The sequence below is a fragment of the Ascaphus truei genome, chromosome 4 (genome assembly GCF_040206685.1).
Source record: "Ascaphus truei isolate aAscTru1 chromosome 4, aAscTru1.hap1, whole genome shotgun sequence".
Classification (NCBI taxonomy): domain Eukaryota; kingdom Metazoa; phylum Chordata; class Amphibia; order Anura; family Ascaphidae; genus Ascaphus; species Ascaphus truei.
In genome coordinates, this window is record NC_134486.1 from 283,869,939 (window position 1) to 284,014,117 (window position 144,179).

The window sequence follows — 144,179 nt, forward strand, 5'->3', positions numbered from 1 at the left end:
ACTGTATAGGATGTACTGTATATTTATATTTATATTACAACAGTATATTTATTTTGCATATTAATATTTATAGTTACAACAGTATATATATTTTGTCTATTTATATTTATAGTACAGCAGTATACATTTTTTGTATATTTCAATTAATCTTACAACGGTATATACTGTATAGGATGTACTGTATATTTATATTTATATTACAACAGTATATTTATTTTGTATATTAATACATACATTTTATATTGCTGCATATTAATAATACAATATAATTTCTTTACATTGTAGGGAGACAACTGTTCTGGTGGACAAAATAAGTGAGGAGAATGATGAGAGGAGTGCATTAAGGGTTAAAAACACTCTGCAGGAAAAGCACAATCTGACTGTATCCGAGACCAGCATAAAGAAGATGAGACGCAGCATTGGATGGAAATATGGACGTGTGAGGTTAGTACTGGACAGTACAGGAGGTAAAAGTGTTGTTTAGCAAACTACTGCACTGTGCCGCTAAAAAATTTTTTTCCTTGTCATTACAGAGCGTACCCCATGATACGGGATGCAAACAAAATCAAAATAGTGCTCCAGGCCCAGGCATGGATCGACAGTGGGGAGACTTTCCAGGATTGCATCTTCACTGATGAGTCTACTGTGTCGCTGGAGAGATTTGCAAGATTTGCATTCCACAAAAAAGGCCGCTTATCTTTGAAGCCGCGGCCAAAACACCCTGTGAAGCTGCATGTGTGGGGTGCCATCTCTAGGCGTGGACCGGGATGCATTGTCATCTTTGAAGGTAAAATGTATCAAATATAATGTCGCCTAATGCACTGTATTTGACTAGTGTTGCCTTACCGTATGCACTGTATTGTACTATTGTGCAGTTTTTTGAGCACTTTTCTTTTCTTGCTATAGGAATCATGAATAAAGCTTTCTTCCAAGACAACATTGTGCCCGAGATAGTGCAATACATCACACGCGACTTCCCCAATGGTCACCGCTTCTACCAGGACAACGATCCCAAGCACACTGCGTCAACGGCGCATATCCTTGAGCGCGGCATCAACTGGGTGAAGACGCCAGCGGAGTAAGAGCAGTAGACCGTGTCCCATTTTTGTTCCCCACTGTTTTTAGCTCTTAAACCAATTGTCCTTTCTTCCAATGACAGGTCGCCAGACTTCAATCCGATCGAAATGGTCTGGCATCAGCTGAAGGACCATATCCGGAAAGTGGCGAAACCCTCCAAAAAGGACGAGTTGTTGAAAGGCATACTGAGTTTTTTGAACGATGTACTCACCGTGGAACGCTGCAATAAATATATAGACCATATTGCCAATGTGTTGCCCATTGTCATCGCGCGTAATGGGCAAGCATCAGGAAAGTAGTACTGTGCTGTAGTATTGTAAGTACAGTATGTTACAGGTAAGTATGGCACAGATTTTTTCTTTCCAGATAGTAAGAGTATACAGTAGTTAGTTTTTTCTTTACAGAGAGAGCAGCACCAGCCATCAGGTTACAGTACATAGAATTTAACAGTAGTCAGAGTATACAGTAGACTAGTTTGACAGTACTACAGTAACTGCATACTAACTGCCCCATTTTTTTTCTTTTCAGAGAAAGCTGCACCAGCAACCTACAGTAGTTCTGCCATAATACAGTACAGTAACTGCACTAATTTTTGGTTTTCTTGTCGTTCCAGGAAAAACGGTGGCCTAGGGGGATGGGGGCGTTGTGTCCAGTCAAATCTGCTTGTACAGTCAAATGTACAGTATATAAACAGCAGCAATGATGTACACAAAACCTCTCCTCTCTCAATGAACTACTGTACTGCAGACAGAATGAGGAAAAGATAAAGACTAAAGAAAAAATAATTTCACTATACAGTATATACAGTATATTATACAGTACATTACAGTACTGTACTGTATATACTGTAGTATTAAATAATATTCTTATAAATGTGCATTACTCATGTTTCCCCATGTTTTACAAAGGTTTTCCAAATGGTTATCCAATTTCAAGCTGCCAAAATAACTTAATAAAGACTGCATTACTGTATGTATTATTCCTGATTATTTTTATATTTGTATTTTTTGGTTCCTGATAAAATAAAATAAATATTTATTCACTTTCCTGCGAATCATAATCATTGACAGCCACCCCTACAGTGCACCAATGAATTATTTTATTTAATTATTTATTTATAAAATATTTTACCAGGATTTATACCAGGATTTATATATTTTTATTTTAAAGATACTAAAGAATGTACTGTATTGTATTAAAAACATGTGACTGTAAACCATAGTGACTGACAAATATTTTCACACCCTGATGAAATACTGTATCAGTGTACTCTCAATTCTCACAGTGCTGTGCACATCAGATTTACATTTCAAATTCGAGAGGGGATTTTCCAAAGCATTACCATTCAAACAACAAGCCTCTAAGGGTTGGGGGAGGGGGATGGTGTGATTAGACGCAGGTGTACTGAGTGTTTGTAGCTCGGCTATGGGCGGATTAAGAACACAATGGCAATATGCAGAAGATCAACGACCCAGTGGAGAGAGGGCGATGGTAGGCTAGGGTGACTCAGCCGATTGACGCTTGGCTAGGGAGGGATTAAAAACTCTGGAGGTGTGTGGCTGAAATAGTTAACAGCAGTGTCATTTCAAAAGGCAGTTCATCATAATAATTTGATGAATAAACCCCCAAAGACAACCCCCAAATACAGTACATAAAAAGCAAGTCACTTTAACTCTCTTTGCCCCATGCACCAAAAATGTTTTGTGGCAGAAGAATTTAATAAAGGCTGCAGAATGTATTATTGTGTGTTGATGGTTAGAATTGCTGTGCACTTTAAATGTTTCAACATTGTACAGTATTTGTAATTAAATGTTTTTGTACTGACTCCACCAATAATAGAACATGTTGAATTGCCTCACCTTGTTTCCATTTGCTCCTTTGACAGTGTAACAAATGTAGAGGCTTGCTGCACTGTTTTTTTACTGCCTGGTCGCGCAATTGGCGTAGGAACTACGGCAATTGGCGTGGGAACTAGGTCAATTGGCGTGGGAACTTCTGTTCTAGGGCACCTAGAAATAAAATTCATTTTGCCCCTAGATGTTAGGAACCCCCTCACTTGACCCCAACAGGGTCCGAGCAGTAATGGCGGCGAGAAAGGGTCACGCCGGCGAGGAGGAATCCTACCATTGAGCGCAATGGCGGAGAAAGCTTTGAACCGGCTAAGTCAGAATGAGCAGAAACCTGGAACCCACAACTCCGGTTCTGTTCGACCTAGAGGGCTCAAATTCGGTCACCATGTAGTCCTAGTTGCGGCAGGATTGCATGGCAAATTGCGACCCTCTCGTGGCAACAGAACGGAGTCAGGGCGATGTTAAAGTTCAGGTTTCTGCCATTGACTTGCATGGCAGAAAAAAAGCCACTTTGGTAATGTGCTTTTAAACTGTCTTTTTGTATCTCCGGTTTTCGGGGGTCGTGCAAGGCTGATATTTTGCCACTATGGCAAGGGTCCTCCCGCATGAGGACCAGGTACATTTCAACCCGCTCAGACCCACAGAACGGGTTATTTTACATTATATTCACGCAATTGGCGTGGGAACTACTTAGGGCCTTGGTCAAGTTAACGGGCAATTGGCGTGGGAACTTCTGTTCTAGGGCACCTAGAAATAAAATTCCTTTTGCCCATAGATGTTAGGCACTGTATACCACTGTACAGTATACTGTGGAAGACACATAATGAAACAATACTGAACATGTAGAATAAATGCATAGTTTTATTTATTCGGGTTTATTACACAGTACAGGCATACCCCACATTAACGTACGCAATGGGACCGGAGCATGTATGTAAAACGAAAATGTACTTAAAGTGAAGCACTACCTTTTCCCCACTTATCGATGTATGTACTGTACTGCAATCGTCATATACGTGCATAACTGATGTAAATAACACATTTGTAACAGGCTCTATAGTCTATAAGAAAAAAATAAAAACCGGGCGCTTCTCAAAGTGAATAATTAAATAACTATATAATATACGTGACAGTGATGTATAATTAATAATCAGTGCACAAAATTGTGTTTAGTGACCTTCACCAGTGTATGAAAAATTATATAAATATTAAAGTGCAAATACAATGAATAAAAAAGCAGCTCTACACCCTTAGGATGGACTGTTCAGGTCCAGATGGTTCTTGTGTAGATTTTCAAATTGGAGCGGAGCGCTTGGTGACTCAGGATTATGAAAAAGAAAAATAAATACAATAGTGCAGATGGTAATGATATAAATATATAATAAAATGTTCTCTGTAGTAGTGGTACTCACAGATTGCACTATCAAATATAAGCGTATCAGAGACCCTTCTCTCTCTGATGGGAGCCCTTTAATGGAAATCTCTCAGAGTGGTATGCTGATACTGGAAGCTTGTATTATGGTGGTTCAGTTATCCTCCCAGGGGTATGTAAAAGTGAAAGAGAGAACACACAATAGAGTAGTATAGTCTAAAATTGTATTGGCAGCAATCGATAATCATATGTATAATACACTCACATTTTGTAATAAAATTTGGTTCGTGGGAGAGGACAGCTGTGAATGGAGAACGCCGGTTGTTCCTGGAGCGGAGGAGCCCTTCCGCATACGTCACTGGTACCTTCGTCACGTCCTGTGGTGTCGTAAGTCAGGGCGGAAGAGGCTGCCTGGTGTGTCCGTCTCCTACTGGTTTGCCAGCAGTTGTCTCCCGGTTTCCTCAGCACAATCTGTGGGAGGTGATTGTGCTGAGGAAACCGGGAGACAACTGCTGGCAAACCAGTAGGAGACGGACACACCAGGCAGCCTCTTCCGCCCTGACTTACGACACCACAGGACGTGACGAAGGTACCAGTGACGTATGCGGAAGGGCTCCTCCGCTCCAGGAACAACCGGCGTTCTCCATTCACAGCTGTCCTCTCCCACGAACCAAATTTTATTACAAAATGTGAGTGTATTATACATATGATTATCGATTGCTGCCAATACAATTTTAGACTATACTACTCTATTGTGTGTTCTCTCTTTCACTTTTACATACCCCTGGGAGGATAACTGAACCACCATAATACAAGCTTCCAGTATCAGCATACCACTCTGAGAGATTTCCATTAAAGGGCTCCCATCAGAGAGAGAAGGGTCTCTGATACGCTTATATTTGATAGTGCAATCTGTGAGTACCACTACTACAGAGAACATTTTATTATATATTTATATCATTACCATCTGCACTATTGTATTTATTTTTATTTTTCTATAGTCTATAGTAGGGAGCTGGTATTGCTGTTCAGGACGTGCTGACAGGCGCATGCGTGAGCTGCCGTTTGCCTATTGGGCGATATGTACTTACTCGCGAGTGTACTTAAAGTGAGTGTCCTTAAACCGGGGTATGCCTGTATACTGTACGGCCAGAAAACATCAGCACACAGTACAATATTATCCATCGAAATCCCCCCATTAGCCGTTTTCTTTTCTGAGAAAAAACAAAAAGAAAAGTTTTAATGTACAGTAATGGTCAGCCCCCTAAAGAAGTACCCAGCCAGCCCCACCAAAATAATACGGCAACAAGACAGTACTCACCATAGAATTAAAATTCATTTTCCCCCAGATGTTAGGAACCCCCTCACTTCACCCCAACAGGGTCCGAGCATGTACAGTACAGTACTGTACTTTAAAATAAAATTAAATATGCAATTTTACTATTACTGCGCGCGCACGCACGCACAGACTGTGTACTGCAGGTTGAACCGCGAAGGTATTAGACTTCAAAGACAACAGCTCGCAAACGCCCCCATGCGTTTTTACACGGCATTGCAGTATTGCAGCCAGCGGGAATAAAATGCTTAAATCACGGGTCCGAAATAACGCAATACACTCCGGGAGAAAACGATACTAAACCGCACATCACCGGGATATTCTGAAATTCGCGGAACTAGCCAAGTTCGAATAAAGTTGGTCGCCACTGTAGGCACATACTCTGAGAAGGAGGTTGCTGAAGAGCTCTCTAGGAGATAGAGGGAGATCACACAGAAGCTAGTGACACCTAAAGGCTCATCTATATTATTTGACGAAATTGCCCCTGAGGAGCCTGTATACTGGGAACAGCCTGGCAAGGCTAGAAACAAAAAGCTCACCAAGTTGAGTAGCTGATAGAGCTATTGTAGCAAGGTACAGGCAGTCTCATGGGTATGAGTACACTTATTTACCAGATCCAATCATGCAAGAGTTTGGGGACCAAAGGGATACATGGCTCAGGGACGCAGTCATTGACTACCTGCATTTAAAAAGCAGTAGTAATGTGTAACAGGGGAGTTATCCCTGTTCAGGAAATGTGCCTCTAATCCAGCAGTGTGGTGGTTAACTGCTGGTAGTCAATTAACCAACACCACCTGGCTGATTAGGTTCCTTAGAAAAACCTCCCTTTGAGACAGGAAGGGAGATTGTGCCTGAAGTCTCACAACTTGGGAGACTGACCATGGGGACAGATGTCTTGAGCCTGCCAGAAGAAATACTGTAGCAGAGCTGCTTGCAAGACACAGGGGAAACTTCTAAACCTGAATGCTGACAAAACCTGAGGAAAAGGTAGCAACCCAGGAACAGAGAAGACTTTCCCTCCAACTACAAGGAACAGATAAGACTTTACTTTATAAGACTTTTTATATCTGCTCATTTCATGATATATGTTTGGGGCTGGGAGACATGCTTATCTAAAGGGAATTGTGGACTGCGTAGTATTTCACTAGAAATACTCCCAAGTGAATAGAAGCTTTGTTAACCCCTTGTTTGGATGGTTTCCTGATGTTAAGGAAACAAGCGCAATAAATGCCTTATTTAATTTCACCATAGCCAGTCTCCCTTGCATACCTCTGTGAGCATCTGCTTACATACTGCTTATCAAACAGAGAAGAGGATCGGGTAGAATAAAAAATAGTTGCTTTACTTCATGATGTGTCGTTTGTCCCTCCTACCAACCCTCGCAGGTCTGCAGGACACCCTCCCCACCAGACCTGGACCAGCAGCCACTGGGCGACCGTTGCTCATTATTCTTGAAGTATGGGTCAGGTGTTGTAAGGGTTAATGTCTTGTAAGTGATCCATCCTGACACCTTAGTCGTTTTTATTTACCTCTAATCAGACCCTGGACAGTGGGTTAGTCTTGGGCTTATTTGTGCTATTAAGCCCTTAAGGAGTCCTGACTCGTCTATGGTACTCAGATGTGGATGTCGTTTTTAGCCTTATTTTTATCCTTTTTATTTGGTCTCTTTAACCTAGGGGTTGTCTGTCCACCTTTAGCTATTTAGGTATATGCATAAGTAGCCAATCTGCATTGATACTCATATCGCTTTTTGTCTTTATTTGTTTGTTCTGGGAGTTACTGCAGGAGCCTCCAGTTTGTCAGTGCTGAGCCACAAGTGCCATCACCTGAAACGCAACCTGCGAGTCTTCACTGGCTCAATGGATGCTGACACACACTGCTCATACACAGAACTGTCAAACCGGGACCTCGCGCATGTGCAGTGGCACTCCTCACGAGCAGTGAAGGAGAAGAGACAGCACATGTGCAGTCAAGACATGCCACGTCAACAGCGCTCATGATACACCAGAGAGGACCCTGCAAGAGACGTCATCAGCCAGGCAAAGAGGGACGGCAACCTTTTCCACTATTTATAGCAGTGAACACAGTGATCACAGTCCCCAGCACTCCACAGAGCATGAGGAGCAGAGGACAGAGGGTTTGCTCATTTCATTAACTGTTTAGATATCTGATATGTGCATACGAACTTTGTCCTGTTTATAGCTTATGACCTATAGCTTTTTCAGCAGAGTGTGGGAATACCTGTTAGTGGGGAGAGAAGGCTTAGGGAAAAACCTCTGGGACCCTTTGAGACCAGGGGGAATGGGCCAGATGAAGAGGTTACCCCTCGAAACGTCGCCCCCCTAGTTTGCTTTCCTTTTTCCATATTGTGGTTTTTCCTTTTGTTTCATGTGTTTTTTTCCCCTTCTCCTTCTTTCCCCTCCACCCCTTATGTTATGACTTTTCCCATGGTGACATTAATTTTCTCATTGACACATTGGTTATTGTTGCTATTTTTTCAGTTTATTGCTAGTGTCATTAAAATTGTTCATTTTCACTACACTTGTATTCTTCAGTGTCTTTAGCTGTGAGACAGAGTGTGCTGGTACTGCTTTAGGTTTGAGAGTAGAGGATCTGTTCTCTAATGAAAGTGTGGAGTACAGGGAGGAATATTTTTAGGCACAAAATTGTGTACAGCTCGGAGAATGGGCCTCCTCAATCTTGGTTGTTCACCTGCAGGATGGCCCAGTAAATTTGGTCCAAGTGGGGACCATTGGATTTCCACCAGAGGGAGAGTGTAGCCCTGTGTGGTTTTGGCTATAGGTCTGCTCTCCTCCTGGCAGTAATACCTGGTAAGGGCAGGTTGTGAGGAGAAATCATGTGTTTTCCCCACTTTATTCTGTGCAGAGAGTCAGTGAAGGTAGTGTCATCAGGCCTTGTGTCCAATTAGAGACACAGGGGTGTTGCCTCCTGGAGCTTACTTAAAGTACTGCAACTTCCTATATAGTCAGTTGGTTTCTACCTTGATAGAGACAGAGTACCCGTGCCAAGCTGCAAGGGCTCTGGTAGGCTTGAGGCCCTCCCTTTGGGGAGTTTGGGGTAGACCCACACCTCCTATCCTGCCAGGGGATAGGGGAAGAGCTAGAACCACTCTTGGTGCCCTCGGCTGAGAGTGAGTTCAGGGACATCCTGAGGGAGAAGACCTGTTGAGAACTGCTGCTGAATAAGGAAGATCAAATAAAGAGCTGCTGCATTTTACCTATACCTCCTGCCTGAGACTAAAGTATATTGGGAGGAGGGGAATGTGTTCTTTTGCAGAGACTTCATCCCACACAACGGGGGGCTGCATAAGATGGAGGCGCTGCACCTGTGAGTAGAATTTGGGCAAGACCCCAGAAGCCTGTCCTGTTCATCCCCTATACCATCATGCGGGAGACTCAGGGCCCCCTGTTACCAGCAGGTATGCACCACACTAAGTCATGCAACCGGAGTAGCATTTCCCCTAGGAGACCCTGTGTGAGTTTGGGGGGTTGGGAGGGGAGGTTGGGGGAAACAGGGTTACATGTGTGTATATATATATATATATATATATATATATATATATATATATAGTCTTTTAATACAAGCGATGTATGAGTCTTCTTGTTTTCCTTCTGGGAAGGAGTATTAGTTTCTTCGTGCGTTTGGTAATTTCCACCTCTTTCACTTATTGCAAGTTGTCAGGCAAGCCTGTAATTGATCCCTAGACACAAGGAAGTACGATGCGTAACTGCCTGCATTTTAGCTAATTTGTACTTTGATATTTTGTGCTCATCTCAGCTCTTCTTTTTTCTCTCCTTTGTACTATTTCATGTCTCAGACTTGTCATGACTGATCTTGTCTGTATTGTAGTAAATGAGGACTAGAAATGTTACATTCACAAAGCCATAATAGTCCCTTAAAGGAGTTGGCTACTCTCCAATTCTAGTTTTCCGATAAACACTTTGGGTCATTCCTAACCTGGGGCTAACTAGTTGATGGCAATTTACACAACAGGAAATATATTATGCTGCAAAGTTTTCATATTTAACCCCTGCACCACAGGAGTTTTTGTATAAACCTTTGTGACCTCAGGTCCAACATTCATTAGAAGTCAGCACACAGGGTGGATTAAACAATACCAAGATAGCGTTATTACACACCAGGTTATAACTCTTGTAGGGTGTGTCAGAGGATGCGTGGTCGGGAATCTCACCCTAGGGAGCATTGTTTCCGAACATAGTTTAACTACCTGTTTAATACAGGAGGTGTATTAGAAACCTTGATTAGATTATACGCTTTTAGGCAATAAAATGCAAAGTCCTGGGGTCAGACTTTATTAATGGACATGGTGGCACCCACATCACAGCAGGTCTAAAGCATAAAGGGCCATATTTACCAAGTGGTACCATGCCATAAGAGACCTTATGGCCCATACACTTGAAAATGCTGTAAGGTGGCAAAATATATTTTATGGAATAGCAATTCTCAACAAATAAAGCCTCACATCCCTCTCTTTCATATTATTGTTATATACCGCTGACAGCATACGCAGTACTGTATGTATAACTTTTTGCAAGAACGAGTACGTGCCCCATAGCGCTTACAATCTATGTTTGTGTTGACTGAGGCACAGGGTAATAAAGTGACTTGCCCAAGGACACAAAGAGCTAACATTAGGATTCAAACCAAGCTCCTCTTAGTGTCTCAGAGTCGGTGCCTTTACTCACTGAGCCACTCCTTCACTATATTCCAGCAGGTGTACACCCAATGGTATTCTGGTGTTCTCGCTGTCATGTCAGAGAATAAATACTAACAGGGTCAGGAAAATGTATTCAGGCATTGATAACACCAAATAATAAAGACACATTTGTTATCTTGTTTTTAGCTATACATTTTCTAACAAATGTGCACAGTGGCTGAACACATTTGCACAAATTCCAGTCCCTCTTCATCAGATATCTCTTAACCATGTGTAGCGCATATTCCCCCACCCCCTGGGAGATACGGCGGCAATGGTGTATGTGCTGCTATACCTGCGGCTCACAGGAGGCCTGAACCTCTGCTGCTGGGAGCCTGGGGTGTATCTGAGTCGGTAATCGGTAGCGTCTCCACCTGTATGGGATCCTACTATGTGGGATAACCCCGTTACAGGAACCCATACAATAAAACACATGCTGGTACGTATAACAGTTTTACTGTATGCAAAGAATACTGAACATATATATATACAGTTCCACACACTTGGTCACGCACGACCGTGCCCTCCAGTAACCACCAACCCTGTGTCCACACACTGGCAATATAGTCCCACAAAGTCCTGAGGCACCCAACCACCCTTGTGTCCACGAGTAGCAACTCCCGCCCAAATGTGCGCTGCCCCCACTAACGTGTTTATAGTTGGTGCACTTGTAATACCTGCCGGGTGCTCCGACAGATGGTAACACCACCCAGAAGGATAGGATCCTCAGATCCAGCGACGGCGGTGGTGAGCGATGATGTCTGCCTCCACATGGGGTGCCCTCCCGCGAGGAGTGTATCACCTTTGCAGATAGTCTCTCAATATGGTGGTCTTGTCCCAGACAACCGGATCCCCAGTCCACAGCCACGTCTTGGCTGTGTCGCTGAACTAGGGTGCTAAGCGGGCAATGTTCCTATCTTAGGGCAAGTCCCTAGCTCAGCCACAATCAGGGAGTCGGGGCCTAAGGGGTCTTTGACCTAGTGCAGGGGTCATGGACACCCTGCACATACACACCCTACCCCTTCCTCTTCCCAGCTCCAACTTGCGTGGTCTCAAGCGCGTGCAAGGCAGCAATTCTCTGGTGCAGGGAATCTTTAGGCCCTATTGGCTGCGGTGTAGCATGTGGTACCTTGCCCCATAGCCTTCTGGGGGCTGTAGTCCCTGAAGAGCCCTATTTGGGTGATGATGGCTGCTCTGCTGCACCTGGGCTATACATGTCATAGACAGGAAGTTTGCATACTGAATTGTGGCTTGATTAAGATATTGTTTTATATTTTACACCCGCTGTATTCCCACTGTGGAATATGTTGTTGCCTTTAAAATAAGAAAACTATGTTTTACATATACAGTATAGTGAATCTGGTAGCAATTAGAACATACCAAATTTCTATGGCTACATATTTCCAATATCTGTTGTCAGAATTTTTTTAAATATTTATTTTCGCTTGTATTTGTCCTACTCATTACTCTCTATGTACTGTCGCGGCCCCTTTAATTCTCCTGCTTACCCGTAAAAATGCGGGGATGTTCTCCGTTTGTCACAGAGTTTCCCGCGCGGCGGCCCCATCATCAGACAAGCGCTAATGGCGCTTAACATTGAAAGCGCCTGTGGCGCGGGAAAACAGCAGAAAAAACGCTGCATCTGCCCGCGTTTTTAAAAAGCCCGCGGTGGCAGCCGCAGGAGGTTAAAGGCGGCTGCCACTGTATGTGTTAAGTACAGCAAAACTTTGGTCCAGAAGTGCGCTGCAATCCCCCACCGACGCTATGTCTTTTTTCGGTGATGAAGATGTTGGCAGTCCCCCAGAAGAAGAGACCGAAGAAGAAATCAACTGGGCCGAGATAATGGCCAGAAAGAAATGAAGTTATGCACAATTGGACAACTTCTTGGTCCAGCAGGACTATGTAGTGGTTAACAGTTTTTAAATAGACTGTCTCTTAAGGATAAGGGGGGACTGAGAAGATTGGATATGAGAATATGAGGAAGGTGGGGAGGTCATCCAGGGGTGTGAGTCAACCACAAGGAAAGAATTACAAGTCAGCCATTTTGACTATAGCAGCCATTTTGCTGTTTTGCCATTCTGAATAAATGCAGTATGAAAGATGTGTGCAAGCAGGATGTTTGTGTAGTCGGTCCCAGTAGAAATTAGCCCCCACCAATTCTCAGAATTTTTTTAGCCGCCACAATGCGCTAGCAGTCATAGAAGAGCAGTGTGAATTGTAATTCAGAAATTAGTAATGGGTTTTGTAGTAATAGTCAACCTGGTAAACAGGAAAAACAGTATACCAGCCACACCGATATACATCTCTCTACAAACAAGAACTCCTGTGACCATATATTTCTCCCACCCACCCTGCGTCCTGCGCTTATATTTCTCTCTGACCTCCGCAAAACCTGCACCACTAGTTCAGTACGAAAAAGTATATCAATAGTATCAAAAATAGTAGTTGTCATGTTATGACAAAAGGAGGGAATTGATAATGTGTATTTTAAGGGGGTACTCCATATTGATTTATAAAGTTGTTTTGTACTAATATTGCCATCTTGTTGTTTACCACCTTTGACCCATATATGTTGGCCCAATGCCCAGAATGTGGTCAGATGGCAGTTTCTGAAGTAAAAGCAGGAAGTCTGGCCACATACGTAATTTCAATGTGTGTGCTATGTCAGCATTTCAGTTTCTCACGTCTCAAGTCAGAATATATGACTTCACTATTGTAACTTTTTAGATAAATCACGTAATGCCAAAAAATGGGAAGTAAGATGTTGCACGTATACACTCGCTCGCTCGGCTATATAACCCTTGTTGTAACCAAGAATAAACGGGAGAAGTTTTTGACAAAGAACATTTGTGTCTGACTCAATTACTTTCCTCCGAGCGCTCGTTCTTTTCCTGCGCACCACCTTAGAGGGTCGTGGCCTCCCGGGAAGGTCTTCTGAAGTTGAAGGGGAAGGTCCTTACTAATGCTGGAGTAGATGATAAATTTACAGTATCTTTCAAGGTCTTGAGCACTCTTCATTTTTCTCTTTCTGGAATCCATCTCAGTTGTGTTGCAGGAGCTTCTATGAGAACTTTTTATTTAAATATATGGCACATACGGGCATCAAAAAAAAAAACGATTTGTTTATGTTGGTCCAATAGCAGGAAATCCAGTCTTCTATAGAATCAGGAGGCTATTAGAACTGTTGCTGACGTGTGTGTGTGTTTAGCTGGGAGGAGGTAAGAGGTAGTGGGGGAGGTGCGTGTATGCATTTGTCTGCGCACGCAGGGGGAGTCTTACCTTATGCGGTGCGGACTTCTGCAGTGTCGTGTTGTCATGACGATGCAATGGCACGTTCCGTCGTGCCGCAGGAGGAGGGGCCCTGCTGCCAGCATGTCACCTTGGGCCCTGTAATAAGTGTGTGTGTGCGGGGGGGAGTGCTGTGAAGTTGTGTGACAAGCATTGATAAGGAATTGTGATGGTTAATGCAAACATTTGTAGTTCATAAGTATCTCTTCCAGAAACCATCTGAGTGTGGTGGGGGTACTGCAGGGCTGAAAAGAATATATATAAGACAAACTTTTTCATTAGCACTAGCAAAGTCTGGCCTTTAATAGGCTCTCAGACTACTTTGCCCCTGAGTTCTGATTTTCACTTACATTTATTAGACAGGGTTGAAGAGTTTAAAAAGGACCTTTCATACAGGAAGTACACACTTACCATTTTGGTGACTAAGAACATAAAAATATGCCAAATTGCACACCTTAAAATTATTTGGGGGCAGTAGCATTCCAGTTCCATTACCAATTGACCCTTCTGACTGTGATGAGGAGGGAATTTAATTTAAAGCAGCAATCCAGGTTTCATTTTTTATTACAGGATTGAAGCAGGAGGTCTCTGGAGCTGACCGGGTTAATTCTAGCTCTGGAGACCCACTGCTTCCAGAGATACTTACCTCCGCAGGGTGTGCCGGTATCTCTGGCAAGTTTAAACGTTTTGATCATGCGGGCCAATAGGAAGCTGCACCAAATGATATCACGGCTTCCTATTGTCCCGTGTGTGATGTGGGACATTTAAACACTGCCATTTAGCTAGGCACACAAGTTCCCTGGCTGCAGGGATACAAGCACCCACCACAGAGGTAAGTATCTCTGGAAGCAGAGGGTCCCCGAAGCTGGGATTAAAACAGTTCAGCTCTGGAGATCCCCTGCTTCAACCTTGCAATAAAAAAATCAGTCCACAACAGTGTCAACCAACAATGGCAGAATCTTCAAATTTCACATTTTGACCGAAGATAATACCAACATAAATTTATGTCTACAATTATGATCCAATTTCAAATTAAGGGCTTTGGAGATCCAATCTTCTGAAAAGTTCCTTCATTTATTTTTTATTCTGATCACAAACGAAGGGATTCTTAACCAAATTTTCTAAGAATGTTATGTAATAAATTTAGCAACTCGCCTGTTGCCGGTTTCTGCCATCTTCTTCTTTCACTGATTTGAAACTTCTGTGCTTGTAAACATGTTTATTCCTTTTATAGAGCATCCCTCCACTTCTGCAGCCCTCAAGACCTAAACTTTTAAGGACCACTTAAAATGGGGTGAAGTCCCTTTGAAAATTCTTTCTGCTCGGGATAGAACAAGATAGAATTAGATAAAGATGTAATTCTATTCTTATTATATCACTTGGAAATTGCGTTCATGTATTTATTTTACTGTTGCTATAAAGAATAGACTATTTTATTTTACAGATTTCAGCTTCAATGTAGTAATTTCTAAAGCAATGTCTAAACTATGTGTAGCCCCCTTTCCGCGTGACTAAGGGAACTATGAGTGCTGAATACCTGTTTGGCGTACAGGAGGCCTAATCCCCTGCCAATGGGAGCCTGGGGTGATCGCGTTATATCAGTATACAGCGCCTCAACCTGAGAGGGATCCTAGCACTGCAAGATAACCCCTCCAGGACCAATGCAGAAATGAATAAAGATACACACACACTGGTACTGTATGACTACTTATCTTTACTAACACATATCTATAACAAAATAACAATACAGTCCCACATACAGTACGCACACCATATATGAGATCCCCAAAGTACTGAGGTGCTCTGGGCACCTAACCACCTGGTGTCCACAGAGCCAAGCTCATCCAAAGTGTGTGGTGTAACGCTACCCCGTGTGTGACTGTTGGTGCACATGGGTACCTTCCTGGTCTCCATCCAGACCAGGGTATATGGAGATGATGGAACCGCAGAACCACACAGTGATCCCACAATGCGGTCTACCGGATCCTTTCTCTCCACCTGCCTCTTGAGGGAGCTCTGGTTGGAGGGTATCCTTTAATGTCTATATTGTGCTTGTGGCCTGATCCACGACCACAGGCCACACACACCGCGTGGTGTCCGTCCGACGGTGATACTCAATACCACTATCAGCACTAGCGTAGTGACTACGGGGAAGTGTCCTTATCTGGGGCCTTCCCTACAGCAACCACAACCTGGAAGGGACTTAGGGCCTATCTTGGGCCTAGGAGAGGAATCTGGCCTGATCCGGGAGCCACTGGCATCCAGACACTACCTCTCCCTTGGTGTCCGTGCTCCAAATGTCAGCAACTGCCAGCAACATTCTATCCTGCATCTGTGGCTCCTTGAGCCCTATTGGATCTCCTGCCCACATGGTATTGCAGCCCCTGAGACTGCCGGGACTTGTAGTCCCTAGGTCTCCTCTGCGGAGCCTGCTCTAAAATGGTCGCCGCTCGCGGCCGTACTGCTCATGCGCAAGACTGCTACGGCACATGCGCGAGGCCAAATAAAATGGTGGCCCCCACAGACCTGTGCGCCACGGTGCTCCGTTGACTCGGTCGCCACATACACTGGCGACACACTTTATTCGAGCTCGGCTAGTCCCACGAATTCGGGTATACTCGGGTGTATTGAGGTTTGTGACTGTTTTCTGCCCGAGTGCATTGCGTTATTTTCCAGGCAGGGATTGAAGCATTTTATTCCCGCTGGCTGCAATACTGCACAGTATATATATATATAGCATTACAATTCAAGAATTTATGCCATTTGGTAGACACGCGAAGCATTGCAGCCTATTAAATCCTAATCATTATCATTTAACAGATCAGCCGCCCATCAGCCAGGCATGAACCCAGGCTGGGAAGGCAAACGCAACGGGGCTTGTCAGAGGTGAGGAGCGGCGCATTCCAGGTATCTGCCAGGTACATACTGGGTATTTGCTCGAATAAAGTGTGTCGCAGCAGTAGCCATGCCCCTGACAGCACGCAGCCTTCCCGGAGCACTCCCTGCACCTATGTCGGGTCCGGCCGCAGCGCTGGCGGCACCCGAGTAGATCTGCAGTCATTCCCCCACTCAACAGACCCGAAGGTAGGGAACCTGGCTACATATGTAAAATACAATATTTGAATATGAAGTTATGAAACTGTTACCTTGCTATTATCTCTTTTGTCACGATTCAGCTTGGAAAGCTTAATGGTTGTCAAATAAGTGGTACAGTACATACTACAAGCAATCCCAGACCTTAGGGATTGTCTGTGTGAGTTACTCTCTCACCCACTCCAAGCCTCTGCTGCATCTGCAATCGTCACCTCCGGGTTACAGAATGCTGATGACGCGGATGACTTCACTTGCACTTCTCTCAGCACTGGTCCTCTGCTCTGGATTTTGTTGCTTCCAAAGCAGAGCAGAGGACCAGTGCTGGGAGAAGCACCAGTGACTCACCCGGCTCTCGGGAGTCACGGCGGCATCTTTAATATCGTTCAATGTTTTTACTGAACCCTTTACCCTTATATAAGCAAGCACTTGCAAGGGGGTCTATTTTGCGATAAATTCATTTTAATAGTACCATCTGCACTATCCTAGTTTTTCTTCTTCCTGGGTCCTGTTGAACCAAGCACACAACCATCCACGTTTGCCACAGTTTGGGATATTTCTTTATTTTATTTATTTATAAAATGTTTTACCAGGAAGTAATACATTGAGAGTTACCTCTCATTTTCAAGTATGTCCTGAGTTAAGATGACAAATAATACATAGTTACAAATACATAGTTACATATATGCAAGTAAACACCATAATCACTGAGGTAATGATCATCTGATATCAACATAACTGAGCCAGTCACGTAGCCCGAGTCCAGATTTTCCAACAAAGTTTTATTGATCCATCTCACTGCCTATGTTCAAGAGGAGGGAAGCAAACCAATTCAAGGACATCCCCAAAGAGACCTGAAGAAGTGCAAAATCAACTCATGGGAGAGTACTGCCCAGAATTGCCCCAAATGGAGGAAGAGTCTGGTGCAATGATATTCACTCCTTGAAACCCTACAATGTCATCAGGATGCAAAAAAGCATGTTCGACTGAAACAGTACGTCGCTGGCCAAATTAACAACCCAGGTCCACCTACTCTGCTTAGAAACACAAGCCCTTGCTGCGGCAGAATCTGAAGGCCGTCATCCTCAACTGCATGGGCTTGACGAAGAAGACATACTACAAACAATGTAAGTGCTCTTGTGGACATTCAATCTAGTTACACAGTTTATTGACTATAGCTGAGGTCCTTATTCAGCATGCTGCAAAACAGTTTTCCCTGTGCTAGAAAATTCTTTATGTCCATTCATTTGAACGGAACTTAACTCTTCTCCAGCAAAGGTAAGACATCTTTACAGCATTTTGAATAGGGGCATAAGACTGAGATTTGTAACCTTTCAATGCCTATAATTCAGGGATGTCTTGTGGATGGGAGTAAATTATGATGCTGTCAATGCTAAAAGACAATGACCTGACGGGTTGACCAAAGCAGGCATTTACCTTCCAATTCTGTGCAAGAGTAGTAGATTATATGAAAACCATGTAAAAGGGAGGATAAACAAGAAGTCTAAGGAGCCTATTCTCAAAGCAGTGATAAGTGGTTTAATGGGCGATAAATGCCCTTATAGCGCAATACTACCTGATCTGCTATTCACAAAGCAGTGCAGTATCGTGCTATAATGGCTTTTTAATGCCCATTAACAGCCAGAGACAAAAAAGTCACCCGACAGGCCAAAAAAAGCCAAAATCACTTTTTTTCCCCAGTAACAGCTATTCACAAAGATGTGATAAGTTTATCGGCTATACAATCTCTCAATATTTTAGCACCAGCTAAAGGCTGGGGCTAAAAAGATTGATAGATGCATAAAAGCATTTTTTTTCCTGCACAGGATTGATACCAGAGGTCGGCGGGGGCCTCCGGGTGGTCCCCGCAGGTGTCCGGGGCCCCACGGGTGTCCAGGAGTCTGAGTGCAGTCATTGTGGGTGTTCAGGGGCCCCACGGTTTTCCTTGGGTCCTCGAGTGGACCCCATGGGTGTCCAGGGACCATCGGTTAATACCCATGGATGTCGAAGGGCCCCACGGCAGCCATCTTGGTTTTGAAGATGTCATTTTAAAGGGAAAGTAATCAGAGCCTTTCTGATTGGCTGGCTTCCCTCCCTTTACATGACGTCACATCCTAAAAAAATAAACTGTTACATGGTTATCCCAGCCAATCAGATTGTCTAGGAACCATTTGTCAGTCAAATGTAACATCACAAGCCTTATATAAGGCCTGTACCGTCTCGTTTGATGCTAAGAAGGTGAAGAAGCAACATCTCCTCCCTATTGGATTACAATGGACAGTACAGATGGAGATACAGATGAAGAAGAAGAATTTTATTTGTTAATTTTTATATTTTTCATTGCCCATTGATTGCCAAAGTATTTATGTATGCCACTTTAGGGTTATACATACATACAGTGACAAGCAATGCATTTTTTGGCAAATGCTTGCTTTTATTTCTTTTAAATGTATTTTGGTTATTTGCTTTTATTTATTTATGGTATTTTTTTGTTTTGATTTTTAATTATGGGATTTTTTTTGTGTTTTTCTATTTTTTTTATTTCTGTTATTTTTTTGGTGTTTGCTTTTTAATTGTGGTTTATTTTTGGTGTTTCTTTTGCGGATTGTTTTTTTTTTTAGGTTGATCATTGACTGTGACAGTGGTAAATCATGCCCATAACATATGGGCATGATATACCACTGTGCCAATCAATTGGTTTATTATCATCTGTAATGTGTATATTTTTTATGTACTGTAATGTGTTTTATTTTGGGCCTGTTTTTTAGCTTCCCCATTTATTGCTGTAGTGGCAAAGCATACCCATATTATATGGACATGCTTTTAACACTGTGTCAATCAATGGGAAGCGGGGTGGAGGGTAGAGGTAGTGTCCCTGGGTAGGGTGGTTAGGGCTCCTGGGTGGGTAGTGGGATAGGGTGGGTTAACCCTTAATTACTATAGCGGTTACTAACCGCTAAAGTGATTAAGGGGTTAGGGGCCTTTAGATTGTATTTTTGATTGAATTGTTTCTGCCAATGGAGGACAAGGACAGTGATGAGGATGAGGACGGCCTTCATCCTGGCAGGCTGGCAGGGGTAAGTGCAAGTTTTATTTTCTTTATGCTGCTGGTTTAGGTTTTATTTTAAATGGGCAAATGCACTATTATCCATATCTGGATAATAGTAATTTTGCCCATTACTGTACTGTATGTATTGGGCAGCCGGGTTTATTTATTTGAACGTATTGCACTTTATTTTCTGCACAAGATTGATACCACAGGCCAGCGGGGACCCGTGGGGACACCCAAGGACCCCTGGACACTCGCGGGCCCCCCGGACACCCGCGGGGCCCCCAGACACCTGCAGGAATAACCGGATACCCCCAGAGACTCCCAACAGCCTCTGGTATTAATCCTGTGCAGAATTTGTTTTTGTTATAGGTGTGTTAGGTGTGTTAGGGGGGGTGAGGGGGGCTGTTGGGGGTACAGGGGGGGGGTTGTGTATTGGTGGGTAGTAGATATTGTAATGTTTATTGGGGGCAGAGGGGGTGAGTGAAGGGGGTCTTCTGAGGTGAACCGCGTTGATATCAGCCTCAGGGACACCCTACTGCCCGAGATACAAGCCCCGTTTTGAGTGTCGGTATCCCAGTGCACGAGACGCGGGATATTTAAAAGCAGAGACGCAGGATATTTAAAAGCAGAGGGGATACCGGTACCCCATACAGTGGGGCTTATATCTCCGGAAGTAAGGGGCTGAAATCAATGCAGTTCAGCTCAGGAACCCCCTGATTCCACACACTATAACCAAAATCAATATTTTTACTGCACGTTCGTCTGTGAGAGCCGTGCATGGAGATGCAGCGTCTCCATGCTGCTCTTTCAGGCTGTAATTCTTCTATCAGTTGCCACTCACTAGGATTTATAGTGCGATAGCACTGATAAAAAAAACTGATCGGACGATTTTTTTTATCAACCTTTAAAAAAAATGGCCTTCATTCTTAGTGAATACCATTTTTGCCCTAGTGTTTTAGTGCGCGATAAATCAATGCAAAGTCGGGCGACAATGCACTGATTTTATCACCGCTTTGTGCATTGGCCCCTAATACTATACTTACTATACCAAAGTGAGGAAATATACTGCTTTAGAATGGAAAGTGCACCATATGAATTGGTAATAAGCAGAATTGACTGTATGAAGGAGAACATCTCAATTTGTATGCATGGTTTTTTTTCTTTACGTTTCCTCTATTTATCTTAGAAAAGTCTGGGAGTTTTGTTAGAAAGGCTGTGACTTGAACCTTGCATTAAGTTTACATACAGTATGTCTCTTATGGTGTATTCCTGTGTGGTAAGTGTTAAAAAAACTGATTATCTTGTTAAGTTATGTAAACCATGGGAGTCAAAACATACACTAAGTCAGGGGTTCTCAACTTCAGTCCTCAAGACCCCCCAACAGGTCAGGTTTTCAGGATATCCCTGCTTCAGCACAGATGGCTCAACAAGTGGATAAGTCTTGGACTAAGCCACCTGTGCGGAAGCAAGGATATCCTGAAAACCGGACCTTTTGGGGGGTCTCGAGGGCTGGAGTTGGGATCTCCTGGCTACTGGTATGTTATGGCCCTTGAGAATGTGTTTAAAGCTGAAAGGTTACCTATCATTACAGTCAGCAGTAGGCTCAATCCTGGTCTTACACACAATACTTTTTTAAATGCAGCGAAGGAGGCTAAGAACACAAAAACTCATCTTGGACTGTACTGTGCTCTCTTCCAGCCAGGCATTTTGTCTCTAAAAAAATGTCCTTACTTGGTTAAGAGAATATGTGCATTCTGTGATTAGCAACTATTTGTTGCCTACGATGACAAAATAAATATTGAGCTACTAAAGTTGTCATGTATAAAAATTGTTTTTATTTTTCAATAAGAAAGTCACATGTTGTACAATAGAGCAGTACAGGTGGCAAATGTATTGTTGCTACCAGGTCCAGCTGTATATAGGACTTGAAGCACCTGCTTCCCTTTTACAGTGCAGCATGCTAGCTGGCCCTTCCTGTGGAATAAATACCATTTAGAACAATCTCCATGCTGTAAACATATATTGAATTTTGGAGTTCACTGCCATAGTTATTTGATCCTCATTTAATCTTTTTACAAATTTCTCTACACTTCAAAGCCGTGTCCATAGTACAATGCGCTAGCTTCCGCACTCCTCCGTGACCCGGCGTTGTGCTGGAAATACAAACTTGTTGGTATTGCAAAGAGCCGCTCTCCCTGTAGCGCATGTGCACGCGCACTATGTGCATATGCATTGGCGTCCTAGTGTTTGTTTCCTGCACTATGGACACGGCCTTAGATGGAGAATTAAAAAGGAGGAAAGAGATGGCGATAGCAGTTTAGAGATCATTGTAACAACTTCAACCAGTGGTACTTGTATCCCATTTTGGTGGTCACAGATATATAGAAATAAAGAATGTTTAGAGAAGGACAGCTAAAATAGTTTAGACATTTCACTGAAAACTCAGTGAAGGCAGAAGTTGAAATTGTATTCACTTAACAACAATACTGTATACTGGAGATTCATCAAAGATAGAGCGCTCAAACACAGATCACTCAACTATGTGACATCTTCTCCAACATGTTTTTATCAGTTGTGTTATACAGTAGTTGAGTTACTTTGCAAATATAGGTCATAAGCCAAACTACGATAAGCACAACACAAATTTCTCATCTATATTCTGCTTTGGGGCTGGTTAGGGCTCATTGTTAACTCGGGATACAGCACAGCAGAAATTCAAACCGCAGTGATCATAACAAAGTGATAAAGCAATGGTTTTTTAAATCCCCACAGTGGGCATTATTTACGTTCTCCCCAAAATGTAATTTTTCATCAATACTTCTCTAATGTCCAGATTAATCAAGCTAGGATACAGGGTGTTACACCCCGATCTGGCATTGCCTGCCATTGATTTGAATGACACTGCAATGCCCCGCAGCAGAGCTTCATGAGTCTGCCCATAAAACGAAAAACTACTGCAGGTTGTCCCAGTGTTATAATGAATTAGGACGAAAAGGGGGGAAAAGGCAATTTGTATAGAAGAAAATGAAAGCAGCACTTAATCTTTTGCGACCCGAAAACATGTTCTTGCAGAAATTAGAGAAAGTGTTGTAATTCTGGTGAGAACATAGCCTTTAAAGTGGGTGAACCCCTTGCTGTCCTTGTGACCATGGCCAAAAGACTTTATCACCCTGTGCCTCAGGCACTAGACATTAGATTGCAAGCGCTTTAGGGACTCAGTGTGCCTTAAAAATTCCCCCTACAATCTATGCTATTTATGAAATATGACATATTATTACATCATGCTTAGGTGGCAAATCATAAAAAAATCCTATTGAACATTTCTAACAAATATTTGTCTTTCCATGTGGCTAGTAAATAGGCCAACGGACGGGGAGGGAGCACAAGCACATCTGTCCCAGGCCTGTTGGCGGAGGGGGCTCATCTTGGCAGTCTACATCTAGAAGTTAGGCCTTACAGAACCAGTGCTGGGTAGGGCCCATACTCCAGCTCCACATGTAGGGCCTGTGGGGGAGACAGAGTGAGAGAGGATAGAGAGTGTGTGCAGGGAGGAGAGTAAGAGAGAGCAGGGGAGAATAAGTTAGAGGGGGTAAGAGAGAGGAAGGGAGAAAAGTGAGAGAGAGAGAAAAGGGGAAAAGTGAGAGAAAGAAAGGGGGAAAAGTGAGAGAAAGAAAGGGGAGAGAGTGGGACAGAAAGGGGGAGGAGAGTCACAGAGAGAAAAAGTGGGAGAGTGAAAGAGAAGGTAGAGTGACAGAAAGGGGGGAGAGTGAGAGAAGGGGGAAAAATGAAAGAGGGGAAATGTGTGTGAGGGGGGAAGGAACTCGCAGGGCCACAGACTGAGGTGGGGGGAGCAAACACTTCCCCTCGGCTCAAGAACCTGTGGCCCAGGTGTAGACTCGTCCAGGGCCCCGGGCAAGCTGTTGGATATCCTGCTAGTACATATGTTTCATTGAGGCACTGTCTCAAACTGATTTTAAAGTGTTCAAAGCAGTTCTGCCGAGTAAGTAGCCCTATGAAAGAGAACAACATCTGTACCAGTATAACTATATGTAGTGAGAATAGAACTCAGAAATATTGCAATACAGAGATAACTCTCATTGGCTTATCTAATGTTTATCAGGATTAAATAATACATCTTCCAAATCCAAGTACCAAAAAAGTTGAATATGTGGTTGCTAGAAATCTCAAATAAGAACCACCTTCTGAACAGATAAAATATCATTCAGCACGCACAGTACTACACTTATTATATAACATTGTGGAGCAGAGAGTGGTCATTTTGATTTGAGAATGAGCTTACTGACAGGTCACGGGCAGGACACTCCCAGTATAATATGAATCGGATTTTCTACCTTCCACAACCATGCCACTTAGCTGAAAGGGATCGGGTAAAGGCACTGCTTTTAGATGAACTACACCCTCCCACCCATCCACACCTGTATTTACCTGTATAAAAAAGAAATCCATAAATCGCTTTAGCTAAATCCGTGTATAAACTAATTAAAAAAATGAAATTGTTTTCTTAGTAGTATGGGTAATGTTTTGCAGCTTCAATAATCCCCATTGCCTCTGTTGAGGCCCGCCACAAACAAAAAGGTTAAACATATAAAGGAAGCCCTTCAAATAAACAGTGCATCTTTTATGTCACTTTATTAGAACTGTTTTTACTTATCTGGAAGAGATCTTTCCTTTTTTTGTGCTTTATAATTTGCCCTTGAAGTCCTGTGTCTAATCATCAGTTGAGCAACCAATAACCTTTCCCATCCCCCTCTATTTTTATGACCAACTTTTCTCCTGCAACTCCATGAAAAACACGTTTTCTCATCATGAAAAAAAAAAAATCTCTCTCTTTTCAAGTCTAGATTACGGCAATACAATGGTTTTCCTGCAGCTTCATGCAAGAGAAAGGAATTAATGTATTTTTTTTTTAAAAAAAGGGAGATTTATGATAGCATTGTGTTTCCATTTGAATATGCAGAGTTAATAACATGCATATGTATTTCGTTTTACAAGTCTGAGAAGAAGATACGCCATAGGCAAAAGGAAACTTTAAAACTGCGTGGCTGGCAGGGCTGAGTGAAAATGTAATCTGGACTTCATTCATAAACAGCAGCTCTCACACACAGCGTAGTGTGTTTTGCCAAATCGGAACTGGAGTAAGTGCCAGGATTTCCTGATTTGTTTACATTTCTCCACAAACTTTTTTGCCCCGGACCCAGACAGAATTAGACTTCCTTTTCCAGTTTTGGCTCTTTTCAAACTATTCTTGCCTGATGAACTCTGTACCCTTTCCCTGCATTCTCCTTTGTTCTCAGCTCAGCTGCGCTCGTTTGTCTTGAAAACAGTGATAATGAACGATGCAGACGTATGATAATAGTGTTGTTGTTCTTACAAGACGGAACAAAACTCCATACATGGTATTATGAGTGACACACTGTAGTGGATCACTGTCAATTGACTGCTCTATTAGATCTACCTATCTATATCTATTATAAGATTGGGCAGTTGTATAAAATGGGAAAATCCATGCTTAAATCCATGATTAAATTGTGTGCAGAGTATGTCGGCAATTGAACTAATAACACAAATTGGATATGGAAGAACATTTTCCTTATAAGAAAACTATTTAGTTTAATTATTAAATAGTGTTCTGCATATAGTGGTACAATTAAAAGTGTACAAAACCATATATTTGCCCACCAACACTACCGCTTACAATTTAAGTAATTTAATGGTTATTGGAAAATGGCCTTGTGGAAGTGCACATACACTATAAAACACATTATTGTCAATTCAAGCACATGTTCCTCCAGTAATATGACAATATGGTGTGTTTATGTACATCATACATTTACCACTACAGATTGAATCTTTAATTCAGTCACTGTGTGCTATTAATCATCAACATGACAATTCAGAAAGGTTTAAAAAACATGTGCATCCAAAGTGTAGAGGTGGACGAAGAAAAAACAAACCACAAAGAGGATGCAAAAGGAAAGCTTTGAAACATGCCGCCTGGTACCTGGATGTTTCTATTTGGTCCTGCACAAAAACAGATGTCTGCATGTAAGCCGTCATTGACATAACAATGACTCATGAAAGTAAATCACAATCGTAGGATGCATGACACAATAAGGAACTGTGTTTTATATGCCGAACAAACACAATCAAAACTGTCATTTTCTTCCCATTGCAAAACAGGCACAAAGGAAAATGTTCTTGTGGGGCTTTCTTAACTATTTTCCTGTTTTTGTGCAGTATTATCCTCGTGAAGGAAAACAGACCTACATTGTGAAAATGCACTAAGTCTGTATCTAAGGATACGGTTATTTGTCATCATCTAAGTTTGATGCCAGAACAACTAAAAGGATTAAGGAAACTAGACTGCAGGTGTCTGAGCAGTACAAATAATATATGTGCACTCAGTGCTGCTGCTTTCCTCTACAGACATCCCACATGCCCATCGTTCTGCAATCCATATGTATATTTGTCCACGTGTGCATATATTGGAATATACAAGTTTATCACACGAGACCAAAAGTGTCAGTCTGCCATATAATCCTTTTTCTGAACATATTGCTTTTGTGTATGTAATGGTGTTTCCCCCACCCGATGAGAGATCCCCCTGTTACCAGCTGTATGGTGCATGCTACCTGTTGGTTCACAAGAGGCTGAGCTGTCCGCCGATTGTTGTGGGGACTGCAGGACAGACTTCTGGTGTATACACCCGACACACTCCATGTTACACAGCGCCTCCATCTGCTGTAAACTCCAGATGTATGGAGGCAATCTCCTATGGTAGAAATGGTTACCTCTCCCCCCAGTAAGATCACACACCAGGCAGGAGGTATATTCAACTGGAATCAGCTTTATTCCTGTACACTTTACAGCATCAAGGCAGTCCTCTGCCTACCACAGTTTCTGTTCTGGTCTCCCAAGCTCGGGATGGTCCCTGGATCTTCACTAAGGGTCAAGGGCCCCCACAGCAATCCTTGCTCTTCCCCAGCCCTCTAGCAGTACCAGGGGAATAGGTGATCACTCACTCTCCCCTTAGGGAAGAGGACTGGCCCTGCCAGTGCTCAGCAGGACGGTGTGATACCTTGTCTCTCTCCCGGTAGAGACACACTAAAGAATTTAGGGTTGGACTTCCCTTAAGTACAGTAGGGGGAAGGTACCAGGTCTGAACCCAGGATTGGGTAGAACACAGACCTAGTCACTCCTGCCCTGTCACTCAAGGGATTGCCTGTGTGGGGAAAACCTATGATTGGTACTGGCACTGCCGGCTCTTACCAGGACTTTTATGCCAGTGAGGGCAGAATCCAGGAACCAGCCATGACTACACTCTCCCTCTGGTGGAATACAATTGGAGCCCCACTTGGAGCCGACATATTGTGTACCATCCCTTGCCAGGTAACCTTTACAAAACAATATAACAATAGTGTTTAATTGTAGTATATTAGAAGAACATAATATACAGTTGATAAGCATACCATCATAGGTGAAATGTATTAGAAAAATAACATGGCAAAAATATATACAATATAAAATGCTAAATATATGAGAGCAGATTTTTTTATGTTGTTGCAAATAAGAGAATAGAGCAGGTGTACAGGATTTTTAAGATACTAAAGAGTATGCAGAAACAAAATTATACTTGTTTAAAAAATATATAAAATAATTACACCAATGCTACAATGTCGTCTATTGTTAGCCAAAAGATGGATTAAAGTAATGAGTGAGAAATGGTACATGTAGCTTGAGTTTTAAATGTACACACCTTCTTGTCCGTGTTTTATGAAGCACAGAATCTCTTTCGGTTCATTTAACAAACAAAAGCACATTTTTAGTTGGAAGGATGATTCAAGCTTGATTACAACAAATCTTACTCATACAGTATGTTGCCAATACACAGGCAATATTATAATCCTATTTAATGAGTGTGTGGCTGTCGCTTGGCTAGTCTTCTCGCAGAATTTCCAGGATGCTGATTATCAGTGACTCAATCCATTTATTCATGCAGGGATTCCCAGTAGTGCTTAGATATTTTGTGGATGAGCTGGAAAGCACTGTCTAAAACAGAATGCAAGTTGATAATGGCAAAACACAACACATGTGAGTTTCAGATGCTGAATTCCGAGCATTATTTGATTGTGTCTTGAAATTGGTTAAATGAGATGGCTTTTTAATTTGCGTCAAATCTTGGCTTTTCTTGAACCATTCTTATCGGGGGTTCCAAACTCCTGTCCTCAAGAACCCCCAACAGGAAAGGTTTTAAGACTATCCCTGCTTCAGCACAGTTGGCTTAATCAGTGGCTCAGTCGTTGTGACTGAACTACCTGTGCTGAAGCATGGACATCCTTAAAACCTTACCTGTTGGGGATTCTTGAGGACTGGAGTTGGGAATCACTGTATGGCTTTTTTGTACTGCTTTCTATGTCACTGTTTTGTGGTGATGCCTCGATTTCCTTTGTTTGACAATTTTCCTTTCAGACACACCAAACGAAGCTAAATTACATTTGTGCTTTCATTACTGTCTCCCAAACTTGTTTATGTCTCGAGGAAGATCCGCATGACAAAACAAGTCGCGCTAGCAACAAGAAAAGAAAAAAATACTACAAAGCTTTTCCATTTTTGGAAATCTCAGATGTTATTTAAAGCATTGTTTATCAGTCTTTTCTTGTCCCTTATTGGCTTTGAACCAGTCTTACGTTTTCTCAGTGTGAAACACACATGTCCTGTCACATGGTCCCCTTTGTGGCCTTGAAACACGTAAACACGCAGGAATGTGACTGCAAGGATGCGGCAGAAGAAACAGGAGAACTATTGCAAACATGGTCAACGGAATGAAGAGGAAGATGAGCCAACGCTAGTCAGAGGATGGAATCTCTAAACAGTTACACTGAATATCGTTTTTATTACAGAAAGTGTAAACACAAGCACAGTGTGCGTTGTCTGCAAATGTAAATCGTTGTTGTAAAATCCCATGAGTATTGCATGTGTTGATTCATAAAACTTCTGATCACTTTCGTCATGTATTCCGTTTGTGAAGGTTTTACCCCTATGTGCTCTGGGCTCTTTTTGTAATGTTTTTATTGACAGGTATTTTACGGACAGCTTTTGTTATACCAGAAAAAAAGATATGACATAGTCTTGCAAAGTAGGAAAAGTTTTACAGCTTCGCCAAACAGCATTACAGTACTAAGTCTAGAGATGGGCGAATCTTTTTCTGGCATTTGCATTCGCCGCAAATATGGTGTTTCTTCTCAGCCGTGGATGTTTGCGGCTCAGTCTCAACAATGCACATTCGCATATGAATTAAAATATCTTCACATTTGCATTCAGATTTAATGTTTGTTTTGACATTTGCTTTGGGAGGAATATAAATAGGGGTGCAGCCTCAGGTCTAAGCCATTGTGTTCTTACATTTAGCTTGGTGTGGGTTACTGGGTGGCTGCTGATTCTGTGTGCCGCTGCTGCTGCTGTGGGCCGCTGCCGCTGCCGTTGCTGTGTGCTGCTGCTGGTGTGTGCTGCTGCTCCTGCTGCTGTGGGCCGCTGCCGCGTGCTGCTGCTGGTGTGTGCTGTTGCAGTGTGCCGCTGCTGCAGCTGTTGCTCCTGCTGCTGTGTGCTGTGTGCTGCAGCTGTTGCTGTGTGCTGCTGCTCCTGCTGTGTGCTGCAGCTGTTGCTGTGTGCTGCTGCTCCTGCTGTGTGCTGCTGCTGTGTGCAGCTGCTGCTGTGTGCTGCTGCTGTTGCTGTGTGCTGCTGCTGCTGCTGCTGCTGCTGCTGTGTGCTGTTGCTGTGTGCTGCTTCTGTTGCTGTGTGCTGCTGCCGATGTTGCTGTGTGCTGCGGTTGTGTGCTGCTGTGTGCTGCTGCTTGCTGTTGGCTCAAATATTTTATTATATAATAATGTTTACTCAATAAAGCTAGTAGCATTTAATGTGGCTGGACTGACCTCTGTTTGTGTCCACTTCCTGGGCTGGGTTATATATATACTGTGCTGTCTGTGTCTATCGTCTACTATATTATAGCAGTATATTAGTAAGAATAACAAAAATACAGTTAAGTCCGTTCAAGCACGGTTAAACATATATATTTAGTTTTAACACCCAGTGTGCCAGGTCAGCCACTGCCAGATTGCCAGTTTCACCAGCGACAACAGCAGCACACCAAGGGAATTAGCAGGAACACTGTGCAAAAGCAGCGAGAGTGACACATATTATTCTCTCTCGTGTTCTCTCGTATCTGACATGCTCTAATATACATACATACATATATACATACTTATCCATTCAGCTAGGTTATATAGCTAGAGACTGAGATATACCACAGCTAGTAACTAGTTCTATTGTTTGTTAATACTATTAACTGTTACTATTATAGATACATCACAGACTAGAGTCTACACACACCACCCCAACTCACTAGTTAATATCCCAGTAGTGCATAACTACTAACTATACCACTAGCAGTAGTATAATTTATAATAAGAATTCGAATAACAAGTTGTGTTGTTAATTTAATTACTACTTTATATTGTCTGCGTTAGATTATTGACGGGTTACATCACGTGCATAGGTTTTTTTGCTTTATGTATAATATATATATAACCCTACCAGCCTGGCTCCCTAGGGTGGTTACATTGGTGTAGTGGTGTAGAAGGCATCCACAATCATTTACCTTGTTTCAGGGTCTGTCAGTGGTCTGCTGGGCAATGGAACAGATGGGCACCAGAAGTGTTTCTAGCGCAACCTCAATATTTATGTACCCATGCTTGGGAACACTGCAGTCAATCCATGCTGATATTCATACTTATACAATCTTCCCTGAGTGTCCACTCAACACACATGGGAGGTGCATCTTCTGTTTACTTAAGTGGAACTCACCTGACCTGTGACCCTGACAATACTACTTCACAGTCTGCCCTGACCTCAGTGAGTGACTCAAAGGACGTTTCTTCGCTGCCTACCTCTGAAGCTACTTCCCCCCTTGCCCTGAATCCACCTACTGACCATGTTCTTGCCTTTGCTCCTTGTCTGCTGCACCAGCCATTGAGATCCATCCTGCACCTGCAACCTAGGGTTTGTGACAAGGAGAGGCTCAATTACTAAGATTAAAACACTACCAGTGCCCCGACTCTAATACTACAGTAGAACCTAAAAAAGCTGTCTTCCCGTCTCCAGTGTCCGTGCCATGGCAGAGATGTTGTCAATTAGCATAACTAGCACCACACTATCCGTTGCAGAAACGTGCAAATATGGAATAATGTTATTTATATTTTATTTTGACAATCTGTCATGGGAAGCGACTGTGGGACTGGTGTACAGTAGCTGGGATAAGCTAGCAGGCAGGTAGTGATGATCAGAGGACAGGCAGGGGTCAATGTTGGCCATTGGGCAGGTAGCGATGGTCACCATACGGTCTAAGGCAGGCAGCAAGCAGGTAGCAGTGGTCTGCAAAGAAGCCGATGTCAAGGACAACAGAGGAGCAACGTAGTAAATACGAATACGGTCTGGCAACGAGCAACAGCAAAACAACACGATGGGGCAGGGAGCTTGATCGCAAGGGAAAACCCAATAATCAGACAAGGAGCAACAGGAAAGTTAATAAAGGCCTGGCTGATGCTAAGGAAAAGTTGTTAATGATGAGGCAATCGGGGAATCTGATATGGTTGGGCCAGAGCACCTACCCAGGGTGGGTATGCAGGGGAAGCTGGTTGTCTGCTGCTGAAGGTCTATGAAGGTGTCCCATGCATTCCACGATTGGGGCATGGGCTGTGGCATACGTGATGTGTGTGTACTCCTAGGACTGGATTGTCACGGGAGACCAGGACTATCACATTAGGGTCAATTCGACAGACAGAAACACAGAGTAATAAAAATGAATTTATTGGAATAAAGTATCCACAACTATTCACAGGCAAATGACACACACTTACATCTAGGGCAGGGGTCTGCACCCTTCCAAGAAAAAATTCTTTGTCCAAAATATTCAGAGAGCTGCAACACATACATGAATATTACACACCCCACAAACACATGCTTATACTGTACACACACTAATAGTGCAGGGTGTGCGGGAGGTGGGAGTAATTGATGATATTCCTGCTAATGTGTTGCTACTGTAGTGCCGACGAGTATTCTAAAACAAATCTGGGGCAATCACCAACAAGACCCAGTTACATGCTGGGTACATGCTGCAACATTTCAGTGACATTTCTGCAGACAGATTAATGGCAAAATTGGGGAGGTGTGGGAACCTCCCACTATAATCCATCACCACCAACCAGATGGTCGCCGGGGGTCTCAAGGAGGTGATTGCGGGGGCTGTAGCATAGTGGGGGCCAGAGAGTGCTTCCCATTACAGGTCCTTATCATGTGGGGGGTACAAAGGGGTTAGTGAGGGGGGTGTACCAGAGTTGAGGGGGCAGAGATAGTTTCACAGTACAGCCAGCCATCACAGAAGACCCCAGGTGGGTGTCCAAGGGGGATTGTGGCAATGTGGAGGCGGGGAGCATAGAGAGTTTCCAATTACAGCCTGTCATTCCCAGGGACACAGAGGGGTTTGTCCCAAAGTGAAGCCATCACCATGTATCTGACAAAGTTTACAGACGTGCGGGACAGTGATAGATCAGCACAGGCCCTGACTGCTGAGGGAGAGACAGAGAGAGGCAGTCAGATCAAGAAAGGGAAAGAGATAGAGGCTGGGAAATGGTGAGCTCAAGACAGCGAAGCAGAAGGACAGTCCGCAGAGGGAAGAAAGAGCAAGGCTGGGAGAGATAGGCTGTGATAATAATTGTGCTGAGCGTGCGCGGGACGCCAAAACAAATGGATGTTTTCAATTGAGTGTGCACCCAGTGCATGAACAAGGCATCCAAGCACGGAAATTTTGAGCAGGCCTGAAATTGATTTTCCAGAGCGACACACCTCCCTCTCGCCTCCCGATGCCTCCACCCTGCAGTGCAGGGTTCGCACGTGCGACAACATGAGGGCGCATGCGCATACAGATGGACCTACTATAATCAAGGCCATAGACAGCGAGGCAGAGAGACAGCCAGCAGAGGGAAGAGAGAGAGAGACTGGGAAAGAGAGAGAAAGTGACATTAAGCAGGCAAGAGGAAGAGAGGCCAAGACAGCGGGACAGTCAGCAGAAGAAAAAGAGAGAGAAGCTGAGCAACAGAGAGAGAGACAGGAATGAAGAAAGCAAAGTTCTCAGAGAAAGGTAGAAAGCCTAAGAGACAGCCAGAAGAAAGACCACTAGAATGAGACAGCCAGTAGGGACATGGACCCCTGACAGGGATGAAATGGATGGTTCATCATGCCAAGGTGAAGGCAGTATTAATGTGAACGTGGGACTGGCGTGTAAGCCAGCCCCATTTCCCATTTTAAGGAAGGAGGTGTCATGATAATATCATGAGATATTATGAATTTGAATCCATCTGGTGCTTCTGGGGTTAATGGGCTACCATTTGGGTTTAAAAATACCATGTATTGAAGCTGGATTTGAAAAGTACAAAGAGAGGGTGTATGGCCTGTTAACGCCTAGTGTTAAAAACTGATATGATCTAGAGACAATGACATATGTTCTGCCAGAGATGGGTTCACTGACATAAACAAAAGGTTTTTCAAATGATTCTCTGGAAGAGGTTTATGGATTGTCATGGGGCATGGCTAAGAAAATATTAAATCAAAGAGTGTCTTTATTAAAAATGAGAATATCATGTGATGTCATCTCCTCTGCATAATAAGAGTTATAAATCTGTAATCGTGTCATAGAGGGGCGTGTACTGACACCACACACCACATGGTTAAGAGGTAATAGGGGAAAGGTATTCATTTGTTGCTTAGATTTAGGGGTAAGAAGGGGCATGCTTAGTCTTGTCGCATCTGCCATGAGCGCCTGAATGTATTGATGTGACTCACATGTGTGTAAATATTTATTAAGGAAAGTTATGAGTGCGTATAAATTGAGGCAAAGTTTAAACGCCGGTTGGTAAAGGTTTTTTCTTACTCTGTTTGACATACAACTGTCAATCTCTCAGCTGATTTACGAAAGGGTGTGGGTTTATGTTGTTTCAATGGAAAATAATACTACATAAGAGAACAAGTTTTCATGAATAATCAGATTTCAGAAGAGTAGTGTTTGGACCAAACACGTGATATCTCATGTTCTGTACCAGTGACCTCTCTGGGAGAAAACATATGACATCTGGTAATGTATAGGGCTTTCTTTTATGTTATATCCTTTTTATTTTGAGAAACTGTTCTACAATTATTGTAATTGTATGTTCTTGTAATCCCTTTTCTGTAATCTAAGCACTCTATTTTTATACAGTAAGAATGAATGAACTGTTGCACGTTCTGGAGAAAATATTTACATTGTCGGACACATTTTGCAACAAAGGATTTTTGTGTGTTAAAGTGCATAGTTTTTTTCTATCATAAACACAAATATATTAATTTTACACCTTTTTTATTTGCATATCTCGGGTAGTGGAAGCATGATTGCAATTGAGTAAGGGGTTAATATTAACTCATTAGAGGTACCTTTGCGGAGGAGAAATGTGAGTTGTTTAGAGTAGCCATGTTTATGAACCCTGGTAGCATATCTAAGTCACGTGCTCACTTGTGTGCTGTTCGTGATAGGTTGTATATGAGGATGGATTTAGGGGATGTTACTCATTTGAGAGATATTTGCGGAGGTGAAAAGTGGGATCGCTTGCGTATGCAGGTCACATGCTCACAGGTACGTGACAACCTTCTTTAAAAAAAATGAAATGTGAATAAGCAAAATGAATAAGTAAGAAATAACAAGTGAAGTATGTTATTTCGGGCTGGTTTTTATTATTAATTTGTCACAGCTGGCGGGGGTTCCGTCTGTGCCAGACTGGCTCATAAGGCAGATGGTGGGCTAATGCCATGGGTTGTTTTGAGAAGATGGCTGAATGCCCTGTTGGTAGGTAGCACCATGGTGGCTGAGCTGGTTATCCATCCAGCACGGGGGGATCACAAGTCACGTTTTTGCATGAGCACAAGACACAGCTATGGGCAGTCTGGCACAGTTCGGTCTACGGGTTATATACATATGTTGGAGTTCAATAAAAGTTGTGGCCGTTCTTCCCCATATACAATGTTTTGTGTGTTTGTGTCTGTTAATGGAAGAGGGGGGAGAGAGAAGCATAATGGGGCACCCATAGATCATGTCTGGTGGCTGTTTCCTACTATGGAAAACCACCAGAATTTCAGTTTCTCAATCATCTTTCTCTGAAAACACATATTTTATCCTGTTCGCACTGACATATTGATGCTTATATTAATGCATATAGTATAACATAGAGACGGATGTTGTAATGTAGTTTATTTGAGTACTATAATCTTTATGCTTAACACATACTAGAACAACTCTGTAGGTGCTGCTTGTGCCAGATCCTAAGTATCTCGTGGCATAACAGTGTATAAAAAAACACCAACTTTCTTAACACAATTCACCACCAGACACATGGTTTGGAAGAATGGAAATCTTTAAGGTTTGCTCACGATCAAAATGAAAGCCCAAAAAACACAAGTTGACTGAATCGGATCACGTGTGCAGGTAAAACTAAATACAGTTAATTTCTTTACAAATCACATCTCACTAAAAACAAAACATACGTAATTGTAGAAAGTGCAATAACACATAGAAGCTTGTGGACCAAGGTGTGAATACAGCAAAAAGAGTTAAAGTTCAAAACATTTAACCATTTTATTATTTACTGTATATTGAAATGTGGGTTGCCCAGGACATCTCTATCCCCATTCAAGCTAGCAACCAAGTGAAGGCCGTTCTGAATTTTTAACATTTAAAGCCACACAAAATCGCTCCGGTGTATATTAATATTTTTGTTCTTATTTATATATATATTAGTTAATATAATTACTATTATAATTATCATTCATTTTTAAGGATACATCATTTTCTGCAGCACAGTACAAGGGGGTGTGATGATGACAGTTACAGCATTTTAATAGTAACATACAATCACAGGGTCTAGCGCTCCAAGAAGCTTACACTCTAAAATGCACTATTGCACTATTTAATATGGGGGGAAGCAGGACGATGTCCATTTAACAATGCATCAACTTCCATTCAGTTAAAAGGAAGCTAATAAGTTTTTACTGGGTGCTAGCCCACCTTTCACCACATTGAGCACGAGCTTAAATTCAAGAAGTTGAGGTACATGTGATAGATGTAGGGATAAGGAATGAAATAATTTTAATTATGGGAGAATATTGCAAAATAACATATATACCGTATTGGCCCGACTATAGTACGGCCTCGCACATAATACGACCCTAAAGTTTTGAAGGTGTTCTACATGAAAAATACAAGGTGTTAGGCTGCGCATGTAATACGAGTACAGTTTTCGGAAGGATATTTTTAGGAAAAAAACAGCACTATATTCAGGCCAATATGGTATTAACAGTGAAAGAAGATATAGAAAAGAATGATCACTTGGCATTCATGGGATTGTAAGAGTCTTAAAACAAGCGCTCAATGACTTTCCAGTAAGCCCACATAAATAAACCTCCCAAAGCATTAAAACAGTTAATAAAGGATTTTAGCCCTCGTCTAATGACATGGTATGTGATAATAAGGTCAAAGCCCGTCTCCATCCATGTTAAAGTGCTCAAGGCAACGAGTGGACATCTGACAGTTATTTGGAAGAAACAAAATCTGAAACATAGAATTAAAAAGGCATCAAGGAGCAAAATGATCATGAAAACATAGAGGTTAGATAACTTAAAGTGTGCAATTCCTTACTTGGAACTTTCATGAAAATTATACGTCTACTGTATGTTGTGGGTAGCAGATTAACGGCCAAGACAAATACTGTCTCTATTTTAGTGTTACAGAAATCAGTATTTCATTGACACAAAATAATGCTCTGTCCCACTTATTATCAATTGGAGTTGCAAACTTGCAGTAAAGTGAAACACTCAGCTATGTAATAATTCTTCCGTCCTGCCACAATCACCCTGTATCTTTGTATTGTTTGCCTTTTGCTCATATCATAAAGAATGTGTCATAGCATAGCAATTAAGATATTGTTAAGGCATTTTATAGTATAAACAAGCATGTGTTCAACTCAATGTCTGTTCTTTGTATGATTTTGAGAAACATTTATATTTTTCTGTACTGCAGCAAAACCATCTATACAGTATATGGGAAATAATATCAGTGTTTCTCTCACTCCATTTTGGAATACCAGAATTCTGTACGTGCTTCTAACCTTTCTTGCAGAGATGGCTTTATAAATGCCTCCTATTCAATATAAGCCCCCATTGCAGTTTGGAAGAGAATGATGTCAACGATGATGAGCAGGACTCCTATGTGGCCCTGTGATAAGGACAGCCTCTATTTGCAACAGAAATTCCAGAAAATGTTGACCCGGATGGTCAGGAAAGCTTGAATTGACAAAGACTCCTCTTACCACCAGCAACAGAAAGCCGAGTGAGTCCGACAGAAAGAGTGTTGACTAAAAACGGTATTATGAGATGTCCCAGCAAGATGTTCAACACTTCAAGACTGAGCTAGGAGTTTCTCAGCTATACGCTTGCACACTCAAAGCAGAGTGACTGAGTACACGATGTGTCCCTAGTGAGCAGCATGAGGAGCTGAAGGCCACACTTAGCCTTACCCGAGCATCAATGGAAGCAGAATACGTGAAAACTAAAAACTTAAAAACTTTGGAGTGTGAAAAGATAAAGTTAAAAAAAAAGGTTACAGAAGTAAACTTTAAAACCAGAGACAGAACATGAAACACAGACAGAGCTCAGTGCTACATCCATTGACACAAATACACGGTACAGTGCATATATATGTGTAACGGTATTTCTGGCCCGGCCTGACCCACCCAATCTCACATTGGCCCCTGTGGTCTAACCGGCCCCCATTACAGTGTGGTAGTGTCTGGTGGTGCACCTGTTGGCAACAGGACTCCTGAGTCTCCCGCATGATGGTGTGTGGGGAGGACCCGTCCAGACAGGCAGATGAGGTAGTGTGCTGAGTCTCACCTAGTTCCAGTGCAGCGCCTCCACCTCATCAGGGTCCCTGCGTCCGCATGGGGATGATCCTGTTGATGAACTCCTCCGTGGTGCTCCTCTCTGTACATTCACTCCACACATGTACACGAGAGGGTTTTTGAATGAGAACATCTTTATTGGTGATGTGGGCTAGCTGCCCCTCACAGTAGAGTCTTAGCCACTCATTCTGTAGTCAGTGCCTCCCTTTAAAAGGTGTCTCTCTCTCCTTAGATAGGGATTCCCTATCCCCGCAGGGATCACTGCCCTGTGCCAGGTCCCTGGACACAGTCTCCTCTGGGTCACTACAACATAACCCCCAGTCTCTTAGGCTAGTACTTGAACTGGGATGCAGATCTCTGACAGAACTCCTGCAGAGCTCCTGCAGAACTCTGGCTGAACTGAACGTAGATCTGTGCAGAACTGTGCAGAACTAACTTTAGGCTCAGTGCTGTGCCTTATGTATACTCTGGAAGCTGACACACCTCTGACATCACTAACCATGGAGTCAGAGCATGTGACCACTCCCATCCATACACAGGGCACTCCACCAGGGTGTGAGGGCAAACCTCCATAATTACTGCTGGCATGCCCACAACTTACCAGGCCTTACTGTCAGCAGGAGAGATGACTGTAGCCATTTTACATGTCCGCTACATTCTCCCCCTGGTGAATCCCATCATCCTCGCTGGGACCTAAATTTGTATACCCCTTTTCCAGGAAGCACTGAAATACAACACATAATTGGTTAACTTTTCATACAAATCTTCATGGTGTATAACAAAATGAATACAGTACATTCCGCCAAGCCCGCCCCGACCAGCAGCCACGAACCCGCGTAATATATCAGTACCTCCTAAAAATAGTGATTCGGGTCAGGCTTCTTGACCTCTCTTCCGCCCATATCTATGACCGTGACGTGATAATGCCTAGGCAGTCCCCTATCAGGCCTATATGTCACCCGGTGCTTATAGATGTTTCGGCCAATGCCCCATACCCGCACTAAGTGCTCTATGCGCTCCTCAGCCTTCTTCCCTATCACAGAACTCCCTCTTCCCACTAGGTGCATCTCTATGGCCTCCCTAAGCCACCTATCCCGGTTGTCCTCTATCTCATCCATGAGAGGCCCAGGGACATACGGGTACTCCAACCCGTGGGAAGATTTATACCGAGCCATTATGGTTCTCTCGGCACTACTTATTCTAGTCAGGTCAGCTTCACCTGCCCTCCCAGGCAACACCCATGATAGGGGCTCATCAGGATCCACGGGGTCTGATAGGATGCTAGGACCCATTGGTTCTATTTCCCTATTCTCGATCTGCAGCCACCGCTCCTGCAACTCTCTGTCCCTCTGTTCTGGGGTAAACTCTTCCACAGCCCACCAGTAGTCCACTACATCCTCTCGCCGGATGAGGAACCGAGTGCGGTCCATCCAAGCGGAGTACCCTTCGAATAGTGGGGCCCACCAACGATTCTCTTTGAATCTATCTGACCTCCCTGATTCCCTATCATCCTCAAGGGAAAATACCCCCGAAGACCGCTCTGATCGCGGTACAGACCACCTAGAAGATCCCGGGGCCTTTTTCACCGGCGCCGGAACTGCAGGGGGCAACCATCGGCCTACCGCAGCCACTCTCAATTCCCCCCCTCCCCGAGAATCGCCCTCCGTAGCGCCACTGCACTGTCTTTCCCCAGTCCGTCTCTCCTCTCCCCCCAAAGGTATGTCCATAAGTTCCAGGCTAGGCGGGGAACCCGGGGACCGTGGAGTTGGGGCAGGGGTTTTAGCTAGGGCAGGGGGTTGGGCGTATGGGCAAGAAATGGGACCCCACGGGGTTACGACCCTTTCCTGGCTGTCCGTAGACTGGTCCAATGAGGATATCTCACCCTCCTCTGTCCTTGGATCGCCCATCCAACTCCTGGGCCTTGTAGGTGATCGGGGACCTTCCCCCGATCGCCGAAGCGTCACTGCATCCTTCCTAGGGGTTCCGCCGTCTCCACCGGAAGTGATGTCTTCCCCGGAACCGGAAACACCGTCATCGCGGGTTGGACCCCCATTCGGGGTCTCTTCCTCAATGACGACATCCGGAAGCTCCGCCGTCGTCCTCACCGGAAGTGATGCCGTCTCTCCACGTGTGCCTGCGGCCTGGCAGGGCCTCTCCGCTCCTACACCGTCTGCTGAGGCAAGGTAAGTGAAGGGACTCCTCTTACCCGTCCGCAGGGGTGTCGGCGTCTCTCGTCCATCGCCGCCACGCTCTGAGGCGGAGGGACTCCGTCTCTCGGCTCGCCGATCTGCGGGGGACGTCCTGTCTTTCTGACAGCTGCTGGTACCACGGGGTGTCGTCCTCCCCGGTTCTATCCTGGGCCTCGCTGTCACCTTCGCAAGTTCACGGAGATCCTCGTCCGAGTATTCTCCCTTCTCGGTGCGGTCAGTAGGTGACCCGACTGTCTCGGTTGCGGCCGACCTAGCCGACTTGACCGGCTCCAGTCCCCTTTCTCCGGGACTCGCACGTCCAATCCACAGTGCGCCAGGGGACTCGGCGGTTCGCTTAGCCTGGTCCCCCGGGGGGTCAGCCGATTGTATCGGTATAAATGTTGGCATAGGCCATAAGTACAGTGTCCCGCAAATGGGGCAACGTGCCGCCGTGTTGACCGTGCCTCCGGGCAGCCCGCATTGTAGGCAGAGCCCGACCACCGTCTCGGTGTTAGCCACCCTTACTACTAGTAGCCCGCCGGGTACTGAGTAGGGCTGAGTGGAGACCATTGTTCCCACAGCGGAGGGGCAGGCCATTCTCTTTGTGGGGACCACTTTCAGTGTGGGTCTCTCCAGGTCAGTGGTTCCTCGCAACTGACCGGTAGAAGCTTCTGGGCCAGTCACTTCCTGCTTCGGCTCCTCCTCCCGCTGACATAGCTGGAACCCGCCCCCAGGGGTTGCAATTATGGGCGGGTCCCACAGGGGAATATCATGCCCCTTAATTAAGGCCGCGCCTCTCTCAGTCCTGGTGGGCGCGGTCTGCGTTTTCGCGCCAGTTTCCTCCTCAGAGCTGGATTCTTTTCCCGCGGCTAGTTCCCGCCTTCTCCTTGCAGCAGCTTTGCGTGCAAAATATCCCTCTTTCTTGCAAATCATTTCCGCGGCCGGAACTACCTTTCGTAGTGGCGCCGTCTGGATATCAGTCCCTGGGCCCAGTGGGTGCATTCCCACAGGCCATAGTTGAAAGTCACTCCCCCTGGTGGAAATCAGGGGAGGGTCCTATAGACTAAGCGGTTGACTCAGCACAGGGGCCGAGTGAGTCACTGTCCATGAAGGCGCAGCCATAGCTTTCGTGCCATGCCCCCCATCAGGGCGGGGCTCTGCTGTTCGCGCCATTCCTGGCCAGCTCTTTGCAAGTTCTGCATCAGCCATTTCTCCTGTGTCTGTCCCATGCGGTTTCCCTAGCAAGCGGGAACCGCCATTTTGGTTGGCTTTTAAGCCCAAAAAGTCATTTTGTTTGCTCTCCTCGCGGGGTTCTCCCCCAATGATTACGATTTCCTCACATTCTTCAAGGGTGGCCCCTCGGTGTCCCAGACAGGATAAAAACGGGGCAGCCACGGCCTTCGCTCCGCTCCAGAGCAGACTGGTTAACGATAACTCGGCGACTGTTTGCTCTTCAGTGGGGTGCACGCCACGGGTGCCCTCCCCATCAGCCTCTGGTCGCCATTTTGTGTTCTCCGCACCCGCGGATCCTCCATTCTCTCGTAACAGTTATCGTACATGGGGCTCCGCTCTGCGGGGCAGCCTCCACATCAGTACAATAAAGAGTTGCTCAGATGCACCACCACATGTGTACCTGAACTAGGCTGGACTCATGTTGCACTACCTCAGGCTAGGCTCACTCTCTCAGTGTCTGCTGTGGCTCCTTCCTCCCAGTCTGTGCTCCCTATGGTAAGTGTCTGGAATGGGCTAGGTACTCTGGCTCTGCCATGCAGTACTTGGGGCGTCTACCTCTCTTGGTCAGCCTAGCGCAGACCCTCTCCAGGATTCCTGACCAAGTTACAGGCTATCCCTTCTGGCGTCCTACCAACTAGCACTGCCTCAAGGTGACTCGGTCAGCTATAGCCCGGCTCCAGACCCCTCACTCCTTTCAGGCCCCTAGGTTGTCCCTGCGAACTGACAATATCCCGTCAGCCCCTTGACCACCCCTAGGTCCGTCCCTACGCAGCACAGAGTGGCAGCAGACTCTCTCCCTGTTTCCCAGTGTGCCTAGCTAGAGCCTGTCCTGATGACAGATCTGATCTCAGCAGCTCGCCTCCAAATGTAACGGTATTTCTGGCCCGGCCTGACCCACCCAATCTCACATTGGCCCCTGTGGTCTAACCGGCCCCCATTACAGTGTGGTAGTGTCTGGTGGTGCACCTGTTGGCAACAGGACTCCTGAGTCTCCCGCATGATGGTGTGTGGGGAGGACCCGTCCAGACAGGCAGCTGAGGTAGTGTGCTGAGTCTCACCTAGTTCCAGTGCAGCGCCTCCACCTCATCAGGGTCCCTGCGTCCGCATGGGGATGATCCTGTTGAGGAACTCCTCCGTGGTGCTCCTCTCTGTACATTCACTCCACACATGTACACGAGAGGGTTTTTGAATGAGAACATATTTATTGGTGATGTGGGCTAGCTGCCCCTCGCAGTAGAGTCTTAGCCACTCATTCTGTAGTCAGTGCCTCCCTTTAAAAGGTGTCTCTCTCTCCTTAGATAGGGATTCCCTATCCCCGCAGGGATCACTGCTCTGTGCCAGGTCCCTGGACACAGTCTCCTCTGGGTCACTACAACATAACCCCCAGTCTCTTAGGCTAGTACTTGAACTGGGATGCAGATCTCTGACAGAACTCCTGCAGAGCTCCTGCAGAACTCTGGCTGAACTGAACGTAGATCTGTGCAGAACTGTGCAGAACTAACTTTAGGCTCAGTGCTGTGCCTTATGTATACTCTGGAAGCTGACACACCTCTGACATCACTAACCATGGAGTCAGAGCATGTGACCACTCCCATCCATACACAGGGCACTCCACCAGGGTGTGAGGGCAAACCTCCATAATTACTGCTGGCATGCCCACAACTTACTAGGCCTTACTGTCAGCAGGAGAGATGACTGTAGCCATTTTACATGTCCGCTACATATGTATACATATATATATTTTTTTATTTTTTTTAAATAAATGGTTAAAGCTCACTCCATTTCACCTTCCACACTCATGGGAACTTGCATGCAGTTTGATTGTGACAAATCTAATACAGAGTGCTTTTCCTGGTATTGTACTCCCTGAAGAAGACGTGTTAGTCGAAACGCGTAAGAGTGGGAAGCCAGAGGCAGGACACCCTTTCCCTCCTTCATATGGAGAGCACGTAGCTATACTGACTCAACAATTCATTATGTATTCATGTTTTTGCTCTGCATTTTGAATCCTTCTACATGCCAATTTGCTGTGTATATTTAAATCACAGTAATGAACCTTCTTTGAATGAATTCTATCTATGAGCATGCAGTGTTCTCTTTTTCACCTGTGGCATACTATTGACTGCTGTTATTGGACAAACCACTCTCCTCATATGTGATTTCATTTCTCAATAAGGATATATACCACTGCATGAATTTTATGTCACTGTTTGCACTCAGACTTACCAGAGAACCATCTCCTCAGCAGACAATTTCTTGTTATTTTGCTTACAGACTCTTCACATGCATTATATTACAATTACTGTGTATGCTGATAACATTGGAAGAGAATATTCTCTGAGTCAATATATTTTGAACTCTCGGGGCCTCATTCAGAAAGCCTCAATAAGGCCCTTATCGAGCACTTATCGACCCAAATGGCTACTTGTATGCAGAAAGCCTCGATAAGTGCTCGATAACGGCCTGTATCGATGCAAAATTTTATGATCAAAAGAAAATCGCCAATTGAGCGGCGATCAACCGCTTATCGACCATTTTCGGGAGGATCATAAACTCGCACGATTCAGATACCCGCGAGTCGGCTGTCGCGCCCTATCGCAGCCCTAAAAGGCGATCTTCTCCCCAAATCCAATTCACCTCAAACTTTAGGTAAATTGGTGGGGAGATGCCTCGATGAGCTGCGATGTCGGGAATTAGAAAAAATCAGGCCCTTTTCCTGCCTCGGATTGGTGCCGGGGGTCTCCGGAGCTGATAGCCATTAATAGCAGCTCCGGAGCCCCCCGGCATGCATCTAATGCAGGAAAAATGCATGTGCAGCAACTTCATTACCTTAGCGGCTAACCGCTAAGGCAATGAAGGGGTTAAACACCCGTGCCAGGCTTGCTGTGTCTAGTGAGGATGGGTGAAGGGGGAATTTGGCCCTTAGTGGCTGTTTAGGTCTTGCGGGAGGGTTGCGGGGGGACTTAACCCCTTCATTACCTTAGCGGTTAATACCGCTAAGGTAATAAAGGGGTTAACCCAATCACTACCCACCTGCAAGGTCTAGACACCCATCCTTAGGGCTAATACCCCCTTCACCCATCCGTGAGGCCTAAGCACCCACCCCGGATTGACTATATCCACCCTGTACCCATTGAGTAGTATAGTGGTACATCATACCCATATAATAATAATATGGGCATGATAAGCCACTATAGCACTCAATGGGCACCCTAATTACAATACATTAATACACAAGACACACAATAATAAAACCTAACTACACTCCAAATAAACACACTTCACTAAATAAAAACAGTAGCCAGCTAATCCAATCAATACAAGCAATAACATCAACAATTAATTAATTAAACCATTAACCAATCAAACCAATTAATTCCTAAACCAACACAAAATGAATAGTAACACTAACCAATCAAAACAATTAATTACTACAACATTAATGAATTTAAACAGTAAAATAGAAAGAAAGAAATTCTAACAATATCTGAACTAACCATAAAACTCATTAGCTAACATAATATAACATTAACTACAAACGAACACCAATCACAAACCTTTTATTAGCATTAAGCATAAACAAACAAACAATCACATCCACATAAACTAAAATGAAAAAAAGCAACAGCAATACCAAGCGAGAAATGCCCCCCAAATGTTGTCATAATAATGTATTAATCTGTACCCTAAAGAGGTACAGATTAATATATTATCAGTCAATGTGCCTCCCCCAAAAAATCAAAAAGCACATCCAAAGAATAAACCTGTAAAAAGAGACATTTACAAACATTCAATATATTACTTACCATTAGAAGCGGTGGCCCTCCGACTCCCGGGGTAACAGGAAGCTCACGTACCTTGAAGCCCTCCAACAGCATCCTATGCCATCCGCCATGAAGATCCGGATCAGGTACCCAAATCTTCTTTTTTCTTTCTTTAATCACCTTCTTCTATCTTCATCTGTAACCATTTCTTGATCTTCTTTATCTTCTTTCTTCATCTGTCAATCCAAAAAACCCCATGGTAAATCCCAACCGATGTTGTCTCGTCGGCTTCTTGGGCTCAAATGAGGTGTCACGGCCTTAAATAGTGCTTGTGACGTCACATTTAGCCTCCAAATGGTTAACAGCCACCTGATTGGCTGTTAAAACCATGTTCCGACTTTTATTTTATTTTTTTGACATGACGTGACTTAATTGTATTGTATTGTATGTCTTTATTTATATAGCGCCATTAATGTACATAGCGCTTCACAGCAGTAATACACGTGGTAATCACATAAATAACAGATAATATAAATAACAGATCATGTCACGAAGCCGGCGTCACATGGTGTTTCAGCCAATCAGATCGTGGGAACCAATTCCACACTCTGATTGGCTGAAATACCTTGTGACATTGGCCATCTTGGATTTAGTGACGTCATCTTAAAGGCAAATTAAGCACAGCCATTCTGATTGGCTGGCATCATTCCCTTTAACATGATGTCACTAAATCCAAGATGGCCGCTGTGTCACAAGGTATTTCAGCCAATCAGAGTGTGGAATTGATTCCCACGATCTGATTGGCTGAAATACCATGTGACGCCGGCTTCGTGACGTCATCTTAAAGGCAAATGAAGCACAGCCATTCTGATTGGCTGGCATCATTCCCTTTAAGTGATGTCATGTCAAAAAATTTTTTTAAAGTCGGAACATGGTTTTAACAGCCAATCAGGTGGCTGTTAACTCATTTGAGCCCAAGAAGATGACGAGACAACATCGGTTGGGATCTACCATGGGCATGGGCGTCCGCAGAAATGTTTTCAGGGGGGGGGGGCATAATGTTAACTAGACAGAGAGAGAGAGTGGTTGTGGGGGGGGGGGGGGTGACGGGGTGGGTGACTGACACTTTGACTGACTGACTCGTGTGTGACTGACACTTGGGTGACTGACTGACACTTGGGTGGGTGACTGACTGACTGTGGGTTGGTGTCTGTATTCATTCACAGACAGACAGACACAAACACACACCCTCCCTCTCTCAGACTCTCCCCCTCTCAGACTCTCCCCCTCAGACTCTCCCCCTCTCAGACTCTCACCCTCTCAGACTCTCCCCCTCTCAGACTCTCCCTCTCCGACTCTCCCTCTCAGACTCTCCCTATCCCACTCTCCCTCTCAGACTCTCCCTCTCCCTCTCAGACTCTCCCTCTCAGACTCTCCCTCTCAGACTCTCCCTCTCAGACTGTCCCTCTCAGACTGTCCCTCTCAGACTGTCCCTCTCAGACTGTCCCTCTCAGACTGTCCCTCTCCCTCTCAGACTCTCACTCTCCCTCTCAGACTCTCACTCTCCCTCTCAGACTCTCTCTCTCCCTCTCAGACTCTCCCTCTCCCTCTCAGACTCTCCCTCTCCCTCTCAGACTCTCCTTCTCCCTCTCAGACTCTCACTCTCCCTCTCAGACTCACTCTCCCTCTCAGACTCTCCCTCTCCATCTCAGACTCTCACTCTCCCTCTCAGACTCTCACTCTCAGATTCTCACTCTCCCTTTCAGACTCTCACTCTCACTCTCCCTCTCAGACTCTCACTCTCACTCTCCCTCTCAGACTCTCACTCTCCCTCTCAGACTCTCACTCTCCCCCTCAGACTCTCTCTCTCCCCCTCAGACTCTCTCTCTCCCCCTCAGACTCTCTCCCCCTCAGACTCTCTCAGACTCCCCCCTCAGACTCCCTCCCCTTCAGAATCCCTCGCTCACTCAGACTCTCTCTCTCACTCAGACTCTCTCTCTCTCACTCAGACTCAGACACACACACACCCCACACACCCCACACCCCACACACCACACACACCACTCTAATGCAGATAGTCCCAAGGTGTAGCCCCATCTCTTTCTTACCCCCTCTCTTCTTCATTCACTCTCTCCCCTCACCCCTCACTTCCTCTATTACACCCCCTGTCTCCTCACTCTCCGCCCTCCATCAATTATGCCCCTCTGACTCAAACCCACTCCCTGAATCCGTCCTCCTCACATTCATTCCCTCCCCCCCTGATCTCACACACACACAGACACACACTCAGACACAAACTCAGACACTCGCAACAAGGGGGAATCGGAGCAGGGGGGGGGACCCGGAGCAGGGGGGGGAATCGGAACGGGAAGGGGGGACCCGGAGCAGGGAGGGAATCGGAACGGGAAGGGGGGACCGGAGCGGGGGGTGAATCAGAGCAGGAGGACAAGGGGGAAGCGAGAGTGGCATGGAGCAGTAGTCACCTGACTTGCTCCATGCAGGAAAGGGCGGGCCTCGCTATGCAAGGTCAGATAGACTCGCAGGGGTGAGCAAACTTTTTATGCCGAGCCCCCCTTTGCATCCATTTAATTTCTCGGGCCCCCCCTGCCTGACGTAATCAAAATCACATGAACCCCCCCCCCCGCCTTTATTAAACGATATACAATGTAAATACAAATATGTTTCAACAGCTCGCGCTTGCAAAATTAGGCTGCGTCCACGCTGCCGCCGAGAGTGGTGACATCACCAACTCTCCAAGCATGAGCACAGGGTGTCCTGCATAATTTTGCAAGCACGAGTGGGGGGTATGGATCAGGGCTATTTCTGTGTTTGTGTGTGGGTGTGGGGTTGTGCGCATTGACTGCTGCTGAGCATGCTTCAATGTCAATTTTGTTTGTCTCGCCAAGCACACAATCAATCACAACACAAACAAAACCCCCCACACCACACACAATCACAGCACACATTCAATCACAAAACACACACATCACTATATATATATATATATATATATATATATATACACATACACACACACACATCACTATACATATATATACACACACACACACACACACACACACATCACTATACATATACACACACACACACATCACTATACATATATATACACACACACACACACACATCATTATACATATATATATACACACACACACACACACATCATTATACATATATATATATATACACACACACACACACACATCACTATACATATATATATATATATACACACACACACACACATACACACACATCATTATACATATATATACACACACAAACATCACTATACACACACACACATCACTATACACACACACACACATCACCACACACACACACACACACACACACACACACACACACACACACACACACACACACACACACACACACACACACACACCGGCTCCCCACTCAAGTAAAGCCAGGAAGAGGAGGGCTTGTGTCTGTGTGCAGAGGGACGCCCCGCCCCCTCTGCAAGCACAGGGAAACACAGCACGGATCTTCTGCCTGGCATTGCTCTGCTCTGCACTGCCCCTGCTCTGCTCTGACCCCAGGTTTCGCCGCACAGGCTGCCCCCCCCCCTAAATAATTTGGCGCCCCCCAGTGCACCCCCCAGTTTTGCGCACCGCTGAGATAGGGCTTGCGAGGGACAAAAAAAAAAAATCCTGGCAGCGTGCCAACACGCGCCAGCCAATCAGGAGACAAGGGAGGTTTTTTTTTTTTTTGCAGAAGAGCGCGCTAAATCCTGTCACGCCAGTGCCCTCTGTTCCCGCTGTTGGCGGCCCAGGATCCAGGGGGGGGCAAGCGCCCCCCCTTGCGGACGCCCATGACCATGGGGTTTTTGGATTACAACAAGAAGATAGAAGATAAAGAAGACCAAGAAATGGTTACAGATGAAGATAGAAGAAGGTGATTAAAGAAAGAAAAAAGAAGATTTGGGTACCTGATCCGGATCTTCATGGCGGATGGCATAGGATGCTGTTGGAGGGCTTCAAGGTAAGTGAGCTTCCTGTTACCCCGGGAGTCGGAGGGCCACCGCTTCTAATGGTAAGTAATATATTGAATGTTTGTAAATGTCTCTTTTTACAGATTTATTCTTTGGATGTGTTTTTTGATTTTTTGGGGGAGGCACATTGACTAATAATATGTTAATCGGTACCTCTTTAGGGTACAGATTAATACATTATTATGACAACATTTGGGGGGCATTTCTTGCTTGGTATTGCTGTTGCTTTTTTTCATTTCAGTTTATGTGGATGTGATTGTTTGTTTGTTTATGCATAATGCTAATAAAAGGTTTGCGATTGGTGTTCGTTTGTAGTTAATGTTATATTATGTTAGCTAATGCGTTTTATGGTTATTTCAGATATTGTTAGAATTTCTTTCTTTCTATTTTACTGTTTAAATTCATTAATGTTGTAGTAATTAATTGTTTTGATTGGTTAGTGTTACTATTCATTTTGAGTTGGTTTAGGAATTAATTGGTTTGATTGGTTAATGGTTTAATTAATTAATTGTTGATGTTGTTATTGCTTGTATTGATTGTATTTGCTGGCTACTGTTTTTATTTAGTGAGGTGTGTTTTTTTGGAATTTAGTTAGGTTTTATTATTGTGTGTCTTGTGTACTAATGTATTGTAATTAGGGTGCCCATTGAGTGCTATAGAGGCTTATCATGCCCATATTATTATTATATGGGTATGATGTACCACTATGCTACTCAATGGGTACAGGGTGGGTATAGTCAGTCAGGGGTGGGTGCTTAGGCCTCCCGGGTTTGTATCGGGTCAGGGTGGGTTAACCCCTTAATGACTATAGAGGTTAGTAACCGCTAAGGTGATTAAGGGGTTATGGGCCATTAGAATGTCTTTATTATGTATTTACTGTATATGCTTTCTTGCTACGGAGGACAGAGGGACCTGCTATTGTGGTAAGTATAACTGTATTTATTTACTTTATTTTTGTATGCTAATGCAGTGTTTAACAATGGGCAAATAATCTGTTATCCATATCTGTACTCTATGGGTTTGGGCAGGGGGGGGGGCGTGTATTAATGTTTATTACAATATCTATTAATATACATTTCTTTCATTGTGTAGATGTGCAGGGGGTTTCCAGAGCTGAACCACATTGGTTTTATGTCCGGGGACCCCCTGCTTCCCGAGATACAGGCACCTTTATGGGGTGCTGGTATCCCTCTGCATTGAAATGTCTCGCGTCACGTGGCCGGGACATTTCCTTGCATAGGAGATACCGGCACCCCATAAAGGTGCCTGTATCTCGGGAAGCAGGGGGTCCCCGGACATAAAACCAACGCGGTTCAGCTCCGGAGACCCCCTGCACATCTACACTATGAAAGAAATGTATATTTAAATAAATAATTTTCGGGCGACATTTCAACTGGGTGAGGCGGCTCTCTCAGAGCTGCTCTCTCTGCAGCAGAAATGAATCGCCAGTTTAGGCCTTTTCAGAGGCTCGATGCTCTCGCTGGCAGCAACTTGCCCGTTTTGGGAATTTTGCTATCACTGGTAATCGAGCCTTTCTGAATACCGTGATAGCAACACCCAAAAAAACGGCATTTTAAATGCCCTTGCGATAATTTTTATCAACCCTCTCTGAATGAGGCCCTCGGTGTCATTAGTTGAAATAACTGTGACATATCATTCTCTGATTAGGATCCACCTTATAATGGATATAGGTGACTACACTCTTTCATCAGTTCATTATTAACAGATGCCTTCATTGTCATAGGTTCCACTGAGATAGTCACTGTTTTCTGCAGGCTTTGCTTGTTTTTCCTGCATTTAGCATTGTACTAGTCACGTTTATGTGAGCATACCAAGCTTCGTTACAACCTTGGCTTGTATTAGATCATCATCTGCATCTAGCTGTTGTGATTTGTCAGTTGCTCAATAGGGTGTTCCTGCCACTTTTTAACTTTTAGTATTGTTCTTTCATCTGATGTGAAATTAATAAAATTGTAATATTTTGGTACAACCGTGTGCTCTATTTTGATACTTTTTTCTTGTGTCACATGTCAGTTTGTGCTGTGGAGACCGGAGGTCCAACCTGTGATGAGCAAAGGTACTGAAGGTTTTGCAAAGATACAGGCCTGCTACGATTATACACACTTTCAATATGAACTTATAGAACAGGGTGATTTGGGACTTGGATAGACATTGATACCCAACTGCGCAGTGGTTTATATGATTTATATTGTACTTGTATGTGGATGATCCTTCTATTTGGCATAAACACAATGTTTATTACTAGCCAACTTGTGGGTACCTTTATTTAACAGAGTGTATGCGGTATTAGAACCCTTTCCCTCAAATAGAAGGATCATCCACATACAAGTACAATATAAATCATATAAACCACTGCGCAGTTGGGTATCAATGTCTATCCAAGTCCCAAATCACCCTGTTCTATAAGTTCTTATTGAAAGTGTGTATAATCGTAGCAGGCCTGTATCTTTGCAAAACCTTCAGTACCTTTGCTCATCACAGGTTGGACCTCCGGTTTCCACAGCACAAACCGACATGCCTCCCGATCTCGGCAGCTCTGCTTCCCCATATTCCTCTAGGGACTCTTCAACCTTTTCCTTAGTCCCTCCTCTTCCGAGTTGCCATTATTGGCTCGAGGACATGTCTATCAGAGTGCCTCATTAATACACCGCAGAGCGGAACATCCAGGGACTAGCCTGCATACATATCTACATCCTTGCAAGGAGGTTACAAATAATATTAGAAATTGGACCATGTTCTCTGTGAACAACAAAGTACATCCAGTAACCACAGAATAGTGTGATTGCAATAGTGCATATACAGTACAGTATACTGGTAATGAGTACACATATAAGAAACAATGATAAAAAACACGAATAAATTATATTAAATCTGAAAATTAAAAATAAACCAATATATATAGTATATAATTTTCTTGAATATCTGATTATTATTCAGCACACCTAGTGTATATACTGTAATAGAAAATTATTTGATTGTTGATAGTTTGTTTTCCCTGTCTATCCCAATAAGACATTTTTATCAAATGTTGCAATAGCTTGATGTATTCATTTCAGGGTGTTTTATTGTTGATTGCTTCTTTCTGTCTCTTGACAGATAAGGAAACATCTGTGTAAAATTGTGAAATAGGTGAGTTTTACACATTTGTGATTTCTGAAGAAGTCACAAAATAATTAAACTTCCTCAAATATCACCAGTTGCCAATATCTTACTCAGGAAAAACATGTCACCCACTAAATGTGAAAATATTGTGATGCTTTTTGCAAATAGACTTCTTGCAAAACTTGCTAATGCTGCACATTTATTTATGTTGAAAAAAGAAAAGTCTGATCATTAGGAAGTGTTGCCATGACCGAGTAACCCCTGGTCCAAAGTGGTAAGGGCTAAGGGAGGAGGAAGGTGTAGGTTAGGATTGTAGGAAGAGGGTGGGACAGAGGTGATCTATTAAAGGGGATACGGTGTGATTTACCCCATTGCTTTTCTGTCCCCTCCCTAGTATTAACTTGGTTGTGGGTTGTTCGTCAATGTCATGAAGAGAGATTTGGGGGGTACAAATATATTTGCACAATATATCTAATTGTATTTTTTTTTTAAAGTGGAGTTATTGTAAATTACTTTGTTAAAAAAAAAGAGATGGGTTATTGTATATCACTTTATATATTAAATAAAAAGAAGAAAACAAGAAGAAAGATTAAATGATAAAAAAACAAATGGAATACATGAACAAAAAAGGAACCTGGTTTAAGAAGTCATGTTCTGTTCAGCTGGCAGGGTGGACTGGTCAGCATGGTCCAGGATGTAAAGGGGTTGAGTGTTAATAGTGGTTACTTGAGGAGGCATTCTTGATTCTGGTCTATGAGTGGCAGGTCGAAGGATGCCCTCCCAAGGGGTTAAGGTTTAGAGATCGGTGTAGCTCACTGAACCAGGTGCGGCACTGATGAGAATGGTTGACGTGCCAATCTGAAAGGGTTGCAAGTGGACCAGATCCAGGATAATTATCCTATTATTTTTTGGTTTAATAAAAGCTGTGGCCATTTGTACCCAGAATACAGAATTTGGTGTGCGCTGTTCTGGGAGTGTTGTGGGAAAGGGAAGGGGTAGTTTAAAGGTCCAGGGGTCAAGAAAATCGTAAGAAATATTTTGTGACTGCAAACGTCTAAGAAAATCTGCATTCATTTTTCAGCTTTGCGCAAACTTGTTAGAATATTTGCATGATAATTAGCAATATAAACTAAGACAACATTGCACATCTCTAATTAATAGTCATTAAACACAGTTGTATAAAAGATGCATGAGAACTTTATTTCTCAGGCATTTTATTGTGAGAATTCAGGAAGTACTGTCACTGCATGTTCCTAGGAAGGGGGTTTATTCTGAGAAATTCTATGACAACATACTGCGGCATCATAATTACTCACAATTCAAAGCAGATGCAATCATTAAAATCAATATCTCTCCATGTTTGTTTACCTTTTATCTCTGGCTTTTGGCAGGTAGTAATGGCATAGTTTTGGAAAGCAAAGTTGACATTATGAGAGTTCTGTTAAGTTTTATTGGTTGTAACCCACACACATACAGAGACCTACCTTTGAAAACCCTAAACTTCTAAAATGGAAAAGTTTAATCCCAATAAATGCCACGCCACTTTTTTAAATTGACAGAATAAATTGTTGTAAAACAAACTTTGATGGAATATGCAATCTCTCAAAGTCAAAAGGTAGTGGAGTGGTTTTATAATCCTTTCCTATTTAAATTCTTCCCTTGGTTTAAGTGTGCAAATTATTCACAATAATGTTTAGATTTGGATCATTTGTATCATCCTTTACATAGTGAGGTTTAGTCTTACGTACAGCACTCTCATGTGCTAAACATAATAGCATCGCTACACGGGGCGGGAAGCAAGCATAGCGTATTTTCTGTTTAATGAGACTTTCTGATTTCATTGTGTAGCCCGGTCCTCCCTTTAGCTCTCCCCACCTCTGCTGTAGGCGGGTAGCCGGTAAGGGTGTCGTCATTTTATTTGTGCTCTCGCATGCGCAGAAAAGGTTCGCGCATGCAACGGTTCCAGCAGCCCCAGGGGCTGCACAACACATGACACAGTACAGCCAATAGGGTGGCTAGAATCTCCTGAGGGGAGATTGGAACTTTGGGTGTGCTTGAAGTGTTAGCTGACAGTTAGGAGAGTGGCAGTTGGAGCTGGGACAAGGAAGGAGTAAGTTATATGTACAGATGTCAGTGGGCCCGATACCCCCTATTATGCCCCAGCTAGGCCCCTACTCCCACATTGTTTGTGGCTGCGATAGGGACTTGCCCCTCAGATAGGGACCCTGCCCTGCTTAGCAATATTAGTGTTAGGGACACAGGGAGACGTTGCTCAGTGCTGCGGCCTGTGGTCTAGGACACAGATCACCCTACATTAATAAAGACATTGTTTACGGTGGTACAATCCACGAGGGACCCACCCAACGTAGAGGCGGAGACTTCGCAGTCTCATCATCGGATCCGTGGATCCCAGCATCGTGGCATCAGAGCTCCCGGGTGTGGCATCACCCGGCAGGTACCCAACGCATCAGTGCACCAACTGAAACACTATAGTGGGGCAATGCTGTCACACACACCTTGGTTGAGAGAGCGGAGCATTGGAGGGATAGGCCATGCATGGCCTGGTTGGTGGTATATATATATCCTAGGTTATTTATGTTCAGTAAAACTGTTATCTTTCATAAGTGTGTGTTTTATTGTATGCGGGTCCTGTAGTGGGGTTATTCTACATCAAAGAATCCTGTACAGGTGGAGGCGCTACTGCCGAACATCGACTCAGGTATTCCCCTGGTTCCCAGTAGTGGAAACTCAGATCTCCTGTGCACCACAGGAATTGCACCATATACACACACCGTAGCCACACATCTCTTAGGGGAAAGTGTGCTACAATTGCAATCTTGTTTTACAAATGAGTTCAAAGTTCTAGTAGCCGTATTGGTCTTGGAGAAATGTACATCTGTTGCAGACTTGAAATGGGCCGACATTAGAAAATACATTATACGGTAGTGTTGAGAGATGTGTGGTCAGTACACATGAAGCGGAGACCTGGACTTCTGAAGAAGAAACTTGTGAGGTATGCGAAAACGACACTATGTACACTGTAATCTTATGTATTTAAAAAGGAATAATATATCTTTTCTATTGATAGGTAGTAATAAAACATCACATAAAATATACAAGAATGCACATTTGATGAACATGTGGTACAAAGAGGGCAGCTGACAGACAACACAAAGCATCCACCTAAGTGACTTGTAGCAGCTCATGAGCATAAATTGTCAAATAACAAGTCTGAGACTATGGTTGTTGCACACATTTTTCTCTTTCCTCTTCCTTGGGTAAGTCACGCATAACTTAAAAGAAAGTCGATTCTTTACAGCAGACAAAAATGGTAACAAATCAAACGAAATGACGGCTTGCTGCAGACAGCATGACAAGTTCTCAGGGGAAAGCTGTTATGCATCCTTGCTTTTGGAGACTCAGTAATACCTACCGAGGCGAAAACCTTTCTCTTAAATAGCTCTCCTTAACTTGACACACCTGTTTTCTCTCTCTGCTTAAGATCTGGCTGCATACCTGTACTTGAGGTATAACTGCTGTCTGTGATTCTTGCAATGTTGGTTTGCAGGCCCTCGTGACGAAGATCAAATGTAAACCAGGCTAGGCTTAGTTCTCTCTTCCCAGCTCTGTCACCCCAGCCGTGGTCCACATGGAGCGCTCTTAGTAATGCACCAACTGTGTCAGCTGTACAAATGTTGGGAGACTTGTTGCACATAAGATAATTATGCACTGAGCACAGCAATATTTGTAACCATACTTATGCTTGTCTGAAAAGGCGCTAATCACATACATGAAACAAGTAAACGTGCAGCTGCGATTGGATGCATTTGGTCCCTTCAAATAAAATGTAAATTAAAGAGGGCTACCGAAATAAAAGAAGAAACAAAGAAGTCCAGAGCAACATCCAATGTAACAAAAATACACAGTGAAATACCTATATATCTCTTGATAAAGGGTAAATAGTGTAATATTTAGAACAGTGGCACTCCCTAGCCCAAATAGTATAATTTAATTGTTGTATCCTGTTGCCTTTTATCCCATCACAACCTCTATGTCCCAAACAAAGCTATATAGATTATGCAAATACCAGTAGAAAAGATGGAGGCACACAGGAATAAAGGTGCAAATATTTGTTCTTGTATTTAGTACATTATTCGAGCAGATAAAGCTACGTAAACATGGGTGGTTTGTCTGAGGATGTGGCTGCGTCCACGAAACGTTACTTTATCTGCTTGAATCATGTACTACTGTAAATACATGAGCAAATATTTGCACCTTTATTCCTGTGTGCCTCCATCTTTTTTCTAGTGTTGAATAATAGCTATTCAATAGCAAATTGTGTGTGGGTGGGGTGAGATATCACACTCATCTACCATAGAGTTCTGTAATAGGCCTTTTCACAAAACCAGCAAAAATAGATGCGTAGTGCTAGGTATTATACAGGTATATATAGGTAGTATACAGAATTAGCAAAAATAATGCAATAATAAATGGATACTCCAACAGCGAATCCTGGATAATATACTGCTCATATAAGACAGGTACTAGGTTTGGCCTCCTGGTTGGTAAACCGACAGATAATAATGCAATGAAGGTATAATGCACAATTTATCCAGGAACCATAGCAAATAGAATCACCAAAATAAGTACCTGATGTCCATTAATAAGGCCAGAAGAACAAGTAGCAGGCACAACACTCACAGATGTGCTGCAACGTCCCAGTCTTCCAGGGCTCCAGGTATTCAAAGTGAGCGTCTGACGTGGGATGCACCATTGCCCATTTTTTGTCTTATGACCAAAAAATACATTTTCATGGATAACGCACTTTTCCTCTTATAAATTATTTTTTCAAGTTTGGTTATTCCCAGTAGTGCTCTGTTACTTTTATCAAAACTTCTCATATTTTAACAAAACCATATGGCAGAAAATTACTTTAACCTCTTTGATGCGTGAGTCTACCAATGCATTGCAAAGGAATGTCTTCAAACACCAAATGGGTTAACATACAACATAAATACCCTACAAATATAACACAAAAAACGCATATATGTGCGTAACCAGGTCTTCCTCCTGGGCATCCCCCTCGGCCCCCCCTTGGTTCCCCGCTTACCTCCGCATAGCGCGGGAACCGATAGGTGCAGGGAGGTTGCGCCAGGCGTGCGGGTCGCCAGAAATCCGCAGCACAGCTGGCTAGCGGGGGCCGCCACCTTGGAATGTGCGCGCATGCGCAGTACATTTTGCGCATGCGCAATGGCCCAATAGTTGCGGCGGCCATCTTGGTGCACCTTGCACATGCGCATTACAACAGCACGAGTGGCGGCCATCAGGAGAATAGGCTCCATGGGGACTACAACCCCCAGCAGCCCCTGGGGCCACAGCAGCCAATCGTGTGGCCTGATTCCCCTGCTTCCACAAGTGGTTACATTTGGCGCTGAGGAGCATGCCAGTCAAAGCTGTGACAGAGAGAGGTGAGGGTGTAGGTGCAGGGTGTCACTAGGCCCCTGCACTAGGCCAAAGACCCCCTTTTAGGCCCCAGTTAGGCCCGACTCCCACATAGTTTGTGGCTGCTATAGGGACAAGCCCCTTAGACAGGGACACTGTCTGCTTAGCATCCTTAGTGTCTGGGACACAGCAGAACGTTGCGCAGAAGTTGCGGCCTGTGGTCTGGGACCAGACCACCCCTGCAAGGCTGAGACTCTCATCAAGGTAGGACCCTCCAGCTGGATACCACCCCACGTGGAGGCGGACGCCTTTGCTGATGGCGATGGCATGGGACCGGACGGTTCTCCTTCAGTCGGTGATACCAGGGGCTGGAGTACCTGGCAGGTATGCCCTATCTACAAGTGCAGCAACTCTAACACTTATTGGGGGCAGCGCTGTCAGACACACATTGGGTGGGTTGGCTCCTGTGGACACCGGTTGGTAAGGTTCCCAGGGCACCTCAGTACTTTGGGGTAGACCACACCGGGGTGTGGACATGGTGGTTGGGGTCACTGTGTGGGGTTATGGCCCTTTGAGGCCTGTGTTCTGTGTTCTACATTTGTTATATATCTTTTAGAATGTACATGCGGCAAACAATATATTGGACGGAGAAAACGCCAACTTAAAGTAAGGATTCTGGAACACGCGAGAAATATTAGAATAGGTTATTCGAAGCATAGCGTCATGCCACTTTAAAATTCACCACAACAACTAAACTTAATTACACTGGCGACACACTTTATTCGAGCTTGGCTAGTCCCACGAATTCGGGTATACCCGGGTGTATTGAGGTTTGTGACTGTTTTCTGCCCGAGTGCATTGAGTTATTTTCCAAGCAGGGATTGAAGCATTTTATTCCCGCTGGCTGCAATACTGCACAGTATATATATATATACTGCATTACAATTCATGAATTTATGCCATCTGGTAGACACGCGAAGCCTTGCAGCCTATTAAATCCTAATCATTATCATTTAACAGATCAGCCGCCCATCAGCCAGGCATGAACCCAGGCTGGGAAGGCAAATGCAACGGGGCTTGTCAGAGGTGGGGAGCGGCGCATTCCAGGTATCTGCCAGGTACATACCGGGTATTTGCTCGAATAAAGTGTGTCGGTGCAGTATAAAGGTGTCCAAATTGTAGCACCTAACCGTAGGGGAGGAGATAGAATCAAGGTGCTCTCTAAACAAGAGAGCTTATGGATTTTCAATATGCATACATTAGCACCAGAGGGTTTAAATGATGAATTAGACGTTTGGTCTCTTTATTAAATAGGTTATTTTTTGATATAATGTTCTTGAGAATGTATTTTTACGATAATTTTTTATCTTTAGCGGCATTTTTCTTATGTAACGGTGTTTCCCCCACCCAAATGCAGATAGGGGCCATTACAGGGTGTATGTGGTGCATGCCTGTTGGTAACAAGAGGACTGAGTTGTCCGTGATGACTTGGGGACACAGGAACAGGCTTCTGGGGTTCATACCCCACATAATACTTAGCAGTGCAGCGCCTCCATCTGCCGTAGGCTACAGGGCAATGGAGATGATCTCCCACAGTAGAACGGTACCTCTCCTCCCAGTTAGATCACACACCAGGCCGGAGGTATATTGCAAACAGGAACGGTTTATTACTACACACTTTGCAGTAACACAACAGCTACTCAGCAGTCTTCTGCCGGATACATTCTCTTTAGATCAGCTCTCACTGGAGATGGTCCCTGGACCGCCACTACAGGCCAAGGGCACCCGCAGCCATCCTAGCTCTTCCCTACCTCCCTAGCGGAGGCAGAGGTATAGGTTCACACTCACTCCTCCCTGCAGGGAAGAGCACATGGGTAGGCCCCAATCTCAGTCTCCCAATATGTGACCTGTCTTCCTCAGAGGGAAGGAACAACCTCTAACTTTAGGGCGGTCCTGCCCTTAAGTACAGCCAGGAAGAGTGCACCCTGTCTGTCCCATGATTGGACAAGCTAAGACAGGATGTCCCACCCCCTGCTGTCACTCAAGTGCAGTACCAAAGGTGAAGGGGGAAACCCCATACCAACTACTGGCAACCTGTAAATACTAGGGTTTACTGCCAGCCCATTGGGTAGCATAGTAGCCAGGGGGTACCCCGCTACACTTATATATCATTTTAATATTTTATACTTAACCAGTATCTATTATTGTTATGTCCTTTTACTATTACTATAATCATCAGACTCTTTTAGAAGTTCTTTTGAGTCTTAAGGTATTACTGTTTTTATTTAGTGTATTGTTTATTTCTATACACTTTAGGTTTTGAGGTAGATTTCACCTTCATGATTTTACATTCCAATTGCATATTCTTTGAAGTTTTGTTTATAGTCCAGTTTTATATGATGTTGTATATCTAACGTTGTTGTGTTTATTTAATTTCAGTGCACCAGTGTCAATATTATTTTATTGCTATTGTTATTATTAAAGTTTTTATGCATTGTGATTTAAATGTATTTTTAACATTTCTGTATAATGAATATGCTGCATTTGAGATGATTTGATGCACGTGGAGGTTCTGCTGTGATTGGTCGAACCACCCCCCAGTTCTGACCAGTCGCTGGTTCCCCAAGTATATTTAAATCTGTGTGTATTGGATTCAATTATCCCTGAAGAAGTATTTGAGTAAATACGAAACGCGTAGGATTCACACAAGATTTGTACAAGGTACTTGGTTCCTATGGACTGTATTTGAGCCCGTATTGAGTTGCTGCATCTACACTGCCTGCATTCCTTTGCCCGGAACATCAGACGGATGATCGGATATGCTGGCGCAGGTCTGGTGACATCAGAGGGTGACACCGCGTGTGGATGCGGCGGTGATCTGCTTAGGTTTGCAGACAGGAGTGTGTGCTGTGCAGGAGACGATTCTTCATCCATCACCTAGCCCACATAAGTGAGCCTTGGTTAAAGGGAGCGGGACATTGCGGTTTTGGAAGCTAAAGACTCAGCAGCACATTGCCATATGTGACCTTTTGGAATATCACCGGACACCTTTGTATGTTGACCGACTTCCTAGATGACCGTTGGATGAGAGGCCCTGCTGGATGCAGTTTGGTAACATGTGTCTGAATACATGTATTGCCTGTTTGTAGCTTTATTGATGTACGTGCGATTATAACCACTTTCACCATTTTGCAATATAATTGAATTTACTACACTATGAGTTGTGCGCTGTTTTCTCTTTTTCCTGTAACTAGTGGAGGCCTTAACGATGTCATCTCAGGCCCAGAACTATAGGAAGCTCAAAGCCTTCCCCGGGATGACGCCACACCCGTGGGCAAAGAATGAATCGATTCGTGGAGGGAACAAACCCTCAAGGTACTGGATGAATGGTCCTGCTCCGAGACGGTAAAGCGACAGCAGATAATGGAGAGCCTCTGACCTCCAGCCACCACCATGGTGGTCATCCATTGCGATCAGAACGCTGATATCTCGGCACATATGATCGTGGACCTGCTGATGTGCGTCTACGAGATAGAAGAAGACGAAAGTGAACTATGGTCTCAGACAGAACTATGGCCTCAGACAGAAGGATGGGGAAGACCTGTCCACCTTCATTAAATGGATCCAGTTGGTCCTATGGAAGCTGCGAAATCACAATATAATTCCAGCATCCACAGTGGATGAATATCGTCGCAAAGAATTCCTTTGAGGGGCCACTACTACTCACCACATCCACTCCTACTCACCACACGCTTAGTTGAAGTCATTGCTGCTCAAGGGGGGTCGCACCAGGTACTGAATCTAAAGGTTCACATACTTTTTCACACATGGATATTGAATGTTGAATCTTTTGTGGATAAATAAATGTTGAAAAGTATCATTTTTTTGTGTCATTTGTTTGATCAGGTTATCTTGATCTATTATTAGGACTTGGCTTAAGATCTAATAACATTTTAGGTTTGAAATATGTGAAATAAGTGAAAATCCTAAAGGATTTCCAACATTTTTCTCCCCACAGTATATATGTAGCACCCTTGTGGGAGTACTACTTATGTAAGGGGTTAATGGTCCTGTAGACGGACGTTCACAGAGGTACACAATTGGAGTCATTATAATGTGAAATTATAATAGGCTTTATTGTGCCTTTTCCTTTTCATCAGGAAATTATCCAAACACAGGGGGGAACAAAGCTTCCATTCACTTGGGAGTATTTCCAGTGAAATCCTTGCAATTAGTTCACATCTCCATTAGTTAAGCATTTCTCCCATCCCAAACACATAGTATGAAAATAAGCAGATATAAGCAGTCTCTTAATAATGAAAGTCTTATCTGTTTATCAGCTGTAGAGTAAGCTTCTCTGCTCTCCTGGAACCGAACCCGTGCGTGCACAGAAAAATATCAGCATCCAGGTTTAGAAGTCTTATTGGGTGTCTTGCAATCAGCTCTGCTGTGTGGCTGGCAGAACTCAAGACATTGTGGTGTCTCCAAAGGTCAGCTCTCAGTCAGAGCTAAAGAGAGTCACTTCCTGTCTCAAAGGCAGGCTTTTTGTAAACAATCTAATCAGGCAGGTGGTGTTTAGTAATTAACTACCACACTGCTAGATTAAAGGCACATTACTGAACAGGGATAAGTCCCCTGTTGCATACCTCCCCTGTTTGTGGGAAGCTCGGACTTACCACGGCCAAAGCCCATCCTTCCACTCTCATTCTAGATATCTCTGTGACTTGAATGAGAGTGGATGGAGGAAGAGAACCCTCTGTCCCGCTGGGATTGGAGCCCTTTCTCCAGTTTATGTTTGTCTCCTCCCGAAGATGCTTGAGATCAGTACTCCTCAGTCGCTCGAGGAGGACTTTTTCCACGTAAGGTCTTTTTATCGCGTGCGCGGTCTTGAGATTTCTGTTGCGTCTGGCACTCCTCTTTTTATAGACAAAGTGTATGGCAACAGTTGTAGAGCAGTTAGGACTAGCCCTTAGTGTTTTCTGCTCTTGAAGTGGTCTTTCTGCAGCTTCTCCACACCACGGAGTCGCCAGTTCAGCTTCTTCAGCTAAGGATTCTGCACTCCTACCTCTGTTTGTTGCCTGTTGGGCAGCTGTAGGTTTGGCTAGTGCTTTCTTTGGTGGCTCAAACTTCGTAATTTTGTTTTGAAGTTGCGTGGAGTCCCCAACTCTCACTGTACCCTTGTCCTTATGGGCATTAGTTACTGTGGAATACTGGTGCTTGGGCAGAGCCAATACCTTTTTACGTATTGGAGGAATCTGTATCAGAGTCTCCTTCATATTCTGGAGCTCTGTAATTTTTGTCGTCAAGGTTGCCGCTGCGTCTGTTTTCTCCTTGGTCTACTGACTCAAGGGAATGGAACAGTCTCTCTGTCTCTCCAGCTCTTGCTCCATTTTCTGAGCCTTCTCACGCTCCCTCTCATACAGAGTCACCTGGTATCGAAGCTCCACTTCCAATGATGCTCTGAAGACATGCAGTGTGGCCTTTAGCTCCTCATACTGCTCTGTGGGGACGTACTGGGTATTCAGACGTTCCTGCAGCGCTTGTACCTCTTTAGCAGCCTGCAGTTTTTCTTCCTGTTGCGTTTGCTGCTTCTCCTCAGCATACTGGAGGTGTGTACGCAGACCTTGCAGTTGGTTCTGCAGTCGGTGCTCTGCGTCAAACTTTTCCTTGACTTCTTCTGTTAACTGAAAATTTTCTTCTATCAGTTTTAAGTTTTCTCTTTTTAATCTTGAACTTTCTCCTTTTCAGTCTCTGTATTCTTCAGGGCTTCTTTGCAGTCCTCCTTCCATTTACGCACATCTGCTTTGAGAATGACAATCTCCTGGCGTGAGACTTCCTTCTCTAGGTTGAGGGTCTGAAGCTCCTTCTGAGAGACTTTGAGAACTGTACCAAGATTACCAATAGTTTCTTTAGCAATGTCCAGCTCCTCAGTGAGACTGTGTAGTTCCTTTCTGGAAACTTCCAGGTCTGTGCGGCAGCTGTTGGTCTCATGATGTGAGGCATCAAGCTCTATACGAAGAGTGTGAACCTCTTGCTGGAAGACTGTCATCTGCTTCAGTGCCTCCTCATACTTATGCTTTAGCGTAGCCACCATTTTATCAGATTGGCTCTGCTTTTTATCCATGGCGGAGATAGTAGCCTTTGCAGTATCTAGCTCAGTCTTGAGATCCTCCAATTCGGTCTTGGCCGCAGAATAAATTGCGAGCACAGTCTTCTGTAGCTCAGCATTATTTTTTCTCTCTCTTCCTAATTCTTCACAGAGCAGATCACAGTCATGCCTGGCAATTTTCAGGGCGTCTTCAGGGCTGGTCAAGGGATCGTCACTCACTGGTTCCGGCTCCGCTTCCCTGGGATGACTAGTTGAGGGTTCTTCACTGTTGGCACCGGACAGACACTTCTTTGGGGTACACGACTTCTGCCTTGGGCCCTCTGGATATTCGGTTAACCGTGGGACGAATTCTCCATTTTCTCTAAGCTGCAGGGCAACTCGGTCCCCCTTTTCCTCCACAGGATCTGTGGACATGTCTGTTCCTTCCACGGTAAGTGAAGAACTGCTTTTCTTTTTCCGCCTTTTTGATTTGGATGACACCGTCCCTTCAGGGATATTGGGGTCTCCATCTTCATTTGAAATTTTAGCAGCTTCATTATATACGCCTGGCTTTTCTTGAAGTTGCTTTAGCTGACAGAAATATTGGGTGATCTGCTACTCCCGCTCTGTCTCCTGTTGATCATATTCGTCATCAAAGGGAGCGGTCTTTTCTGTTCGTGCCGAGTTCAGGCACCCCCACCATTCTTGGGGTGTTTTGTGGGTGTGACTCGGTTCGGGTTCCCCGTAAGAGATGTCTTCCTCTTTATTGGACTGGGAGGGCCACTTTTCCATGGGGTAGGGTTCATTACAGGAACGCTGCATCTTGTCCTCCATTTTTAGGCTATCAGGTGTAATTTTCTTCCTGACCTCAGGAGGCGCTATTGCAGCTGTTGCCACTGTATTTGCTAGAACCCCCAATTGTGGTAGTCCTACAGATGGGCATATTTTGCTTGTAGAGGTCGTAGCTCTCAAAGGCATCTCTGTAGACTTTTCTTTCTTGGATATTTTTTTTTTTTTCAATATCAGCAGTACTGTGCATGCATTTTCTTTTATCAGGTATACAAGTTGTGCAGTTGCTAGGTAAAAAAGTTTTTTTGCTTTACACATTTTCTTGCAGGGTGCAATCTCCCCGCTTCAGCAACAGAATTTGGTTTTCTGCCTGAGTTCAGTAATTTTCAGTCTCATCTTTGGGTATTATGGCATTCACACTTCACACTTTGGGTGTCTGTTTTTGCTCCCAAGATATATATAGGCAGACTTTTTACTTGTAGAAAAAAAACATTTTTTGCAGTGGACTATTTCTTTCATTCCCGGCAGGGTGACTCAACACTCAAAAACCTTTTTCCTTTATAGGGCAATTTTACACTCAGCATTTGTTTGCTAAAAATTCCCCTGCTTCAGCACATTCGTTGTATCAATTTTCACACTTTTCTGCATATACTCCATTCACAGCTGGTAGCCCTATGCGGTGTGGCAACCTTTATTTGCAAAATCAGTACCCCTCATGGGTCACCATCTGTATTCACTGCTTCAGCGAAACTTTTGAAAACAACAAACACCTATCCCTTTTTAAGGGCTGACTCACTTCTTGAACCCTGACTATGGCTGGAAGGCAAAACCCCTTTTTCAATGACGGTATTACAATTTGTGATAGGCAATTAAAGGTTTACCTGCTTCAGCAGTCTCTTGGGATTGGAGAAAAGAGTCCATCCATGGTTTTTGTAAGTCTCAGTGCAGTGTAAGTTTCAGTGGTGTGTACCCCTTTAACTCTGCCTCTGCTGCATGAGAGGTTTTTTTTTCAAGTTGTTTAGACTGTTTGTAGGCAAAAAGCATAACAAAAAATTTCACATAAAAACTCCGGTCCTTTTTAACTACAAAGACACCTCTTATCCCACTCCTGTCACCAAATGTAGACGGACGTTCACAGAGGTACACAATTGGAGTCGTTATAATGTGAAATTATAATAGGCTTTATTGTGCCTTTTCCTTTTCATCAGGAAATTATCCAAACACAGGGGGGGAACAAAGCTTCCATTCACTTGGGAATATTTCCAGTGAAATCCTTGCAATTAGTTCACATCTCCATTAGTTAAGCATTTCTCCCATCCCAAACACATAGCATGAAAATAAGCAGATATAAGCAGTCTCTTAATAATGAAAGTCTTATCTGTTTATCAGCTGTAGAGTAAGCTTCTCTGCTCTCCTGGAACCGCACCCGTGCGTGCACAGAAAAATATCAGCATCCAGGTTTAGAAGTCTTATTAGGTATCTTGCAATCAGCTCTGCTGTGTAGCTGGCAGAACTCAAGACATTGTGGTGTCTCCAAAGGTCAACTCTCAGTCAGAGCTAAAGAGAGTCACTTCCTGTTTCAAAGGCAGGCTTTTTGTAAACAATCTAATCAGGCAGGTGGTGTTTAGTAATTAACTACCACACTGCTAGATTAAAGGAACATTACTGAACAGGGATAAGTCCCCTGTTACAGGTCCCTAGAAGGGTTAACTGCAGTATAGCTACAGTGTAACAGCCCCCATCACATGATGAAGAATTGCAGGGCAGAAACCTAGCCACACACATCTTTAAGAAGTTGCCTAGTGATGTCCTTTAGTAATGATACTTTGTAGAATCCAAAACACTCCCCTTGTAGCCATAGTGACTAGTGATGTTACTATGGGGTACTGTATATATATATATATATATATATATATATATATATATATATATATTGGGGCTTGAATGTTCTAGTTCAGATCCTAGGAGGATCCATAGATGGGGATCTCACTGTATATAGTGTAAGTCTTGTGATTCTGTAAATATGTGTGTTAGTATCAGGACCCTCTTTGTTACTTTCTTGTTTAGGGAAAGTGTCATCCTTAAATATTAGGACCCCTCTATATGGCTCTGAGGCGTGTTCCACCCACAGGAGGGGATGGTGGGTGGGGGGATACTCTATAAGAGGCTGCTCAGTGAGGACCTCAGAGTATCACCCCAGAGTAGCTTTGATATGGTGATAGGGTGGGCATCCCCATGCAAGAGGGCACCGTACCAGTGGATAGTGGAGGAAGGAACAGCCCACAGCCAGGCATTAGATTGCTACAGATAGTGACAACAAAGGGAAATAATGTGCCACTTTGGTGGAATGCTATATGAGCACCCCAAGGAAGAAGTTTGTATATGTTGTTCCTGTAAATAAATTTAAAGTTCCTGGCACCCTCTATCATTTCTTCTAATGCTTACCATACCAGCTGTTACGGTCATGTACATCGCTGTGCACTATCCAGGAGACAGACCTGCTAGGCAGAGATGGAGAGTAGAGACCCACACGTACTTGGGATCCGACTCCTGAAGAGTAGAGTAGTAAAGTCCAGGTCCGAGGTCAGGGCAGGAAAAGGCAGGATAAAGGTGGTCACTGTTCCGGGGTCAGGGCTAGCGAAGAGAGTAGTAGGGGTCACAGTTCCGAGGTCGTCAATGAAAGGCAATAACAAGACAGGCAGGACATGGCTTCCAGAAGGGAACAAGTTAAGCTGAACCTTGCACAGGAAAGGAAGAGAGGGGGATGAAGCCTTATAAAGGGATCTGGCAGGTACAGGCAATAATTCCAGAATGAGCTAACTTCCTGCCTTGGTGGCCATGTTGGTAGAGGCAGACGTCCTGCCTCGGAGGCCATGTTGGGATATCCTAGTTGATCAGGCTGACTTCCTGCTTTGGAGCGCAAAAGTGTGTTTTACAACTTTAATGTGATGGACTGTGAAAATGGAGATCCATGCATGGAGATCCAGTTTCCCACTGTGGAAACACTGATGTATTATTGCTGGACTGTGTTTGATTTTTGTTCAACTATATAGTATTTCTGAAGAGACTGCATTGTGGCACGAAAATTTCCTTCCAAAATGTGGTGTACAACCTAGCGTGGATGGGTGCCTGCAATCCTCTGAGGGTGACGTGAAATCACTGGACACACCTGGTTCTGGACTATTACACTGTGAAGAATAACATGGCCCTGCCTTACCAGACTTGGGGAGGAGCCAATAGTTGCTACCCATCGCTGTCTACCACCACCCACGGGACTGTGAGCGAGATGAATGTCTACTCTTGGAGTCCCGAGAGATCTATTGATCTGCTCCAGTGCCCGCCAACTGAGGTCATAGAGGAAGCTGCTGATACAGTCTCCTCTGCTGAGCTGTGTGCAGGGTTCCTGATCCAGGGGACCTGTCAGAAAGGGTACCCGTACCTGATGACCTTCCTGCAGTGGAAGCGACTTTACCTCCCGTGGACCCCATCGTGAAGATCCTGAACCAGAGATTGAGAAAAGAGACCAATTACTTATCCTTTACATGAGACATAACAAGCTTTCTGATTCCCACCAGTGAGGTTTACCGTATTTGCCAGATTCTAGGGCGATCCTGAATATAAAGCAAACCCCTAATTTCAGTAGTAGTTGGAAAGAAAAAAGTTTACAGACACACATACATATATACACATGTACCTCTCTCTGTTTCTGTGTGTATCTCTCTCTCTCTCTCTCTCTCTCTCTCTCTCTCTCTCTCTCTCTCTCGCCTATTCAGTAAACCTTGATAAGTGACTTATTGATAGTTTTGAGCACTTTTGTAGTGCATTTGAATGGGTAGCTATTCAGAGAGCTCTGATAACATGCCAAACTTGCTACAAAACTGCTTCTTACCAATAGGAAGCGCTCCAGCTCAGAGAAACCGAGCAGCAGCTCAAAAAATGCTCAAACTTGCATTTTTTGAGAAATAGAGCTATTCAGGTAGCTCCAAGATGCACATCCAAGATCCACAGGGACCGCTCCAAGGCCAGCTCATCCGCCACGGAACCACCCACTAGAGAATCCTCTAAACTGCCAGCGTCTTCTCTCCTCCAGCTACTAGCCGCCGTGACAGGGCGACCGTCAGCTCGAGAGAGGGGAATCCATCGCAGCTGATTGGCTCCATGACGGAGTTGATACTCGCTTTGTCACAGGCCTCAGCGGTTGCAGTCCCAGCTTCAGGAGATTCTACGTGCGTCAGCGGAAACACCACAACTGTGGTATAGTGGATATCTGCAACAGGAATTACAGTGTCTTAGGCCTAGGACCGGCTGCGCCCGGCGGCGCGGGCGGCTGCACGAGCTTTCCCCACCAGCAAGGGAATCCTCCCGAGTTGGTCCCGGCCCCCCCTGGCTGCACAACTCACTACACGCTGTGATGCGTCTGCCGCTAGGGGATTCAAGAGAATTGTAAACCCTAGCGTCGACGCGTCACGTGGTGTGGCTGTGAGCCAATGAGGAGGGGAGGCTTCAGGAGGAGGAGTGGCTACGGGGAGCGGGGAGGAGTGTGGAGGGAAAGCAGCGTGAGTGCCTGTCTGTCTTTGTGTATGTGCCTGCCTGAGTGAGTGAGTGCCTGCCTCTGTGTGTGTGTGTGTGTGTGTGTGTGTGTGTGTGTGTGTGTGTATGAGTGCCTGCATGTGTGTGTGTGTGTATGAGTGCCTGCGTGTGTGTTTTGTGTGTGTGTATGAGTGCCTCTGTGTGTGTGTGTGTGTGTATGAGTGCCTGCGTGTGTGTGTGTGTGTATGAGTGCCTGTGTGTGTGTGTTGCTTTTGATTACCTTCCATCAGCAGCTCCAGCCCGAGCCCGTGGAGGGAGGGGGGGGGGAGAGTAGCGGGTCCCTCCGCTCAAGCCACGCCCCCCCTCCCGCTCAAACCTTCCACTCCCGCCCAGGCTCCCGCTCCCTACAGACCTATCCCTATCGCGGTCTGTGTCTGTCAGCGCCCTGCCTGTCTGCAGTGCGGGCGCGCTGACTGAGGGAGCGGGCCTTTTCCTAAGCCTCTATGGGCTGTATAACAGAAGTGCTGTAATGGAATCACTCAATTCCACAATACACAGCCAGGAAAGTCCAGGAAAAAGCTCAAATGTGGCAAAGAGTAGCAGAAAGCATATGCTGCAATTACTCATATAAAACCCAACGTGTTTCGTGACACTAGGTCACTTCATCACGGAATGATCCTGGAAAAGGTAAGAAACACTTGTATTGTATTTTATTTAATTGCAATGTATTTTATTTAATTGTGTATTTTTTTTTAAAGATGCCCATTGATTGGCAATGTGTTTATTTATTCCCCATGACAATCAATGCATTTTTGGCAAATTTGTGTTTTTATTTACTGTAATGTGTTTTATTTTTTTGATTTTGTTTTAGATTGCCCATTTATTACCATTGTGGAAATCCTTGCTCCCAATGGGTTTATTACCTACGGTGTAATGTATTGTACGGTTATGTAAATGTTATTGTATTGTGCACTTATTTTGTCTTAAAAACAAATGAACAAATGGGCTATTAGCCACATTTGGCTACCAGTGCTTTTGCCCATTTTTATGTGTGGTGACGGGGGTAGAGGGGGAAGGGGAGGAGGGTAGTTGCCCCGGGGAGGGAGGTTAGGTCAGGGGGGGTTAACTCCTTAATTACCATAGCAGTTAATGACAGGGCATAGATTACCACAGTGACAATCAATGGATGAAATGGCTAGAGTTTTGTTTTATAGTAATGTGTGTAATATTATTGCATTTTAATGTATTGATTATTTGAATGGGCAAAAGTGCTATTAACCATCTTTGTCTAATAACGCGTTTGTCCATTCCTCTGTGGAGTTGGTGGTAGAGGTAGTGGATGAAGGGGATATTTGCCCCAATTTGGGTGGATAGGCCTCGCAGTGGAGGTTAACCCCTTCATTACCTTGGCGATGGTACCTGCTAAGGTAAGGGAGGGTTAATCCCCCCGAGAGGATGAATCACGCTCCCTGGCGCAACTATAACCCACCCCGTCTACCACCAACAAACTGAGTAGTGGTGGTTAACCCCTTCATAGCAGGTAGCCGCTAAGATAATAAAACTCTGTCTGAAGCCGGGGGTGTCTCGACCACCAATAATTGCAGATCTGGGAACCCTATGCTTCCCAGGGTACAGGCCCGGTATAGGGTGTCAGTATTGTAACGGATCGGGGGACACGCGCCTCTCAGCGGGTCCCCGTCACCTCAGGCCCCATGGCGGCTTTCTGCCCCGCTCCCCCGCTCCCTTGGTCTCTCACATGTTCCTCCCCCACACCGAGCCATTCCTCTGCGGCGCACGCCGCAATCTCTCGCACGCGACCGGGGCGCACGCACGGCAGCCTTACAGAGGGCGCGCGCACCTGATCGTCTTACCACCCCTCCCGCGCCGCTGGCTCCGCACCCCATCGGCTGCAGGTGATTACCATGGATCACACTCCTGTCTCCTTCCCTGCTCACCTGGACCTATCCCTATCATCTCCCAGACAGGCCTCCACTCCACCCCTTGCTACTATTGGCCCTCCTTCCTTTATAACCCCAGTCTGCCCTCTCCTTCCTTGCTCTGCATAGCTTCTCTATGACTCCAGTGTGCAGTGTCTATGCCAAGCTCTGTTATCTGTTACAGCTCTTGTTCCTGTCCCTGCCCCTGTTTGGATACCTTTTGGATTGATCTCGGCTTTGTTTGACTACGTGTACCTCGCTACCCCTGGACTCTGCTTTGGACCTCACTATGCTGCCTTCTCCTGCCCCTGACCAATGGCTCTTGGATCTGGATCTCTGTACCTCTGGCACCCCGGATTCAGCAAGTATCACGTTAACCCTTTTCTCACCAGGCCCGGCAACGCACCTTACCACATTCCGGGCACGCCCTCACTGCTGTGGGTGCGTATTATACCCTTACCCACCTCAGTACTGGGGACTGGCCAGGTCTGTGGGCATACAGGCGTTACACTATGCAGAGCCCAACAAATGCAGACCCCCCTGAGGTGGGTCAAGGTGTCACTATGGAACACTGGCAATTTTTAAGTGACCAAGTCACAGACGTGGCAAAAAAACTTTCTAACCTCTCCATGTGGTAATCCCCAGCTGCACCGTCACCCCCGGCCCCAGTACCAATGGGCAACCCGGAGCCACGTATTCCACCTCGCAACCGGTATGACAGGAACCCCCTTACTTGCCGGGGATTCTTGAACCAGTGTGACATCCAGTTCGAGATGTCCCCATCTCGGTTTCCCAGTGGCCATACTAAAGTGGTCTATGTCTATGCCCTGCTCACTGGCGACGCTCTCGCTTGGGCTTTTCCCCTCTGGGAACACAGACCTGACATTACCCAAGACTACCCCAAATTCCGGCAAGAGTTCCTGCAGATCTTTGACACACCAGCACGTAGGGAGACTGCCGCTTCTTCCTTGTTTCATCTCTCAGGGTCGCAGGTCAGCTGCAAGATATGCGGTGGAGTTCCGCACCATCGCTGCAGAGACTCAGTGGAATGATGAAGCTCTCGCCGCGGCATATTGGCAGGGCTTATCCGAATCCCTCAAGGATGACCTCGCAGCTCATTTTCGGCTTTCATCTCTAGAGGATCTCATTGCCCTCAGCATCCGGATGGATCAGCGCATTCAAGAGCGACGTCACGAGCGCAAGCGCCCCCGTTTATTGTCGCCCTTGTCTGTTTCTCCTAGGTCTCCTCCCTTGGCTCTTCCTGAGTTGGAAGCCCCCGAACCGATGCAAATCGGTAGCCAACAGCTTCGGACCGCTGAGAGAACACGTCGCCGAGATGAGGGTCTCTGCTACTACTGCGGCTCCCCGGAACACCAACTACGTCACTGTTGCTTGAAGCCGGGAAACGAGAATGCCCAGTAAAGGTAGAGGGGCTTCTACTGGGTACCATTTCTCCTTGCCCCTCTTCCCCCAAAGACCTACCGAAGAGAATCCTTCTTCCCATAACTCTCGAGGGTCCCAATGTTCGTGTACAGGTTGAAGCCTTCATCGACTCCGGGTCTGGGGGTAACTTCCTGGATCATGATTATGCCTGCAACAACCAAATCCCGTTAGTCAAGAAGAAGTCACCCGTCGGCCTTGAGGCTATCGATGGTTGACCGCTCCAACCAGCCTTCATTATTTGGGAATCTATTCCTCTCACCCTGACCACCGCGGATGGTCATACTGAAGTCATCATCTTCGATGTTTTCCACTCTCCTACTGTCCAAGTCATTTTGGGGTTGCCGTGGCTCCAGCTTCACAACCCGCGGGTTGATTGGACCAACGAACTACCGATCCAGTGGGCTCCTACCTTGGAGAAGACGGTCACTCCTCCCGTTACCGTGCTCGCTGGTCTCGACACCACTTCATCCTCTCTCACTACCCCACCGGAGGTATATCATGACTTTTTGGATGTCTTTAACAAAACTCAGGCTGAAGTCCTGCCACCTCATCGTTCGTACGACTGCCCCATCGAATTAATTCCTGGAACCACACTCCCCAAGTCTAAGTCGTATACCTTATCTGTGCCTGAGACCGAAGCAATGGTGACCTACATCCAGGAGAGATCTTAAGAAAGGGTTTATCCGGAATTCCACCTCCCCTGCTGGGGCAGGTTTCTTCTTCGTGAAAAAGAAGGATGGCTCTTTAAGACCCTGTATCGACTTTCGTGGGCTTAACAAGATTACAGTTAAAAACCGGTACCCTCTTCCTCTAATTTCGGAACTCTTTGACCGGCTCCAAGGAGCCTCTATATTTTCCAAACTCGACCTGAGAGGAGCCTACAATCTTATCCGAATACGAGGCGGTGACGAATGGAAAACTGCATTTAACACGCGTTCGGGTCATTTATTAATGATATCTTCCGGGACATTATGGGAATTTTTGTCATCGTATACTTAGACGATATCCTCATTTTCTCCAAGAACCTGGTAGACGCACATTCGTCACACCAAGGTGGTTCTCTCTCGGCTTCGTGCTAATAGCCTCTACGTGAAGATGGAGAAATGTATTTTCCACCAATCTTCCACAGCCTTCCTTGGCTATATAATCTCTGATAAAGGTTTCACCATGGATCCTGAGAAATTGAAGTCTGTTCTCGATTGGCCATTGCCGAATTCCCTAAAAGCCGTTCAGCGGTTCCTTGGCTTTTCTAACTACTATCGAAAATTCATCCGTAATTTCTCCACTATCGCTCTACCCATTACTGCTCTGACCAAAAAAGGTGCTGATCTGACAGCATGGTCCCCTGAAGCCATCAAAGCCTTCGAGTTCCTCAAAAGAACTTTCGTCTCCGCCCCCATCCTTCGGCATCCGGATACATCCCTTCCGTTCACCCTGGAGGTAGACGCCTCTGATGTGGGAGCTGGGGCAGTACTCTCACAAAGATCTTCTCCACAAGAAAGACTCTATCCGTGTGGATTCTTTTCCAGGAAGTTCTCTTCGTCCGAGAGAAATTATGATGTCGGGAACCGTGAACTTTTGGCTATCAAATTAGCCCTGCAAGAATGGAGACATCTCCTCGAGGACACCAAAGAACCAGTAGCTATTCTTACCGATCACAAAAACTTATTATACATTGAGGGGGCTCATCGTTTGGGATCCCATCAGGCACGCTGGGCACTGTTTTTCTCTCGTTTCAATTACATGATTTCATATATTCCAGGTACCAAGAATATCAAGGCCGATGCTCTTTCTTGCCAATTCTCTACGGAAGAAGGATCTAACGAATCATCAGAGACGATTTTCCCCGCAAAGTATATTATTTCTGCCAATAATTTTGATATCCTGGATGAAATCAATAAAGCCCAGGCTCATATCCCTAGGAGATTTAAGGTGCCAGAAGGACGTCTGTACGCTGCCCCACATTTTCGCCACAAGATCCTAGAGTGGGGGCATTCCTCTAGATCTGCCGGTCATCCAGGCTTCAAGAGGACAGTGGATCTTAAACTGACCTTTTGGTGGCCTAAAATGAACAAAGACATTTTTGATTTCACCAGAGCTTGTCCAGTCTATGCTCAGAGCAAATCTGCCCAACACAAACCTTCGGGTCTCCTCCTGCATCTTCCTATTCCAGAACGGCCTTGGAAGCATATTTCCATGGACTTTATTGTGGAACTTCCAACTTCGAAGGGGATGAATACGATCCTTGTGGTATCTTGCCATCTCATGCCGTTTTTTTGCTATAGAATTAGAACACTTTTACCTATATACTTGGGGGACAATGGCACCTTTGGTCGCTGCCATCTCCGCTATCACGGTTTACCGCCATCATTCAGCCGTCATATGGTCTGCCCCTAAAGTAAATAATTAGCGTTAGCATTAGGGGTTAACTTTAGGCATTTTAGGGAAAGGGTTTCAATTTTGTAGGGTAACGGGTTAGGTTGAGCTTTTTAGGGTAAGGTTAAGCTTTTTAGTGTACATGGTATTAGTAGTGGGATAGCGTAAGGGGTTAAGGTTAAGGGTTTTAGAGTAAGGGGTAACGTAAGGGTTTAAGGTTTTTAGGGTAAATATTAGTGTCAGCATTAGGGGCTAAGGTTAGGGGTTAATGGTTTATTGACTGAGCCACTAATTGTGCCAGCTGTGCTCAAGTAGGGATATCCTGAAAACCTGGCCTGTTTGCGGCCCTTGAGGACTGGAGTTGTGCAGGCCTGGGTAAGGTTATGAGGTTACACTATACATTACCTTGGCAGCGAAAATGTCCCGATGGCTAAACAGTGTCGACTAAATGGCAATGGTGGCAGCGGTGGCGGGGAAAGGTCTTAGACCGACATAGGGGGGTGGGTGTTATGTATCAGATTTTCCTTGCAGCAAAACTGGGGCAAAACAATGTACCAGATTTATCAAATATTAAGATCTCATAGGATCCAACATTGTTTTGGTAAATGTGGTGACATATTTTGCCCAGTGTTGCAGCACAGAGAATGTGATACTTAACCCCATTGGAAGTTTATTTGTCACAGTCCCCCAGCTCCAAAACAAAGGTGAAAAAAGGCCACCACGTTTATTAGAGAAAAACATAACCATTGAAACCTGTAGGATGTTCTTGTTTGATAAATCTGGTGCTGTGTTGTTTCACCAGTTATGCTCTGTTTTGCAATGTGAAACCCAGTGACTTGGAAAGGCGCTTAACAACTATAAAGGTGCTCAAAAAAAATAAAAATAAAAGTTTGTGAAACTGACGATTTCTCTCAACCTTCCAGGGAATATGCACTGATTCCCTTACAACAGTTTAGGATCCAGGGCAGGAAGGGAGCAGCATCATCAGGAACACCCAGAAAAAAATACAAAACTCATCATAGTGTTGTATGAAAAATAAATATATGTTAATATGAGAAACTTGGCTCTTTAGATAACCTACTTACAAAATGTAAGATATATAATAGCAGGTTTGTAATTATGATGGATCTTTGGACACCTCAGGTTTTGGGCTGCAACAAACAGCAGCATACATCAGATAGGGGTGATGTCAGGCAAGATGATGTTTTCACTCTGGCAGCAGCTTCCAATCAGTCATATGCAATCATACAAAGATAAGGGAAACAATAGTGCTTTACCAAATAACACAATGTTTTATCGTGAAGACGAGCAGGAAATGTACTCACAATATATTAAATGAGCACATTCACATCATGGTTTCTTTAGGAACCAGGGTGTTGGATCGGCAGATGGAGAGATCCCTCACTTCACTCCGCTTCCTTGTCCTCCACGAGGGTGCCCCCTCGTCCGGTGCCAGATGGATGGCGTCTGTCGTCACTTCCTGGCCTGGCGATGACGACTTCCGGTGGGCGTGAGTAGAGCGGAGAGTAGGGGGAACGCCGGTCCAAAACTATGCCTCCGTGAATACAGCAGAAAGACAGTTCCCAAACGGTAGATACAGCTGGGCTCTGCTAACTGTCTGCAAAATTCTTTAGCTCAACGCGTTTCACTGCATACCGCAGCTTCCTCAGGAGCAATGATCATGTCCCCTACTGGGTGTTATTTAAATAGCCCATTCAATTAGGGCTAATTGGTAATGTAATCATATACAATTGACACAAGATAATTAACATCATTACACACAGGGTCTCCCAAACTGGGTACACACTCTCTGTGATCCAAAAACGACGCGGAAAATACTTTAATACAATTTATTTAAAAAGAACATAGAACAAGATATATACGTAAATTAAAAATAATTAAATACTAAAATTAATGGGTATTCGTTAGATCGAGATGCTTAATGGAGGGTAGAGAGAGAGAAAGAGACATATGTTAGTTGATCATAAACACAAATTATGACTAACTTAAAAACATATAAAAGTTATACAATTAAAAATCCAAACTGGAAATGTAAATGACTGGCATGACTAAAAATGACTTAAAAGAGGGGGGGAGGGGGGGGAGTGACATAGGGAAATAAGTTAAAATGACTAGAGGAAAGGTGCAATCTCAAAATCAACATTAAGACCATGTGGTGTCAGCGTATTAAGTTTATGCACCCAAAACATCTCTCTTTTGCTTAAATCTAGATTTCTATCTCGTCCTCTCCAATGTTGTGCCACAAAGAAACCATGATGTGAATGTGCTCATTTAATATATTGTGAGTACATTTCCTGCCTGTCTTCACGATAAAACATTGTGTTATTTGGTAAAGCACTATTGTTTCCCTTATCTTTGTATGATTGCATATGACTGATTGGAAGCTGCTGCCAGAGTGAAAACATCATCTTGCCTGACATCACCCCTATCTGATGTATGCTGCTGTTTGCTGCAGCCCAAAACCTGAGGTGTCCAAAGATCCATCATAATTACAAACCTGCTATTATATATCTTACATTTTGTAAGTAGGTTATCTAAAGAGCCAAGTTTCTCATATTAACATATATTTATTTTTCATACAAAACTATGATGAGTTTTGTATTTTTTTCTGGGTGTTCCTGATGATGCTCTGTTTTGCAGCCAGGAGAATGTAATAAATGACCCCATGAATCCCACAGCCCACACTGCTTTTCAAAGTCTCCCGGGTACAAAACTGGGGGAATAAATCTGCACCAGCTTTATCAAAGCAAAAAGTCCCATAGGAAACAGTGAGATTGTTTGCTTTGATAAATGTGGTGCTGTTATTTGCTCCAGTTTTGCCCCAATTTTATTATGGACACTCTTCCTCCATAGCAATTAATAATGATTTATTCTGTGGAAGTGTACAGATGTAGCAAACCTTACTCTTTACATGTCCGTGGCCGCGAGTACAGCGGCCCGGGACCAGTCCGGAAGCACGGGCTCTCACAGAGCGACCACGGCAAACACTGTCCCCAGCAATTATGCAAATGGCCGTGACACCGGGGACATTAAGTCTTGCTACATCTGTATACACCCTTTCATAATAAATGATAACTCTATTTCCTAATTGTGTTGTAGAAAAATGCACTTCCGAGAAAGCTTCTGCTCCCTCTCAGAGAACTAACCACACATTTGGGTGAAATGGAAGTTATACTTTGGCTTCAAATATGTCATTATGGTTGACATAGGTTTACCGCATGTATGAGTCAAGAAATAAAATAATGTGTAGTAAGTATGCCAGGTATTTTAATTCTTCCTCAAAGAATACCATAGACACGCCCAGTTACATCAACAGCATGTAGTATAATAGTAGGCTTGGTCAATTTTATTTCTCATTCATCTTCTGACGCTCTCACATACTTACAATAATATTATTTTTGTGTGGATCTCAAGTAAGGACAGAAATTCTAAAACAAGGTTGAAAAGGCACAGAACCCAACGGGTCTATGTAGAGAAAAGTGTGTTTTGATACCCTGGTTTGTTTTTTGGCGTAGAGCCGCAGGATACATAAGAACAGTTTCTAACATATAATGCAGAATTTTAGGGGGTAGTTGTTAACCTAAAAAAATATGTGCACATTGCCAAACAGGTGCAGATGACTTCCTTTGTAGTCTGCACTGTCCTAATGTGATATAACAATGTAGCCTGAGACTTCTACCTTTCCTCGTCGGTAAGTAAGCGGCAAACAGCACTAGGTGGTGGAGAGGTGATGGTAGAGGGAGTGTGGCATGGTATAATAAAGGTCAAGCACACTTGTTGTCCCTACCAGTCAAGATGGTGACCCAGCACATAGGGTTAACTGGCCATGCCAGGGCTGGAATATGACTGCTAGCCCTGCTGATGCATAACTCAAGTTAGCCATCTGTGTTTGGATGATATACTTAATTGTTATGTTTTCAAACTGTATCAATGTGATTCATTGTATGTTTGGGCCAGTAACAATGGTCAAGTGGCCATCATAAAGTTAGTCAGAGGGCTAGCCTTTATGTGGGGCTAGGTATGGTGCTTGGGGACAATGGTGAGGTGGGGAAGGGCAAGCCCACCTGCTGCGAATGCATATACTTCACAAGTAGAAACATTATTCATGCCAGGCATAGAGGCGTCTACCCCTACGGGAGGTATTGAGCTGAAATCGGGAACCAGAGCCTGATTTGTAACCCCGCCAGCTTGGTTCTCATTCGTCAGTTCCAATTTCCACCATCGCAAAGCCAAGCCCCTGGGGGCTGTCCTGAAGAACCATCGCCGTCCACGTCCCTAATTGGTCGATTCAACTTGAGCTCTCGGCTCCTGATTGACTCAGCTGAGAAAAGCAGTCAACTGATTAGTTGGCACTCGATTCTCCATGTTTTCAGATGGAGGCCGGGAACCAATAGAACCTGATTCCGATCAGGGCTCTACAGTTTTTCTTGGTTGTCTCAGTGTCCAGAGACCAAGTGAATCAAGAGCTGTGCGACCCAGGGTGATTATCCCTAGTTACTAGGATCAAGGAATGGACAGATCAAGGCGGAATCCAGGGTAAGCTATCTTTTATGTATGTGTAACCCTTGTTCCCCCCCCCCCCCAGACTCATCTGTTGTGTCTAGGGTGCGTGAGGGCAGATTACATGCATAGTGGTGGTGCATACCTGCGTGGAACAGGAGGGCCTGAGTTTCCCGCATTGTTATTGGGGAGACAGGACCAGGCTTCTGGGGTGGTAGCCTCCATCCTTTCTCAGTGGTGCAGCGCCTCCATCTTCTATAGCTCCCAGGGATGTGGGAGAGAACCCATATAGAAGAACCACCCTGGTCCAGGGGTGAATGCTCCAAATCACACAACAGTCTTGGTATAAAAGTATTGTCTCTTTATTGGTCAGATCAGCGACTCCAATTGTAGTGGCGTCCATCAGCCACAACAACAACAGCAATGCCCTGCTATGACACTACCCTCCTCCCGGTACAGGGCTGTCCTCCTCTCCTTCCCTCCAAGTCTCTCCTCCGACAGGATGGTCTGGGCTGGGGCGTCAATACCCCGCGGCCCACCTCAGAGGCTATCCCCTGGGTGGGAAATAGATTCTCCCCATCACCCCAGCACTGGGGGTGAGGGAATTGGTCCACCGGGTCTATGGTACTATCAGCTCTACTAAAAGGGGCTGAGTCTCTCCTCTCTCTGCTCCCATACGAACGGCACGGGCGAGACCGCACTGTCTCCTCCAACTCCTCGGACAGAACAGCGCAGACAGACAAAGACCTGTCACTTACAGGAGCGGGCTGCTAAATAGAGTAAGCCCCACCCCTCATGATGTCAGCAGAACCTCCCCTCTGTCTCATGCCTGCAGCAGAGTCAGGGGCCTGCATCTACCACTCAGGGCAGGGCTTGGAAGGGGGAAAAACCCATGATTACTACTGAGGCCTGTTATTAACAGGACTTACCACAGTAGGAGGAAGATGTTATAGCCTGTGCTGTTTACAGGGGGCTACATATGTATGTCTTTATTTATATTGCGCCATTAATGTACATAGCGCTTCACAGTAGTAATACACATGACAATCATATAAATAATACAAATAACAGATCATGGGAATAAGTGCTTCAGACATAAAAGTAAAATTGTAGAAGGAGTCCCTGCTCCGAAGAACTTACAATCTAATTGGTGGGGAGAATGTACAAAGATAGTAGGAGTGCATTCAGGTAAGTGCATCTGCAGGGGGACAAGCTTTATGTATTGTGTATAGTATTAGCCACGGTGCTACTCATATGTTTCTTTAAGCAAGTGTGTCTTAAGGTGGGTCTTAAAGGTGGATAGAGAGGGTGCTAATCGGGTATTGAGGGGAAGGGCATTCCAGAGGTGTGGAGCAGTCTGTGAGAAAGGTTTAAGGCGGGAGAGGGCTTTAGATAAAAAGGGGGTAGAGAGAACACATCCTTGAGCAGAACGCAAGAGTCGGGATGGTAATTAGCGACAAATTAGGGCTGAGTTGTAAGGAGGGGCAGAAGAGTGTAAAGCTTTAAAAGTGAGGAGGAGAATTGAGTGCGAGATGCGGGTTTTGATTGGAAGCCAGGAGAGTTATTTCAGCACAGAAGACGCTGAGACAGATTTAGGAAAGAGTAGAGTGATTCTGGCAGCAGAGTTTAGGATAGATTGTAGGGGAGAAACCACAATGACACGTCGCTCACCATAAACAACACAAAACACTATCTGGTGCAAGGGGAAAAGGATTACAGCAAACACACACAAACAAATGATCCTAGAAGATCACAAAACGCCTGGTAATTGCACTCAAGATAGGTCACACTAAGATAAGTATGGCCATCGTAAAAGCTTAAATAGCCAAACCCACCAATTAGGGTCGACTGCTATTTGGTCACACAAGAGTACAAAAAATAATAAAGTTTTAATAAACCAAATAAAACACGACGAAACACTTAAAATAGTGATAATAAAATCCTCATGTGCTGGGTGGGGGCAGTGATGTATTAAATCGGTACTAAGCTGGAGCAGGTGATGACCAGACTAGCCCCACAATTGTAACGGGCTTTATCTAGTATAGCAGTATTTATATTAGTAATATATAGGAGCACATATATAATCTATCTGTATCCACATCTAAGTGCTATGTAAAATACATGTAGTTATCAGGTTTCCATATTGGCTTTGAGTTCAAAGCAAACAAGCCTACAGCCTGTCAGCATCCACATCTAAACTCTATGTGGTGCATTGGCTATTAGATAAAGGTAAACATACGACCTAGCTGTGTCTGTAGTGTAAAACTCCCGTTTTGTATATTGAATAGGCGTCCGGAGTCAAAATCTGCCTGCTTCTCCTTCCTCCTTCCTCATGCGCGTGACCGTCAACGTAATGACGTCACGTAACCCCGACGTACGTTGCGCGCGTCACCGCATAGAGATTAGATGTTGATGCTGACAGGCTGTAGGCTTGTTTGCTTGGAACTCACAGTCAATATGGAAACCTGATAACTACATGTATTTTACATAGCAGTTAGATGTGGACACAGATAGATTATATATGTTTTAGTGCAGGTGGTATAGCTGTGTAGTGACAGAGGGCGCAGGTAAGAAAGTAGTTCATGTGAACTGAGAAGTGGCGAAGAAAGGAGAGAGAGATATATGAATAGAGTTAGAGACATAAGGAGGCTGGTAGATAGAAGTGCATAATTTGAAAAGACGTGAGGCCATAGCAAATATAAATAGTAAAGGCAGAATCACAGCAATAGTAAGATGCTGAGATGTGCAGTCTGGTGTAGATAATATCCTCCTTTCCAGCGTAGATCAAATTCAGGAATCAGGGCCAGAAGGTGTTGTCCGTTTGTTCACTCCTTTTGAACTCCCTTTTAAACTCCAGCACTGCATGCTACTTTAAACCTGGCTACTTCAAACATGGGCTGCAAACATCTCCGGTAGTGCTGTGCACCTAGCCAGCTAGGTGTCCCCAGTAACCCCTGGTTCTGGTGAGTTATTGCCATGTTTGAGGACTGTGTTGCTCCCTGTTGGCTTCGGCCACAATAAACCTAGTTTATTTAACTCTCTCGTTCCACCTTGTGTTTTGTGATCCCGTATAGTCTGGTAAAAAATAATAATAATTGTGACAGTGTGTTTTTAAATTGAGCAAAGAAAGACAGGCTTGTGAGCATTACTATTAAAATGAGCAAGTGCTAAAATGTTAATGAGGCTTTTGTAAATAGTGCCTTAATAAGTTTGTCAAAAAACAATCTCAATGCTCTCTGTCTTACCATCATAAAAGGTGACGTAGGCATAAAAATACTGGGTACAACTCCCACTACATGCCATACAGTAGGTACGTGTAATGCATTGAAAAGCAAAGTTTTGCTGGTCCATCTACCACTGGTGCAGAGTTAAAATGTCCCTGTTTTGTGCCAAGATTGCCTTTATACACAGACCCCCTACGTTTTTTGCAGTCTCCCATTCTTGATACATATTTTAAATATAAGAAATGGTGAAAATATATTTTTTATGTATTGTTTGTCTCCGTTGGAATGTTCCATACCCAAAACAACTAGAGCTGTTTTTCCTAAATTACATCTGCACTTCAGTGTGGCTGACAATTCATAACAGGGCAATGATTAATGCATGTGCTAAACCAATTCAATACCAATTTTACATTGGGCTGCACCGAATTTGCACTGATTTTCAAGGACTTGCAGAAAATCGACTGACACTTTTATTTTTGGAAATAAAAGCAATGTGCTTTTTGGGAGCATTTAAGTCTCCTGGCTTGAAAGCTTGGGAAATATAACCATATTTACCAAGAAAAAAAACATTCCCATTAATATGGTCCATTATTTGTGCACCAGTTTTCCCCCATATCACCAGTCTGCTTAACCGTCATGTGGAACTAAGTACTGTATGTGCTTTTGGGGGAGCATGTACTAGGCAATAAAAAATAAATATGGTTAAATTTGATCAGGACAAAAAGACATCAGAGCATGAAATGCTCAAGGAATCCGGCGCTCAAAAGTCTCTCACAAATAAAGAAATAAGCCAGAAGTTCCGCTGTATAATCATAGAGTAATCCCTCAGTGGGTGATAGTACTCACGGCTTTGTAATGGGCTGCTGGAGAGGGGGAAGCCTGGTGTGGTAAATCGGGTAGATGTCTGCACGCTTGTATCAGGGAGTAGACCTCGACTGGCACATCTTTCACGGCACTGTTGATGTCGAGTGTGGAATCCACGTCTCCCGCATTGCTTCTCTCTGCTCGGCAGCGGCTCTCACAGCTCTGCGTCACCGCCTGTAGTGATTCCTGCCGGGACCCTCAAACCACTCCGCCCAAACCACGTGACGTCATCTCTTTCATGTAGATAGTAAAAATGTATGGTGGCCTGTAGCTTCCAAATTTAAACAGCATTAATGGCTCTTCTGCTCAGCGTGCTCCCTGGTGTCTAGACCCAGTATGTGAAGAACTCCCCAGCAGGGGACAAACCGGTGCACAGCATTGATGAACAGATGAATAATCAGAAGGATTTATTAAATAAAAAACATGGACAAAAAAGAAAGCACTAGAGTGACTGTATCAGTGCTTTCTTTTTTGTCCATGTTTTTTATTTAATAAATCCTTCTGATTATTCATCTGTTCATCAATGCTGTGCACCGGTTTGTTCCCTGCTGGGGAGTTCCTCACATAAATTTGATCAGGAGTTTATATAAAGTCAAGTGTTTCTAAGCCTTGCTTTCGGTAAACATGCTTTTCTCAAATTCTCGCTGAAAATTAGACAGGTTATAAAAGTGTGACAGTGAATCCAGAAGACTTTTTTTTTTAATGTTTGCTAATAACATTTGAATGTTTATTTAAGATAGCCTTTAGACTTTCTTTTTTTGCAACGTGTCTCTTAAGATAATCCTATAGTCTGCCTCTAAAATATTCAAAAGCAGATGGACTTTGGTAGTCTAGAAAAAAAAAATACTTCAGAACCATTTTACAGCATAGTATAAGTTAGAAATAATGATGTGACAGGACCATTTGCCAAGAATTTACCTAGTACTGCCTAATGCAGCGAAAAAATGTAAGTTATGGGCAATGAAGGATGTGATATACAATATGAACAGAGTTCCAGATTGGCCAATACAGGTCTAAAATATTGGAGCAGATTTATCAGTCTACAATTCCATCTCATTATTTTCATTTTTTTTCTGTTGACTAATCTTGCCCTATTTGTTGCATCAGATTTATAGCAGGAAAAATATAGGACATGCTGTTTCATATCTACTAAGCGGTGCTACAGTATTTCATAAAACACCCTTTGGTGAAGGAAGACACCTTTTGGCCAATTCAGGCATCGGAAAGTGTCTTATGGCGTTGTAGTAAATATGGACCCAGAATGCTCTTCATGGTCACTACATGGTAGAGTTATAGGGACAGTGAGGTTCACTTTTAGCAACAGTACTAGAATATTGAATATGTATTCATATCAAATACTGTACTGTGTTTGCCGCTTTGCCTACTCTAAATACAGGTTATTTGCAAAACATCTCATTGTTCTGACACTAAATTAGACACAGATTGTAAAATCTGCTGTTATGTACTGTATTGCACCATTGCTCAAGTTATCTTCAAATTTACTTTGTGAAATGTTGCGCTTTCTCCCACCATCCCCTTAAATTTCATGTTTGTTGTTCAGTTTTTACAAAATGCGTATCAGTTGCGATTACCCCCACTTTTGTGACTATTCCAGAATTTCACTAAAATGGTAGTTTACAAAGAGTCATATGACTTGCTGTCATTTTTTTTCTGTCTGCGTTGTTTTTGGAGGGGGGAAGCAGGGGGTGAAGGAGAGGGAGAAATATAAAGGAAAAAGAGTGTTACAGAGTGCCAGAGTGCCTGTGAGCATCAGAGAGTGAGAGTGTATATCACTGAGTGACATAGTGGGAGGGGCCTATTCTAGTAGCTTTGATTGTATTATTGCAAAATCTACCCGGTAAGGTAACAAAGGGGTTAACCATCAGTACTCACTTTGTTGGTGGTAGAGGTTCTAATTGCCTCAGGGTGGGTTGTTAGGGGTTGCGGGAGGGGTTAACCCCTTCATTACCTTAGCATTTACTACCACTAAGGTTATTAAGGGGTTAACCCTTCCTGGAGACCTAACCATTCACCCCAGAGTAACTACCCCCTTCACCCACCCTCTATATCAAAAACAACCACCCCCCTCCCACCACGCATTGTAATGAGCAAAAGCTCTATTAGCCAGATCTGGCTAATAGCGCTTTTGCCCATTCAAAAGCAATCAATAGCTAGTCTCCCTATACTCAATAAAAGTTGTACTTACAGCTGCCAGGATGAAGGTGGTCCTCGTCCTCAGTGGCACCACATTTACATTAAAACATTACAGTAGCCAATTAAGCCAGATTTCGCAGTGGCACATAGATCCCGGTCGTAAACGCTGGGTAGAATTAGAAAAGGCGATATGGGCTCCATTGGAATTATACAACCTAATTTGCTCCCAAACAGCAACACTCAAATCCTTGAGAGAGACGCTTTCCTCGATGTCCAATTCCTTGGAGGTATGGGAAGCTACTAAATTCAGATGCGGATTGACCTCTAGGGGTAAGCGATGACTCCACTAGTTGATAACTCCTGCTTTGCTCAGGGTCTGAACAATAGAGACTTAGCAATTTGGAAACAAAAGGAATCCTTACACTAAGAGATTTGGAAGCAGGGAAAAACATTAAAACTTTTGAACAAATCAAGGCAGAAAAAGAAATTCCCAACTCTGAATTCTTTTGATACCTCCAAATCAGAGCCTTTAATTAAAAAAAAGTCCTCCTTCCCCATTAACAAATTTTGAGAAGCTCTGTCTTTTGAAAACGGACACATGTGTACTCACATCTCAATTGTATAGGGAAGTGATCTGTTCTGGCCCTGAATGTGCAAGCCCATTACAGCTTGTCTCCCAATGGGAACGGGTCTTAGGGGAAACGTTAGAAGCAGAAGAATGGGATGGGATATTTACGGCAGTGGCAAAGAGTTCAATCTGCACGACACTGAAGGAGAATGCATATAAAGTTTTGATGAGATGGTTTCTCACCCCGCTAAAACTATCAAAATTTGTGTCAGGGTACTCCCCATTGTGTCCTAAACAATGAGGAGAGCAAGCGGACTTGTTGCATATGCTGTGGTCTTGCCCTTGGGTTAGGCCCCTCTGGCAGAAAATTCACAATTGGCTTCAGTGGATTTTGGACGTTCGATCCCTGGCTGTTCCTGTTAAACAGCCCAGCACAACAGCGGTCCAGAGAAGAGAACAAACTTATTGCACATTTTGCAACGGCAACGAGGTGCGAGATCGCAGCATTACGGAAACAAAAGAATTCTCCAGCAATTCCAAAAATTTGTCATATGGGGAAATTTACAAGCCTAGTTTTTATTTTTTATTTATTTATAAAAATATTTTACCAGGAAGTAATACATTGAGAGTTATCTCTCGTTTTCAAGTATGTCCTGGGCACAGAGTGAATGATACAGGCACTAAATTCCAAAAGGTCTGGTTGCCATGGCTGGCTCATTCGGATATAACAGCGGTGAGCATGACCTCAATTATGCTGTGATAGAGTTAGGTGCGTTAGTGTGTTCATTAACATTAACATTAGGCTGGCTGACCTGAGACCGCATGGGCTGAAGGAAGCGAATGACCATGGGAGCGAGTTGACAAACATTGAATGAGCAGGGTCTGGAGTAGAAGTTACCTTTACATTCCCCATCCCTTCCCCAAGTTCTTGTGTTCTATATTCCCTGATTCTGACCTCTCAAGACAGTCTTATGCAGATGTAAGTCTATTATATGCAATGTATTGAAATTGTATTCTGTCTGAACAAACTGGAAATAAAATTTAAGTTACAAAAAAAATAACACTAGAGTAGCTACTGATTAGTAACCCCTTAATTACTATTGTGGGTAGTAATGGATATGGTAATTAATGGGTTAACCTTAAAGTGAGGGAAGCACAACCAATGAGGTACCATATGTTTCTCTCCCATTTTGCTGACGTCACATCCCCCAAAACGGGAAGGCATCACATGGTACATCCACCAATCGGATTGCGATGTACCATATATCTGTCAAGTGTGACATCACAGGCCTTATATAAGGCCTGTCACATCTCATATCACAGGAAGAAGGCGACGTGTCAACATCTGCTGAACCTGTTGAAAGAAGACGAGAAGAAAGAAGAAAAGAAAGAAGAAACTAATATCAACTTACCGGTGACTTCTCTTCAAGCAATGGAGGATTGTGGACTTCTGCACATCTAGCTGTACTTCAAGCTGAGAATCATTGGTGCGTGGGTCAAGATTTGGCTGCAGTTGGATGAGGAGGACTTTGAGGCATGTTCAACATCTACCACTACCAGAACTTTCACACTGTTTCCCCTAGGCCCACTCAGAAGCTGTTGAGCTTTTTAGGCATGTAAGTCTCGCAGGAATGAGGTCAGTCACTGTTGGAACTCATCACCCTCAACCTCATAAGGACCAGTGTCTGAGTATGGGTGGCACTTGCAGTCAGAGTTGACAGCGCCAGGGACTGAGAGTGAGACAGGTGGTAATTACATTGTTTCTGCTGCTAGTATGCTGGTTTAGGAGGAAAGCACAGACAGAGGGGCAGTTCAGGAGGAGTTACCAGGTCAGGCCACTAGTGAGTAGAGTAGTGGTCATCATGGCTCACATGACAGGGATGATAATGATGGCGGATATAGAAGGAAAGAGAGGCAGGGGATGAATCCAGCAGCTACCCAAATGGCACCATCTGTAAGAAAATAGCCCCATCAACCTGGGTGGGGTAATATTTTAGTTTGCCTCCCCCATACAACTGTGCAGGGTTAAACTGTAGCCCAATATAATCTATGTGGTACCACCATGTGTAGGGTTGAGAAGGGGCTACTGCCTATATCCCAAGGGGACCTGGTTACGTCCAAGCCAGCAGACTTCCTATAGACATGCCAGAGTCACCACCACCAGCATGATCAATACCAGAAATAGCAGCCATAGGGCTAGCGTAGCAGCAGGTGCCACCACTGAGCACTAGTAGCTTTTAGACAAGCAGCCCTTCTCCTCATCTACCCTTGACCATCACCCCCATAGTACCACAAAAACAGCAGAGACTGGGAATGAGAAAATGTGGACAGGCAGATCAGGTGCTAAGGATGGGAGACCACTTTAAGTTATACGTCTGTGTATTATCTAAGATATAGTGCCTACTCTGTGGGAAAGCTGTTAGTGGGTGTGAAAGCTTGGCTGAAGCACGAGAACTGATACTGGAAGACCACATGTTGAGATATCATCCCACAGAATATGGGCAATGGAGGCTTATCTGGCAGAGGGACACATAGGGTCAACATTTATCATCATTCTCCACATCATCATGGGTCCCTCCTCATGTTCCTTATCCTCCCTAAGACTAGTGGGTATCCCCAATTTGAATTTTTTTTGCTCTCAAGACTCAGTTGGTACCTGGCAAAATGGACAGCTTTGCCTCTCAGCCAAACTCTTTTGTTCAGTCCCAGTCCCTTGGCCCCTCTCCTCTGTCTGTCCCAGGTCGGCTGACATGGTTCTCCCATCCTGTGGGCAGCCAATACAGGCTATGCATGTATATGTTGCACAAATCTCAGGTGGTACAAGTGGTGCTGTGGTGTTTAGAAACCCCTGGGGTGGGCACCAGTATTTGGGGTGGGGTACTAGTACAGGTGGCACTGGTAAGCTGAGCTCAGTTTTGACAGGCAGCCAGACTCTCCGTCTCAGTTTCAGATTCCCAAACATGCCACGTATAAAATTAGTGTTAGGTGGTACTACGGGCTACTACGGTTAGGTTAATTCTCTTGAGATACATTTTACAGGCTGCCCTCATACATTCTTTCACTGATGCATAGTACTTGGTAAGTTCTGCCTTCTGGCCTATTGAGGGGCTGGACCAGCAAAATTGTGTGAGACCTCTCTGGATGCTCTGCACACCCGACGGTTGGCTGAGCAACAATAACCCAGACAGAGGGTTACTATCACTTGATAGTGCTGCTGTGGCAACATTCACACAAAACACTGTTCTGTACATCATCCGCTTCCTCCTCCTTTTTATGTTGTGTAATACTGTGTGCTGCTGTTGAGACTGATAAGAATTTCTTGCCTTTTCCCACAATGTTACATCCAGTGACATGCACTCATGATGATGGCGGTCATGACAAATGAAATGGCATTGGCAGCTGTTACCTAACAGTCTCACTTTTCAATTAATGCCAAGCAAAACATTTCTATGTATGGGTTTTTTCCAAAAGAGACATTTAAAAAATGGTGTATGTCCTTGGACCCTCCCTTCCAGTATTACAGCAGAGGTTACACAGTTACATTAAACAAACCAAGCACTGTACCAACATAAATATTGCATTTGTGGCAAGGGCGATGCTGTATAAGTGCTGGTTTTTGTTTGGGCCAGTACAAAATTACAATAAAGAACTCAAATATGAAATGATGCCACTGGCACGTAGGCAACTGGCAGTGATAATGGTGCAATGGGTTCTGATGGTGTGGTTATATGCAATAGGCGGGATGGCACAGTCAGCTCGGCATATAGCCAGATAGTAAATTGTAATTGAATTTGGAACCAACTTGTCAAAAACAACAAGCGGCTTTAAGAGTCTCAGGTAGATTGTTCCAGTTGTGGGGTGCGCACGGTAAGAGAAGGCGGAGCGGCCAGATACTTTGCTGAACCTTGGGACCCTGAACAGTCCATTGGAGTCAGATCTCAGGTGATAAGTGCTGCGTGTGGTAGGGGTGTGGAGCTTGTCACATTTGAGTTCATATAAACATCACTTTGCACTTGCACATAAAAACTTTTGCCCATGTCTCTGGTGAGGGAACAGCTAAACCTGTTCCATTTCACCTTCCTTTATCACAGTCATTTATGATGATTCCATGCTGACTCATAACACAGCTAAAAGCTAACTGGTTACGATACTGCCCCTTAAAGTTATACATATAATTTATGGCACTTTTAAGACTTCTTTTATGTTATAAATTAAACATAGATATGTTATCTCTATGTTTTATGGTAACTATGGCCTTCTTTAGTGAATCATTCTGGAGCATAAAAAATCCTACCACTTACAATTTTTGTAACAGACGTCTTGTGACTAAAATATCGGGATTCTACTTCATTGTAGTATACAGACAAGATTAGATTTGAATTATGAAACCTTATTTTTTTTCCCTATTTTTGCATGTGACATTCTTGGTGCACGGACCCAACCTTCATACGCAACAGCAGATTTTCAAAACATACATTAAAAAAAGGTTGATACATACTGTAAGCACACAATAGCACTACTACATTTGAAATTTTTGTGAGTCATTTGTACAGACGAGACAACGAGTATTCTAAAACTTGCCTTAAACTTGCCTTCAACTAGCCAGGTACATGCTGGGTACATGCTGGGTACATGCTGACACATTTCAGTGACATTTCTGCAGAGACTAATGGCCCATCGGATTAACACAGCAGGGGTCCCCGGCAGTCCCATTCAGTTTGAATGGGACTGCCAGGGACCCCCGCTGTTAATCCGATGGGCCATTAGTCTGTCTGCAGAAATGTCACTGAAATGTTGCAGCATGTACCCAGCATGTACCCAGCATGTACCTGGGTCTTGTTGGTGATTGCCACTGGTTTGTTTTAGAATAACCGTCGGCACTACAGTATGCCCAAAATGCCATTTGCGACTCCTAGTACCGAGGCCCCAAAGAGAATAATGTAATGCGTGGATACAATGGGAATTATGCTCTAAAACGTAAAGGCGGCAAAATAGGGGAAACTGGGACACACAGCATTACAGATGTATTAAAGAAACAAATCTCATTTATTTTAATGGGATTTTCGTTGTTTGATAAATCTGATGCAGATTATTTGCCACGGTTCTACTTCATGTCAATTCATCAATAACATCGGGGCCTATGTAATAATAAATTGAATAAAAATCTCAAAAGTATGCTAATGTGTGCCTGTGTACTAACCTTATTTTTCTCATTGTGCGCCCTAAGCGTCAAAAATGGTCAAATATTTGGGCGTACAGATGTTATTTGTATGCACTAAAAATTGTATCTGAGGCAAAAAAAGTAGAATGCAAGTCAAATGCAAACATATTTTATATCGTTGAACAGAATGAAGTTGCTATGTACTGTATCAACAAAAATGTATTTGAAGCAGCACAGATGTTTTATTATACAGATTAATAAAATTTATTATTTTCACAGTAGGGCTATTATAACTAATATTACACTAATAATTTATATTTACCAATACCAGTTATACATAAAATAAACATAATTCTGTTTTTATAAAAATAGTATCAATCAGGTATTAAACATCACACAACGTGTCTGAATTAATTTCAAATAACGAACTATGCGTCACATAATGACCTGCTGTACATACGAATAATGCTCTTTTTAAGTAGGTTTGTACTACCCTTTAGCACTGAAATGTTGACACAAACAAGTTATATATGATCTTGCTACTTACTGTAGGCCCCATCGTCCAAAAACATGGGCAGAAAACACAATGGTATGTATGTACTCAGGTTATGTTTTAAATCTTTTTTGTACGTTAACATTTCAGAGCTAAAAAAGTAATACTTCATAAAGATGGGTGTCATTTGAATGAAGGAGCAAATGGGAGAAAGGACCCCCTGCGATGCTAGCCAGACATGTCCATGTCATTTGAATGAAGCCTGCATACATGACGCATCATTTGCAGTTTGACACATGCGGTCATGTTGCATACATGGTTGATGCAATCTACATTAAAACAGAATAATTGCACATTTTAGGAAGGTTTCTATGACTTTTTAGCACTGACATTTTGCCGCACAATTTAAAAAAATATTTAATCTTAGTACATAGGCTCCATAATCAACCAGATGACAAATCCACACAACCAATTCTGTTTAGATTGCTGCGGTTATTTGTAAGTTATTTATGGCTGTTACTTATAAGTAAAGCAAGTGTAACGGGTATTCCCTGTGAATACAGACGCTACTACCTGCTGTGTAACCTGTGTGGCTCTCAGGAGCCTAAGCATCCGCTTGGGGAGCCTCGGGTACTTACATATAATACGATCTCGTGGTGCAACGCCTCCACCTGGGAGGGATCCCAACGGAGTGGGAGGAGGCCCTCACAGGAAACAATCACGTTAAGCAAACAGTTGTAAAACAGAACTGGCTTTACTGCATATATATAAGCATAACATTCACTAAACACATTAACGGTTAGCACTGCATAAGTATATTGCATAATCCCCACACCTACCACCGTGTACCCCCACACCGTGTCCACAGAATAACCCCCCTTGTCCCGTGGTCAGCGCTGCCACTATGTGAGAGTACTCTCGTGTGTGCACGTGCGTAACGTTACCTGCCCAGTGCGACGGCACCTGGGCGTTAAAGACTCTTCGCAAAGGATCAGATGACTTTAGGACGATGTCCGGTTCCTCCGGTGAGAAGATCTGTGAGGACGGTCCACCCTTGGTACGGTTCCGCTCTCTGTGCTGAGCAGGCTTGATCCCAAGCCTCTGGAAGGAAGCGCAGCGTCCGCTGTGTCCCTAACTGACTCTGGATAGTAAGGGGCAGGGTCCCTAACCTGGGGCCTGTCCCTACAACACACAAAACTACTGGTGGCTCAGGGCTGTCTGGGGCCTAGGGGGCTGCTGGCCTAGTGCAGGGAGTCACTGACTCCTGCACCCTACCTCCTTCAACTAACGTGCTCCTAAACCCCCCCGAAATGTATCTATCCCTGAGCGGGGAGATACTGTAGCCCTATTGGCTCCCTGGGGTCAGGTGGGGTTGCACAGGCTCATGGGACATGTAGTCCCCTCCAAGAGCCCTCTTCTGATTGGTCCATGTTGCCGCGCTATTCACTGCACATGCGCAACCTGTCTGTGGGCCTCAGGCGCTTGGCTCTCACTGCGCATGCTTAATGACACTGACAATGGCGGCGCCTCTCCGCCCTGCTTCGGGAGTGCCGGGAGCCCTAACAACGCGATCGCAGCCCTGGCAACCGGCCGCACGCATCCCCGGCAACCCCCCGAGCAGGATCCTGACCGCCCCAACTCTTGCTTTCGGCCGACGAGACCGCCATTGGGCTTGGCGGCACCCGCGATCGCCAGCAAGGTGAGGGGGACTTGACAGGCAGGGGGGACCTGGCTACATCCTCCCCTGGTAAAAACCCCAACGTCCTCGCTTGGGACACATAACTTCAAAACTATATACATCAGTTATATAATAAAAATGCATCTTATACGAATATAACTTAGCACATTGCATCAACTTTAAACAATGTTACACAGTTCTGTGAGCATCACAATCACGGATTGGATTCTGCTCTGAGCCCACTGCTGAGCCTCATAATGGGGTGCCCCAATTGTATCATAGGTTACCCGATTTGGAGGGTACCTGACTCTTTGGCTCCTACGGAGCTGTTCTTCAGCAACTCCCTCTGGGGAGTAATAAGTACAGTCCAGAGGCTCAGCCTCTTCCCTTGAGGGGAGAAATGTCTCTGAACAGTCTTTTTAGGCACAAAGCATGGGCTCTGTGGATCCACGGGCTGGCCTGTCGGTGCCACCCTAGTAGGCGTTGGCCTACGGGGCCCTTTACCCGTAGCTCCCGATACTTGACTTTATTGTCATATCGTCTCTTATTGCCAGCATTCAGTTTAGCTGTAGACTTCTCAGCCTGTTGGTAAGCTTGCTGCAAACTGTCCTTTAGCCTTTGCACATACTTGAAATGGGTAGCATTGTGTATCCCATCCGTTGATACTCGAAGACGCACATCTACTGGGAGTCTTGCCTCCCACCCAAACATGAGGAAGTATGGGGAGAATCCAGTGGACTCATGGCGAGTGCAGTTGTATGCGTGTACCAAAGCTTCTACGTGATGACTCCATTCCGTTTTCTGTGCACCCTTCAGGGTTCCGAGCATGTCCAACAAGGTCCTGTTGAATCATTCAGACAAAGCATCTCCTTCGGGGTGGTACGGAGTTGTCCGGGATTTGGCGATGTTCAGCATTTTAAGTAATTCTCGGATCAGAGTGCTCTCAAAATCCCACCCTTGGTCGGTGTGAAGTTGGTTTGGAAGACCGTAGTGAACGAAGAACTTCTCCCATAGTACTGCACCGACACACTTTATTCGAGCAAATACCCAGTATGTACCTAGCAGATACCTGGAATGCGCCGCTCCTCACCTCTGACAAGCCCCGTTGCGTTTGCCTTCCCAGCCTGGGTTCATGCCTGGCTGACGGGCGGCTGATCTGTTAAATGATAATGATTAGGATTTAATAGGCTGCAATGCTTCGCGTGTCTACCAGATGGCATAAATTCATGAATTGTAATGCAGTATATATATATATATATATATATACTGTGCAGTATTGCAGCCAGCGGGAATAAAATGCTTCAATCCCTGCCTGGAAAATAACCCAATGCACTCGGGCAGAAAACAGTCACAAACCTCAATACACCCGGGTATACCCGAATTCGTGGGACTAGCCGAGCTCGAATAAAGTGTGTCGCCAGTGTATTTTTGCGACTGTGATGGCCTTCTGGTCTTTTGTGGGGAAGGCCTGAGCATACCGGGTGTAATGGTCCATGATGACCAGCACGTTACAGATTCCTCAGGTATCGGGTTCAATACACAAAAAGTCCATACACACCAGGTCCATTGGACCAGAACTCATGAGATGGGCCATGGGGGCTGCTCTGGTAGGCAAAGTCTTGCGTTGGACACACCGGGAACAACGGCGGCAGTGTTGTTCAACCGCTTCCCGCATCTTGGGCCAGAAGAAACGGTCTCGGACTAACCCTAAAGTCTTCTCTACACCGAGGTGCCCATGTTCATCATGTAGAGACTTCAACACCATATATCTCAAGTTTTGGGGTAGAACCAGTTGTCGCCTATCAGGGTGGTTGTGATATTGGACTACCCTATAGAGCAAGCAATTGTCTATCTCGAACTTGTCCACCTAACGCATTAGCAAAGCGATCAGGTCTCTGGGAGCACTCTTCAGTAGAGCGGGATTCTTTCTTTGAACAGCTTGCCGAATGATGCTGATTACTGGATCTCTCATTTGATAGTCCACTAAGTCTTTCCATCTTATGACTTTGTCATGGGTTATGTTCATTCCCTTGGGATCGCAGTAAGCGGCGGGAATAGCCTGCGACTGGCATCCTAACGAATTTGCAACTCGTAGTTCAGAGAAGGCCACTTGATCATTAATGACGGCCGCTATGCTACACATTGTTCGCATCCCAGGCCCGGGGATCTCTTCCCATTCATCATCATCGGGAGTAGCACTTAATCCTGGTCGTCGTGATAGAGCGTCAGCTCCAATGTTCAAAAGCCCCAGCTTGTACTTCAGAGAGAATCTGTAGTTACATAGGGTTGCCAGCCATCGGTGCCCTGCTGCATCCAACTTGGCGGAAGTATTGATGTACGTGAGGGGATTGTTATCCGTCCTTACCTCAAACATAATACCATAGAGGTAATCATGAAGTTTCTCTGTGATCGCCCATTTGAGAGTCAGGAACTCTAGCTTGTGTACAGGGTATTTCTGTTCACTGGGTGTCAGACTGCAGCTGATGTAGACTACAGGCCGAAGACCCTCGGGGTGCTTCTGATGCAGGACAGCACCCAGTCCATTGAGACTGGCATCCACATGCAGAACGTATGGTTGTTCTGGATCAGCATACGCAAGCACTGGTGCTTCAGTCAGGCTTTTCTTCAAGTTCAGGAAGGCCCACTCACACTCGGACGTCCACTTATCGCCAAACGGTTGACGGGCCGACGTAGCCTTCCTTCCGGTATCTTCAGGGTATATCTTCAACAGATTGTTCAGGGGTTTAGCTCGACTAGAGTACCCTTCCACGAAGCGATGGTAATACCCACAGAAACCCAGGAATGATCGCAGTTCCGTGACATTCTCGGGACGCGGCCAGTTGACTACCGCTTCTACTTTGGCTGGATCGGTAGCAATTCCTTGAGTATACACGATGTGTCCCACGTAGGTCAACGAAGTGTGACAAAACCGACACTTGTCGAGGGATAACTTCAATCCTTCTTTTCCAAGACGGTCTATCACCTTCAGCAGCCTCTCTTCGTGCTCTTCCAGGGTCTTCTCGAAGACAATGATGTCGTCCAGGTAGACAAGACACTCCCGAGGGTTCATGTCCCCGATTGTTTTCTCCATCAGTCGCTGGAAGGTAGCAGGAGCTCCACATATACCTTGGGGCATACACGTAAATTGGTAGAAGCCCAGGGGGCAGATAAAGGCTGTCTTTTCCTGGTCCTCTTCACTCATAGCTACCTGGTAGTACCCAGATCGTAAGTCGAGCACACTAAACCATTGGCTCCTGGTTAGAGCATTCAGGATTTCTTCAATGCGAGGGAGGTTGTATTGATCGGGTACCGTACGATTATTCGATGTTCGATAATCGACGCACAATCTTACAGATACATTCTTCTTCCTTACCACCACTATGGGTGATGCATAAGGACTCCGAGACTCCGTCAATATCCCAGCGGGCTCCATTTCCTTCAGGACGTTCCTTACATTGTCCACATCCCTTGGGGCGATGCGACGAGAGCGTTCACGGAACGGAGTGGCGTCACTCAACCTAATGGTGTGTTGGGCGCTGCGACTGTGGCCCACATTCATCTCGCTAGTGGAAAATACCGTCCTTCTTTCATTCAGCTTGGCCGTCAGTCGATCCTTCCACTCAGTTGGTAGCGTCGAGTCTCCGAAGTTGAAGTCCAGATCGACTAACTGCTCACCCACTGCAGCGGCGTTCACCTGGGGCACTGTTTCTACCGGGCTGACGGGATATATGCTGCCCAGACTTTGTCCTACATCAATGTCCATCGGAAATAGAGAGATATTTTGAACATACACGTAGGTTCGTAGTGTAATTCTGGTCGTCCACTCTATCATTTCGGGTATTACCCTATACCCTCTCTGGATCTCTTCCTCAGGGGCACTCTCCAGAAAGAACAGATGATCGGTCTCATCTTGATCCGGATAACAGCACCAGACGGCCATGCGTTGCACTCCCCCTGGTAAAATGGTTGTCAGTCTGCGTTGACGATTGCAGAGGTCCCCGTGACGCTCTAAGGCATATACTCTGTTGCACTCCTCTCTCAGTACAGGGTCAAGGAGTGGATTGGCCATTGACAATTCATTGGTCTCTTTCAGGTAGGCTCTGATTACGGCTCGCACTATATCCATATTTGTTCCCAAGATGACCAGGCACTTACACTGTCCTTGAGGCTTCGGGCATACCATTGCCTCCACATGCATGGGATGTTTCTTGCCGGTATTCAATTGAAGTATCTCCAGTTGGACTCTGAGAATCCCATTGATGGGGTAATCTTCATTGCTCAACCCCCTCACCTTCATATGTTCCGCAGGGGACAGTGCTTAAGGTGTTGGTCGTAGAATTGTCGGTATATTATGGTCACTTGGGACCCGGTGTCCAGTAAAGCAGAGGCATAGACTCCTTGTACTACCACATGCACGATGGCAGAGGGGCCTACCTGACAGTAACCATCCCCGGACGGAGTTCCATCGTCTGGGCTTAGGTCAGTAGGAGCTTCGGGAGGCGCAGGGGTGGCCTCGGATGTCTTGGCTTCTGTGGTCTGTATTCGACAGATCATGGACCAAGCCAAGTTTCCTTTACTGGGCGTTCTCTTTTCTTGGGTGACTCCATCAGGGCACTCTCTGGAGAAATGATCTTTCTGTCCACAACCATAGCAGACGATATCTTTAGTATCCAGTCGTCTTGCGTAAGTGGGGGAGGATCTCCCCGAAGTCCGGCCTTTCGTTGAGGGCGACTTGGGTGGCTCCTCTTCGACAGGTTTCTTGATCCGGCGAACGGAGGCTCCCGGGATGTCACTCGCAGGGGGATCTTTGACCTTGGTGCCTGTATGCAGCTTGGTATAGGCTTCATGCCCTTCGACGAACCCCAAAATGTCCATGAAGGTAGGGGAGGCCCCTCCATTAGTGAGCACCTGATCATGATCACTATGTGATGCATGGGAATGGCCCCTCGGAGGAACTGCTTGCGCCGGTATTCGTTCATCTCTGAGGCTAGGATGAGGCCGCAAGTTCGCAATTTCCACAGGACTGTAACAGGGGACTTATCCCTGTTCACAAAGGTGCCTCTAATCCAGCAGTGTGGTGGTTAACTGCTGGTAGCAAATTAACTAGCACCACCTGACTGAGTACAGGTAGTAGAAAAAGCCTGCCTTTGAGACAGGAAGTCTCTCCTCCTTTGCTCATGTGTGAGCTGACCTGTGGAGACAGAGCAGAGGTTCTTGAGTCACAGGAGAGACTGACCAAAAGAAACCCAGATCTCTGGAGCTGACCGGTCTTAAGCTCTGCACCGCAGAGCTGATTTTCAAGACACAGGGAAAACTTCTAAACCTGTATGCTGACCAACCCTGGAGACAAGGGAGCTGAAGCAGGGACAGTGAAGATTTTCCCTCCAAGAAACAGATAAGACTTTCAAAATTAAGAGCCTGCTTATATCTGCTTATTTTCATGTTATGTGTTTGGGCTGGGAGAAGCTTAACTAATGGAGATGTGAACTGATTGCAAGGATTTCACTAGAAATACTCCCAAGTGATTAGAAGCTTTGTTCCCCCCCCCTTGTTTGGATGAATTTCCTGATGAAAAGGAAAAGGCACAATAAAGCCTTATTATAATTTCACATTATAAACGACTCCAAGTGTGTACCTCTGTAAACGTCCGTCCACATATGGTCGTCAGAAGTGGGACAAGAGGTGTGTTTTGTAGTTAAAAAGGACCGGAGTTTTTATGTGAATTTTTTTGTTATGCTTTTTTTGCCTACAAACAGTCTAAACAACTTGAAAAAAAAAAAAAACTCTCATGCAGCAGAGGCAGAGTTAAAGGTGTACACACCACTGAAACTTACACTGCATTGAAACTTACAAAACCACAGATGGACTCTTTCCCAAGAGGAGAGAGACTGCTGAAACAGCTAAAACTTTATTTGCCTATCACAAAGCGTAATATGGTCATTGAAATAGGGGTTTTGCCTTCCAGCCATAGTCAGGGTTTAAGAAGTGAGTCAGCCCTTAAAGGGATAGGTGTTTGTTGTTTTTAAAAGTTTCGCTGAAGCAGTGAATACAGATGGTGACCCATGAGTGGTACTGATTTTGCAAATAAAGGTTGCCACACCGCATAGGGCTACCAGCTGTGAGTGGAGTATATGCAGAAAAGTGTGAAAATTGATACAAAGACTGTGCTGAAGCAGGGGTATTTTTAGCAAACAACTGCTGAGTGTAAAATTGCCCTATAAAGGAAAGGTATTTCAAAGCCAATTGCTGAGTGTTGAGTCACCCTGCCGGGAATTAAAGAAATAGTCCACTGCAAAGAAGGTTTTTCTGCAAGTAAAAATCTGCCTATATACTGTATATCTTGGGAGAAAACAGATACCCAAAGGTGAGACTGAAAATTACTGAACTCAGGCAGAAAACCAAATTCTGTTGCTGAAGCGGAGGAATTGCACGTAGAAAATAAATGGTGCACAGCAAATAGACTTTTTTTTTACCTAGCAACTGCACATTTTGTATACCTGATAAAAGAAAATGCATGCACAGCACTGCTGATATTGAAAAAAAAAAAAAAAAAAATTACCCAAGAAAGAAAAGTCTACGGAGATGCCTGTGAGAGCTGCGACCTCTACACGCAGGATATGCCCACCTGTAGAACTACCACAATTGGGAGTTCTAGCAAATACAGTGGCAACAGCTGCAATAGCGCCTCCTGAGGTCAGGAAGAAAATGACACCTGATAGCCTAAAAATGGAGGACAAGATGCGGCGTTCCTGTAATGAACCCTACCCCACGGAAGAGTGGCCCTTACAGTCCAATAAAGAGGAAGACATCTCTTACGGGGAACCCAAACCGAGTCACACCCACAAAACACCCCAAGAATGGTGGGGGTGCCTGAACTCGGCACGAACAGAAAAGACCGCTCCCTTTGATAACGAATATGATCAGCAGGAGACAGAGCGGGAGCAGTGGATCACCAAATATTTCTGTCAGCTAAAGCAGCTGCAAGAAAAGCCTGGCGTATATAATGAAACTGCTAAAACTTCATATGAAGATGAAGACCCCAGTATCCCTGAAGGGACGGTGTCATCCAAATCAAAAAGGAAGAAAAAGAAAAAGAAAAGCGGTTCTTCACTTACCGTGGAAGTAACAGACATGTCCGCAGATCCTGTGGAGAAAAAGGGGAACGAGTTGCCCTGCAGCCTAGAGAAAATGGAGAATTCGTCCCCTGGTTAACCGAATATCCAGAGGGCCCAAGGCAGAAGTCGTATACCCCAAAGGAGTGTCTGTCCGGTGCCAACAGTGAGGAACCCTCAACCAACCATCCCAGGGAAGTGGAGCCGGAACCAGTGAGTGACGATCCCCTGACCAGCCCTGAAGACGCCCTGAAAATTGCCAGGCATGACTGTGATCTGCTCTGTGAAGAATTGGAAAGGGAAAAAAATAATAATGCTGAGCTACAGAAGACTGTGCTCGCAATGTACTCTGCGGCCAAGACTGAATTGGAGGATCTCAAGACTGAGCTAGATACTGCAAAGGCTACTATTTCCGCCCTGGATGTAAAGCAGAGCCAGTCTGACAAAATGGTGGCTACGCTAAAGCGGAAGTATGAGGAGGCACTGAAGCAGATGACAGTCTTCCAGCAAGAGGTTCACACTCTGCGCATAGAGTTGAATGCTTCACGACAGGAGGTCAACAGTGGCCGGATAGAAGTGGACGTAGCTCAGAAAGAGGTTCAGACACTCCACAGAGTACTGGATGCCTCACATCATGAGACCAACAGCTGCTGCACAGACCTGGAAGTTTCCAGAAAGGAACTACACAGTCTCACTGAGGAGCTGGACATTTCAAGGAAAACTATCCTACATCTTAACTTAGATCTCAAAGTCTCTCAGGAGGAGCTTCAGAACTTAAACCTGGAGATGGAAGTCTCACGCCAGGAGACAGCCCGCCTCCAAGCAGATGTGCAAAAATGGAAGGTGGACTGCAAGGAAGCCCTGAATAGTACAGAGACTGAAAAAAGAGAAAATTTAAGATTAAAAAAAGAAAATTCTGAGTTGACAGAATACGTCAAGGGAAAGAATGAAGAGCTGCAGGCTCTTAAAGAAATAAATAAACTTTTGAAAGAGGAAATGTTTGAAGCAGAGCACCGACTGCAGAACCAACTGCAAGGTCTGCGTAAAAACCTCCAGTATGCTGAGGAGAAGCAGCAAACGCTGCAAGAAGAAAATCTGCAGGCTGGTAAAGAGGTACAAGCGCTGCAGGAACGTCTGAATGCCCAGTACGTCCCCACAGAGCAGTATGAGGAGCTAAAGGCCACGCTGCATGACTTCAGAGCATCATTGGAGGCGGAGCTTCGATACCAGGTGACTTTGTATGAGAGGGAGCGTGAGAAGGCTCAGAAACTGAAGGCTACCCTGAGCATCACCAAAGCAACGCTAAAAGCCAAGCTTAGAACCCAGGTGAAGCGACACAAAAGGGAGCACAAGAAGGTCCAGAAACTGAAACAAGTAACTGTGGCCCAAGCAAAGAAGTTCATAGTGCTTCACACTGCCCTTACAATCTTTGGTGATATTAACTCCCAGATATTTAATATGTTTTGGCTGCCAATTAAAATTGAAGACGCACTCAAAAAACAGGGCTCTCTCGCGGATGAGATTACAGTCCTACAAGGACAAGTATTGACCCTGACTAAGCGTCAGTATCCCACAGCCTCAAAAACCCATGAAGACAAGGGTACAGTGAGAGCTGGGAACACCGCTCATCTGAAAAACAAGGTTGCAAAGTCTGAACCACCTAAGCAAGCACTAGCAAAACCTTCAGCTGGCCACCAGGCAAAACAGAAAGGTATACGTGCAGAATCAAAATCAGAAGAATCCTTAGTGGATGAAGCTGAAAAGATGGGACATTCTCTGGAGGTGGAATTACAACTCAATCCCAAAGAATCTGAACTGGCAACACCATGGAGTGGAAAGAGTGCAGAAGGACAGCTTCAAGAGCGGAAAACTCAAAGGGTTACTCTCAAACGCTCTGCAACTGTCGCCATATAATCTGCCTACAAAAAGAGGAGCGCCCGACGCAAGGGAAATCTCATGCCCGTGCACTCGGTAAAAAGACTGTACTTGAAAAAAGTTCTCCTCGAGCGACTGAGGAGTGCTGATCTCAAACACCTTCGGGAGGAGACAAAAATAAACTGGAGAAAGGGCTCCAATCCCAGCGGGACAGAGGGTTCTCTTCCTCCATCCACTCTCATTCAAGTCACAGAAAGATCTTGAATGAGAGTGGAAGGAGGGGCTTTGGCCGTGGTAAGCCCAAGCTTCCCACAAACAGGGGAGGTATGCAACAGGGGACTTATCCCTGTTCACAAAGGTGCCTCTAATCCAGCAGTGTGGTGGTTAACTGCTGGTAGCAAATTAACTAGCACCACCTGACTGAGTACAGGTGGTAGAAAAAGCCTGCCTTTGAGACAAGAAGTCTCTCCTCCTTTGCTCACGTGTGAGCTGACCTGTGGAGACAGAGCAGAGGTTCTTGAGTCACAGGAGAGACTGACCAAAAGAAACCCAGATCTCTGGAGCTGACCGGTCTTAAGCTCTGCACCGCAGAGCTGATTTTCAAGACACAGGGAAAACTTCTAAACCTGTATGCTGACCAACCCTGGAGACAAGGGAGCTGAAGCAGGGACAGTGAAGATTTTCCCTCCAAGAAACAGATAAGACTTTCAGTATTAAGAGACTGCTTATATCTGCTTATTTTCATGTTATGTGTTTGGGCTGGGAGAAGCTTAACTAATGGAGATGTGAACTGATTGCAAGGATTTCACTAGAAATACTCCCAAGTGATTAGAAGCTTTGTCCCCCCCCCCCTTGTTTGGATGAATTTCCTGATGAAAAGGAAAAGGCACAATAAAGCCTTATTATAATTTCACATTATAAACGACTCCAAGTGTGTACCTCTGTAAACGTCCGTCCACAAGGACCAATTGGATTCGTTGAAGGAAGTCTGACAGGTCTTCCTTCTCCTTCTGTCGGAGACCTTAATATTTGAACCACAGCTCACTATCCTCTTCATCTTTGCCATAGACCTGGACTAACAAGTCTACCATCTGATGAGCAGAGAGATCAGGGTCTTGGTCGCGCTGTGCACTGACCATGGTGGCTGCTGGGGGTCGGAGGCTTTCCAGGATTCTCTGACTCTGACCGTTTCAGAGCAGGGCCATTCATCGATCACCTTGAGTGTGTGTTCCTTACAAGACTCGATGCTTTCTTCGCCTGCGGGGACAGGAACCATTCCTGAAAACGCCTTCAACTGCCTGTAACTTTGGGCTTGGGCGGACGTAGTTATAGCTTCCACAAGCTGCGGGAATGTCACTCCTAGCATGGAGCCGCCACTGTCTGAGGAACTTGCGATCCCCACTCCCTGACTGTTAGGGGTTGGGGGGAAGCTGTTCATTAACGGTTAGGTACCGGTGATGTTGGCGGGCTACCGGCCCAGCTGGTGGCCCCTTGCCTAGCATCAGAAGAGAAAGTCACTCGGGGTAGGGATATGTCTGATCTGGTGGGTGTACTGGCGGCCATATCTTTGTCTTCCCAACCCGCATGTCTGGTAAGGGAAGTTACGTGACGGGAAACGGTCCCAGGGTAAATTAGAGGGCACCCTTGCCGTAAAGTCTCTGGTAGATACACTACTCGTGGGCCTCTATCAGGGGGTATAGCTTGTTCGGTGGCCAGCAATAGGGTGTTCTCTTGCCGGTCAATATTGTAGTGCTTGCTGATGAGGTGGGCGCCCGCCAGACCAGGTAATGTCTTTACTGCGCTGCAGACAGTAAACATGGATACATCGGCAGGTACCCTGTCTACGGCGACTACGTGTCGCAGGAGCTCTCCTAGCTTTTCGGCCCAGTCGGCCACTTGTTTGGGCGTGAGCGCAGACATGCTGACTGATAGGATAATACGTTAACTACTGAGTGGGGCACCCCAGGGCTATCTCAGCAGTGCCTCCAAATGTAACGGGAATTCCCTGTGAATACAGACGCTACTACCTGCTGTGTAACCTGTGTGGCTCTCAGGAGCCTAAGCCTCCGCTTGGGGAGCCTGGGGTACATACATATAATACGATCTCGTGGTGCAACGCCTCCACCTGGGAGGGATCCCAACGGAGTGGGAGGAGGCCCTCACAGGAAACAATCACGTTAAGCAAACAGTTGTAAAACAGAACTGACTTTACTGCATATATATAAGCATAACATTCACCAAACACATTAACGGTTAGCACTGCATAAGGATATTGCATAATCCCCACACCCACCACCGTGTACCCCCACAACGTGTCCACAGAATAACCCCCTTGTCCCGTGGTCAGCGCTGCCACTATGTGGAAGTACTCTCTTGTGTGCACGTGCGTAACGTTACCTGCCCAGTGCGACAGCAACTGGGCGTTAAAGACTCTTCGCAAAGGATCAGATGACTTTAGGACGATGTCCGGTTCCTCCGGTGAGAAGATCTGTGAGGGCGGTCCACCCTTGGTACGGTTCCGCTCTCTGTGCTGAGCAGGCTTGATCCCAAGCATCTGGAAGGAAGCGCAGCGTCCGCTGTGTCCCTAACTGACTCTGGATAGTAAGGGGCAGGGTCCCTAACCTGGGGCCTGTCCCTACAACACACAAAACTACTGGTGGCTCAGGGCTGTCTGGGGCCTAGGGGGCTGCTGGCCTAGTGCAGGGAGTCACTGACTCCTGCACCCTACCTCCTTCCCCTAGCTGCTCCTAACGCCGACTAACGTGCTCCTAAACCCTGCGAAATGTATCTATCCCTGAGCAGGGAGATACTGTAGCCCTATTGGCTCCCTGGGGTCAGGTGGGGCTGCACAGGCTCATGGGACATGTAGTCCCCTCCAAGAGCCCTCTTCTGATTGGTCCGTGTTGCCGCGCTATTCACTGCGCATGCGCGACCTGTCTGTGGGCCTCGGGCGCTTGGCTCTTACTGCGCATGCGCAATGACACTGACAATGGCGGCGCCTCGCCACCCTGCTTCGAGAGCGCCGGGAGCCCTATCAACGCGATCGCGGCTCTGGCAACCGGCCGCACGCGCCCCCGGCAACACCCCGGGCAGGATCCTGACCGCCCCCACTCTTGCTTTCGGCCGACGGGACCGCCATTGGGCTCGGCGGCACCCGCAATCGCCAGCAAGGTGAGGGGGACTTGACAGGCAGGGGGGACCTGGATACACAAGCAAAACTGCTTACAAAGTTTAGACAATCTGCCCGAAATTGTTTTGCCGAGTCATATAGCCTCAGCACACTTCCAGACAGCATTAATACAATATCAGACATTCACCGTAAAACTGGCAAGTCATATCATTACTTTGACAAAGGAGATTTTAATAAGCGAGTGCATCATTCAGCAGTCATTTCCAGTGATGCCCACTTAAACTCCCATACTTTCCATCAAGCTAGAGATACACACATCTAAAGACGTGACAAAGGAAGTAGACTTTGTATACCACATTCAAGAGATGCACATCCTTAAGACGTGTCAAGGCCCTGTGGCTGAGATTTTAACTCATTGGTGCTGCAATTAGACAGGCATACTGTATGAGTATTCAAAGAAACCACAGTCGTTAGATATCATTATCTTGTCTTTGACTGAAACCTTGGCATATTTGGGTGTCTTCCACCTCTGCCACCCACAGCAAAAACAAAACTTTTGCACCATCGTTGAGCTGTTTCCGCTGTAAATACATATGGCTCGCCAGGAGGGAGGAGGGTGAGGGGTGTGAGAGCTGTTATTATGGTATTCACTTTTATTGAAATACACAGGAAAATGTTCAGATTTTACCGTAAACTGTGTCACAATGTTACTGTAACTGACTCAGTCGATTTTTTTTCCCCCTCAATAACAGTTTGCATAAAATGAGATTAGCACATCAACTACTGTAGATGAATGCTCATTGTTTAGCACATTCTGTAGTTGAAAGGTATCACAAACATAGAGGTGAACATGTTAAAAAAAACAAAAAAAAAACAATGTTATCTTGTGTAGCAGAAGAAATTTATTTTTGCATTGCATGTCCACTGATCTGGTCTAGTATACTAAAAGGAAATATAATTGTATGGGCAACCCTGTGAAGTTCTCAGCAGGTTCTGGTACACACATGTTAATGAGTAGTCTATTAAGAAGCGTCTTCCCCCAAGAGAGAGGTGGAGGTAAGCTTCACTGTTGCAACAAACATGGGAGGTATACATATACAGTATGTTTCTTGCACTTTTTTTTTTTTAGATTCTTTTTCACTATATGTACTGGGGCACTTCTGGTTTTAACTGTGTGTCTTAATGTTCACCCTTTTGGCACCGCGTACTGTACATGTCACGCATCCCATGCTGTTGTTTTATTTCTTCTTCTCTCTATGCGGTGGAAGAAATACAGAAGACACAGTATGATGTTGGTAATGTAGGACCTCCTGAGAAGGGTTAACCTTGACGTGGTGGCAGGCTTGACATATTTTGGCCCTAGGATTTAACTAAATGACCCATACTTACGGTATGAGACAAAGAGATAAAACAGATAGTAATAACTAAATAATTTGTCATATTGGATGTAACATTGGGGCCTCTTTGTCTATTGTGGTAGACTGGCAATCTAAGGTACTAAAGCTACATGTATTTATCCTTTACCTACTGTGCTCTTCTGAATTTTTGTTCCTTCTCCTCTTCTATTGTGCCTATTCAACCATTCTTTTCTACTTGACTCTTCAGGAAAGCTGTCGGCAGCCCAGGTCTCATGTGAGTCATAGAATAATGCAGTAATGCCAGTTGTAAGAAGTAGTACAGTATGGGGGTTATGTGTAAAGACTTGTGTCTCCAAATTTAAATGAAGGTGTGTGCTGTGTCAAAAATGCCTTTGCATATTTTCTGAAGCCAGGTTCACGTGTGATGTGTGAATGGCCCCAGATAGCATTAACTCAGCTCTCTTTTAATCACTCCAAGTCCTATAATATTTCCTCTACTTTATTGGAAAAAGCAGCAGAATACAGATACTTGTGGATGGTAGGTAGTGGTGATTTATAGTTGGCAATAGGTAAAAAGAGATGGTCTCACCATGGGAGATTAACAGAGAAGGGTGCTGTACTCACTGTCTCCAGGGTGGAAAAGGAAGTGAGGGGCAGTGTGGGTAAAGGGAATAGTCTTGGGACAGACTATCTTTGAACAAACAGGAAGGGGGGCAGACTAGCCCATTCTGGTGAGGATCTCAGAGGCTGCAGTAGCAGCTCACTGATTTCATGCCCAGAGGCAAGAAATGCAACATTATTACATGTCACACAGGCACAGTATGTGTATGCAAACTCCATGCAGCTGAAATAAGAACTGACAGGCAGAAGCTGCAAGTGAAAGAGGGGGGTGAACCAAAAATGTAGTTCTTGTTCCATGACACTCCCCATCTGGTATCTGGAGATACCACTATATTCTAAGTATATGTGGAACATATGTGCAATATAACAACATAACAATGCAAAGATGATGTCCACATAACGATGGGATACCAGCCGGTACCCCAAGCTAGAAATCCTTCGCCGTCTCGGTAAGGGAAGTAGGCGGATGCACAGCTCTAGGTTAGCTTGATGCACCACAATGTCTTTGTGTAAAGGTCCCTTGCACTGTTTTCTTTCAACTTTGTGAGAAAACAGTCCCTTTGACTCTGTAGTTTTCTCTACAGAGTGCATCGCCTCATGGATGTGCCAGTTGTGGTAGTTTGTCGTCCTATCACCTGGCGTTTAGCTGAAGGAGATGGCCTTTGGCTCCTTGCGGAAGCGGATCAACGCCCCTGGAAGACTGGTTGTCAGATCTAGTCCAGTGAGTAGTGCCCCGTTTGGAGAAGCTTCCTGGTGCCGAGCATTGGAGTTGAACGTTATCCAGATCTAGCTGGGTTTCTGACGGTGGTGGACACCAGATGATGGGAGGTGCCGGCATTTTTTACCTTCCTTCAGTGAAGCGCTGGTTCTGCGTGTCCGCTAAGGAATCTCTTCCGCGTGAAGACCACAATTTGATTCTTGGTCTCCGGCTCCCTTTGTGGGTTGCAGCGGAGCGAAGTGAGCCTAGGGATGGCAGGTTCTCTATTGTTCGGGAGGCGTCCCTTTGGTGAATGGAATGGAAGCGGAGTCACCCAACTGCTAGTCCGTCTTTAGAGAACTCCTTGACTGTTAACCTCGGGAATCCTCTATCTTCCCTCGATGGTGTTTGCTTGTCGTCGTTCCCTGTTGTCTGGAACGCTGTACACCGTAGGTCATTGGTGCATTCCTCTCGCACGAGAACATCTCCCGTGGTTTGGTGAAACGCTTTTGTGTTTCTTTGTTAACTGAAATCAGGAGGTTATTTTCTCCATGGACGTAACGAAGAACAGTCTCTTTTGCCCTAGTAAATCCCTTTATGAAATGTCTCTGTGGCTGTCTTTTTTTAGACGTGTGAGAAGACAGTCTTTTTGACACTGTTGCGGCTATGCCAGCCGTGGCAGCTGGCTGCTTTGTCACTCGATACTCTGTGGAGAGGAACAACTGTACGTCTTAGTCGTGCCATTGCTCGCGAGAGGACTGTTTGATTGTTTATTGCATTTTGGACGATCCCTTTGTCGGCCACCTTTGGGAGGTTACTTTTTTCCTTCGGTGGAATCGACTCCTCATCCTTAGCTGTCTGGACTGCTGAACATCCTAGGCCATTGTCACGTCCCCCCGATGTGAAGATGTTTTTGTTGATCTCAGGGGTATGACCTTGTCTTTTCTCTTCACTTGGCCCTTCTGTCACTTGGAGATGGCCAAGACATGGTTCAAAGAGAGATGTGTGTCCACATTCTGTTACCACCGTTCTGCGGGCGTCAACATAGTCTTGTCCGTGCTCTTTGTCAGTGCACGCGTTGCCCACTATCACCCATCCTAGGTCAAGTCTTTGAGCGTATGGCACGTTGTGGGGTCTGTTATGCTGTTTACGGACTTTATGTACCCTCATGATGTCCCTGCCGAGCAGCAGCAAGATCTTGGCACCTTGTTCTACCGGCAGGATGCGGTTGGCTATTCCTTTAAGGTGCGGGTAATGGCGTGCCATGTCTGGTGTGGGAATCTCGTCCCTGTTTGTGGCCATGTGGCTGCACTCGATGAGTGTGGGAAGGGGCATGTTCACTTTGCCGTCTATTGAGCATATGGTGTAGCCATTCACTCTTCTCCCTGTGGTCTCCATTCGCCCTGCGCACGTTCTGAGAGTGTAAGGAGAAGCACCGTCTTGTATGTTAAACATGTCGAAGAACTCTGACCTCACCAGCGATCGGTTGCTCTGGTCGTCGAGGATTGCGTACATCCGAATAGCCTTCTCAGGTTGTCCCTGGGGGTGCACTGCGACAAGGCATATTTTGGAGCAGGACATTTTGTCCCCTTCTTTTTCACAAACCTCAGTGCGCTGGGATGTGACGGATGTTGACTCTCCTTCTTTCTCCCCGCCATGCTCCGCTACGGAGAACGGGTTGTTGAGTTTGTGGAGTGTCAGTGCCTCTGGGTGCAACGATGTCACGTGCTTGTCACTTCCGCACACATTTGATTTCTTCTTTACAGTCTCTGGCTAGGTGAGTCGTGGAACTGCAGCACCTGAAGCAAACTCTGAATTCTCCAAGTAACCTCTTGCGTTCCTCTAGAGGATGAAGAACCCAAAGCACTTGTTGAGTGGGTGTGGCTTCTTGTGTATGGGACATTCCCTGTTTGGGTCCCTTGGTTCCTCGCCTCCGGCGACGGACTGATCGGGAGTAGTTTGGGTCGTGGGAGGCACGTCCGTCCTATGGACCGAGATGGGTGTTTGGGTGTTACCATATCTCATCACTGGTCTCTCGTTCCTCAGGCTGCTTGCACTGTATGTGGTTTGCGCACCCAAGATGAAACTGGCATCGTTCCATGTCCTTGCCACTTCACGGATGAAGCTCACGAAGAATGAGAATGGGGGGAAGGCGACTTGCTTCTCTCTTTTGTATTTGGAGCCTTGCGAAATCCATTTTTCTTGGAGGTTGTAGGGTACTGTAGCTTCTCCAGGATGGGTCTCACTCCACGATCTGAGTCTAGGACGTTGAGACCTATTAAGGAATGGTCTTTCCTTGAGAACTCCAGTTCTTGCAGCAGGTCCCAGAGCTCTTGTAACTTCGAGTAGTCTTTAGTTGTGATCTTGGGGAAGCTGTCGACTCTTTTGAAGAGCGAGTCCTCGACTGCTTCGGGGCTGCCGTAGGACTTTTCTAGCCTTTCCCACACTAGGTCAAGACCTACTTGGGGTTAGTCCACGTTTGCCGCCTGAAGTCTCTTCGCGTGCTCCCTGGATTCGTTCCCCAGGAACTTGAATAGCAGGTTGAGCTCTTCCCTTGCTGAGAAGTCCAAGCTGTTGATTGCGTCTTTGAACGTGAACTTCCACGTCCGGTAGTTCTGAGGGCGGTCGTCGAAGCTGATGAGTCCTGCTTGCACCAGGTCACGCCGGATGATGTATTTGTCTATGTCTGTCAGGCCTGAGGCATCGGCGTGTTTGCCCCGTTCTGAGGTAGTTGCTGGGAGGGTCCGTGCGGTCGCCTCTTCCTTGGCGTGGACGCGTAATGACTGCTGGTCAGTGTGAGAGATTGTGTTCTCCCGTGTGGGTGTACCTGGATTGCAAACCCATTGTAGTGCATCCGTGTGCGCGCTGGCATGTGGATCACTGTTGCGGCTGTGGCTATCCCAGGCAGCATGTACCATTGAAGGAACAGCGTCTTCTCCTTGTGGACCTAGCAAGTCTTTGGTGTCTGTGGAGTCACTCCCTCCGTGTAGATGGTGCGCTGGTATTTACACTGAAGAGGCTCCTTACGTAGTCTTCGGTGCGTTGGAATGGATCCTCTGAGGCTATCCGTCTGTACGGTAGCTCCCCGCCGTCCTGTCTCGCAGCTGCTTCTAAGACTTCAGCTTGGGCTATGGCGGCAGCGGCGTCCTCTTCTTTGCTTAGAGCCTCTAGATCCGTGTCTAATTCGGACTTTCTACGCGCATTGGCAGCGGCGGCGGTAGCAGCGGTGGCGGCAGCAGCGGTGGCGGCAGCAGCCTGCTCCTCCTCTTCTATGCGCGCTTTTTCTGCCCTTACGGCTGCCTCTCTCCGACCATATTCGGCCCTGGCACGTGCGGCCTCTGCGGTGGCTCGCGCCTTGGTAGCGCTCGCGCTTGCGCTGGACACGTTAGATCGCGCTGATCTTGCTGACCTTGAACAATGCCTGGGTGTGCTTGAGCGCTGCGATGCGGTTTCCAGCAAAAGGTCTTTCCTCTTACTCTCGGCTTCCGTGATAGAGGTTCGCACGCGGCTGTCACGTGTCAAGTCAATGTTATGTTGTAGGTCCCTTTCTTGCAGGCTTTCGCCGGTGTTAGCCCTGGCCAAGTAAGTGACGTATGCCTCTGACAGATCTTGGTAGCGTGCTTGATCTATCTTTAATTGAGTTATTGCCTGCTCGAGCTCTTGTACATAATTGCCGGCGCCGGCGACATTGCGTGTCCCACGTGTGGTTGTTTCCCAGGCCAACTCTAATTTAGCGCGGTGCGTTTCAATGTCAGTCTCATACTTTTCGCGGGCCTTTTGTGTCAGTGTGACTGCCCGTTTGGGCCTTGCGCCTGCCTGCGCCTGTTGCAGTTGCGCAGCGGTCTCTGTGTCTGAGTGATCACTTTCCTGCGTGATGTCTGGTGAGGCTCTGAGTTCTGCCATGCTGTAGGTGAGTGTAGGCCTTTAGCCAGTGCATGTGGCGTGCGGTCTTTTACCTGTGTCAGCGATGGGCGTCTGTCTCAGATGATGCCGAGCGGTGTCGTGCAGCGTAGGGGTAGCTATACTCACAGGTGTCCGGTGGCTCTGACCCGTGTCCTGGCAGGGTGTCCGGTGGCATGACCCTTGATGGCGCTAGCCGTGGGGACGTGCGCAGGGGTAGGTGGGATGGTGGCTCCTCACTATGGGGCTGTGCAGGGGGTGGACTCAAAAAGACAGAGAAGGCGATCAAGGCTCTGTGTGTAAGTGCACTGTCTGTCTGCAAAGCTGCTGCCTTGTGTGCAGGGTTGATGCTGGCTGTCCAGTGTAAGGCTAAGGCCCCGCTCCCTCCGTCAGCCCTCCTGCACGGCAGACAGGCAGGGCGCTGACAGACACAGACCGCGATATGCGGTCTGTAGGGAGCGGGAGCTGGGGCTGGAGTGGGAGGGAGGGGCGTGGTTTAAGCGGAAGGGTCGTGGTTTAAGCAGAGGGACCCGCTCCCCCCCCGCCCCCATGGGCTCGGTCTGCAGCTGCAGGAGGGAGCTGCTGCGGGCTGCCCTAAGTGTGTGATCGGCTGGGCTTGTACAGACAGCACTGGGAGAGGGACACTGTATCCGGCTGCAGCAGGAGACTTAACTCACACGCTGACACTCATGCACACACACACACGCACACACACAGGCAGGCAGGCATACACATACACAAACACAGACAGGCAGGCAGAGACACACACACACACACACGCTGCTTTCCCTCCACACTCTCCTCCCCGCTCTCCGAAGCCTCCCCTCTTCATTGGCTCACAGCCACACCATGTGACGCGTCGAAGCTAGGGATCACAATTCTCTTGAATCCCCTGGCGGCCGACGCGTCACAGCGTGTAGTGAGCTGTGCAGCCAGGGGGGACCAGGACCGGCTCGGGAGGATTCCCCTGCTGGTGGGGAACTCTTGTGTGGCCGCCCGCGCCGCCGGGCGCAGCGGGTCCCAGCCCTAAAGCTGCTGCTTGCCTGTAAGGCTGCAGGCTGTGTGCAGTTTGCTGTATAAAGCTTGCTGCCCTGTCTGGCAGAGTAAAGCTGCTGCTGATGGAAAAGCTGCTTGTGCAGTGTAAGCTGCTTGCTGCTTTTTTTAAAGGCTGCTTGTGCAGTGTAAGCTGCTTGCTGCTTTTCAGTCTGCAGAGACTGCTCTGTGTTCTTATTAGCAAAGTAAGGCTGCTCACTTGTCTTTGCATAAAGCTGTAGTTGTTTGCTGTGTAGAGGCTGGTGGCTCTGTGTAGCAACGTGGAGCAGTATGCTTGTACAGTGGTGGTGAGAGACTGCTGTTTATTTGCTGTGTAAGCTGCTTGCTTGTTTCTTTAGCATAAAGGCTGTGGGTGGCAGCTCCTCTGTGTGTGTCCCCAAGGCACACGGTCCTCTTTTTACTTTTCTGAAGCCAGGGTCACGTGTGATGTGTGAATGGCCCCAGATAGCATTAACTCAGCTCCCTTTTAATCACTCCAAGTCCTATAATATTTCCTCCACTTTATTGGAAAAAGCAGCAGAATACAGATACTTGTGGATGGTATGTAGTGATTTATAGTTGGAAACAGGTAAAAAGAGATGGTCTCACCATGGGAGATTAACAGAGAAGGGTGCTGTACTCACTGTCTCCAGGGTGGAAAAGGAAGTGAGGGGCAGTGTGGGTAAAGGGAATAGTCTTGGGACAGACTATCTTTGAACAAACAGGACGGGGGGGGGGCAGACTAGCCCATTCTGGTGAGGATCTCAGAGGCTGCAGTAGCAGCTCACTGATTTCATGCCCAGAGGCAAGAAATGCAACATTGTTACATGTCACACAGGCACAGTATGTGTATGCAAACTCCATGCAGCTGAAATAAGAACTGACAGGCAGAAGCTGCAAGTGAAAGAGGGGGGTGAACCAAAAATGTAGTTCTTGTTCCATGACAGCATACCTGAAATCCTTATCGATGTGTGCTAACATTAATAGTCATGTTCTTACATTTGGCGCATGGCCTCTTTTTCTTTATTTGTATAGCATCATCATGTTATATGCTGGTTACTAAAATATGTTGCAAAACAAATCTAAGTGCAGTGGAAATGGGCAATGAGGAAATGAGTTTCCAAAATCTTGGCTCCTGTAGAATGGCTACTTACAAGATGTAAGGATAAAAACAGCAATGTGGACACTCAGTCAGTGGTGGATGTCAGTAAAGAAGTAATCAAGGTGGCTCAGGTACTCAGGAGGGTATATCCCAGGTGTATAGAGAGAGAGGAAAAAACTTGCATAGCGCAGATCAACCAAGGTATTAAAGGATTTAATCTAAGTAAAAAATGCACTCACAATGTTTAAATTAAAAACGGGCATGTCACACCTAACAAGTGTATGGGGAGATCATCAGCCAGCTGGCTCACCATCCCGTGGCTCTTCGTGCACCTCAGTCTCTGCCTCTGCTCTGCTGCGTGACCACACAGCTTGGCGTCTGACGTCAGATCCGGTTTTGCCTTTAGCTGGTGGCTGGACTTCCGTGATCCCTCTCCAGACAGCTCCGCAAGAAAGAAGACTCCTCCTGATGAAGCCGACGTGATTACGTAGCGAAACGCGTAGAGTGGGAGTCTTCTTTCTTGCGGAGCTGTCTGGAAAGGGATCACGGAAGTCCAGCCACCAGCGAAAGGCAAAACCGGATCTGACGTCAGATGCCAAGCCGTGCAGTCACGCAGCAGAGCAGAGGCAGAGACATTGTTTTATTCACTCAGAGAGATTTATTTACCCTCACTTTATTTATAGTGACTACCCTTTATCTGTTTGCGCCTACTTTTCACCTTACCACTATACTACTAAAATATGTTGCAAGGGTTAATGAAACCCAATGAAAACACTGTTGAAGCCCTGTGCATCTCTTCCAAAAATCTCCACATTGTCAACCGTATAAAAACCCGGGAAAGTGTAGCCTACCTTTTTACCATCCCATTAATTAGAGCATGATGATTGTTATGGAGAAGCTAACAACAGGAAGTTTGGCAACTGAACTTGAGCAGCATCAAGCAACAGACACCCAACCTGAGACACTTCCCAAGCAACCTGTTCAGCAATAACCCTTTGGGGTATATTTTAGCAGCTCCAAGTTTATCCTTGACATGGTCATAAATCTCATTAAAACTAGCCAAAAATCTGTATTCTGTATTGCACCATTTAAACCGCATCTACAAAAAGGGGGGAGGAGTACAAATTAGATTAGCACCTCTTAGTGAATTTGGGCCTAAAACGGGACCAGTTACCACATCTCCACTCTTAGGGGATTATTCTAGTAACTTCAAAGGTGTCATTGCCACATCGCATGTTTTGGCATGTTCAGAAGTCGCCGTATGAAGTGTGTGAAAAAAAACTTATTCTCTATTGCAAATCGCATCTATAAAAAGTGACAAACCACCCGATTGTGTACTTGCTTTACAAGCGAAATGACCTGAAGATGCGATTTCCATCCATAGCCTTGAATATGGGTTTGTGTGGTGGTGGTGGTGGTGGTGGAGAAGGAGGAGGAGGAGGAAGAGCAGGAGAAGCAGCACCACCACCGCCGCGCAAAACCCCTATTTCAGGCCCTGGAGGGAAATCCCAATTCCTATGTCGCCTGCCTTGAAGTAGCGAGAAACAAATGTGAGTTGTTTAAGAGCAATTTAGCCTTTTACACTTTTTGGACGTACTATAATACAGCGAGTTTGCAAAAAAATGCGACTTTGGTCATTACGCCCGGATGCGTTAAATCACATTTTGAAGCTACTAAAATAGGCCCCATAATATTTCATATTGGTTTTGGTAAACAAAACCTTTTATTGAACACTGTGGTGCATTTTAAAAAGGGTTAAAGAAGAGCTAGATATAAGTTTTACTGGGAAAATAAATGGCTTTTTAAATATTGGATTTAATTATGATAAGATGTCATAGAAACGTAAAAGGTAAGGATGTTTAGGGAATATTTACTGGCTCTATAATGATATTTTCCGTTGCTCTTTCCATGGGGCCCTTTCACATGCATTATTTCTTACGGTCATACAAAGAAGAAATGTTCACGTGGGAAATACAAAGACTACGTGTAGAATTCATCAAAGGCTAAAAATGGTAAAACGGGTAAACAGTGACTTCCCTACAACACCTGTTAATTTAAGGTCAGGGACATAAAGGCTCCTCATTATCCCTTTTCCTGTTTGTAAACAGGTATAATTAAAGATGTAAATGGCCGTTAAACTTTACATATCACAACTGATTACATATCACAACTGATTTTGTACTGGGGCAAAAAAACTGCCCAGATTTTCCAGATCTTTCTTTCAGTGGAAGTCTTTTCTTGGATAAATCTGCCCTACTTTTTCCCTACTTGCGCCATTAGGATATTCTTGGCCCTATGTATTTATCCTCACAAACTAGGCTCCCAGAAGTGACACTCATTGCCCCATTTTGATTCTATGTCACTTTGCATCACTGGGATGCATCATACTTGCATCAATATATCAACGTACTTTGTGTTGAGTGATTTTGTGCAGTAACTTTTTAGCATTGTTCTTTATAATGATAGGATACTGGGACTTTATTGAACACCTTATTGATATTTAATATTTCTTTTTTAATAAGTGGATTTTTGAGAACTATTTACCATTGTTTGTATACTCACATCACTTTATTATTTCTTATCTTATGATAAGAATATTTTATTCATCTTAATTTGACTTTTATTTACAACCAGGCATTAAAATAAATTATGGTATGTAATAAAAGAGACAAAAACCCTCCACCGTGTGTAAAGCTGTGTTATATGACAGGCATAAGCTTATAGAGATCCATGTTAAAATGGATAAGAAGTAAATAGTGACTCACTGAGAGTGCTCAGTTGCATGTAATTTCCCAGAATCCCTAGCTGCAGTGGAAGCACTGCTTGCTAAGTGGTAATGAGGAAAGACAGGGTTGCAGAACGTGTCTGACATGCAAATGCAGCCACCTGTGGTATTTTTATTTGCTGTAAATGGAATATAAAGATATTCTTTTATTTTAAAACACTAATTCTTAATGGTGGTGGTGTCGGCTTCTTTCTTTACGCATACTTTTGAAGCAGACCTTTTCTCTGTTCTTTGTGTTCAATTGCCATACATTTTTTAAAATGTATTGTAAGACTACAAGTTTTTCTTATACCAGAGAGGGAGACAAACTTCATGTTTTGTAAAATTCTGTAAGAGTAAAGTATACAGTACGTTCTGTTTCTATCCACTAAAATAAAATAATATGTTCACAGAAACATCACTTTGAAATAACATCCTATCCAATGTTATGTGACATGAAAGTGAATATGAAACTGTATATGGACATGAAATATATTTGATAGATATTAAGAACAATGTGTGTGTTATGTATCTTTCAAAACTAAAGTTGTCTCACATTTTAATCTGGGCTGTAACTGTTGTATACTGTATTGGGTTGTATGTCTCTATTTATATAGCACCATTAATGTACATAGCGCTTCACAGTAGTAATACACGTGGTAATCAAATAAATAACAGATAATATAAATAACAGAATATGGGAATAAGTGCTTCAGACATAAAAGTAACATTGAGGAAGAGGAGTCCCTGCTCCGAGGAGCTTACAGTCTAATTGGTAGGTAGGGAGAACGTACAGAGACAGTAGGAGGGAGTTCTGGTAAGTGCGTCTGCAGGGGGCCAAGCTTTATGTATCGTGTGTCCAGTATTATCCACAGTGCTATTCATATGCTTGTTTAAGCAAGTGTGTCTTAAGGTGTGTCTTAAAGGTGATAGAGTGGGTGCTAGTCGGGTATTGAGGGGAAGGGCATTCCAGAGGTGCAGGGCAGTCAGTGAAAAAGGTTTAAGGTGGGAGAGGGCTTTAGATACAAAAGGGGTAGAAAGAAGACATCCTTGAGAAGAACGCAAGAGTCGGGATGGTGCATAACGAGAAATTAGGGCTGAGATGTAAGGCAGGGCAGAAGAGTGTAAAGCTTTAAAAGTGAGGAGGGGAATTGAGTGTGAGATGCGGGATATAATATATATTATCCCCCTATAATATATATTATCTTTAACTGTGCATACAATGCCTTGTATATAATGTATTGTATAACCCTTTTCACTCATTGTGACTATGTATTTGTAACCATGTATTTGTAACCGTGTATTTGTCATTATAACTCAGTGCCCAGGACATACTTGAAAACGAGAGGTAACTCTCAATGTATTACTTCCTGGTAAAACATTTTATAAATAAATAAATGTATAGTTTATGGTTGCATTGTACTTAATAATACTCATGAGCACCAATCAATGTCATGTATAGGGGCGAACTTACCACAAGGCTGACTACGCTGTAACCTATGGTAGAGCGGCAATTTTTTGGGGATGCAATTTGTGTGTGTGTGTATGTGTGTGTCAGTCTTACCTGCTCCAGAGCGGCCCCCATCCTGTAGCAGCACATTGTCATGGCAATCCGACGTCAAATGATGCCGCAACATCACATGACGATGCATTGTCATGACAACACTATGCTGAGGAGGAGGGCCGCCCCCGGGTCTATAGGTGGCAAAAAAGGTAAGTCCACCACTGGTCATATAGGGTTATGCTGAAAAAATACCCTATTATTTAAAGACCCATATGCTGCCTTAGACGCACACAATTTCAACATGCTAATTAAGAGGAATGTTATAATATGAGCCACTGCATTGAAGCTAAAGAGTGTCTGAAACAGAGATAATTGGAGGAAGTATTCTTCACTAAAAGTGTGGTTCACTTATGGCGGCTTGTCTTGCAGCTTTAATTTAACTAAGAAAGTAGTGAATGTAATTAAATGTAATGCAGTTTGGCAATATGTTCTTTTTTTTCTATTCATATAGAAAAGTAGAGTACCAAAAGCCTGGAGCAGACTTTCAAAGATGTTCACTGCTGTGCCCATATAAATCTGCCTTTTAATGTATACTTCTTGTATTATTCAAACAGTACCATTGATCTGCGATTCTGAGCCTAACATGTGGTTTATGCGTAGGATGACCCATATGAATGTTTGATCCTTTGCTCTAGTTTTTAATGCATCACATTTGCTGATAATATCTCAGTAAGGTTTTTTTTTTGTAAATATTTTCCACTATGGCTCCAAATATATGCTGGTGTCCTGTCACATATCTACCATTGGTTTTAAGACGAAATATTTTCCATTGTGCTAAGTTACTGCAAAAATGTCAGAAGTTTCACTATTGTTATTTGATTTGATTTTGACAAATCTTTGCAGGATTTTTTATGCAGCCTTTATTGTTTTTTTTTTGTGCTTAATGTATTTAGCAGCTATTCAATTACATGTGAATAAATAATACTGCTTGAGTTGACAAAAATAAGGCAAACCAAAAACGGAATGGTAATAACCTGTTCCAAATAATGTTGCAATATTTAGCATAGAGCTCCAAAGTCTTGGAAAGTATTTAGTCATATTTCCCAACGCAAATGTGAGTTTCCCGAATATCTGTGATACATTTTGTGAAACTTCCTCAATAAACCAAGTGCAGTCAGCTTTTCCCCAATAACCCACATTTGTTATCATATATTCATCAAAGACGGTGAATTTAGAGGAGTTTTGTTGGCGGGAGAGAACTTGTTTTAGACATTGTGGCAGGAGGTAAACGAATGACAAAAACACATGTAATCCTCCCTGCCCGGCTCTTAGGGAGGCTACAGGTGTATGTGATATTGGCTACTCAGGATGCATTACCGTGTCAGGGGTGCTGGGTCCGCTCAGGCTGGGCATGTATGCAGATGAAAATGATGGGCGCCAGGAACTTATAGAGTTATGGAAACAGGTAACATTTATTCACAATCTGTGCACATACAATATCTTCCCCAGATACACGCTGGTATTCTTAAAGAGGTGCTTTCCCTTGAACTGGGGTGAGGGACACATTGTTACCTACTTAAGGGATTCTCTATCACATTGAGCCCATGCCTATCTAAACTTCTAGGGTCTCAGCTTGGGCTACGCTTACTCCTTGCAGTGGGGGAAATCAACCTTCCTGCACAATGTCTTGATAACATCACTTGTCGCACTCTGGTGCATTTAGGGTCTCTGCCAGGCCTTGTGTTGCTCTCTCTCTCTGCCTGTGATCAGTGCCCCTCTCATGGGCACTGCATGCCACTTCGTGGCAACCTGTAGTGGGGACAGCTATAGACCCTCTGATGTGGTTGTTCCAACTATCCTTTGGAGCTGTGCACTGTGGAAACCCCTCATGGCAAAGGCTGCAGCAATATGAACTCAGAGAGTAACAATAAACCATTCTTGAGGCCACTATCTAACTGGGACACTTTCTCTAACTGTCAAACAATTAAAAGGGAATCCTAACATATCCTATCTATTTACATAAACACTTACTATATACACTGAGATCACCTCCCAGGGACCCGAGCTCCAGAAGCTCCTCCCTCTCTTTTTGTACCCCGTCACTATCTCCAGGCAGAAAGAGGGTGGGGCTTAAGTCACCTCAGCACCATGTGACCAGGGAAAGGGGCTTTACTCTGTGTGAGCCCACACAAATAACCCCTTATGGGGGGGGTTACATTTCTGGTAGCCTTTCTACTACTATTGGGGTATGTGCCAACGTTTCCTGCCTGCAAAACCAAGGCAAAAGTGAAGAATAAAATACATCAGGTTTATCAATTGAATTATTTTTCTGGTGCAGTTTCTTCCTCCACCTTTGTACTAATTTTGCAGGCAGGAGACTTTGATATGCATATCCCTCCTATAAATGTAAAAAGATACAGATCCATTACTCAATAGAGGCATATCAATGCAAAGACAGTGCACTGAGATGTTTGTTTTGATGCATCGCTCCATTTGCTCGCATCTGCGTCAAATGTGAGAAAGTACCTTACATTTCACGCAAACTGTAACCAGAAACCTTTACCGGATATTTTTGACACAAATACAAGATAAAAGTGATGCACAGAGACAGAGAGTTTGATAAATCACATTATAACGCATGCATCATATAACTTCTCCTATTGTCACTCCCCATATTACACACTGACGCACAAGGCGCAGACTTGGAGTAAAGACCCTGATACATTGATGCAAAGAGACGCAAAATGAAAATGATGCAATTCACCCCCAATAAGTAGCATTTGAATTTATATCATACTCTATAACCTTACTTTTCCATTAGCGATCTCTATGACTCCAGCCCCTATGCTTTATCCTCCCAGTAGTCACAAAACAGTGATAGATGATGATTCATTTCAAAGAACGTTTTGACCCCTATGTATCAAGGCAAACATATGGTGCAGTTTTATTCCCTAGAAACGTGCCTTTTTTTGCCTTGATACATATAAAACACCCCCCTTGTGTATAGTACAGAATATGTTTTGTGAATCAGACCCCTAGATTCTTTCCTGATCGTTGGCCACTTTAGATCACAAAACTGTGCTTACTGCTTTACCCTACAAGGAGTCTATAGAGGCTGCATTATTGTTCTCACTGTCCATACTGTATATCCTATATCCATTGTTCTTAACAACAACATGTCTCCAGTTCGAACAATGATCTCCACACAGCTTTATGTAATTGATCAACAAGAGAGGTGTTAAAGAGGTGAGTAAAGATTTAAAACATTTGTATAAATAAACAAACCAATAAACTAATTGGGATCTTTGTGTTCTGTGCTTGTGTTCCACCTCATGGGGCCTAGTTTACTATAGCTTTTCACAAACTGCACATTCAAAGGCCTTTTTCTTTCCATTTCATTATTAAAGATAACATCTTAAAGGCCATGTTGTGAATGTACCTTTCAGTTTAAGGCAACTCCCCCTCCCCTTTAGCTACAAAGGAAAAGAAAAACACTGTTTTTGCTCTTTTGGTAGTGGAAAATTGATGTTGAAAAAGGGCTAATCAAAAAAATATTAATGATATAGCATATGCACCAATCCAGCAATAACTGCAGTGAAATATCTAATATGCGATTACAGTCTCATTTGTGATATGACCAGGGTAGTCCATTGATACTAAAGGGAAATTGTTCTCCCTATAAATAAACAGAAAGTGATGGCACTGCAGAATGAGCTGGTGAAAGGCATTAGGATTATTGATAGCTGGTATATCGCTGTCTCCAAATAAAGAAGTGTGAGACTGACTGACCTGCCACATCCAGGAGAACTCAGCAGAGACATTTCACAACCATTATTCTTTGATATTATAAGATTTGAGCGTTTAAAATTCACTTATATTCAATGTTAACGACATAGAGCTCATTTGGAAGTTTTCGCTTTGAATTGGCTTTATTTAGGTTTCTCGCTTAAACCACAAACGCGATGCCATTGGTGCAGAGGCCTCAGTGGTTTCTGCACTATGCTTTCACTTCCCACCTTAAAGCTTGAGTTCAGCATCAAGCACAGTGCAGAAATGCAATCCTGTGCACAAATGCCTCATCTAAACAGACTGTGGTACAATATACACAGTAGGCTAATTCTACAAACCGCCTGGTTTCCGAAAGTATAGCGAGACCCATATATCTTTTGTAGCTCTGCTTAACTGAGGTGCAGAATTACACGACCTTAGCATTAGAGAGATCATTTGAAGAGAGGTACCTTGTTTAGGGTATCAAACATTACGATAGTGCCGATCGTACTGTGCCATGTGGAAACTCCCATTGACTTGAATGAGACATTTTTGTGTGATAGTGCTTTTTTTCTTTAATAAACAACTCTAGGAGGAGATTCAGTAAGCAACTATGTGGGGTGTTGCACTCTGATTCGGCATTCACTGCCGTTCTATTCAATGGCAGAAAACACCGTACAGATTGTGATAACCCACCTCGGAGCTTAGTGAATCCCATCCTTGGACAGTTATGCTGATATGATATTAAATAATGAATAAAGTGTTGGAGAGATCAGTCACAAGATAAGTTTGATTAACAAAAGCACTTTGACAAAAGAGAAAGCAGTCTGACATAGAAAGAAAAGAGGAGAGAATGAAAGTGAAGGGCATAGGCACATGCATGAATGAAGGTGGATATATAATAGCAGCAGAGAAAATATTCCACCAGAGAGGAGGTGCATTGTGCAAATAATGTAACACTTTCAGTCAAAAAGCCACATCAACAGAATCTTTCTATCAGTGGAACTGCTGCCCAAGCACAAGTGACTGTAGCAGCCCTGCCAGGGTACCAAGCCCACACAAGATGGAAGCCCTACAAGCTAACCGAGTAACAAGCAAAACAAAACATGACTTCTGGCCCAAACTGAATAGGGATTTCTTTGCCAGCACACAAGATGAAAGCATTTTCTGGGCTACTCTTGTAGTGTATGTACACTCCCAAAATGCATTTCACTGAATAAAATCCAAAACAGTGATACGCACTTTGATTATTTTTTGTGTTGCTTTTTAGCATAATCACCGTATAAAGCTATAAATTAACACCAGCAATAAGGCACAGTAATTGTATTATCTTCTGCACAAGCCCAGTTCTTACAAAGGGGAACTGTTATCCTGTCTTTAGAAAAAAGATTTAACGTTAAAAAATACAGAGAAAATGAGCAAAAATCACTGTGTCTTTTATTTGTATAGCACAGTAGGAATCTGGTGCATTTCATCTTATTTGCCTAAATATACTTCGTGGCAGAGGAAGAAATAATAGTAATAAGTTGCTAACATATTTAGCAACGTAAACAATCACGTTGTATACTATCCAACCTTTTTCTTTAGTAATTCTAGCGTAATGTTATTGCTTTAGTTTTGCCCCAGCTTTGCATCCATGAGAATTTGATACTGTAAGTAAATCTCACAGGTCAGAGGCGACTTTACCATACATCAACATAGGCGGCAGCTGAAGAGGCCTCGCATAAGCCCCTGTGCTTCTGCCTGAGTCTGCTTTTTGCTGGATCTCCATGCACTCTTAGACATTTTTAAACTGCAGCTGAGAGTGGAAGTGGGGCATGTGCCCAGTGGGAAACAGGTGGAGCTTCTCTCTCAGCAGCACTACACTCACCCCCCCCCCCCCCATACTAGAAGGAGGTGTGCAGAGCACTGGTGTTTCGTGAAGGATTGCCCACCTAGTATTAACTCCCTTATCCGGTGACCTGTTGTGGACGGCCGGCACAAGGTTTTCCTGAGAGAAAAGGAGTGTTGGACTTTCCCTCGCTGTCTGACCCAGGGTGGTCCCATTGCTTACATACCATCTATGTTTGTGAGTGTTACTGATTTTTTTTAAAATATTTCTATTATTATAAACCAATCTGCACTATATTCTGTGTTCTCTCTTCCATATTTTGGAAATCTCCTCCCCCTCCTCCTGACAATATATGACCTGAGCTGGTTACTCTTAACAGCCACAAGGCCCGCATTACTCACAATACATGTGAGTAGGATCACTTCTGTGTACTCATTGGGATTTCCCCCCTTTTTTGTACTCTATTCCACTATTGTATTTTTTTCCCACTTTTTTTAATATATTCACCTACCTGGATGTGCGTGCGCACCCGATCTTTTCCCTCATCTCTATGGATTTAGATTGAATCCATCTTAGGACCAGCACCCATTGCCGGACACTATTTACACCTCTTGCCTCTATCTTTTCATTTATTTGATATCATCTTTCCAATACGTGTTTTTGCGCTCGATCTTTGTTCACAACTCGTCCCTTCTTGTAAGATGAGAAAAATACTGCTATGAAAAGCTGCAAAATATTGAGGGCTAGAGGCCCTGTGAAACTTGTCTGATGCCCCACAAGACCTAGGCTTGGTCCCCACTGGCTACTGCAGCGCCGCCGTGCTGTGCGGCGAGTTTTTCAGACTCACATTAAAATTGTGATTAGACCTAGCGACAGAGCGCTAGGCCACGCCCCCGACGGCTCAGCCAATGAGTGCGAACCTTCCAGGTGATGTCATTGCCACGCCCCCGACCCCCACCCATTATCCCTTCTTTCTTTCCACCTGCAGCTCACTGCAAACCGGGAAATTCGGCTGCACGCGGCTCCAGCCTCGCAGGCGCCCGTGCAGCGCAGGCACTGGGGCCGCAGCCTAAGAACCACCACTGCCACAGGTGAAACCAGCCAGGAAGAAATGTGATGGGCTCAAACTGCATGGGCTTTGCATCCAAGTGTCCCGGTTGCAAAACCAGGGCAAAAATGGAGTAATAAAACTGCACCAGACTTATCAATGTAAAAAATACCGTTGCCTACAATGGGATTCATTTTCTTTTGTAAACCTGGTGCAGTTTTTTCGCTCCAATTGTGCAGCCGGGAGACTTTGATGCAAATGGCTCAGTAATAGTGAAACTAAAAAGTCGTATTCGTGATGTAAACTCTTTAGAAGAGGTTTCCCCTTTCACTAATGTTGACTTTTATGTCCAGCTACAAGGAGGCACATAATAAAACTACTATCATTTCTTTGGCACACTCGTTTATAGGTTTGTAAAGCAAGAAGAACAACAGAAGTAATAACATGGGATCCTTATTGTACTCTATGCTGCAATAGAAACACTAAAAAAATTCATTGGACACCAAATAATGCATTATTCCCATCAAAGGCCAATCAGGCCTCACTCACTTTGTATAAGTCTCACTCACTGGAAAAAACCCTAACTCATCTCATCTCCCAGCAATAGCCTCGTGGACTTTAGCGCTTTGTCTGCATTTTGAATTTTTACTAAAATGCTATTTTGTTTGTATCTAGGACCCTCTAAGTTTCCCTTATCTGTAAAATTGTCCTAGCACCCCTCCATTTATAAGTAGCCTGTGCCCCATGTTTATAGCCAGCACAGCACAGCATACTGTAAGTGTGAGTACAGAAACTTTCATATAATATGTTCATATAAAGAGTTGTCACAACAACACTAACTATGTAGAATTAGTTTGAAGTGAATTATGAATGTCACACAAACCCAGCAATACCCACTGTTACGGTGAAAGTGGTTACGGCGGCTTTCTTGTGCAGCAGCACTATTTTCAGCTCTAAATTAAATTAAATCAGATAATAATTAATATTCCTGGAAGATTTGAGGTAATTACCTTTGTTTAGTTGCTCTTTTTTTTTAGTTTATCACTGGAACTGTTCTGCTTAATGTAGATGATCATATGGCATATTTTCAGGCTCTGGACATGGAGGCAATGAGCAGTAACATTATGCTACATAGTATTTGAATTCAGGGTTTTTGTAGCCTCTGATGTTTAATAAAGTCGCACGTTTATTACAGGCCCTAATTTCTGATCTGATGTTCACTGTGAAGCAGTACTGTGTCTTTTGCTCCTATAAATTATACATGTGCTGATATGATTGGTGCCTTCAGACTTGACCCCCCCCCCCCCCCACCTACCTCCTCATACACACAATCAACTCTCAGTGGGGGGGGGGGGGGGGGGGGAGGGAGGACTTATATCTACCACGTGGACTGAACTGTATTTATTTTATACCTAATAGATTTTTTCCCCCTCCTCATTTTCTCTCTCCCCCACCTCATTCTCTCCCTCCCCCCACCTAATTCTCTCTCTCCCCCTCCTCATTCTAGCTCCCTCCCCCCTCCTCATTCTCTCACGCTCCCTCCTCATTCTCTCTCTTCCCCTCCTCATACTCTCACTCTCCCTCCTCATTCTCTCACTCCCCACCTGCATACTTTCACTCCCCTTCCTCATACTTTCACTCCCCCTCCTCATTCTCTCACTCTCCCTCCTCCTTATCTCACTCTCACTCCTCCTTCTCTCTCCCCTCCTTCTCTCTCCCCTCCTCATTCTCTCACTCCCACTCCTCATTCTCTCACTCCCACTCCTCATTCTCTCACTCCCACTCCTCATTCTCTCACTCCCACTCCTCATTCTCTCACCCACACTCCTCATTCTCTCACCCACACTCCTCATTCTCTCACCCACACTCCTCCATTCTTTCACTCCCACTCCTCCATTCTCTCACTCCCACTCTTCCATTCTCTCACTCCCCCTCCTCATTCTCTCACTCCCCCTCCTCATTCTCTCTCTCCCCCCTCCCCATTCTCTCACTTACCCATCCTCATTCACTCACTCCCCCCTCTTCACTCTCTCACTCACCTGTCATTCTCTCACTCCCTCCTCCTCATTCTCTCACCCCTTCTACCCCTCCTCTCTCCCCCCTCATTCTCTCACCCCCTCCTCATTCTCTCACCCCCTCCTCATTCTCTCACCCCCCTCCCCATTCTCTCACCCCTCCTCATTCTATCACTCCATCCTCTTCATTCTCTCACTCCCTCCTCACTCCATCATTCCCCCCTCATTCTCTCACTCCCCCCTCCTCACTCTCACTCCCCTCTCCTCATTCTCTCTCACTCCCACTCCTCATTCTCTCTCCCCCCCAATTGCAATTTTTGATTTTCATTGTTTTATCTATTATCTTAATTTTTTTGGGGGTATCTTATCCTTACAGTTACACTTTTACTAGGTCACAGTAAAGGTTCCGCTATTTTTATTACTGTGTGTGTGTTTATTATTGTGTCCTGTGAGGGGCTGCTTCTGCTCTGCTGGGATCCCTCAAAGGTGGAGGCGCTGCACCAGAGTAAGTACACACCCCAGGCTCTCCGTGGCAGATGCTCGGGCTCCTGGAGCTGACAGGTATATAGCAGCACTGGTAGCTTCCTGTGTTCTGGGGGAAACAGGGCTACATTTGGAGGCGCTGCTGAGATTCAGACCTGGGGTGCCCAAATTCAGTACAAACATGTCCTTCGCAATAGTATCCTCACCTTTGCGCCAGGATGTGTATGACTGGGCCTTGGCGATGCAAGTACCGCCTCTCAGAGAGCTCGCTGTAGGGCAATTGCCTGTTGATGCCCTTTCTTATGAAATCCTCAATGCCCTGAGACAGCATACCCACATACAGGGTAAGGTAAAAGTCATGGACCGCCGCAAAGATGCTGGCAGAGTGTGGTGTGCCCTGTTAGTGAGTATAGGGCAAGACATAACAGAGGGGGAAGGGCCGTCCAGTGTGTGGGTTCAAGAAGCTAAAGATTCCCACTGCCCCGTAATCTACCCGGCGAGGCCTATAAAAACAGAGCCGGGCAGCCCTCCCACGGATCTAGCCGGAGTCACTGTGCAATTGTCTCCCTCCCCTCCCGAGAGTTTCTATGGGGATGACTTCAGTACACTAGCCTGTTCCAGTCCACAGTCAAGCGTAGATAGCCCCTGTTCCAATAAAATGGAAGATATCCAACTGCTAGCTAAGGCTATACTGCAATTGGGTGCTTAATCCCGATAAAAAGGTGTAAATAACCTGATCTCCCGTGACACTTACAATGCATCTGATCTCAGACGCGCTATTAGAGAGGGTTGGGGTTCCTTACAATGCATCTGATCTCAGACAAGCTATTAGAGAGGGTTGGGGTTCCTTGCAATATATCTGATCTCAGACACGCTATTGGAGAAAGTTGGGGTTCATAACAATGCATCTGATATCAGACACGCTATTAGAGAGGGTTGGGGTTCCTTACAATGCATCTGATCTCAGACACCCTATTAGAGAGGGTTGGGGTTCCTTACAATGCATCTGATCTCAGATACGCTATTAGAATGGGTTGGAGTTTCACAGAATTACACAACATAATTATAGGGTTCTTAACAAAAAAAAAGGTTAAAAAACACTGGTATAGATAATAAATGTATAATTGTTTGTTTGTAGTATTGTTGACATAAGAATCATCATATCTAAAATGGCAAATATACCAAGCACACAGTTAAAGGATATGAGAAGGTACTGTAGTTTAAACAAAGATGAGAATTAATCAATATTTAAATAACTGAGTCTCTTACAAATCCAGTTTTTATGTGCTTTCTGGATAATAAGCAGGAACTGGCTCTGTCATACAGTAGGCTATAAGGGCAATGCAAGGTTCGATAATATCATATAACAATACAATATATCTGACTCATAGGGAGAGGAGGAGACTTGCCTAATGTCACAGAGAGTTAGTAATGGAATTGCAATCATGTTCCCCAACTCCAATACCAGGAACATCAGGCCACTTCTTCCCTCTTAATCATTTAACGATAGATACTGTAACAAGCGTCTACACATCCAAATCCACCAATGGCACCGTTACCAAACGTAGAAACATATCACATTGAATTCTTACATGAGCATGCAGATTGATGTATATTCAGCATTTTGAATAACTCCTTTTCCTGGAAGTGATGTGACGTCGAATGAGAAAACAAATGGCATGATATTATAATTATAGACATAAGGTAATCATAAGAAAATATCAAAAATGGTTAAGTTGCACCGTCAGATATTTGGATTTAATCAGACGGGAAAGAATAAATCTCTACTTCCAGGTCACAACCTTGCTGTGTCATTACATATTTTTGGAAGCCAATGAAGATCCGGGACCTAGCATGAAAAAACCCATAAGTATGCATGAAGTCAGACTAATTATCTTCAGTATCTTGTGATCGTGCGTCTTCTCCTTACACTTAATTTGTAGAACTGCACTCGTTGCTCTGTTAGACGTAATGAATGATTGAATGATTCAAGCTTATTTTATTCCTCACATAATTAGGTAATGACTAGAAAAGGGATGGAATCAATGTAATTCACACAATCACTAAAATATATTACTAGAGTGTATGGCTGTAAGGATAACCATGTATAATTAATTTTGAGCAAGTACACGCTTATTATTATTTTTTCTTTCATTAATGTTTTTATGTTTTGCAAAACAAAGCTGGAAATTAATTATGCTAAATTATAGCTCAAAAGGAAATAATGAAAGCAATAGGATGTATGCATTCATGTAATCTTAATTGGGGGGATATAGAAATTGAATAAACACAGTAATAAACTGAATGAGGTGGTAGCTAAAAATGAGAATATTGGAAACAAATGTCTCCCAAAATCTTTTTTTATTAATTATTTAAATAATAAAAATTACCAATTTAAATGATATTTTTCCCCTGCCTTTATTGACAAGAAATTAGGAGGAAGCAAAATATATTTTTGTGCACAGTGTAAAAATAGATTCTATGACATAAAAGTATATGATTATCATGGCATAATGCACACGATAGAAGAGAATATATTAATGTAATTTGTAATGTCAATACCACGCAAAAGAGAGTTCTAAGAATCTGTGTGATGGAAAAGCAGATCATTTTTGATAATACACTTACAGTCATTTAGAAACAACCATACAAAGCACTTGCACCGTTTCATACCTGCCACCTGACTTCAAATCAACAGTTTAAAAAAATGATCCAGGCAACACTGTGTACGTAACAAGGACTAGTGTGAAGGAGAAAGGAGGAGAACTGGTGGAGTGTGCAGCACTAGCTCCAGCTCTAACCACCCTCCATACCCAATCCTGCGACTACCGTTCGGCAAGTAGTGACATCACAATGTGGTGACACGACGGCGCAACATCCATCTGATGCAGAACCACGAGGAGATCTGAGGTGCCACCTGAAGTGTCAGTCAGGCGGACGGACGTGCCAGCAGGAACAAGGGACTCCATACACAGGCTGCTCTTGGACCACAGTAACCATAATACCTTCTGCTCTTTATGCACAACGATAAAGAGTACTTTATGCACAACGATAAAGAGTAACCATAATACCTTCTATTCTTTATGCACAACGATAAAGAGTAACCATAATACCTTCTGCTCTTTATGCACAACGATAAAGAGTAACCATAATACCTTCTGCTCTTTATGCACAACGATAAAGAGTAACCATAATACCTTCTGCTCTTTATGCACAACGATAAAGAGTAACCATAATACCTTCTGCTCTTTATGCACAACGATAAAGAGTAACCATAATACCTTCTGCTCTTTATGCACAACGATAAAGAGTAACCATAATACCTTCTGCTCTTTATGCACAACGATAAAGAGTAACCATAATACCTTCTGCTCTTTATGCACAACGATAAAGAGTAACCATAATACCTTCTGCTCTTTATGCACAACGATAAAGAGTAACCATAATACCTTCTGCTCTTTATGCACAACGATAAAGAGTAACCATAATACCTTCTGCTCTTTATGCACAACGATAAAGAGTAACCATAATACCTTCTGCTCTTTATGCACAACGATAAAGAGTAACCATAATACCTTCTGCTCTTTATGCACAACGATAAAGAGTAACCATAATACCTTCTGCTCTTTATGCACAACGATAAAGAGTAACCATAATACCTTCTGCTCTTTATGCACAACGATAAAGAGTAACCATAATACCTTCTGCTCTTTATGCACAACGATAAAGAGTAACCATAATACCTTCTGCTCTTTATGCACAACGATAAAGAGTAACCATAATACCTTCTGCTCTTTATGCACAACGATAAAGAGTAACCATAATACCTTCTGCTCTTTATGCACAATGATAAAGAGTAACCATAATACCTTCTGCTCTTTATTGACAACGATTCTGTAAATGCATTTTTTACTCTTGTGCCAAGTAAAGCTTTTAATACTGCACTATGAGGTGTGCGCTTTCCTGCTTTTTTTTATCGTTCTAATAAATGATCCAGGCAAGTCTTTCCACAGGCCCAAATCATATACTTGAGTTTCCAATAGACAAAGAGATTTCAATCTCCAAGGAAAAAAAATCAGTAAGATTTAGAAAAACCCGATCCCAAAAGTAGAAAAAATAGAATAGAAAAATAGAGAGTCTCAGTGGGACTAATCTGTAGGATTTACAGCCAAAAAAATTAAAAGGAGTGCAACGGGGAAACGTATAAGTAATAAAATATTGCTTTATTTAAAAAAGATTCATAAAAGACTCACATCTAGAAATATATAAGTACGTTTAGATGAACACATCAGTAGATACTCGTAAGCCAAGTTGGTGATGGATGATGGTAATAGCGGCGAGCCTTCCACAGGTTCACCACCGCAAACGTCCTCCTCCAAAATGAGCACCCAACTGTGGCTGTCAGTAGTGCAACGTCACGACGTGCCTCTAACAACAAACCTCAACGCATTTCGCGTGTAATACGCTTCATCAGGGGGTATGGCAAGTAAACACACTAGAGGAGATATATATATATTCCAAACTCACCAGGTTGGAAACTGGCAGAAAGAGACAGCACACCCTGTCTCTTTGTGCCAGTTTCAAACCTGGTGAGATTGGAATATTGAATACTTATGGGACAAGCATCTGTCTTTATGATATTGATGATGTTGTGCATTTCTGGACTTGTGTGTGTGTGTGTATATATATATATGTATATATATATATATACAGTGTTCGACAAACCTATACATTTGCTCGCCCCGGGCGAGTGGATTTAACCCCCGGGCGAGTAAATATTGGCCCAAGCAGCACACGTTTGGTACTAGGTGGCGAGTAGATTTTTTTGTGTGGCGAGTAGATTTTTTGGTGATTTGTCAACCACTGTATATATATATATATTGATATAGAGGTATCTGTACCATGTTAGCCGAGCTTTAAATCGCACACTACACAGGGGGGAGGGATAGGCTCTGGTCACATTCCAAGAGAAATAAAAGCATTTCGTTAGCCACAGAACGGTATCGTCTATTCATTCTTGATTATATATAAGTGAAAAAAGCAAACTTATCAGCAGTGGCGCTCTAGATATATCTAATACAACCTACTATACACAAAATCTTACTGTGAGATAAAAAAATGTGCTACAAATACAAACATATAATGGATGCCGCTGTAACCCAGTGTGAGGTCGTTCTCTCGATCCCGTGAGGAGTGAAGAGTTGTTGATCATCGGGAAGCGCAAACCATGTAAGACAGAAATAGTATTCTGATGGTGCAGTATATATGATAAATATGTGAATAAATATTCAAGACTCAGTGTGCAAAATACTCACAAACATTGAGTGAGTGGTGTTCACATAAAGGTATCTTTGAATGGCAGCCCGTCAGAGATGTTACTCTCAGTTGAAGGTAAGCTCTAGTGACCTTGATAAATAACTACAGAACCGGACATAGTGCAGACTGTATGGAGAATTTATAAATTGTAAGTGTAATACAATGCACTCACATGATGGTAAAGGTTTAAAAGCATTTAGATTACACAAGACGGATCTCAGCAGTGAAAAGGGTGATTTCTCTGCCTCCCCTCTGTCTCAGCGTGCGTGTCACTGATGCGTCTCACCCAAACCGGAAACCGGAAGTGACGTCATCCGCTCGCAGGGGCTCCGATCGTTTGTGGATCTTTACTGGTCAGCGTCACTCTACGCGTTTCACCGCACTCGGTTTCTTCAGGAGTGTTTGCTGACTGGTTCTTAGCACTTTCCTTTAGGGCTATGCAGATGGACTTCCACCCCTCTTCCTAAAGGAAAGTGCCAAGAACCAGTCAGCAAACACTCCTGAAGAAACGCGTAGAGTGACGCTGACCAGTAAAGATCCACAAACGATCGGAGCCCCTGCGAGCGGATGACGTCACTTCCGGTTTCCGGTTTGGGTGAGATGCATCAGTGACACGCACGCTGAGACAGAGGGGAGGCAGAGAAATCACCCTTTTCACTGCTGAGATCCGTCTTGTGTGATCTAAATGCTTTTAAACCTTTACCATCATGTGAGTGCATTGTATTACACTTACCTTTTATAAATTCTCCATACAGTCTGCACTATGTCCAGTTCTGTAGTTATTTATCAAGGTCACTAGAGCTTACCTTCAACTGAGAGTAACATCTCTGACGGGCTGCCATTCAAAGATACCTTTATGTGAACACCACTCACTCAATGTTTGTGAGTATTTTGCACACTGAGTCTTGAATATTTAATCACATATTTATCATATATACTGCACCATCAGAATACTATTTCTGTCTTACATGGTTTGCGCTTCCCGATGATCAACAACTCTTGATTATATATAAGCCTGAATTGGCCATGTCTCTTCCAAAAGTTAACCCTATGCATTCAACTACATTTACAAACGAACAAATAAAATGACTGCAGTTTACAAAAAATAGGCAAATGATGAACATTAAAACAAAAACAGATAGAGTGCGCAAATTATTAATTCTATTGTTTAAACCCTTCACCACCGTTGTGTTAATTTTATAACATAATACAACCTCTAAATCGATGGGTGATCTGCAGCTATGTGAACAGGGGTAAAACCCCTAGGCAACTGAAACACAAAAAAAGACAAGAGCGCAAACGCACATAGTGAAGTTTGTAAAAATGGGTGTATATAATATTAGGGTATAATATCTGCGTACATCAGATTAGTGGGTAATAAGCATTTCATGTGCAATACATGAGTTTACCAAACGCCGCACTGCCGCCTCCAAGCCTCAGGAGTTCTCTCTCACAGCATCCAGGACAAGCTGCCACGGTTGTAGTATGGAACCTCCGCTGCGGTGCCGTATCCTGATCGATATCCTTCCCCAATCGCTGCCGTCACTACCGCTCACTCCTTGGATCTGCCTCCGATTGCCACTGCGCCTCAGAGTACTGTGTTGGTAGGTCACGTGTCCCGCGGGGTTTTGCGACCGGCCGCAAAGGGAGGTTGGGGCGTAAAGCGTGATGGTAGCTTTACTGCAGTATGCCGAGTGCAGCTCTTTGCATGAAATCAGTCCAATGTAGAAAAACCACGCAGAGTGTGGAGATACAGTTCTAGGACTTAGAAAAATCTTTATCCAACGCGTTTCGAAGCATAAGCTTCTTCTTCAGGGATAAATTGAACTAGTTTAAGAACATATTTATACCCTTAGACCACCGCTGATTGGTCAAAAACAGAGTTATCTACACCAATCTGATCCTCACTAGGCATCATCCCACAGGTGTGGGTGTTTGAAGTACTTACTTCTTAATGTGCTCTGGTGGGTTGACCTTTTCAGTGCTGGTCCAGGGGTATGGTAAAAACACAATACATTTTTTATTATATCATTTCAACCAGCACTGAAAAGGTCAACCCACCAGAGCACATTAAGAAGTAAGTACTTCAAACACCCACACCTGTGGGATGATGCCTAGTGAGGATCAGATTGGTGTAGATACCTCTGTTTTTGACCAATCAGCGGTGGTCTAAGGGTATAAATATGTTCTTAAACTAGTTCAATTTATCCCTGAAGAAGAAGCTTATGCTTCGAAACGCGTTGGATAAAGATTTTTCTAAGTCCTAGAACTGTATCTCCACACTCTGCGTGGTTTTTCTACATTGGACTGATTTCATGCAAAGAGCTGCACTCGGCATACTGCAGTAAAGCTACCATCACGCTTTACGCCCCAACCTCCCTTTGCGGCCGGTCGCAAAACCCCGCGGGACACGTGACCTACCAACACAGTACTCTGAGGCGCAGTGGCAATCGGAGGCAGATCCAAAGAGTGAGCGGTAGTGACGGCAGCGATTGAGGAAGGATATCGATCAGGATACGGCACCGCAGCGGAGGTTCCATACTACAACCGTGGCAGCTTGTCCTGGATGCTGTGAGAGAGAACTCCTGAGGCTTGGAGGCGGCAGTGCAGCGTTTGGTAAACTCATGTATTGCACATGAAATGCTTATTACCCACTAATCTGATGTACGCAGATATTATACCCTAATATTATATGCACCCATTTTTACAAACTTCACTATGTGCGTTTGCGCTCTTGTCTTTTTTTGTGTTTCAAATGATGAACATATTTGATCGGGCCGGCCTTAGGCTCTGAGGGGCCCGAGGTAGCACGCAGGTAGAAAAGCCCCCCCTCCACCCCCCACTGTAACAAAAGAAGAAAGTACTTACCTAGGCGATCAGCCCTCCTCCGGCAGCGGCACAGCGTCATGTTGCCATGGCAACATGACACTACAGGAGGCTGGCCGCTCCAGAAAGGTAAGAGAAAATACACGCACCAGCCCCCAGCCCCCACTCCTACCTCTCTGCCCGTCCAGGGGCCCCCGGGGACCTCCTCTACTTCTTCCTGTCGGCGCCAAGATCCAACTTCCACCCAGAGGCGGCAGCTGGAAGAGGGGGGGCCCTGTGCTGCCTCCTCCAGCCCCCCCAACCTCTCTCCGATCAGGTGGAGGCTGGACGAAAAATATAGGAAATAGGGAGTGATATGCCCTTTCCAGGGCATCCCTAACACTATCCCAGGCACACAAAATGGACACAGCTTCAGGGATTACAGCTCTGATTAGGAAAATGTCTCTTGTTAACCCCTCCATGTCCATATCCGCTTCAGAAGAGCAGTACCACTGCTTTTACAGGTGTTTAAGCATACATACTGTACATTATACATAGCAGTACCACTGTTTTCTTGCCCCATACAATACATGTTAGAATATAATAAAGTCTGTAGGCACCATACTGATGCCCACCATTAACCCTGATGAGAATGGGCATCGGGATAGGGCTTCACCTTAAATTATGGAAGCCCTGCTGCCCATTTAGTTACAGTCTGTCTGTCAGCAAATGTGAATACAAAATTAGCACTGGATCATTATCAAAATGTATTATTGTTTTTAAAATCTGTTTTGTGATTTCTGGGCTGATTGTTCAACTAATTTGTCACAGCTGTGGTCTAAGGGGAGTGGGGATTTTGCAAGGCAGACCAGTAAGTTTAAAGTAAGCTTGTGGGGGAGGGGGGGCAGGGATGCCTCGGCCTCTGCCTCATAGTTCAAGATCTGAACGGATGAAAAGCTTCAGGCTTGATGAGTTCAGCTATCCTAGCCGATGGTCCCTCCCCTTCTTTTCTTAATTGGTCAGTGTTGGGTTATGTTGAGGGTCCACTTGGCTGGGTCGACTGGACAAGTGTTTAGGAGCCACGGTATCTATAGATGCTGTCCGGCCTAGCCTTGCAAGCACGCGGTTATTCCCGTTTCATATTGTGGTTGATATTAGATGTGGCTGTTTTTCCTAAAAAAAAGTTGTGCGGTCTCTTTATTGGGTTTGAGGCTTGGGGGAAAGGTTGGTCATGGTTGTGTAGGTTGATAGCTTGGGAGAATGTTCCATAGAAGTCAAAAGTCAAGTGTTTGTTTATTTGTTTGTTTGTTTGTTTTTGCTATGCATTAACTATCCTGAGCTTAATACAAATCCCAAAAGTTACTGCTACTCATTACCACCTAGCAGGGCCACATACAGCTTTTCCAGGGCCCAGGACTAAAGTTTTCATGGGGCTCCCCACCCACGTGTCGGCGACCTTGCAAACACCCCCCATTTTCTCTTACCCCCCCCTTCTCACACCACCTCGCTCTCACCCCACTCTTACACTCCCCGTCACCCTTTCCTTCCCCCCCCCTCTCTTCACCCCCACCTCTCTCGCCCCCATGTATTTCTCCCCCTTCGCACACTCAATATCCCCCTTTCCCAATATACACACAAACAAACAATACACACACCAAATAGGCCCCCTTTCTCAATTACACACATGCACCCAATATGCCCCCCCCCCAAATACACACACAATAATCCCAGTCCCCAAATGGAGGCACACACACAATAGGCCCCTTCCCAAATAAAGACACAGACACACACAAACAAACAATAAGTCCCTCCCCAAATACAGGCACACAAACAAACAATTAGCCCCCCTTCCCCAAATACACACGCACACCCAATAGGCCTACCTCCCTAAATACAGACACAAACAAACAATAAGCCCCCCTTCCCACATAAACATACACACACACAAAAACACAAAAGGCCCCTTTCCCCAAATACACACACAATAATCCCCCTCCCAAATATAGAGACACACACACAATAGGCCTCCCGCCTCAAATACAGACAGACAGACACACACACACACACACACACACACACACACACACACACACACACACACACACAATATGGCCCCCCATCCCAAATACAGTCACACACACACAAAATACCCCCACCCCAAAAATAAAATCACACCCACACCTTAGGGTGTAAGGGGTCTGGGAGGGTGGTATAAGGGGCCTGGGGTGGTGGTATTAGGGGGCCTGGCAGAGTGGTATAGGGTGATCTTGGGGCATGTGGGCTTACCTTGGGACCATTGATAGGCCTGCTCGAGCAGCATGGCCTGTTCATAGCAGATCCCTGCAGGCCCACGGAGGCCTGGGGAAGGGACAGATGGTTGTTGCTGAGGGAAGGGGAGAGCCCTCCAGTGGACAGATGATACCAGCAGCCAGGAAAGGGGAGGGCCCATCTTGCCTGCAGTAATAGAACTGTAGGGTTTCCGAGAGGGAAGCTGTGCCCCTTGCCTGGCCGGGCGCGGGACAGCAGCCACAGCTGTCCCCCCGCCCCACCTGTCAACAGCCACTGCTTTTTGGTGTTTAAAGCCAGGCATAAGGGTGGGGATAAGCAGGGAGACATTTTGAAGATCCTCTACAATCATTTCTGTTTCTGAATAGACAAAGCGGTATGTGAAGGTGTGCCCAGTATTGCTCAGGCCTCATCTTTTATTACAGATGTGTAAGTGAACCAGCAGGGCCAGGTTGTCTTCTCATCCTTGGAAATACAGATTGTCCTAGCTTGATTAATGCATCATAACACTTAAGTGGAGGTGATTCTAGATGTAGGGAATGTCCTGTAGATCACAAAGTCATGTACTACAAGAAGCATCAGGCACCACTCCCTATCACATGAAAAATAACAGAAAATGTTTCCTATCTTTCACAATCCAATCTTTTGGCCCCAAAAAGGGCTTTCATCAAGGCAAAGTTGAAGGGGGAAATATAACATTATAATAATATGTTACATACCAGTATTTCATATAAACACACCCCACTGAGTTTCCCATCGATTCACTTTCCGGCATGACACTGAGAGGTCAGGTGAGAAAAACATCACGTTCCCCACTGTAATATCATTGACATTTCTTATACGTTCAAGTTTCAGCCTGTCGGGTTGGCTCTACAAGTATGCAATTTAAACAGTTTAAATCAACTTGTTTTGGATGAAAAGTAGTGAAAAACAACTACTGCTTGCTCATATGTTGAAAGAGCTTTCTCCGTTTTCTTAGTTTTGGTACTCGACATGCATATATATTTGCAGGAAACTGAGTCATTCGAGTATTCACACTTTGCTACATACAGTGCAGTGGTAAAATGCTGATGAATATATATGTACGCATACAACATAATATTTCATCTTGGTTCATTGTACATGACATGACTATTTCCATTACTTGTATGTTGCAAAGATATCAACTGTATGTTATCCGTATTCTGTGCTAATATAAAAGGATTTTCTTAACTCTTTGCCATAAAGGCCCAATGCAGAGAGTCAAAGACGCACAATGTAATAGTCTGGTTGAGTTTTTCCCCCCACAGTTTTAGTAGAAAGATTAGAAACCACCTCCAACTATGCCCCAAACTAATTTTGCTCTAATTATTACCTATTCATTATTACTAAAAAAAAAAAAAAAGATCTAAAATTATATCTCAATGTACACCCGTATACACATTTTCAACAGTCTTCAACCACAAAATTATAGGCATGTTCATACATTAAATGGGGTTCACACAAAGCAATTCTGCAATAATGTATAGAATTAGCCAAAGTATCACATAAGCCGAACTCTGCCGCTAATCCTAGCAGTAACAATCCTCATTTTGAGAACAAATGCCACATTTTGCCAACAAATAGACAAGTTCAATTAATTTTCAATTACTACAATTGTAGAAAAAGTCAGGGATTTAGAGTTTAAAAAAAAAAAAAAAAAGCCAAACATTTTTGCCTGGGATATTTCTTTACCAATCGCACATATCTAGGTAGCCCTGTAACAAATCACCATTATGTACTCTTCTCTGCAAGAGGAGACAAGCAACTTCTTGCTGTGCTCATATGGCAACAATGTGGCACAGGGCCCTTTGGCCGGGAAGTGGTTAATGGATGGTTGATATTAAGAAATATAATATAACCTGTACATTTCTTAAAATGGAATAATTACACACATCCTGAGCCTGTAGGTTTCTGCTTGGACATGTGTGTAGGAATTTTCCCACAGCCTTTATCTGTGTGTATGTAAGTAATAGGGCTGTAAGGTCACAGCTGATATTTAGTCGTTTTTGTATCACAGCTCACAGATGTGTAATTCACCTCATAGTCACCTCACATATAACTCTCTCTCCCTTATTAGAATAAATCCAATTATAGAAGCATCCTGCTACATTTTATTGTTGCATGCATATTTAATATGATAGTATCATTCTACGTACATTTTATTATGATAGCTTCATGTTTAAAATCCCTATTATGCATACATTGTATTGGTATTACATCAGCACTATAAGTGTGCTGTGTTATTCTGAGAGATCACCACACCCTGGGTGTAACAGAAAAGCCTTTGGGTGCAGTGATATAATAAGAAACGAAACAAGTGTCTCTGTGTTTTGTTCTTAATCAAAGCACAATTTTATGTTTGCCACTTTCCCCTCCACCCACCTTTTGAAATATAAAGCAATTCCATCCAACCCTTTGACTAAAAGCTTCTTCTATTTAGCAACCAGAGACTCCAGAACGTTGATGAAATCCACTAATAACTAGAACGGTGAACCAAAACCTCCCGCCCTGAGAGGTCAACCTCCAAAGACTCCACTTAGTGACATTTAGGTGTTATTGGCCAAAATATGGCATTTCAATGGAAAAGTTGTGACATTTAACAGTAAGACTCAAAAAAAAAAAAAAAAAATAGGAGGTGACAAGTTTTTCCATTGCTAAATCCTTCAAACCTCCTTGAAGCACCAATAGCAAAATCACTATGGTGGGAAGCTTTTTTCTGGAGGTGGCTTGCAGATTCAATAGTTTAATGCAGCAATTTCTTTAATACAATTTATTTTAAAGGAGCAATCCAAGCAATATTCTATATGCGTTTTTTTAATAAATCAGTCCTGTAGTATTAGATAATACTCCTTACCTTTTTTTGTTTTTAAATTCGACTCAATGCCATTTTTAATGAGTTTTAATACACTGAGCATCCTTTGATTTCTATAGCAGGTTTTAGCCCACCTCCCCAGCAGTGCAAGATCTTTGTAACCCTTTCCTGTCTGTGATACTTTGTTGTCAATATTCCCAGCAGTATAATAATAGATAATGTTACCTTAGTCATATCAAAATACATTGTAGCTGCTGATTTAGACTGTGAAGGATGTATTTGAAACTAAAAGGCAGCCATTTAGTGAACACTGGGAAGCAGGATCTTTGTTAATTGATCACGTGGGAACAAATCGATCGGCAGCTTAGGTAATTAATTTTCAATAAAGGTAATCAAAGGCTGCATATATTAAAACACATTTTTTTTTTTAAATTAAGCTGCTCGGCTTGCCTTGTGAAATGGTTATTACACCGAAGAGTGCCAAGTTATATTTGTATTAGTAATGACAAAACTGTGGAAAGATATAGTCAAAGAAAAAAATCCTTTTATGTAGAGTATGCTGCACCCTCCCTGGAACTTCCTCCCCTCCCATCTTTTCAACAAGGTGTTTCAAAGACCTACACATGATAATGACTGCATTTTAAATGCACTTACTTATTCACTGTGCCATACCCCTATAACCAGTGTTCGACAAACCTATACATTTGCTCGCCCCGGGCGAGTGGATTTAACCCACGGGCGAGTAAATATTGGCCCAAGCAGCACACGTTTGGTACTAGGTGGCGAGTAGATTTTTTTGTGTGGCGAGTAGATTTTTTGGTGATTTGTCAACCACTGCCTATAACTTTATTTTATGTCTTTATTTATTTACACCTACTGCCTCTTTAAGTCTCCCAACATACCAGTTACAGTACACTATGCTCTCTCCAGGTCAGAGAATCATTACTACCTACTGTAGTTTACTTTCTACGTAGGGTGCTATGATATCTTCTCTGTATCATCCTTTCTCTGTATTTAAGTTTGACTATGTACTGTAGTAATAATCAGGTAAAGTGCTGCTTATGATTGCCACTATGCAGAAAAAAATAAGTGATTACACGATGACATTCCAATTATTATGCTAAACGTTGTCTTTAAAATACTTAAACTGTGACTTTCTTGGTTGGCAGAAACCTGCGAATTCATGTTTTTCATTGTGTACAAAGTACGCCTTTTTGTGGTCAAACTGGACTTTTGATCAGTTAGGATGTGGTTCAGGTGAGTAATAACTAAAGCTATTGCTTTCTGAATAATTGATGGTGAACAGTATATACGTTTTGTACTATAGGGACAGGTGCACCCGCAAAACCACGTTCACAATTCAAGTTATGTCAAGAGACCTGCTAGGAAGAGGTTGCTCCTGTATAGAGACAGACAGAACAGACATTCGCTTGAATGGGACAGATGGTGTTTCCTGGTGTCTTATGGTCCTCTATGTACATACTGTATGGCTCTGCCAATTCTTGGCTCCTTCCAACATGAGAAGCTTGCAATGAGTTCAAGTCCATGAATAAAAGGTCATTTTTAGTGAACAGTGTCTTAACTTTGATATTCTGTGGAAGATGTCACCATTCCTGAATGAAAATAAAAAAGCAGCAATTTGGAATAAATAATACATTGCTAGAAATAGTCTAAATAGAGAGGTTACCAAGCCGCTCACCAGGAGTATTGCTAAATTATAGGTATATGTAAGAGATTGCAAGGTGCATAGAGGAATACATGTATATATTAACAAGGTTGATCCAAGAAGGATCAGAAAGAGACACCGTAATATTTGATTTATGTAATAAAATGTTGTTATTTTATTTTAAATACAGATCCATTAGTCAATAGACTTGCCTCGATGAGATATTACATCTCAGGGATATTTTGAATCTCTATTTCATACAATATATACACTGGCACAAGTGCAACATTTGGGGTCTCTTTCTGATCCTTCTTGGATCAACCTTGTTTATAATAGAAATAGTCTAACCCAAGGGAATGCAAACTGGGGGGCGCGAGATTTTCTGGGGAGGGGGGAACGCGGGGGTTACAGAGGCCTTGCACTTCCCTGAAGGCATTTAAATTAAATGCTGGGGATAACGTTAAGCCTCTAACTTCTCTTACCTTGGTTTCCAGCGACGTGTCACTATGGCAATCCGGAGTCAAATGATGCTGCGGGGTCACATGATGTCAAGTTGCCATGGCAACATGATGTCACATGACCCAGCTGTGTCATTTGATGCCGGAGCCGAGTGGGTGGGGGGCGGGGGGAGGGGAGAGCTGGTATGGGGGCGCAGGGGAAAAAGTTTGTACAGCCCTGGTCTAACCTGTAGCTAGTTATGGTCCTGAAATCCACTTGGTGTTAAACCTACTTATACATTACAAAATTGTTGATGTTGCATCTGATTGACTACAGTGTAGAGAAAGGACAGTACAATGACAGACAGCTGCTGGTTAGCAAGTTAGTATACTGACTAACCAAGAGGATCTAACCACCAATAGGTTAGTCATTGTGAGGAATGTCTAAGTATAATAAAGTGTGTTGACAAAGTTTTATATGAGCGATGAGTATGTGCTAATTTTAATTACCAATGTACGTCACAACTTATTAAACATGAGTGTAGTCAGAATTATTTTTAGTAATAGAGTTGTGAAAACCAGCTAAGATTTGCTTCATTCAAACATCTCAAAGAGTTCGAAGAACAAGCAAAAAAGATTGAAAGTTCGAACATCCCACAATTTATTTGGTGCCAAAAGTTATAGCAAAATGGCCTAAATTGTTCAAGATTCACTATTTTGCCTCCTTTCTAAGGCCTCGGCCATGTTCCCTGCTTGCTGGCGGAAGCGTGCTGATGCGCGCTCCCGCTCAGCACTGAGCCCCTACAGCCGCAATTAGAGCGGCTTTAGTAGGGGCTCACCTGCGCTTACGCGCGCTTGCGGAAGCTCAGGTCTTAGGGGAATTTAAAATTCCCCCGCTTGCCGGCGCGACAGGCCGGTCACGTGAGCTGTTTGCCCAATGAGGGCGAACCAGCTCCGTGACGTCACTGGCCCGCCCCCGGCCAGTGACGCGCCCGCCCCCGGCCCGCCCCCTGATGGCCCTCTGACGGCGCGTGCAACCGCAAGGCCAGGGAAAGCACCCGCTTTCCCTGAGCCTCAGTGCGCCTCAGCGAGCAAGCAGGGAGCATGGACTCAGCCTAAAG